This window comes from Stegostoma tigrinum, unplaced genomic scaffold, assembly GCF_030684315.1.
Source record: "Stegostoma tigrinum isolate sSteTig4 unplaced genomic scaffold, sSteTig4.hap1 scaffold_53, whole genome shotgun sequence".
Lineage (NCBI taxonomy): Eukaryota > Metazoa > Chordata > Chondrichthyes > Orectolobiformes > Stegostomatidae > Stegostoma > Stegostoma tigrinum.
Window position 1 is genome coordinate 1,492,793 of NW_026728461.1, and position 144,179 is coordinate 1,636,971.

Genomic DNA, 144,179 nt, shown 5'->3' on the forward strand with positions numbered 1-144,179 from the left:
TGGGCCTGGACACCACTTCAGAAATGGGGGAGGGGAAGAGGATTCTGAACGAAATAGGGAGAGGGGGGAGACAGATCAAAGATGGAGAGAAAAGATATTTGGAGAGGAGACAGACAAGTTAAAGAGGCGGGCATGGAGCAGGTAAAGATGAGGAGAGGTGGGGAGGTAGGGAGGTGATAGGTCAGTCCAGGGAGGACAGACAGGTCAAGGGGGTGGGATGAAGTTAGTAAGCAGGAAATAGGGGTGCAGCTTGAGGTGGGAGGAGGCGATAGGAGAGAGGAAGAACAGGTTAGGGAGGCAGGGACAAGCTGGGCTAGTTTTGGGAGGCAGTTGGGGGAGGGGAGATTTTGAGGCTTCTGAAATCCACATGGACACCATTGGGCTGCAGGGTTCCCAGGCAGAATATGTGTTGCTATTCCTGCAACCCTTGGGTGGCATCATTGTGGCACTGCAGGTGGCCCAGGATGGACATGTCATCTGAGGAATGGGATGGGGAGTTGAAATGGTTCGCAACTGGGAGGTGCAGTTGTTTCTTGCGAACTGAGCGTAGGTGTTCTGCAAAGCAGTCCCCAAGCCTCCGCTTGGTTTCCGCAATGTAGAGGAGGCCACAACGGGTACAGGGGATGCAGTATACCACATTGGCAGATGTGCAGGTGAACATCTGCTCGATGTAGAAAGTCTTCTTGGGGCCTGGGATGGGGGGGGGGGGGGTGGGGGGGGGGGGGAAAGAGAAGAGGGAGGAGGTGTGGAGGCAAGTGTAGCACTTCCTTTGGTTGCAGGGGAAGGTGCTGGGAGTAGTGGGGTTGGAGGGCAGCGTGGAGCGGACAAGGGAGTCACGGAGAGACTGGTCTCTCCGGCAGGCAAGCAAGGGTGGGGAGGGAAAAATGTCTTTGATGGTGAGGTCGGATTGCTGATGGCGGAAGTGTCAGAGGATGACGTGTTCGATCCGGAGATTGGTGGAGTGGTATGTGAGGATGAGGGGGATTCTTTTTCAGTTGTTATTGCAGGGATAGGGTGCGAGGGAGGAGTTGTAGAAAAATGCAGGAGACACGGTCAAGGGTGTTCTTGACCACTCCGGTGGGGAGGTGGGGAGTGGAGTTGCGGTCCTTGAAAAACAAGGACATCATAGATGTACGGGAGTGGAATCCTGGGAGCAGATGCGGCAGAGGTGAAGCAATTGGGAATAGGAGATGGCACTTTTGCAGGACGGTGGGTGGGTGTGAGATGTTAATGTGATAACATCCCATTAATTTAAAGAAGTATAGAAATCAAAGTCTTTCATCTGCATTTGATTCCTATACAGAGACTTTGACTTATAGAAGTAAAGTCTTTTATCTACTCACATCGGTATGCAGACACTGCCCTGAAGCTTCCTGCCCAGCTAGGAATTCAGTGTAAAGCTTTTGTAACTCATCTTCTCACACATCGGCATGCAGACACTGTCTTACGTTTCCTAACTGAACTGAAATTAGAATCAATCTGTATCAAATAGGGTTAGGTGGGGAAATTTTGTAAAGGTGTGAAACCTCTAAAGCATGTAACTTCTGTCGCTGACTAAGGGGCCAGGGCACTGACTTTGTCCTAGCCAGACACACTGGCAACTTGAAATCACAATCTGTCCCGGACAACAACTCAAAATCACCTCCTGCCATGAGCAGCTACTTCACAAGCAATCGATACTATATCCTGGTCTTTTATGTTGTCCATGTAATAATTGCTTGGTATCCTGTTTTTGTCTGTTGTAGTAATTGTTTTATGTATCATGTCATTGGAGGTTGTGAAATCGTTTTCTGTATCATGTCTTTTGTAAAGTATAAAAAGCAGGGACTGTCCGGGGAGAACTCCTTGTGAGACTTTGCACTGTGTGCCGGGTTGAGTACAGTGATTCTTCACAGCTTGTACTTGCTTGGTAAGAAAATGATTTGTGTTTTTCTAAACAGGTCAGTGTCTTGTTATTGCAGCACGTCCGTGAGGGTCTCCGAAAACAAACTTGACAGGTGGGAGGAGGTGTATTCTTGGTAGCTGTGGGAGTCAGTGGGCTTGAAATATATATCGGTTTTGAGATTGTTCCCCAAGATGGAAATAGAGGACCAGGAAGGTGAGAGAGGTGGTTAGAGATGGTCCAGGTGAACTTAAGGTTGGGGTGGAAGGTGTTGGTGAAGTGGGCAAACTGTTCGAGCTCCTCATAGGAGCACGAGGCAGCGCCGATACAGTCATCCATGTACTGGAGGAAGAGGTACGGAAGAGGGATTGTTCCAACAAAGAGACAGGCAAAGCTTGGGCCCATGCAGGTACCCATGGCCACCCCCTTTGTCTGTAGGCAGTGGGACGAGTTCACCGAAGCACATAATGGGGTCAGTGGAGGGGAACTGGTCAGACCTGCAGGACAGGAAATAGCGTAGGGCTTTGAGGCCATCTGTATGGGGTATGCAGGTGCTAATGTGGTATACTGCACCGCTGCACCCGTTCTGGCCTCCTCTCTATCAGGGAAACCAAGCAGAGGCTTGGGGACCACTTTACAGAACACCTACACTCAGTTCGCAATAAACAATTGCTCATCCCCACCTCCCTAACCTACTCTTCCTCTCACCTATCCCCTCCTCCCATCTCAAGCCACACCCCCATTTCCTACTTGCTAACCTCATCCCACCCCTTTGACTTGTTGGTCCTCCATAGACTGACCCATCCCCTCCCCACCTACACTCACCTTTACCTGCTCCATCCTCACCTCTTTAACTTGTCTGTCTCCTCTCCACTTGTCTCCCACTCTCTCCCTGTTTGTTTCAGCATCCCCTTCCCCTCCCCCATTTCTGAAGGGTGTGGGCCCGAATACGTCAGTTTTCCTGTTTCTCTGATGCTGCCTGTCCTGTTGTGTTCCTCCAGCTTCACCCCCGGCCCTTTTAAAGTTTCAAAGCTGTCGCGCATGCGCCCCGCGGATCACTGCCCCCAATAAAGATGGTGACGGTCACACGGGCCTATCGCCATCTGAGGCGTTGATTTGTTTTCTGCAAACGTGAGTCTGGGAGTTTCAAATGGGTGTGTTTTCCGACGTGCACTAACTGTTTGTAAAACTTCCAAACCCATACGAATATCACTTCCCTCCAGCTTTCTACCGTTTTGCTTTCTTTACTGTGGCCTGCTCTTACCTCAATTGCACAAATCTTGGTCTCAGCGAAGGATCTAGGCCCGAAACGTCAGCTTTCCTGCTTGACCTGCTGTGTACATCCAGCTGCACACCGTGTTATCTCGGATTCTCCAGCATCTGCAGTTCCGGTTATCTCAGCGACTCTGCACCGCACTCGTGGATGATCACGTGGTTTTCACTGATCCCGCCCTCCCTTCATTCCGATTGGGCGACATCCGTCCGGTCATGCACGGCACACCTGTGCTCCTATTGGTCGCGCACTGACATCAATCAGCCAGACTTCACTGTGAGCTGGAGCATGCGCAGTGCTTTGTGTTATTGTTGGAAGCAAATGAACGTCGTCGCAATGTTGCATTTTGAGACGAATGAGACTGAAAACTGGATCTGTCTTTTTACCTTCACAGATGCTGCCAGACCTGCTGAGCTTTTCCAGCAACTTTGTTTTTGTTCCTGATTGACAACATCCCAGTTCTTTTGTTATTTTTTAATAAGTCGCGATTGAAAAGGCTTCCGGCAGCTCAAAGCTAAAGGTACTCTTGATACCGCTCTGTCAGCCAATAGAGAAATAGCGATGAAATAAGGGTAATAAATACAGGTCTAGCAGTCCTCAGGTAAGATGTAAAGGGAATAATTATGAATATGAAGAACATCACGTGGTGAAGTGAGGTGAGTGTTGTTCATATGAACTGTGATTGGACAGAGAGGGAGGTTAATCAAAAAAGAACAAGCAGAAAAGAGATTCTCAAGAAAGGTCTGTGCAATGGAAAGCAACGAGAATCAGAAGATAAAAGCCCAACACAAGAAAAAGTTTGAAGACCGCGGCTGCAGAAACTCCAATAAGTTGTTTCACTGCTCTACTGCCTAGTTATTGACTTAAGCAGTATAATCCACGTTCAACTGTAAGTAGCTGTCTGAGTTTGTCACTGTAGTTTACTTCATAACAGATAAACTCCACACTTTGTCTCAATAAAGCTGACAGTTGGTTCACCAATTAGTTCTGCTGCCAAGTCCGTTCTTGTTTGAAAAGGGGTATAGATCACATTTAAATAGACAATGAAAAATGTCAATCCAGGCTGGGAGCAAAATTCTACTCCCTCGCCACTGACTCCATCCCTGCCCCGGGTAACTGGCAGGTAACACACTGGTCACAGTCAGGGTGCAATATTTGACCCCAAGATGAGCTTCTAACCACATTACTCACCCCCACACTCATTATCACAAAGACCACATACAATTTCAACCTCAACAGCATCTCAGGTCATCTGCTGCTGAAACTCTCATCCATTCCTTTGCTACCTCTCGACTTAACTCCCCAAACACACTCCTGGCCGGCTTCTTAATACTACTTCCCTGAAATCTTGAACTGATCCAAAAATCTGCTGCCCATGTGTTTATTCTCACCGATTTTAACATCTTCAAGTTTTGCCATTCTGTGCTCACTAACATAAACATTTTCTCAGTGGCAAAGCACCAAGGTTTTGAAATTCATATCCTTATTTTGAAATTTTGGCATCACACCACTTTCGTTTGATAGTCCCTCCAGCTGCAAACCCCTCTGAGATATATCTGAAGAAGGGTCACTGGACACAAAACAGTAATGCTGCTCTCTCTCTCCACAAGCACTGCCAGATAAGCTGAGTTTTACATCAATTTCTGCTTGTGTTACAACTTTCAAGCATCTACTGTCCTTTTGCTTTTTCCTTCAAGACATTTGTTCTCCCTGACTTCCAACCTCCTGTGGATTTCTGGTTTTAACTCCCACCTTTTTCATGTTTTCAGTTCCTAAGGCCATAAGCTCTTGAATTTACTCCCTAAACATCCGTGGTTTTCAAAGTCCCTTGTTTGTTCAGGATATTCCTTGAAACCTACTTCTTTGGCCAGTTTTGGGTCACTTGTCCTAATAAGTACCTGGTATCAAATATTGTTTTGTGACAACCTTGTGTAATATGTCAGATCATTGGATTGAATCAAAAATGTGAAAACATTTAAATTGTTCTTTTGGAAAACATCACTAATCCTTCACGATCATTTGGGAACTCGTTACCTAATATCATTGCAAGTGCGACTTCACCACATGACCTGCACTGGTTCAGAAAGGTCAAACATCAAGTTCTCCAGATGTAACTGAGGATTGGCAATAGTTACTGATACCTTTGGAGAGTGATCCAACGTTCATGTATCTGGATATGGTGAATGAATAGACAATAGGCGCTGGAGTAGGCCGTTCGACCCTTCGAGCCAGCACCACCATTCATTACGATCATGGCTGATCATCCACAATCAGTATCCTGTTCCTGCCTTATCCTCATAACCCTTGATTCCACTATCTTTAAGTGCTCTATCTATCTCTTTCTTGAAAGTATCCAGAGAGTTGGCCTCCACTGCCTTCTGGGGCAGTGCATTCCATATATCCATCGCTCTCTGGGTGAAGAAGTTTTTCCTCGACTCTGCTCTAAATGGCCTACCCCTTATTTTTAAACTGTGTCTTCTGTTCTGGACTCACCCATCAGCGGAAACATGCTTCCTGCCTCCAGAGTGTCCAATCCCTTAATAATCTTATACGCCTCAATCAGATCCCCTCTCATCCTTGTAAACTCAAGTGTATACAAGCCCAGTCGCTCCAATCTTTCAACATATGATAGTCCCGGACGCCATTCCAGGAATTGAGCTCGTGAACCTACGCTGCACTCCCTGAATAGCCAGAATGTCCTTCCTCAAATTTGGAGACCAAAGCAGCACACAATACTCCAGGTGCGGTCTCACCAGGGCCCTGTACAGCTGCAGAAGGTCCTCTTTGCTCCTGTACTCAATTCCTCTTGTTATGAGGCCAGCATGCTATTAGCTTTCTTCACTGCTTGCTGTACATGCATGCTTGCTTTCATTGACTGATGTACAAGAACACCTAGATCTCGTTGTACTTCCCTTTTACCGAACTTGACTGCATTGAGATAGTAATCTGCCTTCCTGTTCTTGCCACCAAAGTGTATAACCACACATTTATCCACATTAAACTGCATCTGCCACGTATCCGTCCACTCACCTAGCTTGTCCAACTCACCCTGTATTCTCATAACATCCTCCTCACATTTCACACTGCCACCTAATTTTGTGTCATCAGCAAATTTGCTAATATTACTTCTAATGCCTTCGTCTATATCATTAATATATATCGTAAACAGCTGCGGTCCCAGCACTGAACCTTGTGGTACCCCACTGGCCACTGCCTGCCATTCTGAAAGGGACCCGTTTATCACTACATTTTGCTTCCTGTCAGCCAGCCAATTTTCAATCCAACTCAGCATTTTGCCCCCAGTACCATGTGCCCTAATTTTATTCACCAATCTCCTATGTGGGACTTTATCAAAGGCTTTCTGAAAGTCCAGGTACACTACATCCACTGGTTCTCCCTTATCCATCTTCATATGGACATGTTGCAGAACCTGTTGGGTAGGAGAAGTTCAGAAACAGAACAGCGATGGCTTCCTTCTGACTCGAGAGGGTCTAACTTTACTTTTTAATTGAAAAATCTTCAGGTTCATTTATAGTTCTTCACGGAGTATGAATTGTTGAACTTATTCAGCTGCATGTGTCCAATAAATTTCTTCAGATGTGAGGTCAAAGAAATTCAAAACTATTCCTCATCCTCCCACAGACTTTCTCTCACTGTTAAGGTGCCTACTCATGGACTTAGGGGATCCAGGTACATGATTATTTGAAGTTTACATCCCATTTAGACAGTGGTTAAACAGTCTTTTGGCACGGCAGCCTTCATTGCTCAATTGTTTCAGTTTAGGAGTTGGGAAGTCATATTGAGGTTGCACAGGATGTTGATGAGACCTCTTCTGGAATACAATGTGCGGTTTCTGTCACACAATTACAGGAGGCATATCATGAAGCTGGTGAGCGTTAAGAAGAGGTTTACCAGGATGTTGCCTGGTATGGAAGCTTTGATTTATAAAGAAAGGTTGGATAGACTTTGACTTTTCTTGCTGGTGCTTAGGAGGTTGAGAGGCGGCCTGTTAGAAGTTCATAAAATAATGAGACATGTAGATAGTATGAATTGTGGTCGTCATTTCCCAAGGATGGGAGATTTCAAGACTAGGGAATGTCTTTAAGTTGGGAGGAGATAATTTAATAAAAAAAATATGCAAGGCAGAACTTTGCAGTGACTGTGAACAAAGCAATGGCAAGTTCCAGCAGAGAAACGGGTGGCAAAGAAACAGGTGACAGTGAACCAGGCATGTGAGGGCTAATGTGTTTCGTTTGCCAGTGACATTCACCGCTTCACAAAGTGGAGAACGTTGAAGTGCAGCAGCGACGGTGATTATTTTGCAGGATATTCACCTTGCAAATGGTTTTTCCGCCAGTATCCCTGATTACATCGCAATCGACAGGATGAAAGCTGCAGCAAGACGTGTGGAGCCAGTGGTGTCATTGATACGGCATCTGATTTTGAATTGGAAGTTTGGAATATTGTATCCTCTCTCACTCGAGTGAAGTTGACAGCTTTTCTACCCTTGCAAATTGACAGACACTCCCGAAGAGGAATGTCTGGCCAACGCTGTTTTTGTCAGGTTCCCAGCAGCTTAAGTGAATGGATTGCTGGGTTTTGGAAATTGAAAATTGAAATTAAAAGGTAAATGAGTAACTTGAGTGTGGGGCTACTTCAGCTCATTGTATATTTCATATCCCAGCTCATGGCAACAGTACCCATTGTCAGGAGAAACTGCATGTGTTCCACACAAAGCTGCCTTTTGCTGGGAAACCTTGTGTACAGCAGGAGAAGCGGGTAGAACACTGTGTGTATAAGACTGACACTGAGCCACACATTAAACGGTAAAGATAACAAATAAAGTTGTAAACTTGCTCACCCAGCTGGCTTGTTTTCGTTCAGACTTTTCGTCACCACGCAAGGTAACGTCATGAGTGAGACTTCCGAAGAAGCGATGTTGTTCTCCTCCACTTGAAATTTATACTGCCCGGTCTGTTCCGGCAACTTCTGTCATTTCGCATTCTGTTCTGTATGGGTTGCATATGGGGTCCAATTCTATATGTTTGCCGACTGCATTATGGATTGAGAACCATGCCTCTAGGAATTCCCATGTGTGGCTATGTTTGGATTGCACTACTACGGTTATGTTGTCCCAGTTAAACTGATGGCCTTCATTATCCGGGTGTACTGATATTAGGGAAAGTTTGTCATGTCATTTTGCTGCCGGCTGATGTTCATGTACACTGACGGCTAGTTTCCTTCCTGTCTGTCTGATATAATGTTTGTGGCAATCGTTGCACAGTATTTTGTAAACACTGTCAGTTCTGCATGTCGTGGGTATGGTGTCTTTAATCCTTGAGAATGTTTGTCGTAGCATGGCTTTGGGCTTGTGTGCTACCGTAATTCCTAGTGGTCATAGGAGTTGTCAGTTCTGATATGTTCTTGATGTGTGGCAGTGTGTCCAGTGTGTTAGGGCATAATGTGTCCTCTTCGTGTTGCTGTTTAGTCAGTACCTGTGGATGAAATTGCAGGGATATCCATTCAAAGCGAAGATTTTGTATTGGTGTTCTTCCTCTTTCTGCATAGTTCTGGGTCATTGCAATGAGTGGTGACCCATTTAAATAGTGTCCCGACACAGCTTAGTTTGTGCACCACTGACCTGAGTTAGTTGCCAAATTAAAAATATCCGAGCCCCTCAAGGCACTGACCCGAGTTGTGATGTGCAAAGGACAACACACAAAGGAGGATCCTTGTGTGATTGATCCAATGTGATCTGTATGCCAGGGTAACAGTGAAGACTGGTCTTTAACACCCACATTGAACCTGGCTCCACTTGGCCTCCAGTCACCTCTCACAAACTACCATTGCCCTTCACTTTTCCTGACCTCCCCTCTATTCTTGTTTTAAACTGATTGCATGCCAGGCAGTTTCAGCTGGCATTGCTGCTGTGGAACTGTCACATGGAGTGAATCGATTTTGACTGATCAATGACATAATTCTGCTTCTCAAGATCAGTCAATATTTCAGATTTATTACTTTAAATGATAACCATGAACAGGCTACGACAGTGAAGGCACTGAATCGTAATCTCTGGACCAGCAGGAAAGATCAGTTTATGGCACTCAGGACACTGTCTGATTCAGCCTTGCATTCTCCCAACCTTCTGCACATGATGCCCCTCTGCTCTGTTTCGGTTTTGTTACGTCTTGATATATAATAGTCTCCAGTTATCTATTCTTTTGTTATTTCCAATACATGAGACCCTCTTTCCATGTCTTGTGCCTGGCCCCACAGCTCAGTGGTCAGAGCACTGTTCTCAGAAACAAGTGGTTGTGAGTTCGAGCCTGTGATAGTGTTTGTACACCCCCTGCTTCAAAGGTCAAAAAGAGCCCTTTAAAAATTATCTGAAATTATAACAGTATCATTTCCTCCACAGGCCGGAAATATGTGTGAATTTCCACATTGCTGTTTGTCCTTCCACTTGAGGAGGAGCATTTGGAATGGCAGGAAGCAGCTGACATCAGTGATGTTTGGCTGGAAGTACAAGGTGAAGCAGGAAAACTGCAGGTGAGCAATGGGGGAGGAGCAAAAACCCAGGGCATCCATCAAATACTTCCATTTGTTGCTGTAAACAGGTTCTAGTTTTGGAGTCTGGAATGGGACAATAGAGCCAAGTGAGTGAAGTTCTGCTTTCTGGGGGTTGCTCTCTCCGAAAGCCTCTGGCACTCTCGGTGGAAGGTGTCCTTGTTAGTTTCCTTCTGTGGGTGAAAATGAGGGTCACTTCCCCGAGGGGGCATGAGCACAGTCTTCCCACCTCAAACTTCAGTTTTGCTTGTTGGTTCCTCAAAGTGTTGACCCAGAAACCCGCACTGCACACACTTCATTGGGGAGACAGTGGCCTGAGATTGTTATCACTGGACACTTAATCCAGAGACCCAGATAGTACTTTGGGGACTTGTGTTTGAATCCAGTTGCAGCAGACGGCGGAATTTGAATTCAATACAAACCTGGAATTAAGCGTCTAATGATGAGCATGAATCTGTTGTCCTTTAAGGGAAGTAAACTTCCAGCCTCGCTTACATGTAACTCCTGACCCACAGCAATGTGGTTGACTCTTAACTGCTCTCTGGACATTTAGGAATTGGTAATAAATGTTACCCTAGCCAGTGATGCCCTCATCCCGTGAATGAATTTAACAAGTATGTCAGGAATTCCTCCTGTATGCAATGATAACTGATTTGCTTTGCCCAATCTTTATGCAGACTGAAGTCACCTGACTCTTGAAGTCAGTGACCTTTCATCATAGTTAGAGCTCTCTCTTTCTGCTGGTGTCTTCAATTTCCTGTTTAGTGCCTTCTGCTAAAATTACCACTTGAGTTGACTGGGGTGGATATACATCGACCACTGTCAATTTCTGTCCCTTGATGTTTCTAAACTGTACCCAGACTCCATTTCACCAGAACTAATATCCATTGTCATTACCATATTAATTTTATTCCGTAACCAGTAATGCTAACCTACCTCCTCCTTCTTGTCAGTCCTTCCAAGAAACTGAATACCCCTGGAGCCCAGCTTCAGACATCGTAGATATTTTGGTTTCTGATTTACCAAAATATCCTGGAGTCTGGAAAAGTCTGAGTTCAGTAGAAATTAGCAGTTGTAACACTGCTATGTAAGAAAGAAAGAGGAGCAAAAATAAGGGATAAAGCCAGTTAACATGATTTCAATCAGTTGGGAAAGTGCTTAATAATGTCTCTTCATTAAGTATGTTTCAGCAATGCTTTTAAAACAAAAATCGTATCATCTGATTAAATCAACGTGGTCAATCCAGAAGAAGACATTCCATGATGGAGACAGGGCAGTTGCAGGTAAGTTCAAGGTCACCCTGGGGCCAGGCATGTTTGACAATTTCATTCCTTTTTCAGAGTCAAACAAGTGAGGCCGCAAAGAGGAAACCAACAGCTGCATAACACTTGGATTCCCAAGAGGCATTTTGTAGGGTGTCACACTGGTGGCTAATAGATAAGATAAGGGCTCTGGAACTGAAGGTAATGTATGAGCATGAATAGAGAGTTGGTGAACATGCAGGACATAACACTAAGTGTTGTTGTGACTGTGATGAGAGGAGTGCAAAGGATTCGAAGGTGAATATAAAGGTTAAATTAACTTCAGGGATGTTTTTAAGGGACTTTCAGGACAGATGAGACCATCCATCCTCTTGACAGCTGACCAGCCAGTCTGGCCACCAAATAAATTAATAGACGGATTGGTCACGTGGGCAGGCCTCCTGGTGCCTTTACCCCCATGGGCAATATACCAGGAAGGCTGTTATGGGAAGATGGTGAAGATGGGAAACTGCATCCATGTTATGATGCCCACGTTTACAAACAAGCCCTCCCCACATGACAACCGCGTACACGGAGATGAAGTGGAAAACAGCAGGTAACTGCTGGAACAGGTTTTGTGTTCTTTCTCAGGAAGGTTTTCTTTTAAAAAAGAATAAGCCCATTGACGTCACAATGGTTTGCCTGTGATGTCATAAACACAAACAAGAATAAACAATAACTGCTGTGTGTCTTCACTTCATGTTGAGACAACGTGAGGTGAACATTGCAGACTTGTAGCTCTGCAGTTTCAAGTGCGAATCGCTTATTTCTTTTCTCTCCCTCATCAGTGTAATTAGAACTAACACTAATTGAAGCGGAGGGAAAGGAGCAATACCTTTGTGGTATCACTCTTGGTTGTGAGAAGAGTTTTGAGGTAATTTGAATTCAATATATACTGGACACTATTTGTAAAGAAATTGGATTTTAGTACGAATTTCAAAGACGGGAAAACTGGAAAAATGATGTGAATTTGGGGTAACCCGATTGAATTAATGCGTGTATGTTGTGGGTCGCAATGGTTCCAGTACTTGCCAAAACCAAAATTATACTGGCCACATTTTTGTGTCCACTCTTTGATGGAGCAAAATGTTTCTTCTGGTCTTTGCTGAAGGTGATATTAGCAGGAAAAATGTTCATCTCGGATGACCACAAGATCCCATTATCACAACAATTCGCAAAAAAAACAAGAATGGAATTCTCCCGTATAAATCATCTACTATTTATCCCTCAGTGAATGTTATTTCAATGGAAAAGCTAATCATTACCAATTGTTATTCATGAAAACGTGCTTTCTGCACATTAACCAGTGCCTTTCCTACATTACAGCAGCCAAAAAATAGTATTTAGATGGAAAAGGCCCCTTGGGAAATCATTCCAGATGTTCAAGGTGTTGGATTAGAGCAAAGCTTTGTTGAGTTTCATTTTGAACTGAAGTATCTGAAGGGTGATGTCCTGGCTGCTCAGTTGACAAGTTAAAATGTTAAATTGTTGAAGGAAGACCAAGTGAAGGCGCAAATGAATATTTGACATATGTAATGAGGCTGAAGTCAGCATATTTTTTGGTCTAGTAAGTAAGTGTGATCGTACTCTTTCTCTTTTCATGTTGAATTTGGCTTTTACTTTTATGGTGTTTTCATTTGTCTTTTAGGTTTGACGATACTTCACCTTTCTCATTCCTCAGACTCCAACCCACTTTGATTCTGAAAGGTATGAGTTATCATTAATTTTTCACAAAGCACAAGCTTCAATCCAGTTCCTTGTCTCCCTGTGTTCAGTCAGGCATCGACTCACTTATTCCAGACCTCACATGGAAATTTGCCTTTAGAGACAATGGGAACTGCAGATGCTGGAGAATCCAAGATAACAAAGTGTGGAGCTGGATGAACACAGCAGGGAACTGCAGCTGCTTGGCCTGCTGTGTTCATCCAGCCCCACACTTTGTTATCTTGGAAATATTCCTGCTCCTTTGTTCCATTTGCTCATACTCATCTGTGACATATTAAATTAGATTAGATTCCCTACGGTGTGGAAACAGGCCCTTCAGCCCAACAAGTCCAAACCGCCCCTTGAAGCATCCCACCCAGACCCACCTTCCTTTCACCCACACACCCCTCAACACTACGGGCAAATTAGCATGGCCAATCCACCTAGCCGACACATCTTTGGACTGTGGGAGCACCCAGGGGAAACCCATGCAGACACGGGGAGAATATGCAAACTCCACACAGTCAGCCTGAGCCTGGAATCGAGCCCGGGTTCCTGGCACTGTGAGGCTGCAGTGCTAATCACTGAGCCACCGTGCCTCCCATATCCGACGAGATTAAAACAGCAGCGGTCCATGACACCTGTGAAAAGTAGTAGTTGTCAGCCTTGCATCAATGACAGCAGCCTGACCCTGGAGTCAGACAGTTCTCAGTGTAATATCTTTGAGCACAATGAGGACTGATGTGGCAGCCCCCTTTTGCGACCTTGACAGACTGAGCAATAGGTGACCCGACATCTAACTGATGTCTCTACAGTTTCCCAGCTGTTTTCTCCCCACTCCCCACACCGGGTTCGGTCTCCCACTGGGCTGACTGTGTCCCACTCACTGGACTGCAGAGGTGTGGATTCTGAGAAGCTGACTGCCTCAGGTGTCCATCTGGCAGAGCCCATTACCCTGTATTAATGCCAGAGACTGCTCTTGGTGAACCGATCCTGCATGAAGGCAGCCTCCCTTGCTTTGACTCTGGGTTACTCCCTTTAGATTCTGAGACAGTGCTTCCAGGGTGTGTAGAGTGATTTTTATTCATATATTGATGTGAAAGCTTTGTTGATTTTTATTTTGAGTGGCCTAAAAAGTCTGAATCCTGACGTCCGTGTTGGCTCAGTTAGGATTTTAAAGTTGTGTTTTCTGAACAAGAGCAACATGATATCAGAAGAGCAAACAGATCATGGACACATGTGACTACACTGAAGTCAGCATTTTATCTTTTTTGGTCCAGTATTTAATTTTTTTATGGCAGTCTTTCTCTTTATATGTTGAATTTGGTTTTGTCTCTCATGATGTTTTCACTTATCTTATAGATTTGACTGTTGTTTCCGGTCAGTCAGCTTGCCGAAGCAGTCAGATTTCCGTCATACTACTCAGAATAAAAATGGTATGTACTATCCTTGCTTTTTCACACACAACAAATTCCAATCCCCTGATTACTTATTCTTCATATTCCTATACACCATCCAACACTCACTCACTCGCACATTCTTCCACGATGTGCAAGATGCTTTATATATTTGGTCACAGGTTTGTCCCGTTTCATTTTGAGGGAGCTGAAATGTTTGAAGGCTGATGCTCTCATCTGCTCACTTGGCCTTTTAAAGTTTCAATTGTTCTAAGGAAGAGCAAGGTGATATTGAAAGAGTAAATAAACATTTGTGTTGACCATGAGGGTTTGTCCTTATCGACTTCTCCCCGTGCCTGACATGCTGGTTAAACAATCACCAGCTGTCTCTCTCTCTCTCACTCATGTGAGCACAGCCCTATGATGTGGTGTGGTAATGGTGACTTTTTTTTCGAAGGTGGGTCACTTTGGAACAGACAAGCTGGGTTTTTTTGTGATAATCACTGACTGTTTATGTCAGGAAATATCTATTGCTGCACTTTTCAAATCCGAGCTACGTCCGATGGGTGTGAAATCTGGCGACAGACGTTTTTCCAAAAAATGTCGTCCATTGGAGGTTCTGAAGTTGAAGTCTGTTGGGTTCATTCAGAACTTCAAGACTGCCATTTATGTTATGCTAGTGTATTCACAGTAAATGGATAAATGGAGTTAAGAGAGAAATGCATCATGATGTGATACAATGGAGCAAGCTCAAGAGACCTTATTCCTATGAATTCAAAAAATATAGTTTAAGTTCTGAGATATTCAGCAAGCAAACTGTAAGACAAATGGAGTAACAAAAGTATGCTGTGTACTAGGATAGAGATCTGTTCAAACTTTTCTAATTGTTATTAATTAAGTAAGCGACATGTGCAAATTCTTCTTTTCAATTTAAGACTGAGATAGAATAGTCACCCAATTTACATTCATGATGAACATAGAGCAACGATATAATCATGAAGAGGAATTGTGTCCCTTGATGTCGTGTAGTGGGGGTGGTGAAAATAACTGTCATGTTTCTCATAAATTTTTGACAATCATCATGACTAGAACTAACTTATAGCCACAAACTGGAGTGTGTTAATAGGGGTTAAGAGTGGGCATTAGATGGTGTTTCAATCACTGGCCACTTTCCACTGCTCTGCCACATGCTGTGCCTGGCAACCTTCAGTGAACAAAGTCCAAATTTGAACCAGATTTGCAAACCAATTCCTGAATTCGAAACAAGAAAAGAACATGTCATCTGTCAGGCAAGCGAGTGTGTTGTGGCATTTTGACTACGAGAGGGAAATAAAACAATGTTCTTGTGGAACTCTACTAAATATTTGAAACCTGAATGTGCACACTTCAGTTGATTCTCTCCGCTGCATAATTAACTTCAACTCTTCCATCCTGCTTTTATTGACATATTAATATCTGCTTGAGAGATTTCCTCCATGCCTGTTGATTGCTTACTGACTGCATGTGTACAATATACTGAGAAAACGCACCAGTTTTGATTTATCGCCGCAAAAACTGTGCGTTGAGGGATCGTGATTTACTGCGCTCGATAGTATTTTTTTTTCCTTTTTGCTGGAATTGTGAAAACTTAGAACACTGGAGGGCACATCCTTCCGTAGATATCCTGCCCTTTCTTCTGTTACACCGTGCAATGAATGGGAAGGAAGGGAGCGGGAAGAATGATTATGAAGTAAATTTGAGTAGGGGAGCTGATAGCCTTTTACCACAACAGCAGAACAGATGGAAGGAATGAGTAGTAGGGTGAGAGAGAAAGAAACAGAGATTTCACCATTAAAAATGTTGAAGGCAATGTATTGGCAGCTGGTAGCCTTTATTTTAGTAATGTATTGCAAACATTCAATAGTTTTGCTCTTTTAATATTTAAAGATGGACATTACATAATTTCTCTCACTGAGATTGTCATCATCGTCATAAAACATCAATTTATTTTTAATGTTATTTGTCTTTCTGGATCAAAATATGATGACACATAAACAAATTGAGCTTCAAAATCTCCCCTTCCCCTACCGCATCCCAATACCAGCCCACCTCGTCCCCGCCTCCCTAACCTGTTCTTCCTCTCATCTATCCCCTCCTCCCACCCCAAGCAACACACCCATTTCCTTCTGTCTAACCTCATCCCACCCACTTGACCTATTCGACCTCCCCAGCCTGACCTATCCCCTCCCTACCTCCCTACCTACAATCACCTCTACTGGCTCCATTCCTGCCTCGAAATTTGTCTGTCTCCTCTCCACCTATATTCTCCTCTACCCATCTTCGGTCCGCCTCCCCCTCTCTCCCCATTTATTTCAGAACCCTCTCCCCCTCCCCCTTTTCTGATGGAGGGTCTAGGCCCGAAACGTCAGCTTTTGTGCTCCAAAGATGCTGCCTGGCCTGCTGTGTTCATCCAGCTCCACACTTTGTTATCTTTGTTTGGAGGTTATGCTTTTCTGCAGTCATGCTTTTTTATACTTGTGTGGGGTAAAGTTCTTAAAACGGCAACTTCATTTAATTGAAACACATTTTGTACAATTTTCTATTACTTGGAACAAGTCTTGGAAATACATTTCCTGTGAATACAGACGATTCATAATTCTGACAGAACCGGTCAGCTACTCTGGCAAAGTTGAGAGGTTCGCATTGGATTTCAAATTTCAAATCAGGCTCCTTCAAGAGTGCTCCAATTCCCTCCTTTGCTGACATGCTCCACCCTGACCCCTGCCCAATCCCAAAGGTATATTCATCTGCTGACATGAAGGAAACTGAATTTGATATAGGGGTGCTTGATGTGATTTGAACTATGAAGTTCTTTGTGAGAGTTCTTAATTTCTTTTGCACACTCCACAGTATCAAGTATGATAACCCTTCGGCAGCACATTGGAAGAGACCTTGCATGGCACGAGTTGTGGAACAAAAAAAAACAGAGGTTTCCTTTTTCTTCAGTTTCTCCCTCCTTCTATTTTCCGCCAAGTCAGCAAACATTTTACACCTCTCTGCTTTCCTTCCAGTTATGTAAGCTTGCTTTCAAGAGTAATTAGATTCCTCAAAACAATATTGTTCAGAAATGTGAAGTCAGTGATATTGTTAGCAGAGAATTCAAACAGGATTGAAGCCAGACTGTCATGTTTCCTGTTGCTGGCTGTGGCCTCGAGCTGTAGACAGAAGTTGCTGCACATAATTCCACATTTTCTCTGTTGTGGAAAATTTCTGGCCCGTCTGATGACTGGATTAAAGTAGAAATTGAGAAATAGTGGGTAGTCAGCTGAAGGGATTTAATATTAAATGTTTATTTACTTAAAATGATGGTTTAATATTCTTGAGATCGATACAAAATAACTCCAAGGCTCAAATTTCTGTTTTGTATGAATCTAGCTGGCCATGTTTCTGTGATGTTTTGACTTTAACTTTGTGTTTTTTTTAATGGTTCAAGCAATACATGAAGTGACCAGCTGCTTTATCATTGGATTGAACATATTGTATCTCCTCATCAATGGTATTCCCCTCCAACCCTTCAATGCTCATATCTTTGCACTTCTAATTCCAGCCACTTTGATCTTGCCTGCATGCTTGATCTTCTTTATCCTGTCATTGGTGTGTTCAGCTACCCAGTTCTGGGACACTGTTCCAAAACATCTCCTCTTTGTCCTCAAAACCAATCTTTCTGACCAAGCTGTTGGTGACCTGCCCTAGTTTTAGCTTCATGAATCTTGGAGCGATTTTTAAATGATTATGTAAATGTGAAGCATTTTGAAATATTTCTACCATGTCAGAGATCTATACAAATAAACATTGTTCCTGCATCACATTTACTTTTTAAATTTGTATTCTCTGTAGGCATCAGGAGATGAGCTTCCATCCCATCTCGCTGTCGATACCTCCAACGTTCAAATTCTTCACTCTGAGACCTCAAAAAGACTTGTCGAAAATTTTGTAATCGCTCTCATGAACAAGGAGCGTTTCTACATCCGCACATTCTTTTCGACATACAAAGCATATACCACTGCTGAAAGTGTGTTGTACATCCTCCTGGACAAGTGAGCATAAATCTTATGAGCATCTCCTTTGTTTAATGGTAATGATAGAAAAGTATGTTCTGTCGAGTAATTTTTGTTATTAATCCTTCTGGCAATGAATCGCTGAAACTAGCCATATGGAAACAACTCTCAGTAAACTGAGAATCTCCATCCAACCCTCAGTTAGGGAGACTATTTTTTGTTCATTGAAGACACAAACTTACCTGCACCCCAATCCCTTGGACATTAAGCTCTGCAGATTTGGGCTTTAACTTTCATCCAGTTTCATCAGAAAAGTCCACATTTTTTAAAGTATTCTGGAGGATTTTATCCTCCACACAGATGGTTTTATCTTCCACCTTCTGCCTAAAAGGTCCGGATTCAAATTCTATCTCCTATGTCATGTGTCATAATAAGTTTGAATAACTTGATTAAAAGTAATTAGACTTGAAGTCCTTCATAAAGAGAGACTGCAGTGGGACTGATGAGCTTGTTTGTTTACAACAAGGCAAAGCAGTCCTTCAGTTCTCCTGTTTTGTGCCCCCATCGCCTTCCAATATCCCTGATCCCAAATGGTGGCACAAATCATGTTTAAGCACCCGGCTAGTGATTTGGGACAGAAGTGAATAAAACATACTCACAAAACACAATGCTGAGACAGCTGCCAATGTATTTTTGATTATTTTTTCGCAATAATGAAGCGATCGAGAACCAGTACAATACAACGATTAAAAAGTGTGGTGAATGTATTAGGACAATGTCTGGACCTTGGTATTAAAGATAAACAGTGACGTTGACTTCCTTCAATGCTTTTTATGTAGTTTGGAGCTTCCTACAACTATGTTTGGAATGTTTAAGTTTCTGCATGTAGTGAATGGAAAAATGTTATTTTAATTGAAAGAAGCCTATCAATTGTCTGTAATAACAAAGTGTGGAGCTGGATGAACACAGCAGGCTAAGCAGCATCTTAGGAGCACACACGCTGACATGTCAGGCCTAGACCCAGCTTTTGTGCTCCGAACATGCTGCTTGGCCTGCTGTGTTCATCCAGCTCCACACTTTGTAATTTCGGATTCTCCAGCATCTGCAGTTCCCATTATCTCTGATCAATTGTCTGTAAGTCTGTGTTGGGCATAACAATCAAAGTTTGGAAGCTGAGTTCAGGGTGAGGAACCTTCATTGCAAAACTGAAATGTTGGTCAAATGAATGTCTGCTTCCAACTGAAATATGCAGGAATACCGCAATTCTGTAATAATGGGTGAAATGTTTTTCAAATGACATCAGTGATGGTTTCTCTTGTCACCTCAGTTTTCATACATTAGTTTTTTTGCATGTTGGGTGAGCATTGAACAGTTTATGTACTTCACAAATGGTGTTTTGGGGTAACTTATAAAAACTCAGTTCGGGGACAAAGCGATTCTCACCACTGCTGACCTTCAATTGATGTACCTCTGACATTAGAGGGATATCCCTGGGTAGGAAAAGTTTCCCAAATGTGCTATGGTTAAAAAATTGGAGAAAATCAGCAAATAACCAGAGATTATTAGATTTTTCTTCAAAGCAGTAAGCTAATGAGCAGGCTTTCATGAACCCAATAGGTTGCAGAAATCGATCCAGCTGGACCTTTCAAAAGGGAATTTGGGTTTCTCTTTTTGCCTGTTGCCAAAATATTCTCTTTCTTTGCCCAAGTAAATAAATGTTCCAGCAGAATAATTCCAACCAGAAGCTTCTGAGTTTTTAAAAAAAGATGACCCATACTTGCCGTAGAATTTGAAACATCACAGCTCACGCATGTGTCTCACGTTATCTCTCAGAGGTGAGATAGTGGACAACGATTCTTCGCAGGTTATTACTTTCTTATTTGCTTTTGTGTTAGGCCGGTGGTCATCTTAGATGATGGTATTCTTTTAAAGGTAAAGCGAAAATTTCGTAAAACCAAGGAATCTCAGCAAACTGTGGTTTGTTGAAATTTGAGGAGTTTGGTTCTCATTAAACTCTAAGGTAGCTGTGGTTAAGACAATCATCTGTTATATTTACTATCTCCTCCTTTCACAGTGTAACTGTTTATGACTTTGGCTGCTTAGATCTCTAACTTGTCCATTGTCTTTTGGTGAAAGTCTCCATCTGCAGGGAGATTCTTGGAGTTTTCAAAAAGTCAACAACAAAGTGGCTTCCATGCCATTCAAAAGTTCAAACCCATTTTACCAATTGGTCAGATTTTGTGTTTAAGATTAGTGTTTGAGCCAACCATTTTAATTCGGCTAAAAGATCATCATAATTCAACGGATGTTTATAGCATCCGTTCACCTTACAGGCACCCTACATTTCAAAATTTTCCTTTATCCATGGTGAAAGGGAGAAACAGTCTGACTAGTTGCTACAGTTATTTTGGTGTTCTGTAATTAGATCCAGGGAATTCATCCCTTTTTACGTGTGCTTTTATACGTGAGAATTAACTTGAGTTCAAAATGGTTAGGATCGTATAGTATGAGTATAATTTAAAAAATCTGTTCCTGCCCAAGTTTTCCAAGTGTTGACGACCAGTCCATGACTTCTGAAGGAATGAATTTATGACTGAGAGATTTGGTGATGTGACAAAGATGCGCTAAAAAATTAACCTTAGAGGACTTCGGAATACTGCAGAGAAATATAGGTTCAGCAAGTAGTCAACGATATGACAAATAGAGTTGTACATGGGTAAATTTGAAGTCCATTTTGGCAGAAAGAATAGCAGTTTTGTTTTTATTGAGGGAGATTGCATTGCTCTGAGATAGAGTGGAATCTGGGTATCCTCGTGCATGAATCACAAAATGATCATGTACAGACACATTAAGTAATTTGGAAAGCAATTAAATGTTTTCATTTTATCATGAGGGAATTTAAGCACAAAATTAGGGATCACTGGTTATCCAATATCTTGAATGATTTTCTTTGTATTAGTCAGTGTATTTCAAGGATGGAAGTAAATATATTAGACGCAGTTCAGAGCAGGTTTACCAGAATAACACCAAGACTAAGTGACTTGTCTTACAAGGAAAATTTGCACAGGCAAGGCTTGCATCAGTTGGTGTTTAGGGAAGGAAGGGGCAACGTGTTTGAAACAAAAAAAACCTGACGATTTGGACAGGGTAGACATGGAGACAATGTTTCCTCCTGTAGAAGAGACTAGAATGAAGGGCGAGTGTCTAAAGGGCAGTGGTTGTCAATTTAAAACAGTGATTTTTTAAAAAAACATTGAACCACATTGAATGCTTTACTCTTCTCTGTGGCAGGGGATGAGGCAGGTATGCTGTAAAGTGCCAAATTGGAGTTTCAATGCAAAGTATTAACAAACTTGGTGATCAAGGCTTCAAATGCCAAAATCCTGAACCTTCAGATGTTTTTCAGTGGCTGAATGCAAATTGTAGATTCAAGCTTGTTTAAAATCACTTAGTTTGTGCTGTCTGACCAATTGCAGATATGGAAGCTTTGGCACCTCAGAGGCAGAAGAGATTCCAGTAATCGATTCAGTGAGCACAAAGTAAGCTTTAGTCTAATGTGTGACTTAATTAAATTTCATCCAAAATACAACAATGTTAAAAAACCTGCTGGCACTTCCTGTAAGATCTGTGGAGGGCCTTCCTCCCACAGCAATGCAGCAAACACTAGACAGCAGCAGTCACATGAACAAAGTTGTTTGATTGTATCAAAAATCTACACAGATTTTGTTTGTTTAAAAAGAAAAGTTGTATCAACAGAAAAGATCCAAAAGTGTTCAGTGAAAAATTGCTCATCTATTCACTATTCAGATCTCCATTTGTCGCCAAACATTTAGATAGCTGAACTCTGAATTAAGGATACAACATGTTGAAGAATTGAGGTTCCTACCTCCTCCCCTCCCCTCAGTCTGCCTGTGCTGTCTTTCAAATCTCCTGTGAAGGTTTTGAAGAAAAACCTACCCCCAGTACATCTGGAGGGTGATCTATTTTATAAAAACTGTTGACCAAAGAATGAAATAGAGGCAGAGCTGCAATCTTTTCTTTGCTGTCATGAAGGTTGGTATTGCTGAGCTTACACAAAAGAGATTTGCAGGCCAATGTCCACTGTGGGAGTTGTGGAACTCTCATATTTGCAAGACAGACAGGCACAAGTGGCTTTCAGCTGGTGACTTACTTCATGCCCAGTGAGTCATGAAACCAGCTACTTTGCCCACCGCTGACATCACAGTATAATGGTGCAGAAGAGAATTCAGCTTTCCTCATGAACTCCCCTTCACTTTACCAAGAATGTCATGTCTCAGGCCAAGGCCAGTTGACTTGGGAAATGCAGCCCTGTATGTCGAGACACTATCTGAAGTATTTCATCGGACAGTTGGTTGCCTTTCTATATTTGGGCCTGGAGCTCTTTGTTTAAGATATTATTCGACTTTGCAACAAATATAAAATGATGAAGAAATGGATCTGATACATCCGTCTCTCTCTCTCTCTCCTTCCCTCTCTCTCTCTCTCTCTCTCTCTCTTTCTTTACTGCCACACCCCAGTCTCATGGTCCTATCCTGCAAACTGCAGTCAAGGGCTTTGTGGAGACAAATCACCATATTCTGTAGTTGCGTCTAGACCTGTTGTTACAAAATTAGCTGTCAATGGCTCAAATTACGGACTCAATGTCTTTCAGGTGTATGACGATAATTTTATTGTGGATGTAGATGTTCGCTTAAATTTACTTGATAGCGCTTTTATGACCATTTGCAGAATACCTGACAGTGCAAACAACAAGGTAGATGGGAAACCATGCACTCTAAAATCTATCATGAAGGAATAAGTTTGAATACAACAAGCGGTTAAGGTTTTGCTTTATTCAGAGTACAAGGAATACAAAGGAAACTGCCGATGTGCGAACAATTACTGGCTGCAAGTGTTTTTTTAAAATGACATTCTTCACAACTAATTTCAGCAGCAGAAACAGTGATAACATTCCGAGCTGTGAGGAGCTTGCAAATCCAGTGCCTGCAGAGACAGTTACAGAGATCAGAAAGTAAGTATTGATCCAATGTGTGAGGAAATAATGCTTTAATCAGAATACAACTATGTGAAGGGCAGCTGCTGGAGGGCCACCATTTTCAGGAACATTATTTTGAGACTTTCTCCTGAAACTGAGCAGCATCTGTGGAGAGAAAGCAGAGTGGGCGCTTTGAGTTGAGGTTCCCCTGTTCAGAACTTTGCATCTCTGAAGAAGTGTCGCTTGGCTCAACTTGAACTCTGTTTTCTGTCTGCAGATGCTGCAAAACCTGTAGAGTTTCTCCAGAAACATCTGCTTTTCTTTCAGATTGTCTGCGTCCGTAGTTTGTTTTTTTTATATTAAAGAAACAGTTGGCTGTTGTTCTAATATTTGCTCTGTTCTTAGTGTTGTAAAAAGAAATTTTAGATGGAAGCTTGTGGTTCATGCTGCAGGCCTTCTGCTGGATCTGAAACCTGGAGGCCTTGGCCGATTCCAGCGGTAACCAATACAGAGATTGCTGCCGGCGTTACTCACCAGTTGACGGTTTGGCTCAGTTTTGACAGCTGCTGGTCCAGAGAAAGGGATGGCAGATCAGCATCTTTCTCAGCCCAACGGTTAATGCTGATTGTCACTGAGGTTGTGTAGGTGGGCGCCATCAGGGAAATGAGGGAGGCAGTCCTTAGAAGTCAAGGAGAGTCCAGGTGTCAAAGAGAACTGGCCCATGTCACATAGCTTTGCAATGTATAGGTGGCAAACCCCCTCCCTGCCATTTTCCTAATCCTCCCGCCTCCCATTTAATTGCCAGTGAATGATTGGGCATGCATTACACACGATCTTTAATGGAATGTTTCTTTTCCAAACATTGGACTGTGCACTGCCGGTAAATATATTGAAAAATTTGACTCTCTAACTCTATTTCCAATGTTATTACATGCCCCACCTCCCCCCGTTGCCCAAAAAAGAAGACCGTGGTGTTTTGAAAACGTGTGAAAGTTGAAATTCCTTCTTTCTTGCAGCTTCCCCAGCTTCTCTTCCAGACTCAACTCCTGTCACTTGCAAACCACCTTTTAATGCTTGGAGGTGAAAAACAAATCTCGATCTATTGTAGTTACATACATCAGAAATGTTGCCTGTTTAACAAACCCAGTTGATAAGCACTTGAAAACTTGGGAGAGCTTGTCATCTGATGAGTGGTTGAGGGTTTTGGTTCTGTTCAGGATGCAGTTTAGAAGGATGGGAGGGAATGTCATTGAAACTTTCAGAATACTGAGAGACCTGGAAGGATTGCACATGGAATGGAGAAGATGTTTCCACTAGTAGGAGAGATTAGGACATGCCGGCGCAGTCGCACAGTGAAGAGACCAACCTTTAGAACTAAGGTAAGAAAGAATTTCTTCAGTCAGGGAGTTGCTCATCTGTGGAAAACATTGCAGAAAGCCATCGAGGCCAAGTCATTCGGTCTATTTAAGATATATAGAGAGAAGGGTTCTTGATTAATAAGAGGATCAAGGGTACCAGAAGAAGGCTGGCAATTGGGCTTGAGAAACATCACAGTCAGAATTGAATGGCAACGCAGACTCAGCAGGTCGAATGAGCTAATTCTGCCCCTATATCTCATAGTCTTATGGATCCACACTAAATACTTCAATGTTCGTTTTGTGAGTAAGCCATTTCTAGGTGCAAGTGCTTGTTTACAATGTCTTTAATTTTTGCCTTATATATTCAGGAAGGCAAATGCAATGTTGGCATTTATTTTGAATGTAAAAACAGGGCTGTATCTCTGAGGCTTTGTAAGGCTCTGGTCAGGTCGTACTTGGAGAGCTGCGTGCAGATTTGTGTCCTATATCTCAGGAAGGATGTACTGTCCCTGGAATGGGTTCAGAGGAGATTCACGACAGTTATCCCAGGAATGGAAAGCGAAACATATAGGGAACGTTTGAGGAATCCAGAACTATATTCATTGGAGTTTAGAAGGATGAGGGGTGATCTAATTGAAACTTTCAGAATACTGAATGGCCTGGACAGAGTGGATGTTGGGAAGATGCTTCCATTGATCGGAGAGACGAGGACCCGAGGGGACGGTCTTAGAATAAAGAGGAGACCTTTTCAATTGAAGATTTGGAGAAACATCTTCAGCCAGAGAGTGTTGAATCTATGAAATTCACTGCCACAGAAGGCTGTGGAGGCCAGGACATTTAAAACTGAGACAGATAGGTTCCTGTTTATCAAGGGGATCAAGGGCTATGGGGAGAAAGCAGGAGAATGATGTTGAGGAACTTATCACCCATGACTGAATGGCAGAACAGATTCAATGGGCTGAATGGCCTAATTTCTGCTCCTATGTCTGATGGTCTTATGGTCTTAATGAATTGCAGGTCCAAAACCTTTGACATCCCAAACTCTGAGAAAGATGAAGAACCAAGTTCACCAAAAGCGACTGCAGAAATCTCAAAGTAAGTTTCATCCTTCTGTGCTTCATTCATAATACATAATATGAAAAGAAATTGCTGTGAATATAGTAGCTCCTGAAAGATTATGTCACCATTCGAGATGATAAAAATCACATTAAAGAAACAGCTTTACTCCCTCTGCGGCCATTGCCAGTAATTAAATCAATGACACATTTCAGCCTTTGATCTATAGAAAACATTCAAAAATGTTCAGTGAAAATTTGATTGGCCCTCAACATCCAGACCTTGGTGGTCTAACTTGCAACAATGCTAAACTGCGAAACCTCCCACCTCCCCTCAAATGCACCAGCCTACGTAACTGGAGTGACCTACATATTTTCTCTGAAAATTTGGAAAGCAAACCATCTAGTGTAGTCATTCGTCTGGACTTTGACCAATTGGGGACTTGAAATACAGAGCATTTTGGGATTCAGTATTTATTTTCAATGTTTATAAGTCAGTTGTAGATGCAGATCCTTTCCTTAATTTGTGCTTCATGAGCACTTGCAGCTGCAGATATTTTGGCCGTACAGATTGTCGGGTGGGTGGGAATCAAAGTTTGCCAGGCATCTGTGTAACCATGAGGAAGCAAGGTTGATCGGAAATAATTTTGATGTGTTTTAATTCTGCTTCATTTGGAATGCAGCAGTGTGAAAAAGGAATGATGGAGAATCATTGATTTCAAATTTTTTGTTGCAATGTAAGGAATGCCACTCCAGACTATAGCAATCACATTAAAGTGGCTGCTGGACTGCCTCCCTGGAAAATTTATAACAGAGACATTTGCCTTAAATGATAGCATCACCATTGAAGCATCCAAAACACTTAGATGGGAAATTGTTTTCAGATCAATATTGAGGTTATATTTCTGGACAATGTGGCTCTGGTAAAAAATATGAAAGAAATGGGTTAATCTCCTCTACCCCACCTCAGCACTTCTCTTTGTTCCTCTTTCCTGCTTCAGCTGCACCCTCCCTACAAACTTCCTCCAAGTTCATTGAAGTGTCCTCCAAACTTCCGTGACATTTGAATAAATATTCCTACAATTAAGAAGTGACCTGCTCCCCGTGTCCGAGCCTTGGTATTTCTCCCATACAATATTGCCATTGAATAGTTTGCGTTTTTAATTATCTAATCTGGCCATCTGCCATGTGCATCCATGAAGTCAGGCACTTTCCCAAGTCAGAGACCTGGAATTAATCCTGAGCTTATTTTGTCCAAATCTTTAACTAACCTCAGAACTATTAAAGGAGCAGGAAAGAAAAATGAATAAAATTAATTTTTCAGCAAAACAGCCACTGGTGACTCATCTGACATTAAGCTTCAGTGAATTTGAGCAATGACAAATTCCTACATCAGGGCTCCGAATCAAACTTTGAGTTACAAGCTGTGCTTGTGAGGGTTGAATTGTCAATAGTCTGTAAAGAGCTTGAGTTTCTTTGTCAGAGATGAGGAAGTTAAACTTAAATCGTCTCTTTTGGGATATTTATTGTCTGTCCCAGTGCAGAGGTTCTTTATTTGACATCTTTACATCTCATCTACCCACTGGCTCCCCCTCACAGCCAAAAATCCCAATGTTGATAAGAGTGCCAGAAATTAAAATTGTGATCACATGAACAATTAAAATGATTTATTTGGTGTTTTGTGACCAGTTGCAGCTGTGAAAATGTTGACATGTCACACTGTGTCGTGGGTGGAATCCTAAGTTTGTCAGAAACTGAAGGAGTAATTGACAAGTAAATTTGATGTGACGTCAGATTAAACCTGTTTTACAGTATTTGGGATCTAATACTGTGAAAGGAAACTGTTGGGATTTGCTGTAAGATTATGTCAGGGTTGCTTCAGGAAGATACCCCAATTGGCAGTGCAGTGAGCACCAGTCCAGACAATAGCAATCACATGAAGCAACTGCTTGACTGCTTCTGCAATGTTTGGCTTATTTTGGGAGGTGACATAATGTTGAATTAGCATAAGGCTTTCAAAGCTTTTCAGTGGTAGATTGAATTTTGCTTGTCTTTCAGTATTTAGTTCTTGCATAGCCCAGAAACAACTTTCAACAAGGGTGAAATACTGAAGAAATGGCTTTCTCTCCTTTTTGCCCTGCTCTGTCTCTTCCAAGCCCCACCCCAGCACTGCCTCAATATGAAGACCTGTGGGCATCCTGTGGAAGTCAAAACAATCCATCTCTCAAGACTGTGATTTTTTTGTGTTGAATTGGGTTGGATTTAATTCTGGACGAGTTTGCCTGTTCTAAATGACTTAATTTGTCCTCTTTGATCAATTGCAGTTTTGGAAATGTTGACAGTGCAAATGGTGAGGAAAATGGAAGTTGTGGTTCTTCAGGATCCAGCGAAATAATTGCTAAGTAAGTTTAACTGCATGCATGACAAAGTGAATCATTATTCAGAATATGACCAAGCGGTAGGAAATAGCTGGGGAGCTAGCAGTTTGTGCAATGTTGTACAGCCATCAAATGGTAATAGCCCAGAGACAATGATTTGATAATGTTTGTACCAGCTCTCAAAGAGGGACTTGCCGATGTTCAGTCCTAAATCCCTTTACTGTGTAACACTGCGAAACATGTCCTTTCGAAAATTGTAGCTCACTTTTGAAGACCCCATTTGAAGCTGCATCCACCACACTATTAGGTCGAGCTTTTCAGTTCCTAAATAGGCTATTTAATAAAAAATCCTTGTCACCATGGGTTCTTCTTGCTGATCATCTTAAATCAGTGTCCTTTTCTTCTTAAGCCTTCTGTCACAAGGAACCGATTGTTCTTATCCATTCTAACCAAATCCCTCATGATTTTGGACACTTTTAAAACCACTTTTTAGTCTTCTCCAAGAGCAGCCCAAGCTCCTTCAGCCTCTCCACAGGGCTGTCTAGTTTGTCATCTCTGGTAATATTTTTTGTGAATGTTTTGTGCACCCTCTCAAATCCCTTCCTGAGGTGTGGTTGGTAAATACCAGAGTTGAGGGCAAATCAGGAGTATTTTTAAACAAACATTTGTCAGAACTTATTTGTTTTTCATACAATGCTCCAATTTTTAAAGTTCAGAATCCTGATGATATCTTCAACCTGCACTACCACTTCTATAATTATTGTGCACACACATACACACACACTATCGATCAAATATCAGACATGGATCATTTCAGGAAGCACCATGTCATAAGATATTTATTTTGGCTCCAGAAGAGAGGAAGGAACAATCCAGAATAATTTTGATTTGGAGGAGGTCCAACTTCAAAAGGAGCAAGAAGGTGTTTGCTGCAAGTAAATTTGAACACAAGTTCAGGCATTTACTGACATGAAACAGCAGTCTGTCTTACAGCAGGAGGTTGTCTAGTGACAGTCTCAGAATGTTCCCACAAGCAGGAAAGTGTGGCAAATGGTACAAATGATGAGGATTATTGATGACCCCAGTGTGTACCGAGTTAAATATAGGTACTTCAGAAGGGAAGTGTAGAAGGAAAGGAGACTGGCAAACATTTTCAGGTGCCTTGCAGCATTCAGTAATCTCTTGCTAAATGTGGATTTGCATGTGTAAGAGATTTAAAGTTCCCACAAAAAATGTGCCATATTAATGCAGTCAGAATGATTTCACGGGCAATACACAACTGTTCTAATTTTCAAAATGAAAAGAAAAGAGATGTGGAAATCCCAGTGTGTGACATTCATTCTGCTTCCCCGACATTTACATTAGATTTTATTTTCTCGAAGATGAACTTCTAACTATTTTGAGCCCCCCCCATTTCCTGCAGGAATCCTTGACAACATCCTGTGATGAACTTGTTTGTTTACGACAAGGCAAAGCAGTCCTTCGGTTCTCCTGTTTTGTGCCCCTATCCCCTTCCAATATCCCTGATCCCAAATGGTGGCACAAATCATGATTAAGCACCCCGCTAGTGGTTTGGGACAGAAGTGAATAAAACAGACTCACAAACCATCATGCAGAAGCCGGTGGCCACGTATTTCTGATTAATTTTTCGCAATAATGAAGTGATTTTGATCCAGTACAACACAAAGTTTAAAAAATGCAGTGAATGAGTTCGGATAACGACTAGACTTTGGTATTAAAGATAAACAGTGATGTTGACTTCCTTCCATACTTTTTATGTAGTTTGGAGCTTCCTGAAACAATGTTTGGGATGTATAAGTTACTGCATGCAGTGAATGGAAAATTGTTATTGTCATTGAAAAAAGTCTGTCAATTTCTGTAAGTCTGTGTTGGGCATAACAATCAAAGTTTGGAAGCTGAATGCAGTATGAGGAGCCTTTTTGCAAAACTGAAATGTTGGTCAAATGAATGTCTGTTTACAACTGAAATATGCAGGAGTACCGCAATTCTGTAATAGTGGGTGAAATGTTTTTCAAATGGCATTAGTGATGTCACCTCTTGTCACCTCAGTTTTTTTTTAATACATTATTTTTCTAAATGTTGGTGAGTATTTAACAGTTTATGCAATTCACAAATTTTTTTGGGGGTAACTGATCAAAACTTAGTTCGGGGACAAAGCGATTCTCACCACTGCTGACCTTCTATTGATGTGCCTCTGACATTACAGGGACACTCCAGGGATGAAAAGTTTCACAAATGCGCTATGCTTATAAAATTTGAGAAGATCAGCAAATAACCAGCGGTGATTAGATTTTTCTTCAAAGCAGTAAGCTAATGAGCTGGCTTTCATGAACCCAGTGGATTGCAGAAATCGATCCAGCTGGACCTTTCAAAAGGGAATTTGGGTTTCTCTTTTTGCCTGTGGCCAAAATATTCTCTTTCTTTGCCCAAGTAAATAAATGTTCCAGCAGAATAATTCCACCAATAAGCTTTTGAGTTTTAAAGAAAAAGATTACCCATACTTGCCCTCGAATTTTAAACATGACAGCTCACTCATGTGTCTCACATTATCTCTCAGAGGTTCAATAGTGCATAAAGATTCTTTGCAGGTTATTACTTTCTTATTTGCTTTTGTGCTGTGCCTGTAGTCATCTTTGATGATGGTATTCTTTTAAAGGTCAAGTGAAAAATTTGTAAAACCAAGGAATCTCAGCAAAATGTGGTTTGTTGAAATTTGAGGAGGTTGGTTCTCATTAAACTGTGAGATAGCTCTGGTTAAGACAATCATCTGTTATATTTACTAACTCCTCCTTTCACAGTGTAGCTGTTTATTACTTTGGCTGCTTAGATCTCTAACTTGTCCATTGTCTTTTGGTGAAAGTCTCCATCTGCAGGGAGATTCTTGGAGTTTTTAAAAAGTTGAGAACAAAATGGCTTCCATGCCATTCGAAAGTTCAAATCCATTTTACCAATTGGACAGATGTTGTGTTTAAGATTAGTGTTTGAGTCAACCATTTTAATTCGGCTAAAAGATCATCATAATTCAATGGATGCTAATAGTATCCATTCACCTTACACACATCCCACATTTCAGGATTTTCCTATATCCGTAGTGAAAGGGAGAAACAGGCTGACTCAATGCTACAGTTATTTTGGTTTTCTGTAATTCGATCCAAGGAATTCATCCCTTTTTGCATGAGTGTTCTCATTTACTGAGGTGTTTATTTGAGACAGCGAATTAACTGGAGCTCAAAATTGTTTTGATCGCATAATTTCAATATAATTTTAATAATCTGTTTCTGCCCAAGTTTTCCAAGTATTGACGAACAGTCGATGACTTACGAAGGAATGAATTTATGACTGACAGATTTGCTGAAGAGACAAAGATGCATTAAAAAAATAACCTCAGAGAAGGTTGGAATACTGCAGAGAAAGAGAGGTTGAGCAAGTAGTCAAAGATCTGACAAAAGACAATAGTACATGGGTAAATTTGAAGTCCATTTTGGTAGGAAGAATAGCAGTTTTTATTATTGAAGGAGATTGCATAGCTCTGATTTAGAGTGGATTCTGGGTATCCTCATGCATGAATCACAAATTGCTTATGTACAGATACATTAAGTAATCAGGAAAGCAAATAAATGTTTTCATGTTATCATGAAGGAATTTAAGCACTAAAGTAGGGATCACTGGTGAGCCCATATCGTGAATGATATTCTTTGTATTGGTCAGTCTTTTTTAAGGACGGACGTAAATATATGAGAGGCAGTTCAGAGCAGGTTTATCAGAATAATAAAGAGACTAAGTGACTTGCCTCACAAGGAAAATTTGCATAGGCAAGTCTTGCATCAGTCGATGTTTAGGGAGGAAGGTACAATGTGATTGAAAGAAAAAAACCTGAGCTTTTGTACAGGGTAGATATGGAGACAATGTTTCCTTTTACAGAAGAGCCTAGAATGAAGGGTGAGTGTCTAAAATTCAGTGGTTGTCAATTTAAAACAGTGATTTTTAAAAAATCTCAAAATGTGGATATTCTTTTAAGTTTTCTTCCTGTAATGATGGTAAAAGCAGAGCACTGGAATATTGTAAATGCAAAGATAAACAGATACTTGTTGAGAGAGAAGGGGTGAAAGGTCATTAGGAGAGGCAGGAATGTAGATTTGAAATTACGATCAGATGAGACAAAACCACATTGAATGTTTTACTCTTCTCTGTGGCAGGGGATGAGGCAGGTATGCTGTAAAATGCCAAATTGGAGTTTCAATGCAAAGTTTTAACAAACTTGGTAATCAAGGCTTCAAATGCCGAAACCCTGAACGTTCAGATGTTTTTCAGCGGCTGAATGCAAATTGCAGATTCAAGCTTGTTTAAAATCACTTAGTTTGTGCTGTCTGACCAATTGCAGATATGGAAGCTTTGACACCTCAGAGGCAGAAGAGATTCCAGTAATCGATTCAGTGAGCACAAAGTAAGCTTTAGTCTAATGTGTGACTTAATTAAGTTTCATCCAAAATACAACAATGTTAAAAAACCTGCTGGCACTTCCTGTAAGATCTGTGGAGGGCCTTCCTCCCACAGCAATGCAGCAAACACTAGACAGCAGCAGTCACATGAACAAAGTTGTTTGATTGTATCAAAAATCTACACAGATTTTGTTTGTTTAAAAAGAAAAGTTGTATCAACAGAAAAGATCCAGAAGTGTTCAGTGAAAAATTGCTTATCCATTCACTATTCAGATCTCCATTTGTCGCCAAACATTTAGATAGCTGAACTCTAAATTAAGGATACAACACGTCGAAGAATTGAGGTTCCGACCTCCTCCCCTCCCCTCAGTCTGCCTGTGCTGTCTTTCAAATCTCCTGTGAAGGTTTTGAAGAAAAACCTACTGCTGTCCATGAACACACTAAACCTGGAGGGTGATCTTTTTCATAAAAACAGTTGACAAAAGGATGAAATAGAGGCAGAGCTGCAATCTTTTCTTTGCTGTCATTACAGTTGGCATTGCCGAGCTTATACAAAAGAGATTTGCAGGCCAATGTCCACTGCAGGAGCTGAGGAACTCTAATATTTACCAGAGAGACAGACAGACACAAGTGACTGTCAGCTGGTGACGTGATTCATGCCCAGTGAGTCATTAAACCAGCTACTTTGCCCACCGCTGACAATACAGTATAATGGTGCAAAAGAGAGTTCAGTTTTCCTCCTGAATTCCCCTCCACTTTGCCAAGAATGTCATGTCTCAGGCCAAGGCCAGTTGACTTGGGACATTCAGCCCTGTATGTAGAGACGCTGTCTGAAGTTCTTCACTGGAAAGTTGGTTGCCTTTCTATATTTGGGCCTGGAGCTCTTTGTTTGAGATATTTGTAGACTTTGCAACAAATATAAAATGTTGAAGAAATGGATTTGTTGCATCCTTCTCTCTCTCTCTCTCTTTACTTCCACACTCCAGTCTCACGGTCTTATCCTGCAAACTATCGTTGAGGGTTTTGGGGAGACCAATCACCATATTCTGTAGTTGCGTCTTGACCCGTTGTTAGAAAATTAGCTGTCAATGGCACGAAATGCCGACTCAATGTCTTTCAGGTGTATGAAGATAATTTTCTTGTTGATGTGGATGTTTGCTCAAATTTACTTGATAACACTTTTAGGACCATTTGCAGATCACCTGACAGTGCAAACTACAAGGTAGATGGGAGACCGTGCACTCTAAAATCTGTCATGAAAGAGTAAATTTGAATACAATAAGTGGTTAAGGTTTTGCTTTATTCAGAGTACAAGGAATACAAAGGAAACTGCCGATGAGCTAAGAATTACTGGGTACAAGGATTTATTTAAAATGACATTCTTCACAACTAATTTCAGCAGCGGGAACAATGCTAACATTCCGAGCTGTGAGGAGCTTGAAAATCCAATTCCTCCAGAGACAGTTGCTGAGATCAGAAAGTAAGTAATGATCCAATGTGTGAGGAAATGATGCTTTAATCAGAATACAACTATGTGAAGGGCAACTGCTGGAGGTCTGGCATTTTCAGGAACATTACGTAGAGGCTATCTCCCGAAACTGAGCAGCATCTGTGGAGAGAAAGCAGAGTGGGCGCTTTGAGTTGAGGTTCCCCTGTTCAGAACTTTGCATCTCTGAAGAAGTGTCGCTTGGCTCAACTTGAACTCTGTTTTCTGTCTGCAGATGCTGCAAAACCTGTAGAGTTTCTCCAGCAACGTCTGCCTTTCTTTCAGATTGTCTGCGTCCGTAGTTTGTTCTTTTACATTAAAGAAACAGTTGGCTGTTGTTCTAATATTTGCTCTGTTCCTAGTGTTGTAAAAAGAAATTTTAGATGGAAGCTTGTGGTTCATGCTGCAGGCCTTCTGCTGGATCTGAAACCTGGAGGCCTTGGCCGATTCCAGCGGTAACCAATACAGAGATTGCTGCCGGCGTTACTCACCAGTTGACGGTTTGGCTCAGTTTTGACAGCTGCTGGTCCAGAGAAAGGGATGGCAGATCAGCATCTTTCTCAGCCCAACTGTTAATGCTGATTGTCACTGAGGTTGTGTAGGTGGGCGCCATCAGGGAAATGAGGGAGGCAGTCCTTAGAAGTCAAGGAGAGTCCAGGTGTCAAAGAGAACTGGCCCATGTCAATATAGCTTTGCAATGTGTTGGTGGCAAACCCCCTCCCTGCCATTATCCTAATCCTCTCACCTCCAATTTAATTGCCAGTGAATAATTGGGCATGCATTACACACGATCTTTAATGGAATGTTTCTTTTCCAAACATTGGACTATGCAATGCAGGTAAACGTATTGAAAAACTTGACTGTCTAACTCTCTGCTTTCCAGTGTTATTACATGCCCCACCTCCCCCCATTGCCCAAAAATAAACAGACCGTGGTGTTCTGAAAACTTGTGTGAAAGGTGAAATTCCTTCTTCCTTGCAGCTTCCCCCCAGCTACTCTTCCAGACTCAGTCACAATCACTTGTATACCACCAGTTAAAACTTGGAGGGGGAAAACAAATCACGATCTATTGTAGTTATACACATCAGAAATGTTGCCTGTTTAACAAATCCAGTTGATAAGTACTTGAAAACTTGAGAGGGCTTCTCATTTGAAGAGTGGTTGAGGGTTTTGGTTCTGTACAGGATGGAGTTTAGAAGGATGGGTTGGAATTTCGTTGAAACTTACAGCATACTGAGAGGCCTGGAAGGATTGCACGTGGAACGGAGAAGATGCTTCCACGAGTCGGAGAGATTAGGACATGCGGGCACAGTCGTGGAGTGAAGAGACCAACCATTAGAACTCAGGTCAGAAAGAATTTCTTCAGTCAAGGAGTGGCTAATCTGAGGAAAACATTGCAGAAAGCCATGGAGGCCAAGTCATTAGGTCTATTTAAGATAGAGAGAGAGAAGCGTTCTTGATTAATAAGAGGATCAAGGTTTCGAGAAGAAGGCTGGAAATTGGGCTTGAGAAAGATCTCAGCCAGAATCAAATGGCAAAACAGACTCAGTAGGCCGAATGAGCTATTCCTGCCCCCAAAACTTATGGCCTTATGGATTCCACATGAAATTTTTCAATGTTCGTTTTGTAAGGAAGCCATTTCTGGATGCAAGTGCTTGTTTACAATGTCTTTAATTTTTGCCTTATATAGTCAGGAAGGCAAATGTAATGTTGGCATTTATTTTGAAAGGACTTGAATGTAACAGCAGGGCTGTACCTCTGAGGCTTTATGAGGCTCTGGTCAGGCCATACTTGGAGTACTGTGTACAGACTTGGGCCCCGTATCTCAGGAAGTATGCACTGTACCTGGAACGGGTTCAGAGGAGGTTCATGAGAAAGGTCCAGGGAATGGAAAGCTTAAAATTTGAGGAACGTTTGAGGACTGTGAGACTACACTCATTGGAGATTAGATGGATGAGGGGTATCTAATTGAAACTTTCAGAATACTGAATGGCCTGGACAGAGTGGGTGTTGGGAAGATGCTCTCATTGGTAGGAGAGACTAGGACCCAAGGGCCCACATTTAGAATAAAGAGGAGATCTTTTCAAATGGAGATTTGGAGAAACTTTTTCAGCCAGAGAGTGTTGAATCTGTGAAAGTCACTGCCACAGAAGGCTGTGGGGGCCAGGTCATTGAGTACATTTAAAACTGAGACAGATTATCGAGGGGATTAAGGGTTATGGGGAGAAAGCAGGAGAATGGTGTTGAGGAACTTATCACACATGACTGAATGGCAGAACTGACTCAATGGGCCGAATGGCCTAATTTCTGCTCCAATGTCTGATGGTCTTATGGTCTTAATGAATTGCAGGTCCAAAACCTTTGACAGCCCCAACTCTGATAAAGTTGAAGAACCAAGTTCACCGAAAGCGACTGCAGAAATTTCAAAGTAAGTTTCATCCTTCTGTGCTTCATTCGTAATACATACCATGAAAAGAAATTGCTGTGAATATAGTAGCTCTTGAAAGATTATGTCGCCATTCGAGACGATAAAAATCACATTAAAGAAACAGCTTTATTCCCTCCGAGGCCATTGCCAGTAATTAAATCAATGACACATTTCAGCCTTTGATCTATAGAAAACATTCAAAAATGTTCAGTGAAAATTTGATTGGCCCTCAACATCCAGACCTTGGTGGTCTAACTTGCAACAATGCTAAACTGCGAAACCTCCCACCTCCCGTCAAATGCACCAGCCTATGTAACTGGAGTGACCTACATATTTTCTCTGAAAATTTGGAAAGCAAACCATCCAGTGTAGTCATTCATCTGGACTTTAACCGAATGAGGACTTGAAATACTGAGCATTTTGGGCTTCAAAATTTATTTTCAGTGTTTATAAATCAGTTGTAGATGCAAATCCTTTTCTTAATTTGTGCTTCATGAGCACTTGCAGCTGCAGATATTTTGGCCGTATAGATTGTCGGGTGGGTGGGAATCAAAGTTTGCCAGGCATCTGTGTAACCATGAGGAAGCAAGGTTGATCGGAAATAATTTTGATGTGTTTTAATTCTGCTTCATTTGGAATGCAGCAGTGTGAAAAGAGAATGATGGGGAACCATTGATTTCTTCAAAATTTTTAGTGCAATGTGATGAGTGCCACTCCAGACGATAGCAGTCACAATAAAGTGTCTGCTGGGCTGCCTCCCTCGAAAATTTATAACAGAGACAGTTGTCTGAAATAATAGCATCACCATTGAAGCATCCAAAACACTTAGATGGGAAATTGTTTTCAGATCAATATTGAGGTTATATTTCTGGACAATGTGGCTCTGGTAAAATTGCTAAAGAAATGAGTTAATCTCCTCTACCCCACCTCAGCACTTCTCTGTGTTCCTCCTTCCTGCTTCAGCTGCACCCTCCCCACAAACTTCCTCCAAGTTCATTGAAGTGTCCTCCAAATGTCCGTAACATTTGAAGAAATATGTCGTCGATTAAGAATGTGACCTGCTCCCCGTGTCCGAGCCTTGGTATTTCTCCCATACAATATTGCCATTGAATAGTTTGCATTTTTAATTATCTAATCTGGCCATTTGCCATGTGTATTCATGGAGTCAGGCACTTTCCCAAGTCAGAGACCTGGAATTAATCCTGAGCTTATTCTGTCCAGATCTTTAACTAAACTCAGAACTGTTAAAGGAGCAGGATAGAAAAATGATTTTTTTTTCAGCAAAACAGCCACTGGTGACTAATCTGACCTTAAGCTTCAGTGAATTTGAGCAATGACAAATTCCTACATCAGTGCTCCGAATCAAACTTTGAGTTACAAGCTGTGCTTGTGAGAGTTGAATTGTCAATAGTCTGTAAAGAGCTTGTGTTTCTTTTTCAGAGATGAGGAAGTTAAACTTAAATCCTCTCTTTTGGGATGTTTATTGTCTGTCCCAGTGCAGAGGTTCTTTATTTGACATCTTTACACCTCATCTACTGACTCATTCCCCCTCTCAGCCAAAAATCCCAATGTTGATAAGAGTGCCAGAAATTAACATTATGATAATATGCACAAGTAAAATGATTTATTTGGTGTTTTGTGACCATTTGCAGCTGTGAAAATGTTGACATGTCACACTGTGTGGTGGGTAGAAACCTAAGTTTGTCAGAAACTGAAGGAGTAATTGACAAGTAAATTTGATGTGACGTCAGATTAATCCTGTTGTATGGTATTTGGGATCTAATACTGTGAAAGGAAACTGTTGGGATTTGCTGTAAGATTATGTCAGGGTTGCCTCAGGAAGATACCCCAATTGGCAGTGCAGTGAGCACCAATCCAGACAATAGCAATCACATGAAGCAACTGCTTGACTGCTTCTGCAATGTTTGGCTTACTTTGAGAGATGGGATAATGTTGAATTAGCATAAAGCTTTCAAAGCTTTTCAATGGTTGATTGAATTTTCCTTGTCTTTCAGTATCAAGTTCTTGCACAGCGCAGGAACGGCTTTCAACAAGGGTGAAATACTGAAGAAATGGTTTTCTCTCCTTATTGCCCTGCTCTGTCTCTTCCAACCCCCACCCCAGCACTGCCTCAGTATGAAGACCTGTGGGCATCCTGTGGAAGTCAAAAAAACCCTCTCTCAAGACTGTGATTTTTTTGTGTTGAATTGAGTTGGATTTAATTCTGGATGAGTTTGCCGATTCTAAATGACTTAATTTGTCCTCTTTGATCAATTGCAGTTCTGGAAATGTTGACAGTGCAAATGGTGAGGAAAATGGAAGTTGTGGTTCTTCAGGATCCAGCGAAATAATTGCTAAGTAAGTTTAACTGCATGCATGACAAAGTGAGTCATTATTCAGAATATGACAAAGCGGTAGGAAATAGCTGGGGAGCTAGCAGTTTGTGCAATGTTGTACAGCCATCAAATGGTAATAGCCCAGAGACAATGATTTGATAATGTTTGTACCAGCTCTCAAAGAGGGACTTGCCTACGTTCACTCCTAAGTCCTTTTACTGTGTAATACTGCGAAACCTCTCCTTTCGAAAATTGTAGCTCACTTTTGAAGACCTCAATTGAAGCTTCATCCACCACACTATTAGGCAGAGCTTTCCAGTTTCTAATGATGCTATTTTTAAAAAAAATCCTTGTCACCATTGGTTCTTTTTGCTGATCATCTTAAATCAGTGTCCTTTTCTTCTTAAGCCTTCTGTCACAAGGAACCGATTGTTCTTATCCATTCCAACCAAATCCCTTATGATTTTGAACACTTTTAAAATCACTTCTTAGTCTTCTCCAAGAGCAGCCCAAGCTCCTTCAGCCTCTCCACAGGGCTGTCTAGTTTGTCATCTCTGGTAATATTTTTTGTGAATGTTTTGTGCACCCTCTCAAATCCCTTCCTGAAGTGTGGTTGGTAAATACCAGAGTTGAGGGGAAATCAGGAGGTTTTTGTTTAATCATGATTAGTCAGAACTTATTTGTTTTTCATACAATGCTCCAATTTTTAAAGTTCAGAATCCTGATGATATCTTCAACCTGCACTACCACTTCTATAATTATTGTGCACACACATACACACACACTATCGATCAAATATCAGGCATGGATCATTTCAGGAAGCACCATATCATAAGATATTTATTTTGGCTCCAGAAGAGAGGAAGGAACAATCCAGAATAATTTTGATTTGGAGGAGGTCCAACTTCAAAAGGAGCAAGAAGGCGTTTGCAGCAAGTAAGGTTGAACACAAGTTCAGGGAAAACTGCAATGAAACAGCAGTCTGTCTTACAGAAGGAGGTTGTTTAGTGACAGTGTCAGAATGTTCCCACAAGCAGGAGAGAGTGGCAAATGGTACAAATGATGAGGATTATTGATGACCCCAATGTGTACCGAGTTAATTATAAGTAGTTCAGAAGGGAAGTGTTGAACTAAATGATGCTGGCAGCTAATGTTAAAAGGGAATCCGAATGTCATCCTCCATTGTGAGCAGTGAAAGGGTAGCGAAAGTGGGGCTAATGGTCATAAATCACTGTTTAATCTTCACAGAGGTAAGGGCCTGGCTGCGATACTATTCAGAAGAAGTTGATGCCCAATTCACGATGAAAAGTAAATAGTTGAGACAAGGATGAGCTGAGGTTGGACAGCATTTTAGAAATGTGAACATTAAACAACTGCAGATGCTGGAAAACTGAAACGAAAATTGAAATTGCTGGAAAAGCTAAGCAGGTCTGGCAGCATCTGTGGCGAGAAGGCAGAGTTAATATTTTTGAGTAATTTGAGCCACTGAGCTTTTACAGCAATTTCTGCTTTGATTAGAACGGCTGGTTGTCCCTGGTGTTGGTAACTCAGAAGGAAGTGAATTGTAGACAACTGAGGATACTGAGAAAGAAAAAAAATAGCTTGAGGCTGCAGTGGCACTTTGCACAACAACCTCATCCTGTTTGAATACAGGGGTGGTATCAGAGGACTGGAGGATTACAACATGTACTATGTTTATGTTCAAAAGTGTGCGGATAAATCCAGCAACTAGATTCATCTTATTGGCAGGACAGCATCACAGGAACTGTAATCCCAGTCTCAAGCAAGAATACTTGGGGAGCATATGGGCTAACATTTTATGCTGACTCAGAAATCTTCACCATCTGGTGTGTAACCTGTTTAATAAAACCATCTGATGGAGGCTTGTCATTCTGAATCTTCAATTTTCATGGGTATTTTAATGGATTTAACTGAAGATGAAAGGGTTTGCTTGAGGTGTTTTAAATTGTTCTTGATGTTCAATTGCAGCTGTGAAAGTGTTGAATCCAAACACTGTCCGAATTCTGATGAAATTCAGAATTTAAGTTCACCGGAGAAGGGAGCGACAGTTAAGAAGTGAGTTTGATGCAAAATGTGACCATATTATGCTTCATTTGCAATACAGTAGTGTGTAAAGGGAATGGCTGGAGATCTGGTGGCCATAGGTTGGATAATCAGAAATCTCTTCATGAAGGCAGAGATGTTTCCATGCTGTATGACTCTGTCAGACATACCACAGAAACAAAAACACGGATATCATTCCAGATCATGGCACATTGATGAAGAAACAGCTTCTGAGTTCTTTGCATATTCTCTCCCTAATTCTGAGGAACAAGCAATACAAAGCACAAGCAGCAGTTGCGTGTGAAGGTGTTGAGTTTATCTCAGACTGAAATTTCTGGACTAATAGCAATTGTAAGCTATTGAAGAAGTGGCTTCACTCTTTGCACCTGCTCCTTTCCCCTGTTACCACCAGCCACCACCACTGCTGGTGAGCTGCTTTGGCCCTCAAGGGCATTTCTGGTAAACTTCCTGAGGAAATTTAAAGAAGGTATTCACTATTTTATGCAGTTTTACATTTAGAGTGTGACCTTGTTTCATAAAGTTAGCTGATCACGGCTTAGGATGCTGAATTTTGAGACTTCATTTCTTATTTTACGGCTGGCAAGCAATTGTAGACCCAAACACCATTTTAATTTGCTTTTTCTTTTGTGGTTTATGATCAATTGCAGAAGCATAGACTTCAACAGATCAAGCTTTCTAGGAGAATATAATTTCAGTCCTGCAGAAAAGGAAACACTAATGAAAATGTAAGTTTGATTTGACATGTAGTGAAATTGTATTTTCAGTGTGAAATTTAAGAATGTGAGAAGAATTGCTGGAGAGCCAGAAAGACCTGTAAAATAATGTAGAGCCTTTGTCATGAATATATAAGACACCCAAAACAGGATGGCAAACAGCACTCCAACCCATAACAATCACATTCAAGAAGCTAAATAATAACTGAAAGAATCACGGACACTGCAATTCAGGGACAAAAACAAAGTTGTTGGAAAAGCTCAGCATTTCTGGAAACGTCTGTGAAGGTAAGAATGGAGTTAATGTTTCAGGTCCGGGTGACCCTTCCAGTTCTGAGGGAGGGTCGCTGGACCCAAAATGTTAACTCTGTTTTTGCATTAAAGAAGCTGCTTGTCTTGCATGTCCAATGATTGCATTATTCCTAGAGATTGGCTTGTTTATATTTTTCAGTGTAAATCATCCAAAATTCTTTGTCTTTTGGAATTGTTTGTCCTACATGATCACGCTTTTGGGGTTGTTTATCTCAGATTGTCATTAGTCTAGTTTGTGATAATGATGCATTATTGCAGGAATGGTTTTCCTCTTCACACCACTTTATTAGAAGTTATCCTGCAAACTTCCTGTGAATAGTTGAAACCGAATGATACCGCTATCTAGAGCAGTCAGATACTTGGCAAGTGGTTTGTTTGTGGTGTCCTGACTTTGGTAGCCCTCCCACTCCGTGCTGCTGTTGTACATTTTGCACATAATCGATCTTGAATTAATACTTCCTGAATCTATGAAATCCAAATGATCTTGTGAAATGATTTTTCATGTTTGAAGTTTGTAAACTAAGTGCTTTCAAAGATATTTGACTGTAGAAAGCATCGCACAAATGCATCTCTAGCTGGAATTCTAGTTATTTTTGAGCTGTACCAGATTGCTGAGGTTGTTTTACTGCTCTGAATAAGATTAGATTACCTACAGTGTGTAAACAGGCCCTTCGGCCCAACAGGTCCACACTGTCCCTTGAAGCATCCCACTCAGATCCATTCCCCGAACACGAAGGGCAATTTAGCACACGGCTGATCCGCCCAGCCTGCACATCTTTGGACTGTGGGAGGAAACTGGATCACTTGGAGGAAACTCACTCAGACATGGGGAGAATGTGCAAACTCCTCACAGACAGTCACCCAAGGCTGGAATCAAACCCGGGACCCTGGAGCTGTGAGGTGGCAGTGCTAACCGCTGAGCCACCATGCTGCCCTGCATGACACTTTGGCTGCATGGGGTTAAAGATGGGATTATTCTTCTTTGTCTGGCCATTCGATTAAACTCTGTGCTTTTTGATTAAGACAAAAGAACATTTATCCAATAGATTTGAGTGCTGGACTGGACTTGGGGACTTTAAAGTTTGAGATTCTTACCTTTATATATACAGTGATTTATTTTCTTTTGTACATGGTTTGCTTACTCATTTATTTTGTTTTCTTGAGTTGATATTGTTTGTCGTTTTTACAATCAAGAAAGCCAATGCCTGAAGGGCCAAGCACAGAAAAATTACTTGTGAGCAAATACAAAGGCAAATTTTTGCAGTATTGCATTGAGAAAAATGGTCAATTTGAGGGAGTGAGGATTTTCATGGAATATTTTTACTTCAGATGCAATAGCAAGCGTTCACAACTGGGCTGCACTGAAGTTCGAAATAAAGCTCAAACAATTTATGAAAAATGCAGCAAAGGAAAAATCCCTCTTGTTAATCAAACAAATAGGACACAGTTGGCCAGGCAGCATCAGAGGAGCAGAAAAACTGATATTTCGGGTCTGGGCCCTCCACCAGAAATTTTCTGAAGATCGGTCCAGACCTGAAATGCCAGCTTTCCTGAGCCCCTAGTCTGCTAGCCTGCTGTGTTCATCCAGCTCCACACCTTGTTATCTCAGACTGCAGCATCAGCAGTACCTATTAACTCAGAACACAGTTGGGATGCCTTGTGCATTGCTATTCACTCTAACCCACCCCAGTTGTCTTTTTGGGTAAATGAAACAAAGTTTTAGAAATCTAAGCCATAGGGCTTGGTGGTTATCCGGACATTTTTCTCCAACACCTAGCTATTCATGTCTGGATGAACACAGCTAATTGTGGATACCAAATTGGTCCTGATTAATTTCACAATATTCCTGTGCCAATGTCTCAAGAGACATATAGGGATGAAGTGTATAAAGGAACCTAAATTATCCTGATTCCCGATTGAGGACAGTGTAATCCTCATGAAAGTAATGTGCTCGTTTGGTATGTGTTTTGGTATGTTAATCTCCTTTTAAATTCAAGTTTTTTGGGTTGAGTTCTTTTTCTACAGAATAGTAGCTTACAACCTGTCAGTTTGACATTGAAGAAAACACAGATATTTAGGGGTTGAGTAAAAGCATGGTTTTAAAGGAACAGCTTGAGTGAGGGCAGAAGAGGCAGGAATCTATCCAGTGAAGTTGTCATCGGTGAAACAATTAATCTCAGATGCGCAAGTGGCCAGAATTGAAAAGAAAGACAAAAGTGCACCCGTACATAATTATTTCAATTCTGGAACGCTCTAATACTTTAAGAATACGCTTCTCTCCAGTGCCATTGCAATCTAAGATTATGTTGTGCTCGCTTTAGGAAATGATCCTTTTAGGTGGTGGAAGGATGATAATGAGTAATTAAATGAAATGATGTTGTACACTGCAGCTGATTAAAGGTTTCAGATTACTCGGTGGGGATGTAGTAACTTGTTAATGAATCTATTGGAAACAGAGACTTTAATTCTAGTGGGACGACAGAAAAGTGTTTTGGGTCAAATTTTGGACTCAGCACAGTACTAATTAAGTTCTACCATATTGTCAGCAGGGTAGAGGCTCTTTAGCTCAGCAACTTATTTCCCAGCCATGAAGGCTTTCAGTAGGAAATGGAATTTTTTGGTTTTGTGATCTTTTGAATTGATTTTTCTTTATATATATTTTTGGAGGGTTACTGTTCGAGTGTTTGTAATGTGACCTAGGCATTTCTGAATGATTCAGGACCAAATGAGCCCAGGCAACTTCCTTAGGTCATGTTTCCAGTGTGTTTCAGTTAGTCACTGTTTCCGAGAGGTAACATAACAAATAACATTTCCACAGCCTTGTCCCTCCATCTCTGCAATTTCCTTGAGTCCACTTCGGACGTTTCTCTTTTTTCCTGTCCAGTTTCACTTTTTTGCCTATCCCAGATTATGTTTGTCCTGTTGTTACCAGCCATGGTTTCAGCTGTTGAGACTCGAAAATCTGAAATGCACAGTATGCTTTTCTCCATTTTGTAAAAAGCTGATTAAAAACTTCACCTTTTATCAAGCTTTTCATGATTCTTCTGACCTCACTGAAAAACAATCTCTTGACATTTCCAAAATGAGTCACTTCATTTCATAATTTGCCATGTTCACTAGTTAATATCATACAGCACCTTACCAGTATGGGCCAGCTGTGTTTTTGAATCATTGCAAAAGAGTACAACCTATGCCAACTGATCTGAAAGCAGATGAAGTCAAAATAGCCCCTCCAGTGTGAACTATTTCTAAGTCGTATATCTTTCTCAAACAACAAGAGGCTATTGCTGCATATGGCACTGTGGCTGCCTAGCACTTCCTACACCAACCACTGTTTAACAGGAATGGAGCTGATGAAGTCTGAATCAAGCCCCAATGTCTGTGTGTAATGTTTCACACCATGTAATTTCTGTGCTGTCATGATCTATTATGAACGGGCTCAAATAGGTGATCATCGGTTTCAGTGTAGGGCTGCAGATAAAGAAATTCCAAATTAAAAACTAGAACAGCACTTTCAGCGTAAAATGTTCCATGTAAATTGGCGATGCTAATCAAACAAATGTTTACTTTTTGGAGTCTTTGGAAAGTCAAAGGTTTCTCCGACCTACTGCATCATAGACCATAGCTGCAACTCAGTCCATCTCCCAATTCACAACAAGACTCATCATTCTGATGTTTGCTGGCCCACGTTGTCTCTTGGTTGACCAATGTCTGAACTTTAGATTTTTTTTCGAAAAAACTTTCAATTCTTGTGTTCACATCCTTTCATGTTCTTATTTTGCTTTAGTCTGGAATTATTTTAGGTCCCAAACTTTGCCTGGAACTTTTCTGTTCTGCCACGTCCAGTGTGGTGTGTACTACTTGATTTTTTTCATCAGCCCACCACCGTTAGTGCTACTTCCTGCAGATGTGTAGTTCCTTCCTCGAGACATCACCATCTCTCGCCTTTAAGAAACTCATGAAGAGTCACTGTGACCAAATGTTTGGACATCTGTTTGAATATCTCCTCCTTTGTCAGTTTTTGAATGGTTAATCTGCTGTGAAGTGCCCTGGGGAGTTTTTCTGTGCAAAGCGTTCGATTTCAGTGGTGTGATGACTTCTCTGTGCAGCTGATGTCTTGTTGCAAAAAAGTAACCATTGATTTACCTGTGAAATAATGCTACGTGGCCTCTCAGTATTAGCCAGGCAGTTAAAATAAGTGAATTGAAAGCTGACTATGTTGGAGTATTTCATTATTCACCTGCAACTAGACCCAATTTATCCATGTTACCGAGGTATCCAAGTACTGGCAATGCAACTCCCAGAACAAACGCAAACAAATCATCATTATCCTTGTGTTTTTCTTTGTTCATCTGATTTGTCCCATTTGACTTTTATAAAGAAGATTTTTTGTTAAAGCTCACTTTCTCTTTACTAGTAAACTCTAAACACGAAGAGGTCCTGCTGGTGTAATAAGTAACCTCAGACACATGTGAAATCACTTTATACGTGAGCCTTAAGCTTACCTGTGCAATCTACAAAGAAAAAAACTTGGAAACATGGCCAACTTGCAGTTTCCATCCATGGCCAGCGTAATTCTAACTTGGACAGTCATTTCTTCATCATTGGGTCAAAGTGCCACACAGCCCCCCTCTGATGGCACAGCAGGATCACCATTGCCATGTGCACTGCAGCAGTTCAAGATGGCAGCTCATCTCCTGTGTGAGCACGATGACCCCATATTCCAACTTTAATCTATTGCATTGACATTTGTAGAATTAGAAGCTTTTTTTTCCCCACATGTTTTGCTTCCCCGATGAACAGTTGTTAACTCTGACTTTATTTCCAGTGCTATTCCTGAAATTCTCGAAATCTGGCTGGAGGAATCTGCCGAAGACTTTCGTCAAGTTCCAACTTACTCTTGTCTCCGGAAGGTACTTTCCTACTTGAACCAAACAGTGCCAGGGTCAGATGCTGAACATCGGGCCCAGAAACTCGTGAGTCGGTTTTTGGCGGAGGAAACAGCGGAGAAAGAGATGTTCAGTAAGATTTACAATTATGTTGCAAAAATGTGGTTTTAATTCAGGGTGCCTCCCTACAAGTTTGTGTGCGGCTTGCCCCTCTGTCTCAGGATTTAGTTCATTTTGGTTTCCTTTGACAAGCTTCAAAATTACTTCCAAATTTTTGGATAAACGAAGTTAATTAAAATTATTGCTGAGTGCTTACCCCTGTACTAATTGCATGATGTACAAGACCAAATTCTGCATAGAATTGATACTCTCATATGGTCCGATAAGACCCAGCAGCATGTAATGCGACTTTCTGGACAATTTCCTTTTGAAATGTTTTCATCAATGACATTTTATTTTATAATCTGATGTAATAATTTTGCAAGTTATTGTGAAACAATAGATTGTGATTCAGAATATTTCCTAAAGCCAGAAATTGGGATGGGAATCTGTCATTAAATACAAGTTCTTTTGCAATTGAGATGCTCCCAACAAGAGGATTTCAGTGCAATATCATATTACTTTCACCAAATCTAGATTTAGAAGTATGAATATTAGATAACTATTGGAAACCAATGCACAATTTCTAGTCACAAGTTCGTGAGATATTTTAGAGCAATGTGAACTTTGGGCACAAAATACATGTCTTTCTTCACTTGCACAGAAGGCTACCGTAGAAGAGTCAGATTCTATGTGGGAGAAGAACACGACCAAACCATCGAACAAGTTGACGAAAAGCTCCTGTCCTACCCATCACGCTTCATTGCAGAGCAGCTGACTTTTATGGATGCTGTGAGTGAACAGGAGTCTGGCGGCCAGTCATTCTGAATAAGATGTTTCAGTCAGCAGTAGGCATCTGAATCTCTCTGTATTGTTTAATGCTATTACTGCTCCACCAGTCATTATAACTGAATTCCCTTCAAAATGCAGTCTTCCAAGATGTTAAAATGTGTTGTTTGACGTGTGACTTCAGTATCTCGCTTGAAATACCTGCCAACTAAAACTTCAGCACTTGTCATTTGTTTTGAATGAACGCCATGTGAAATAAGTGACCCGAGAGAGCACTGAAAATCCTTTGTAACTTAGTGTTGAAACTTTACAAAATGAATAGTATTTCAGGGTAAAAGTTTAATTGTTTCATCATAACAGTCACTGTTTCTTCAAGAGTCCACTGATTTTGTTTGTAGTATCCAGGATGGCAATTTTGTTGTTTTCCCAGAATCTTCTGGAGTGGGATCAGCCACGAGGTATTCCAGTCTAGTCTCCAAGGTGGCTTGATGCCTACCTCTACAAAATGAGACTCGTGGTTGCTGAATCAAAATTTGAGTTATGTCAAAGTCTGGTCATAGGCTTAGGCTTGAAGTGGAAGTTCAGTGGTCTGTATGACAGCATTGGGTGTGACTCTAGAATGTAAGTAGTCCTCTAGGTCTCAAAAATCCTAAGCATATGTTCATGTTCAGAACAGGGGTGCAGCAATCTCATCTGGAAGTGACCAGTTTGTCAAAAGTAGGTTTTGGTTATGGGATAAGAGATAATGGGAACTGCAGATGCAGAAGAACCCGAGATAACAAAGTGCAGAGCTGGGTGAGCACAGTTGCTCCGAAGATGCTGCTTGGCCTGCTGTGTTCCTCCAGCTCCACACTTTGTTATCTCAGTTTGTTAAGGGGCAGCTGCTTTTCTGCACAGAGTTCCAAAGGTAACTGTCTGTTTTGACTGCAGTCTCTGTTGCATATGTGTATGTATATACCGACTGGCACTTAGAGTCTAATCATGTGACATAATGATGACAACAGCCATTTTTGGTGGGAAGCAACCTAGCTGGGTGTCTGTTGAGGAATGTAGCTGCTTTTCTTTTGTTGAACCATCGAGATCTGCAGTGAGGGTTGTGAGTCTTTGTCAAATCAGTGGTTTGACCTGGTGAATATTAAAGCGGTTTTTTTGATCCTCATCGCTAGTTTTTTTCTTTACCATGCAGAGCCAGGGGGCTGAAATGTTAAACAGCAGGAGTTTTATTATGTAGTTTACTGTCGAGGCAGCAGGGTTAGCCTAAGCTATTCCTTGCCGGAAATGATCGCTGACATCATTGTGACGTGATCAGACTGTTAAAAGTGAGAGCCCACCATGCTTGCATAAACATGCAACAGTTTCCCACTCGATGGTTTCTGAGCACTCCTTTCTACTGCAGCCTGTCACAGCCAACTCTGGCTTTGAAAGTGACGAGACTGACAAATTTCTCCATTCTGAATGAGTTTACGGGGATCCGAAGGAGCTATTTGCCGGTTGTGTTAACTTTCACTGTCGGAGCATAATTGTTGATGGGAGTTGCTCATCTTGAAGAGGGAGACAGAAGGACACAATGTAATCTGAATGACCAGTTGACAAGCTTGGACGTTTGGCAATATTTGTGTTCAGCATGAAACCAACAGTGGTGAAGTGTTGACATTGAGGCCTGTTGAACCAACAGAGGGCCAGGCTGCCATTGTGTTCTGTCAACCTGCCTTGGTGCGAGAAGTAGACATGATGCAGGGCCGCTATACTGATGCCCAGCCTGTCTAGCCTGTGGGCCACCAGGGCTGAGCATCTGTAGCAGTGACTATTGCCAGCAGAGCCATGCATTGATGGTGTGCGTGGAGCCAACAGTCGGAGTTGGGTGGAGATAACCAGTGATTTTAAATCTAACCTACAAATAGGAAGCAGATGACTGAAAATTCGAGGGTTTTGATCTGTCTGAATAGCCAATGTGCCCTTGTGCATCAATGTGAGTATTTTCTAGCCAGTCGTTGACAATATAGCATGCAGTTTTAATGTACAATTGCAAACTAGCAGGACGAATGTACCCATGGATGGACAAATCTTGTTTGTCGTTCATTGCTTAAAACATGGCACGACTGACACCTTTAACCTTTGTTTCCTTTTTATTTTTGATCAGGATCTTTTTCGGAAACTTGTGCCCAGCCAATGTTTAGGGTCCATCTGGTCTCAACGAGGGAAGGAAGAAAAACAGCATCTGGTATCAACCGTCCAGGCCACCATGACACAGTTCAATAATGTTACAAAATGTGTCACCAGCACCATATTAAGACGTCAACAGTTGAAACCATGGCAGACGGCTAAAATCATTGAGAAATGGATTGATGTTGCCCAGGTACACTATTCTTTATTGGTTTTTAGCCTTTGTGACATGTTAAAGTCCACAGTGCATGAAACAACCATGGTGGAAGAGAGCAAGCCATTAACACTATGTGTTGATATGTCCAAGGTTTGAAAGCCTCTTGAATTGGTGAGCAGAATACTTTTCTGAATAAGAGTTGAATGCTTCATGGAAAATCCTAGCATTCATAATTTCTGTAGTGCTGGCTGCTAATAGCTCTTGCCTCAGTTTACAGTTGCATTGAAATATTAATGTATTTTTTTCTAATCAAAAATATTTATGTGGATAAAAAAGGCAAACTGATTTCAGATTTTTACTGGCCCTTCAAAAATGAAGTTAGTTATTGGGCATTACATAGTGTTATTTGCCTCCCTTTCAAGCCGTAATCAGTTTATGAAACAGTGTACATTTTATTCCCAATGTTCTGCATTCTGTATGCCTACATGACGGCACTTCAGTAACTTGCCTGGTTGTCTGTTTCCTATGTGTTTGCCAAAGGAATTTGTCTCAGCATGTTAGTCAGCAATCGGGAAAAGAGTGAGGAAGGGCTGTCAGATCTGATACCAGGTTTGTACTTGTCGCCAACATGTGGCATGCCCACTCGTACATTTGGAAAGGATCAGGATAGGAACCGAGTAATTAACTAATTAAGTAAAGGAAGTAATTGATTCTTACTGATTTTATAATCCAAAATTGCACTGGATTTTGCAACAAAACTGTACTTTCAATGTATTTTCCCGTATACACGTGACAACAAAATATTCATTCATTCGTAAGGTTTGGAATGAAAGTTCACAATAATTCTGTTGCCAGCTAATTTAGAGAAGTCTGGTTTGGGTCTTGGCAACACTGCCTGCATCAGTTTTGACTCGTTAAGAGTCTTGAGGCATTAATGGGACCTTGATGGGGATTTGAAAGTCTGTCTCCAGTTTCACAACATGGAGCAGTTCAACCGAATGTAGGCTGACTCCCAGTAGTAGACATGGATGAAGGAGTTGCTGACATATACACTGGTGCTATCAAAGGCTATTCTGAAGAGGAATCACCACCTTACTTTGATCACTTGGCTGACTTTTCTAGTTCTGATTTTGAGTTTTTACAATAGTTGACAAGGAGTGGCTTCCATGTTGAAGTGCCCTCCATTACTTCCATTTTACTGCAGCAGCTTTATTTCCCTGAAGCCGGAAGACTATGGGCTGGAGAACCTACCTGCTGGCCTTAATCAGATAAGGCTCTTATGATTATGCCAATTGACGCACCTCTAAAGAAATCCCAAATGGTGTGATCACCCTGCCCCTCCCTGGCCTCCCTCCCCAAGCAGAAGTGGCTTTGAGACCTGATAACAAACACTCGCAGGCTTCCTCCTCATCTCCACCACACCCCAAAGTACACATTTGGGAGGTTTGATTTGATCCAGTTTTCTCCCTACCTCCAACAGGTTGGGGGGGTGGTGGAAACAGATGAAGGACATTCAGCTGCTAATCTAGGTAAGGTTAGTTAACTCAGTATCAATAACGTAGTGATTCATAAAAGTAGACCCAATTTCCTGATTTGTCTGTTTTCCCTCGAATGAGTATCTCACGTGACTGGTCCTGCCCTCCTATTCTGTCAGATAATACAACCTATCATTCATTTATGAGCTAAATGTGATGGATATAACAAAGATGATTACCCCGCCTCCACCCCCTACCTTCGCGACTTCTACCACTCAGATGTCCATGTCTCAATCCTACTCATTTTAAGCTCTCCTTTGGTGTCAGTAATCATATCTAACCAGTCACAGGCTGGCAGCAAGGGAACTGAAGAGGTTGTCTCAGAGGGATACAAAACGAATATCAAGGTTTGAGTTGCCAAGAATCATGGAATTCTTTCCCTCAAAAAGTTTGTTTGTTAATGCTGTTATTTTCTCAGCTAACATTTTTCTGATAGAACCTTTTTAAAAAGTCTGAGGTGTTGGGTAATGGGGAGTCACTGCTTTTTCCACAGAACTCACGGCTTTTTTTCTCTGACAGGAATGTAGGATTTTGCAGAATTTCTCGTCAGTGCATGCTATTACCACTGCATTGCAATCAAATAGTGTGTTCAATTTGAAGAAGACTTGGGCAGCCGTGTCAAAGTAAGTCATTGTTCAGAAAGAGCCATGTAATTTTTATTTAATAAGTATGAGGTAGGAAATTGCAGGTTTGACCTCCAGGTTTACTTGCACAAGTGATCTTCACACGCTCGGTGCATTAACAGGATTACCAGAGGCACTACAGTGCAATCCTAACAATTGGTTAATTGGCAGAATCTTTCATCCTTTCACAAAGGAGCGAAGAGTTAATTTGTTTAAGTGGAAAAAGAAAACTGTTTGGCAACTTGAAATATTTAACTATCGTGTTCCAAAACTGATCTGCTGTTGGATGTAACGTAACACAGTTTCCTGTGGATATGCTGTGATGGGGTGATATAAGCCGGAGGTTTGTGTGGGATGCTAAAATACAAAGACAACAATTATTTTAATCTCCCAAGAAAGCACTCTATAACACTTTGAAGTGCACACCTGTAGTTTATGTTCGTGTGCCTCAGACCATTTGATCATGGTTGTGTTTTTGTAGGCAGCTTGGGAATGAAATCTCTCTTGCTGCAATGAGATTCACCAAAACGACTGCACTCAAGAGCTTTTGCAGCACAATGGCAGTATCCCCATCCCTGGGTTTCAACAATCAGGGTTCAAGTTCTACCTGCCCCAGAGATTGCCAAAACATTTCTGAACAATTGGGTTAAAATAACTATACTTATTGTAAAAATGCTTCACTGCCGTTCACTCTCTGTATTACTTGCTTATTTGTCAGATTCCGTATCAGCTGTTTGTTATCTTGACTCTATTCTGTCAAGAGTAATTTGTCTCATTCTCTTGACTAGGAGCAGTAAGATAACATTTGAAGACCTTTCAAACAATGAAGAAGATAACTTTGTAGCAAGTAGAGAGCTGCTAATGGAGGTAAGGTGTTGCACTTGGCCCAGTGTGACTATATTCAGGGCATGATCAATAGTTTCTAGTAAAATATCTGCAATGAACTCAGTTGGTGACTGAATGCATACAGATTCTGTCAATCAATACTGCAACAGGAGTATATGTATTGCAGTCCAGGTGGTCTGGCTTGGCTCAAGTCTTCCAAGATTGTTTTGTCATGATTCTTATAATTGCTGATGATATTGCAGTTAACATTTTAATCGACATCTAATTTGGTTATACTGCAGTGATGCAGCCTTCATAGATTATCTTTCTCAGCGTTCATTATCTTGGAAATTTGAACTGAAGCAATGTCTATGATGCAGTAATGCAGCCTTCATAGATTATCTTTCTCAGTGTTCATTATCTTGGAAATTTGAACTGAAGCAATGTATATGATGCAGTGATGCAGCCTTCATAGATTACCTTTCTCAGTGTTCATGATCTTGGAAATTTGAACTGAAGCAATGTCTATGATGCAGTGATGCAGCCTTCATAGATTATCTTTCTCAGTGTTCATTATCTTGGAAATTTGAACTGAAGCAATGTCTAAAGTGCGATATGTGCCAATTTCTTTTTCTTTTGCTTTGTACACCTCAAGGGCCTTGTAATTAATAAAAGCCAAGGCAAAACATTAAGAGATTTAACTGGTTCTCATAAGTGTTTTTACTCAATTACCATGTCTTCCTTTTCTTGTTCTCTGCAGTCAGAACTATTTGCTGCGTAGGAATGGAGAGATATTCATATCTCTTTGTTCAGTATTTCAGACATCAACTATCTAGTTTCAACTAGCTTGGACGAAAACTGACAAGTTTCTAGCCATTCCTCCTCACTCCTTTTATCATGCTCTTTGTCCACTCATTTTGCTCCTGAATTTGACAAAATAACAGAATAATTGGTCAGATATAAATATTTTGGTGCCACTTTACCAAACTAGTTGTCCAGCTCAGAAAATAGTCAACGTTTTCTTATTCTCTAAATCATTCTTAGTTGGAATTGAAACACTTTCAAGCTGGTATTTGAAGAGGGAGAAATGCAGTAATCATGCTAGCATGTTGTCAGTTTGACAGACACTCCATTTTTCAAACTGCTCAATGTTCTAGTTGCAGTGAACTATCTTTTTACATTGCTTTCCAGATGTTTGCCCCAGAATTTCTACTGCCCTGCTGTCACACTTTGTTTATTGTGTGTTGTGATTGGTGCACTGTACAGAATTTCAACATATTTTTCTGATCTAGATTGAATCTAAAAGTAGGTTTGCTTTTATAATCAAAAATGTGTGCTCTGCATGATGATTGTTTTTGTGGTGCAAAATTCTGTAAGTATACAGGGGAAAATGTGAGTTCATGATTGGACAGTTGTATAACTTCCATAAAGCTTTCTCCCAGATTATGCAGTGAATTACAGTGCATGGTTTGCTAATCTTTCAGCATCTTACACAAATGTGCTTTGGCAGTGGTGCAGGGCACCGCAATAGTTCTTGCTGTGTGTACATTAATGTTCAAGACACAAAAGCTCCAAGTGTGAACAGCAGGTTCACAGATGACACAAGAATTGGAGCGGTAGTCAGTAGCAAAATGCCTTAGTTTTGAGGCACACATTGTTCCAGCTGTGGCTCAACTAATGTTATTTACAGTTCCATCATTACCCCTTTGCTGTTATATTCAGGCAAGTATCCAATATTTTACCAACTTATCCACAGGTCCTCCTGCCTTCAAGAATATGTTTATGCACACACCAAAGTCCTTTTGATCCTCTGTCATCCAGACCCAAAACATCAACTTTCCTGCTCCTCTGAAGCTGCCTGGCCTGCTGTGTTCATCCAGCTCCACACCTTATTATCTCATTGAACATATATTCTCCTGACCTATTAGACCCCCAAAATGCTTCACCTCACACTTTTCTGGATTGAATTCTATTTGCCTCTGTTCAGGCCTTCTAACCAGCCCATATGCGTAACCCGAGAGACTAAGGCTTTTTGCTGTTCACAACCGTCCAATTCTTGTGTCATCTGTGAATCGGCTGTTCATACTTGGAGCTTTCGTGTCTTCAACATTAATGTACGCACAGTAAGAACTATTACTGTACCCTGTGGTATGCTGCTGGATGAAAGCATCAAGTTGCTGAAAAGCCCTTCAAAAATCACATTTACTTCCTGCCGCAAACCCAATTTTGGCTCCAATTTGCCAATTCGATGTATCTCCTAGGCTCTTAGGTTCTGAACCAACCCACCATCTGAGACCATTAAATTATTTCTTCGGGTAAGAGAGGTGTCTAATGAAAAGACCTTGAGAAGAATTGTATTCTTGAGTTTAGAAAAAAATGACGTTTAAACTTGTTGAGACAAAGTTTTGGAGATCTGGTGAGGTAAATTGTTTTTATCTTCAAGCGAAATTGCACGTTACATAGAAAATTTCCAATCTCCAAATGATGAGGTTACACAAATATTGAGTTTGGTTTCCAGTTCACAGATGAGGGATCAAACGTTGAACTTGCCTGGCCTTTATAGATCTAACGTTGCATTCCACTGTATAACTGTCTAAAATTTTGAGTCCTAAATTTTGATTCTAAATAGATTTAGTTGTATGATCAAGGGAATAAATAAGACATGGAGTAGTAATTTTGAGAAATAGGACAATGAGTTCACAATGGATTAAACAAATTCACCTCTCTTTTTCTAGGATATCGTTCAGGGAATTGTGCCGTACCTGGGAACTTTCTTAACAGAATTTTCAGCACTGGATTCGGCTTTCCCGAATTACCATTCAGTAAGTCTCTCTTACAAGATTTGGATTCCTTATTTGCTGATGAGCGCTATTATTATGGTTTCATTGCAAGCTGCTTGTAGATGAGAATCAAAGCAATAAAAAAAATGAATGAGTTTGATTAATAATCCCAATCAGAATAATTTGATGCTTTGTGCAGTGAATCAAACAATTTGTAAACAAAGGAACATGCAAATCACTTTGCAGTTAATTGAATATGGGTTTAGTTTTTCAAAAGGTTGGATAAATTGCACATCATTTTTATTCTGTACAGGTAAATTGGTTACCTGGATGTCACTGCGTATTGAGCAGTTGAACAGCTGAGAATGTCTTCAGCTTGGTACTGACCTACTTGACTGGAGCAAAGGGCTCTATGTAGTGTCCAAGATATGACCTGGTGGTATGACAGATCATTTGTGATTGGCCTTTGACGATATACTAAAATGGAACCAAGTTTACAGAGCTTGTATTTCACTTCTGATCTTTTAAATTTCATGATCTTGTTGTACTGTTTGACCTTTGTACATTTGAATTAATTTTCTTTGTCCTTGTCTATCTCTTACAGAATGGCTTGATCAACTTTGACAAGAGACAAAAAGTTAGTACTGAAAATTGCACTGTACAAAATGTTTGGAATTGTATGAAAGGGGAAAAGCATGCTTTTCAATCTTGTGCTGCTTTATTTGCTTGATGGGGGTGTAGGGGGAGTCCCCAACAGCATCCTAAATGTATATGGTCACTAATAAATCCAATAAAGAATTAAGGAGATGCTTTGTTACTCAGAGCAGCCAGAATGCAGAAGCTGCTGCTACCAGGACTCGTTGAGAGGATGAGCACAGATGTATTTGAGAGAAAGTTAGATGTCAGAAAGGACACAGCGGCATATTTAGAGTTTGAAGCAAGGTGGGAGAGGTGTATAGATCAGCATGGAGCAGTTCAGTCAAATAGCCTGCTTTTGCGCTGCTAATGTGCTACAATTTACCTTTGAACAGTCACAGCCACGCACAGGATATGCTAGGCGTTATGTGAGTGAAGATGTTGTTCAATTAATCTCAGTGTCATGGAAGCTATTTCATTATTGAAGACACTGGATAAACAATCTCTCCATATTAGTATTTTCCTTTAGATGAGAGACATCATTTCGTCATGGGATGTCAGAAATTGAGGGAGTGCACCTGTTTGGATTCTCACTGACTGGGCAGTATGTTTTACTCCATATTTCTGAATTTGGTAATACCAAATTCTCAAACATCCCTGTTGTCATGGCTACTGTTGAGGGTATCATCAAATCCCTATAGTGTGGAAACAGGCCATGCAGCCCAACAAGTTCATAGGGCCACTCTGAAGAGGGTCCCACCCAGACCCATTCCCCATGTCTAACTCACTGAAGCTAAATATCCCTGGGCACTACGGGCAATTTAGCGTGGGCAATCCACCTAACATGCACATCTTTGGACCTTGGGAGGAAACCAGAGTACCCAGAGATAACCCACTCAGATTGTATTTTCATCTTGTACTGCAACATTCAGCAGGCAACCTGAGAATATGAATTTGAGAGGAATTTGACCTTATGGCAAACAATGAATTCTTGCTTACAGAGCTGTAACTTGAGGTCCCTATGAATAGAATAGGTTCCGATCAGAAGCAGCTGATGCTGAATTTGCCAAACTGGGCCATGTGATGTAAAATCAGCTGGGTGGCAAAATAGGCATCCAACGCTATGTGACTCCAATTCACCAGCTCGGAATGTAATCTGTCAAATGGCCCGCCATTTGTCGTGGCTGATGTGGATGTAGTGAAGTGTTTCTTTTCACTGACCTGTTGAAAACTGGCTGGCACTTTACAACTTGGCAGTAACATGTTGTCAGAGTTTGACTTAGAAAGGTCTGCCCCTTTTTACATGTCAAATTGTGACAAGATTCAACCAAGAAGCCACTGTGGTTGAAAGAAAATAGTCCAGTAACTTCGAGCTGCTCATGGTCCATTCAATTTCATGGTGGTGCAACCTTGAAAAATTAACTCAACATTTTCACCGTCTGTCTTGGTATCAGTTACTATAGATCAGCCACTTATTTTGTACTTGGCAGACTTCCTTTTGCTTGGATGAATGATCTTTCATAACATTTCTTGTCTTCACCCTAAATCAGCTTATGGTTCTTAAGTGAATCATTTTTTAAAATAATCCATCTTTGAAGCACTGTTTTGGGAATTAGTGTCCTGAAACCATCCTGGATAATCTGTACAGAAATTTATCCTTGAAAAGTCACATTTGTGTCATTTATTTCCAAAGCAGAAATATTTTTGTGACATGATGTACTGTGCACTTTGAATAAAGTTATCGATGCTGTTCAAAATACCACAGACTAGGATTTAGCAGGAGCAATTATAGCAGTTCAAACTTGCCTTAACAGCTCATTATTTATTTGTGTTCTTTCAGGAATATGAAATAATTTTGGGTATCAAATCCCTGCAGTTTGCTTGCTCATCTTACACCCTTCGTCCAAACGAGAATTTTCTAGACTTGTTCTTTATGCAACAATACTTAAGTGAGGATAGCGAGTACGTAACTGGTATTGTAGGAGTGTGCAGGTAAAACAGTTAAGGGTTGTGTGTGAAATCTTCTCTCGTTATAATTGCTGTTTAATGCTAGTGAGCTGCCAGATTGTTTACTGTCTTCCTTTTCCTTGGTTTCAAAGTTTTGACAATGAATTCTGACCGATGAGGATAAAGCCAGTTGCTCAATGAATCAATTCTGTTGTGTTGCATCAAAATGCGTTTCATTGGTATATAATAGTGCAGAGTATACTATCACTAAGCCAATGATTGCAGGAAAATGCAAAAAACTTGATGAGTGACCAATTTTAGCAACATGTCCAAGAGCTCCTATTGTGGGTGCACCTACAAATCCAGATGTAAATTGTACCAGTTTTGAGAAATGTTTCTTTTCCTTCCAATTTCTTTTCAAACACATAATCCTATTACTAACATAAAATTAACAATAACCCTACACAATTGGTCAGCATTTTAAAGTATCTTTCAGTGGTTGCCTAAAAACATCATTCCCTCATCTCGAAATAGCCACAGTATATTTTTAATAATGCAACCAAAAATAATCTCCAACTGAAAAACAAAACACTTTGCCATTCCTGGACCAGAGTTGATTAAGGAACCAGATTATAGATCACTGAAACTATTTTTTAGTTTTGACAGAGCAGGCTTTGTAATAATTACATTGTTTGAAAACAGTTTGCTTCTTCATAAATTGATGGGCAGAAGTTCTTATTTAAAATGTACCTGATGTAGCAATTTACATTCCTGCTTTGAAAATCAAAGCTCACTATTAAGCCCATCCTCAGGCTATGGATGACCATGTGCAGCAAGCACCTGGCATTATCGTCAGTTCCATCAGTGGCACAGTCAGTATTGGGCCAACTTCAAACATGGTATTTATTTATAACAGTAATTACAAAATGTTACCGAAATTCACTTTGCATGGATCATAAGTTATATTTAAAGTTCTTTTGGACCTCTCGGATAGTTTGGTTGATTTTCGGACGGTTTGTCTGAAAATATCAGCAACAGAAAGTCTGGTCAAGAGATATACTCCTCATTTTACTACCTCCGAGATGTGGCATGTGGTGTTTTAGTCACCTGAAGTGACTGATTCATGACTACCTTTCATTGCTTGACATTGTCTGTACATTCACATGACAGTGTGGATGAGGCCCAGAGAAACTCCTGTATAACTTTACAACCTATTGTATCACCTTCGGCACTGGAAGTTTGATTCTCATGTTTTCCAGTTAACTTTTTTCAAGCCCAGTCCTTGTTAATTTTTTCTGTACCTGCTGTAGAAGTTCGAGCATTTTGTTCAATTCCACGTGTTCTGCAAAAAGACTGAGGGGGTTATCGTCTTGGTAAAAAATTAAGCAAAGGAACCGCAGATGCTGGGAATCAAAAACACAAAGAGAAATTGCTGAAAACATTCAGCAGGTCTGGCAGCATCTGTGGAAAGAAAGCAGAGTTATCCTTCGGGTCTGGTGACATTTCTTCAGAACTCTTATTGTCTTGATCTGCTGTTCATAAAGCAGAAAAGATCGATGTGCCTACAGTGAGAACTTTTGTCGCTCATTACTCAAAGTAATGTTCAGTGTTCTCCTGCCTGAAAACACGTGCCTTTTGCAAACAAAATTATCATTCTGCAATTTCAAATCTATGTAAATGATTGATTTTGCCATAAATAATAAGAATATTGAACAAAAGCATCTGATTCTTTTTAAATGAATCTTGTCTGAAAATGTTTATTTGCCACCCTGCAGCTCCTCTGAACTCGAGAAACCGCCAAAGCCCAAAAAGAGTGTGTTTAAACGCCTCAGCTGGTAAGTATCCCATGTTAAGCACCGCAAATATCTCATTATTTCCTTTATTATTGGGATGAATGGACAGAAAGGTAATTACATCTGTTCCTTGACAAATAGAGACATTTGATGTGTGGTCATTATTGCTTCATTGGAGTGAGATTTTTAGTAACTGTTCGAGTAATTTGAGATGATGCAAGGAGTGGTGCTGTTATTCTCACCTCGTGCATGTGTCTCGTGTAGACTGATTGATAGAGATTCTTTGCTATGACCATGAGTGTAGAATGTGGACCTGTGATGAGCTTGGTATTGCCTAGCGATTCTCATTTGTCCAGAGAAGTTTCTGCACCATGGCTAAATTTCACCGGAATAAATTTGTTTATGAGAGACAAGTAAGCAAAAAAAGTGTTACAGTGAATTAAATTTGCATATTTGTGGGCCTGTATAATGAAAACTAGCAATGTTTAACAATTTTGAGTGAAAAATCAGATTTGTGTTCTACTTTGTGGGTCAGCAGGCAGCAGAAATATCTTCTGTTGAAAAATTATCAGACATGCTTCTCACATTTGAAGCTCCACCTCAAAATTACTGTCTCAATGGAGTCAAGTTCGGTCAAGGAGAAGCACACGAGATCTAGGCGTTCTTGTACATCAGTCAATGAAAGCACGCGTGCAGGTACAGCAGGTAGTGAAGAAAGCTAATAGCATGCTGGCCTTCATAACAAGAGGAATTGAGTATAGGAGCAAAGAGGTCCTTCTGCAGCTGTACAGGGTCCTGGTGAGACTGCATCTGGAGTATTGTGTGCAGTTTTGGTCTCCCAATTTGAGGAAGGACATCCTTGCTATTGAGGGAGTGCAGCGTAGGTTCTCAAGGTCAATTCCCAGAATGGCGGGACTATCATATGTTGAAAGATTGGAGCGACTGGACTTGGAGACTTGAGTTTAGAAGGATGAGAGGGGATCTGATTGAGACGTATAAGATTATTAAGGGATTGGACACTGTGGAGGCAGGAAGCATGTTTCCGCTGATGGGTGAGTCCAGGACCAGACGACACAGTTTAAAAATGAGGGGAAGGCCATTTAGAACAGAGTTGAGGAAAAATGTCTTCACCCAGAGAGTGGTGGATATATGGAATGCTCTTCCCCAGAAGGCAGTGGAGGCCAACTCTCTGGATGCTTTCAAGAAAGAGATAAACAGAGCTCTTAAAGATAGTGGAATCAAGGGTTATGGGGATAAGGCAGGAACAGGATACTGATTGTGGATGATCAGCCATGATCATAATGAATGGTGGTGCTGGCTCGAAGGGCCGAATGGCCTACTCCAGCACCTATTGTCTATTGTCTATAAAACTCAAATCTCTTTCCATGTAGGTGACATGAAAGTATGTGTTTGTGTTGTTGTGCATACATGTGTAAAGACTCCAAAGTTATTGTTTTTGATAATTTTCCTGAGTTGGGGATATTATTTTATATTTCTGTTCAATAGGTAAGGACTGACCAGAACTCAGCAAAGTCAGATTTTCCACCACCTACCCGTGTAGAGTTTCAGAGAAGCAAAACCATGCCTTGTTGCTGTGTTGTGCCTTGCAGTGATCTGGACTGTGACATGTGACTATTGTTATATAGAAACCAAGAAAGAGAAGGGAAACACTTATTCACTTCCTAGGATATCTTCTCTTTACATGAGTGTGGATGTTACATGGATGTGATTTAGGCTTCCGTGGCTTAATTGTGATTCTCGAAGTGCAGGCAATCAACGTTGCAGCATTAGTGTGCAATCTCACATTTCAGCAGCCATCTGCTCTTGCTCCCTGCACTATTTAATGCCTAATATACCAACAATCGGGATTTTCAGTGTAGGAATTTTTTTGTCATTGCATCTGCTGTACTTCTTTTGGGAGTTTTGGAAAATTTTCGATGTTAATTATGCAATATAAATGCAAATTGCTGAATAGAAATCCTAACGTTTGCAGTACCAATATACTGAAGGCCAAATTCAGAGTTCACTGTCCTACCTTACAAAGTGTTGTATACAGTTTTCTATCAATTATCAATGGTGTTACTTTGTTTTACGTTTTACTTTTAATAAACTGCAGCTTTCAGGATGAAATTACATACACATTAGCATGTGGCCAGGTTGGGGGAAATTTTCCACCCTGTGGGTATTCAAATCCACATTTTGCCTTTCATGAGATTGAAGTTGATAGCAGGTTGAACAAACACTGCAAAAAGCCCAGATTCTTGTGCCATTGGAATATGCAAACATTGTAACCTATTCATATACTCCCTAACTATTAGACAATGTAACGGTGTTCAATACTAGTAATGCGAGCTCTTGGTATGAGTGTGCCACTATTAATTTCTCACAGGTCAAATGTGGCGCGCATCAAACTCCTGGTACTCTCATCATCAATATACCTTCATTCTAGTTTAATTTTTTTTAACAGTTTCTCTAGAATGCAATGACATTTTCATGTTTGTTGTGTCCCCTTTCCCTTGTGCAGCCTGTTTTCAAAGAGAGGTGTTAAAATACACAACACTCAAACTAAAAGCTCTGAGCAGCGAGCATCCCTTCAGAATGAGGATTCAGACGACAGCATTACCGCAGCCAGCATTTTATCAGATTCCAGCCACTTGGAAATGGAAGAGCCGAGCACTTCGCAAAAAGCGCCGGAAAAGGTGAGACAGTGAGGCACTCATCACGTAAAATATGTTGTTCTTGGAGACTCTGGTTTGTCTAATAATGTCCAGACAGTTTTTTTCTTCTTTCTTTCCTTCCTTTCTTCTGCCTTCCTGCCGTCTTATTATCCTGACTACACTTTGGCAGTCAAGAGGATACAAGGGTACTCAGTGATACCGTCCCAGCCACTGGAGCTGGATGGCTGCCTAGCCAATCTCCTTCGCCTTTCTTTTAAGAGCTATTAGCCGAATAGCCATTTTGATGTTTCAGCCAGACTGAAATCCTTAAAGTGAATGCCGTTCCACCAAGCATCTTCATACCTGGCTGCTGCCAGCAATTTTCCGTCCCAAGTCCCACTTGCCAAAGTTGGGTTACTTGCTTTCAGAACGAAGGCAAGACAGCTGTGCAATTCCCAGCCAAATTCAACCTTTGTGCTGGTTACTGAAGCATTTGATTCCAGAAAAGGTGTTATTCGCTCACGAAGTGAGAGCTGATTTAATTTGTTTTTTTTGAGTTGTGCTGTTGGCTTTGTTTTGCTTAGATATTTTATATGATTTTATACTAATAGCCAAAATATTTCATCTTTAATTATTCACAGCATGTTTAATTTCTACACAGTAAATTTTAGTGCATGGGGTACATCTGTCGCAGCTTGAAGCGCACTGCCCACAAAAACAGTATTTAGAGTATGTTGGATAGGTCTTGATCCAGCAATTGCAACAAAGTAATGCAGCTCTCTGCATGGAGTCCTCGTGACTGCACGTTTTGTTTTTCTTCAATATTTGGGCTTTGAGCTGTTGATTAGTGCGTTCTGTGCTGAAGACCATTGTATCTTGGGAGATTATCAAAGTTGTGTTATGGTTATTGTTTACAGAATATGTCTAGGACTTGTCCCAGGGATATTTTCATAATGTATTCCCCTAAGAATTGGGCTAAGTATTATTAGGTCACATTTAGGTGTTTTGGAGTGGTATTTCTTTGTTTCAAAATACCCTCTTCCTTTTTATGGATTCTCCTGTTTAGTGTTGTGACTCCCTGTATGTTAATCATAAACTGAGAGCTGCAGTGACTTGGATGATTTCATTCTGGTTTCTTTAGTTCTCTGCTGTATGTGGTTTGCTGCTGCTGTCTGTCTTTCTTTCTGCCAGTGGTGCTGTGCTGCACACATTCTGACCTGCACAATGCACTGGTTGGCCCATTCGCAGTCACCTGCAATTCATAAATGTGTTTTAACTTCAAACAGTATAGTTGTATTCAAGATTTCTGTGCGTAGCAGGGTGAAGTGGGCAAATAAATATTTATGTAAGCATGTTCACATACTGAGTGCAAACTGAAACCCCAAAGGTTTATCTGACAAACTTAGAATTGAAGCACCAGTTTACATGGTCAAGTGAAATGACCACAATGTTATTATGCTGAAGGAAACTAATTAGTAATTTATGGGCATGCTAAGTACTGAATTGTTGATGTTGACTGAACAGCTAGTAAACACAAGCGGGAGTATAATTCCTCAGAAGTGATCTTTACTGGTAGAGGAAAGAACTGCAAGTTAAATATTTCACAAGACAGCAACGACCAAGAATTCATGTGCAACTTCATGTTCTTACAATTAAGCTGTCCTGTGCACAATGCCTTCACCTTTGTGGGCAGCAGGACAGCATATTTTGTGTAATAATAAATATAACTGGAAAGGGGGAAGTATCTAATATGCAACAATTGACAAACGTTTTCTTAAACAAAATAATTATTCCACAGCCATTAAGATCCGTGGATACTGCCTCCTCTGGAGGCTTATCCAACAGTGGTGCATCAGCAAAATCAAATTATGACAAAGCCAAGTCTCGTAGGCGTGCAGGTTTGGGCAGCTGCTGGTGTGCAACACGTCGGAGGGACAACCGCCAGAATGAGAAAAGCTGCCTCATCCGTGTCAGATTAGAGGAGGACAGAGCACAAGAATTCAAAACTATTTTGGTAAGTCCCTGGACTGGTTGCTCTCGTCATGCTCGGTCCAAATAATTGCCATTGCTCCCTGCCAGTATCGCAAGAGGAATTTTTATCCCAATTATTTGTTGCGATGCAGTCATATTCAGTGTGTATTTTCCACATTGCTGAAGCCTTTTTTGCTCTATGAGAGTGCTTTGACCATCATTTTGATCCTGTTTTGTAATGCAGTAGCAATGTTTAGGTTTTAGGCCTGAACACATTTTCCTTGCATTTCTCCTTTAAGTGTACATGGCAAGGTGCAGCGCTCTGTTGCCCCATTTTGGGGACTGGCTGATAACTATTGAAGAGGAAATATCACAAATTAACACGCACCATTAACTGTACAATAAATCAGCAAGGAGGTACCAGATCTTCAGTTAGCTGACCACAGGCACTTTGGTCCATCTGTAAGCCAATCGAGTAATACTAACAGAGATATTGAATATTTCTTTCCTGGCTTTGGCTCATGTGAAATTTAAAAGACTGGTGCATGGAAGAAAGCACATCAAAAATGAGTTGGAGAAGAACATAGAACATTACAGCACAGTACAGGCCCTTCGGCCTTCGATGTTGTGCCGACCTGTCATACCAATCTGAAGCCAATCTAACCTACACTATTCCATGTACGTCCATATGCTTGTCCAATGACGACTTAAATGTACCTAAAGTTGGTGAATCTACTACCGTTGCAGGCAAAGCGTTCCAATAGCAAGAGTGCAATCCAAAACAGAATAATTGCCTATTGGCTAGTTCAGGGAAGTCGAAGGAATATTGGCCAAATTAGAAGGCACATAGGTTGTTTTGTTTGATCATGCATTTTCCTTGACAGGATCAGTCGTACTCTGATTGTGCCTCCACAGAGGTCAGTGTGATGTGTGGAAATTGCTTCTAGTGTTTAAATATTGTTAACAAACAGCGCCTCTTTACTCTGGTGAAGAGAACATTTGTTAGCTTGTCAGTGAGTTGGAGATGGGGCAGAACCAGCCTAAGATCTGAGGCAGAATTTGGATAAGCAAATGGCAAACAGCTTGTTTAAATTGAACATCTATGAAACACAGAAAACAAAATTCTCAACCAAAATGACGAAAATGTCTCCTGCTGAATGTGCAACAAATTGTTGCCAACTAATACAGTCATGAGAGGCCAACTAGAAAATCGTGGAATGTTATCACAAAGCAAAACAAAAACTTGACTTATTGTGTCTGTGTTAAATCTCAGTGAGAAGTAGCCTAATTCGCCACCCATCTCCCCCACCACAACCACCATTGCCCTTTTTAGCCCTGCCCTGCAAATTTTGCTCCATGTAATTATTCAGTTGTCTTTAGAAAGTTATTTAATCTGCTTTAACCACCTATTCGGATATTGTGGTTTGGAAAAAGCAGGATTCTTTTTTGTTTTTGCTTTTTCTCCCCACCAATGACCTTAGATTTTGACCTTGGTACATAGTGTCAGAAGGACCAGTAAACAGTTTCCCTCATTTACTTTAGTTAGCCTGAGCAAATGACTGTTCTTCATGATTCTATGTTCTAATCCTTACCCAATTTTGAGTCTATACCGCCACTGCCCATTTCATTCCACAGGCTTCAATTTTGCTTGCACACTTGTGTGGCACTTCTTCGAACATAATTTAGAAAATCCAATTTATCACCAATGAATCACTAAAATTAGTGATTAATCATTTAAAGTCTGAGCATACAGAGTGGAAAAGGTATTGGTTATTCAAAAAAGATCACTTTTGGGGATGTTAGTTAATGTAAAATAACAAGGTGTCGAGCTGGATGAACAGAGCAGGCCAAGCAGCATCAGAGGAGCAGGAAGGCTGACGTTTCGGGCCTAGACCCTTCCTTAGAAAGATAATGTAGTTCATCTAATCTCTAGTTGTGTAATATTTGACTCTACCACTTATAGAATTGTCGAGACGTACCGAACAAAATATCCCCCCAAACCTTTCCTATTTATGTACTTATTCAAATGTCTTTTAAACATTGTAATTGTGTCTACATCTGCCACTTGCTCAGGAATTTAATTCCACTACATTTTTTGGATTTTTCAGATTTGCTATCCATTAATATATTTAATATGATCTTTGCTTTTGACTGGGTGGCAAAAGTAGTTTTTTTAGCCATGAACTATAGCAAAATTAAAGTAGAATTAAGTGTGAGTTTACTCAACCAGAAAACATTGCAGTTCTCCAGAAGAAACAGAAAATTTACTGGTGCATTTCATCTTCCAGGTCATTGCTCAAACTTGAGCTGAGAAAAGCATTCTCCAAATATAACAGAGAATTAAACAAAAGCAGACAATTGCCCAAAAAACTGGTCTTCTCAATATCCTGCCTATCAAATATTATTCCTGTACAGTCACATTATGATTAAATATTTGCACTGTCTTCAAATCACAAATTGCTAACTGTTTCAAACTGTTAAAGCAATTTTATGAATAATTTATATGAATAAGCATAACATTAGGAAATGTCAGACTTCACAAACAACATTGAGCCATTTGCTGTAATGACAATAAATGTTAAAAGCAGGCAAATTGTATGGGGGTAACAAAGTGGGAAGCTGGATGAACACAGCAGGCCAAGCAGCAGAGCATCTCAGGAGCACACAGTCTGGCCTTTCAGGCCTAGACCCTTTTCTGATGAAGGGTCTAGGCCTGAAACATCAGCTTTTGTGCTCCAAAGATGCTTCTTGACCTGCTGTGTTCATCCAGCTCCACACTTTGTTATCTTGGATTCTCCAGCATCTGCAGTTCCCATTATCTCTGATACAATTTTAACCTCATTGTGAAGCCTCTTCCAGGGATACCTAACCTGAAGAAGTTACCCTCCTCTCTCCGGAAAAACCTCAGTGGATCTTTCTCCCACTGCAACTCTCTTGTAATCTCTTCAGCCTTGAAACAAAGCTTTTCTGTTGAAGGATCTGTGCCCGAAACATCAGCTTTTGTGCTCCTGAGATGCTGCTTGGCCTGCTGTGTTCATCCAGCTCCACATTTTGTTATCTTGGACTCTCCAGCATCTGCAGTTCCCATTATGTCAAATGGTATGGGGGTTTTGGGTGGGAGGGGATGGAAGTGGATTATTTAAATTATGAATTTCGTCATTAGTTACTTGTTTCAAACTGTGTGTATAGGTAAACTTGATCACTGGGCTCTGTTTCCATTCAAATTCCAACCTTTACTGTTCACAGTAACTGTGTTATGGAGCATCGAATGCAGATTTTACAATAACTGTCCTACCAGATATTATTTCATTAATGTAACTTTTACAGCTTACAGTGTAATGTCCCAATTAGTTTTCTGGGTGAAAGCAGCAATATTTATAAGCCCTTTGGAAATTGAGGCATTATATATTTCATTTGGTGTGTGTGTCTAATGCATTAATGAAAAGTGAATGTTGTTTTAATTAGGTGACTAATCAAGATCGTGTATCTGAAGTTGTCAACAAAGCCATGACCGCGCTCAAATTTGAACCCGAGCGTCCTCAGGAATTTGATCTAGCACAGATCATTGAATCAAATAAAGGTGAGCAGTGGAAATTGCTTCAATTTAAGTTAAATCTATTTCTGAACAGCATAACAACTGCAAGGGAATTGATATTTTCTTTTGATTTCACCAAAAAGCTGCAGATATCTAAATTTGTATCATTGAACATACCCAAGCATGTTCAGCAGGATTCAACTCTGAGGAATGTAAAGCCAATAAACAACTAATACCTGCACCTAATAAAAGCAAATTATTTCATCAGATTGCCCTAAAGCCAAATCAGAACAAAGAACCACAAATGCTGGAAATCAGAAACTGCTGGAAAAGAACAGCAGCAGTAGCAGCACATGTAGAGAGAAGTCAGGGGTAGTGTTTAGAGTCCAGTAGCCCTTTTGTAAAACTACCTAAAGCCATATTGAGTGAAGGATGTACATCGGGATTTGGGTGTGGCATTAAATCCTGAATTATTCGCATTGTTAGCACATTGTTCTGCTTTGTTCATTCTTATTTTAACTGGTTATTCCAAAATAAATGTTTCCTGTTGCTGAAATTAATCTGTTCTTCCCCTCTTTTTGGCCCGTGGCTGAGAGACCAGAAACATGGTTGGGGTCACTGCTGTCAAGTTGCTAATCTGTCGCAACCCTCCCCCAACCATTTCCTGGTGAAAAGTAGAAACGAGGTCTCATGGGTTTAATTCTGCTGTGGTGTAAAACTTGCCATCCAGGCTGTGTTAAGCAGAATGCCTTATGAAAATGAAAGGTCCCAATGCCTTTGCAGCATGCTATCCCTGTCAGATTTCACAGAAAAGAAAAATCAGTTCCCTGGACGTAAGTCTCACTGACAAAGCTGGAATTTATTCTGCATCCATCATAGCCCTCAGAAAATGGCCATTCACTGGATCACTAACTCGTGTTTGATTTAGGTGCCCTCAGTGGTGTTAGTTTCATGATTCCAACACAATGCTGAAGGAGAGGATAGCTTTTCTCAGTGTTTTCGCATTGATCACACTGCACCTTTTTGTGTTTGATGCTGGTATCAGCAGAAGTGACCATGTAGCTGCTGGGTCATTCGTGAATCAATTGGGGTTTTGCGTTGTTCTGTAGTAAGGAAAATCTGACATCTTTACCTGGGCTACTGTATGCTGACTCTTCACAGCCTCATATGTGGCCTAATAAAGCCACTCAATTGTACAAACTGTCATGAAGAAGGCATGTGCCATCGGACAGTGAGAGGTTTGAAATGGATTTTAGTCTTGACCAACAATGCTCATCCTGAGAATGGGTCTCAGATATAATGGTTTTCAGTTATTGAGTTTACCTAATTTGGTATAACTCCAAGATTTTCTCTTGTGTTTTGTAATACGTTCTGAATCCTTGCAGTACATTTGTTCTGTTCCTCCCAGCCATTGATATTTCCGTATCCAGGAAGCAGTTGGACCTGTGCACAATTAATATGATGAAAACACGTGTGAATAATAATGTGCTTTCCCTCTGCTTTTTCAGTGCTCATACTTCCGGCCGATGCCATCCTGTATTATGCAATGAACAAGAAAGTGAATCATGACTTCATCCTGAGATTCACTGAAAGAAGATCTTCATGTCTATGCAAGTTTTAGCTGTAAGGAACATAATGTTTCATGGGACTCTGTTGGATCTAAAATCTCTGCTCAGTACCAAAAACCCTGCAATATATGAATAAATTACTTTGGCAGTGTTCTACTTTAAATTATTGGACAATTTGGAGAGAGTGACTTGACTTCAGACAATTGCTTAACATTAACTTTTGAGTCCAGTGCTTGTTTGTCCTTTTCAAACATCTTGCACATCAGCTATTTTTTCTGGAATGCTGGAGAATTGAACCCTGCCACCGGTCTTCTATGAACATCACAGTCATGTATCAATTGGTTGGATGAGAAAAAGAATCGTTTACGTATCAATCTTGTTGACCAATTGTGATTGAATTTGCTTGGGTTCCTCAATGGTTGTTTGGTTAAAAAGCAAACCAGCCATTTGTTCAGCCAATGGCAGGATGATGAATACTTCAACTGAAGTGTTTGGTTTGGCCTTTAAACTCTTCAGCACTCCATTCCTGCCTTCAATATTTTTATTTCTCCAGTGGTTTAAACTAATTTGGACAGAATGCCATTGACATGCCTTCAACAAAGGGTAACTACCAGAAATAATAGAGTTGTTTATTACTGCCAGTCATATTGCACTTGTTTGAGACCTTAACTGTTTTTACTTAATGTTCAATTTTACAACAATTTAACATAAAATTATTGTGTCATAGTGGGACATATGAGTGAGACTGTGTGAGTGAGAGTCAGAGTAAGCGATGTGTGAGTGAGACTGTGAGTGTGTGTAAGAGTGAGACTGTGAAGTTAGAGTAAGACTGTACGTGTGAGTGAGACTGAATGACAGTCAGTGTGAGACTGTGTGAGTGATACTGAGAGTTTCTGTGTGAGTGGGTGTGAGAGAGTGGGACTGTATGAAGTCAGAGTGAGACTGTGAGTGAGAGCATGTGTGCGAGTGAGACTGTGAGAGAGAGAGTCAGAGTTAGATTGAGAGAGAGAGAGAGAGACTAGGGATTTGTATGTGAATGAAACCGTGCATTTGTGAGAGTGAGACCATATGTGTGACTAAGAACATGTGTGAGTGAGAGAGTCTGAGTGGGACTGTGTGTGAGTGGGTCTGTGGGTGAGTGAGTGAGTCTGTGTGTCAGTGAGTCAGAGTGAGACTGAGAGAGAGAGAGTAGGAATTTGTATGTGAATGAGACCATGCATTTGTGAGAGTGAAAACATGTGTGTGACTAAGAACATGTGTGTGAGTGAAAGAGTCTGAGTGGGCCCGTGTGTGAGTGGGCCCGTGTGTGAGTGGGCCCGTGTGTGAGTGAGTCAGAGTGAGACTGAGAGAGAAAGAGTAGGAATTTGTATGTGAATGAGACCGTGCATTTGTGAGAGTGAGGCCATGTGTGTGAATAAGAATGTGTGTGTGAGAGAGTCTGAGAGAGACTGTGTGTGAGTGAGACTGTGTTAGTGAGACTGCGAGTGATCCGATGTGAGTGTGACTGTGAGTGAGAGTTTGAGTGACACAGTGAGATTAATTGAGAATGTATGATTGAGTGTGAGACTGAATATTAGTCAGACTGAATAAGATTGTGTGAGAATGTATGAGTGAGAGAGCATGTGTAATTTAGTGAGTTTGAACAAGACCATGTGTGATTGAGACTGTGAACTCAGAGTGAGATTGTGTATGAGTGAGACTGTGTGAGTGTGAGAGGCAAGGTGTGTGAGAGTGAAATCGTGGGAAGTCAGAGTGATACTGTGTGTTTGAACCTCCAGGTAAGACCGTGTGAGGGTGAGACTGTGTGCGAGTGAGTCTATGTACGGGTGAGACTGCATGCGAGTGAGACAGCGTTATGAGTGAGACTGTGTGTGTGAGACTATGTACGGGTGAGACTGCGTGCGAGTGAGACTGTGCGCAGGTGAGACTCTGTGTGAGTGAGTCTCTGTGTGGGTGAGACTGTGCACTCAAATGAGACTGGCTAAGAGTGTCAGAGACAGCCTGTGTGAGTGAGACTGAGTTGGTGCGTGAGAGTCAAAATTGGGCATGTGTGTTATTGAGCCTGAGTTTGTGCATGTGACACAATGTGAGTGTCTGTGTGGGAGGGAGTCAAATTACATGTGTGAGACTGTGTGAAGTGAGAATGAGACTGTATGTGTGAGACTGAGACCATGTGTGTGAGTGAAAAAGTCAGAGTGAGACTGTGTATGCGTGTGACTGAAGCTGCAAAGTCAGCGTGATACTGTATGAGTGAGAGCGTGTGAGATTAGATTGGATTCCCTACAGTGTGGAAACAGGACCTTTGACCCCACAAGTCCACACTGCCCCTTGAAGCATCCCACCCAGACCCATCCCCCTACAACCCACACACTCCCAAACACTACGGGCAATTTAGCGTGGCCGATCCACCTCACCTGCACATCTTTGGACTGTGGGAGGAAACCGGAGCACCCAGAGGAAACCCACGCAGACACGGGAAGAATGTACAAACTCCACACAGACACTCACCGGAGGCTGGAATCGAACCCGGGTCCCTGGCGCTGTGAGGCTGCAGTGCTAAACACTGAGACACCATGCCACCCTTGAGATTGTGCTTGTGATACTGTGTGAGACTGAGTGTGAATGAGACTGTTTGAGAGTGTGAGGGAAGGGAGTCAGTCCATGTGTGTGAATGAGTCCATACTTGTGAGTGAAACTGAGTGTGGCTGCGTGAAGTGTGAGTCAGACTGACTGAGTGTGTGTGTGAGCGACTATAACAGGCTGAGTGAGAAATTGTGTGTGTAAGTGTGAGACTGCGAATGAAACTGTCAGAGTGTAAGAGTGAGGGAGTGTGTGTATGAGAGGATATATGAGAGTAAAGTGCAAGCCATCTCAGGGGAAAAAAAAACTAACAAACTAACCATTTATCCAGACCATTAGGTGGGATGATGAGTACTTCAGCTGGTTTGTTTGGCTCGGCCTTTAAAGTCTCCAGCCAACCTTTTGTTTCCAGAGGCTTTAACTAATTCTGCATTAAAAACCCATTGATGTTTTTTAACTCACTGCAACTGCAAGAAATAACAGCACTGTTTATTATTGCCAGTGGTATTGCACTTGTTTGAGACTTTAATTAATGCTCAGCTTTATAATGAATTTATTTTGAATGGTTATATTGTGAGATGTGCGTGCGTGTGTAAGAGAATATATATTTGTAAAGTGCAAACCATTTTGGGGATAAAAGGTATTTAAAAGATGTACAGGGGACCAGATCACCTCAGACATGAATACTGTAAGACACTTGTTGTTCCTAGTTTATCTGCTCATGTTCCATTACTCAGACCTGTCATTGTTTCAAGTGGGTCTCATTGGTTAACAGCCAATTTGAAACTCATTCATTGACCTTTTCATCTTCATGCAATCACATCTCACGTGCAGGACAGCGTTGGTTATGTATATTCACTTTTCAAATGGATCCAAAACAAAAATCCATTCAAAGTAGCAAAATATCAGGAATTTTTAACAGTATTTGAGTCTCTGTCAAATTCACATTTGCACGATGTATAAATTAACACCAGGAACAACAAGCACTTTAACATTTCTGGCATTCCTTTCTTCCACAGGCAATGTTCGAGCCTCCTTCCCAATGTGAATCAATGAGCTCTGGTGAGGAAGGGCTTTAGAGAGCTCACCGCCCTGATTTTTGAGAGGTCATATGTATTTTATTTCCTTCTCCTCCTGTAAATCGCTTGGTGCTCGACATAGGATTCACTAATTAGACATTTACACATAACCACTTTAAAATTAAAATGGTTCACCATCGAGGCTATGCCAACAATACCAGCCACAGGTAGAAGAGAAAATCATCTGAGTTCTTTGTCTAAGTTTGTTTCTAAAAATAGTGTTCAGTAAATGTTTTCAATGTTCTTACATTTGTTTTAAATTAAAAAACTTAAATTGCAATCTTTTGTTTCATTCTTTTGAAGTAGAAGACAAATTCTAGGCTGAGGGAGTATACTTCATCTCTAATTAGTGCTGCTTCACTAAATATAACCTCCTATCAGCAATTTGTGTTGAGAGCTCACCTCCACGAACCATGTATCTGGGGCAATTGATAGTCATAATCCTAGAGAGCAAGGCAGGTACCTTGGCATCACACAGGAAATCTCTATTGGGGGGGCAGCTGATGGACAAACTGGTTGAACAAATAATGGCTCTGCCAGGATTGGAACAGTTTGTTTGCAATACGTGGGAAAGGTGCCTCCATTAAAAATGGCCTCTGACATCCGTCTACTCACTTGCATCACTGACCCCATGCCATTTGTAAAATGCAAGCCTCAGTGCAAAGGCCACATTGGTCTTGATGCACTTTCAAAGAATTTCTGTGCAAGACTGTTGAATAATGGTGTTTGCAGTGACTGTCACATCAGCGCTGTGGGGCAACTCGTGCTGGCACAAGCATTGGTGGGACAGATAAAAGAGTTAGCTCCAGGAATAGTGGCTGTACTGTTGTAGTTTTCCTCATCTTTGGATTCTGGGGAAGTATCTGGAAAACTGCCAATGTGACACCCCTATTCAAAAAGAGAGGGAGGCAAAAGGCAGGTAACTTTAGGCCAAACATTTAATGTTGAAAAGGTGTTGGGATCAATCATTAAGGAAATAATAACAGTGCATTTGGAAAGCAATAATCTAATTAAACAGAGTCATCATGACTCCATGAAAGAGAAATCATGTCTGACTATTAGTTTTTTGAAGAATGCTGAACCAGAGCAGTTAGGGGGGAACCAGTACATGTGTTATATTTGGAATTCGAGCAGGCGTTCATCAAGGTACCTCACAAAAGGTTAAGCCTTACAGTAAAAACCATGGTGTTGGAGGTGATAAGTTGACATGGATGGAGAATTGGCTAACAGCCAGGAAGCAGTGAGCAGGGATTAGAGGTTCTTTTCCAACTTGGTGACCTGCGACCAGTGGAGTTTCACAGGGATCAGTACTGGGACGGCAACTGTTTACAACAAATATAAATAACTTGGGGTAATGAAGTGTAAGTACCTGGGCCGAATTTGCAGAAAATGTAAAAAAAAAGTAGAAAAGTGGGTTGTGAGAGATGTACACACATTTCACATTGAAATATTGATATCTGAATAGACAAAAAGCAAATGCAGTATAATGTGGGAAAATGCAAAGTTGTTAATTTTGGAAGGAAGAACAAAAGAGTTGTTTTATTCAAATGGAGAAAAAAAAGCAGAAATCTGCAATAAAGGCAGTTGAGGTCCTTGTGCACAAAACACAGGAAGTTGGCACACAGATGCAGCAGATAAACACGAAGACGAATCGAATATTGGCCCTTGTCTTACATTCCAACCACTTAAAATGAGGGAGTTGTGCTGGTGGGATACATTTGGACTATGTCAGCAGTTTTTCCTCCCTTATTTAAAAGATATCATTTTACTGGAGGCAGCTCAAAGAAGGTTCACTAGATGATCTCCAATGTGTTGGGATGACCTTATGAGCAAAGGCTAATCAGATTGGGACTCTACTGTCCGGAACTTTTTAAAAAATGAGGATGTGATTTCAGTGAATCGTACAGGATTCTTAAGAGGCCTGACAGGGTAAATGTGGAAAGGATGTTTCCTTCATGGGAGACTATATGTCCAGAAGGTATAGTCCCCAAATAAAAGGTGCCACGTTAGAATTGAATCTGAGAAGTAGCTTTATTGTCACATATACTCAAATGTCACAGATCGGGCCATTTCAGGTACAGAGGTACCCAGGTTAAGATTCTTAAGTACAAATTCTTGGTCAGATTGACAATTAGAAAAATAAAGAAAGAAAAGTTTCAGGATTATTGATCAGAGTAATAAGGGAGAACAATAAGCAAGAAATTCACCGTGATAGTTCACAGGAATAAATTTTAAAATATCAGTAAGAAGTTCAGAATGTCAGTCCTTTTAACCCAGTTCACGCTGGCACCGAGCCTCCAGTCTGAGCCTAAACTCCTGACCATGCCAGGCTTCACTTTGAGCCTCTCGAGGCCGGGAGACTGCTCTGGAATCACCTCAAGGCCAGAAGTCCATGCTAAGGCATGTCAGCCAATGGATCACCTTGCTGGGCCTACACTGAGGCTGGACATTCAGGGCATCACCGAGAAGAAAGAAGCCAAAATAGGGAAAACAAAACAGAAAAGAAATGGCCAGAGTTGACAGGTCCTACTCCTCAGCCTAAGACTGAGGCGAGGAGGAATTTGTTCTGAGACTTAAGAGTCTCTGGTACTCATGGAGTCATTGAGCTCTATAGCACAGAAACAGACCGTCTGGTCCAATTGTCCCTGCCAACCAAATATCCTAAACTGATCTAGTCCGATTTGTCAGCATTTGGCCCATATCCCTCCAAACCCTTCCTATTTATATACCCATCCGCATTCCTTTTAACTGTCATTGTACCCACTTCCACCACTGGAGTCAGGCTCACCGGTCTATAGTTCCCTGGCTTTTTCTTACCACCTGTCTGAAATAATGGCACTGCGTTAGCCAACCTCCAGTCTGCTGGCAACTCGCACATGGTTTTTGATGATATGAATACCTCAGCAAAGGGCCCAGTAATTTACCCGAGCTTCCCACAATGCTCTGGGTTACACTTGATAGGTCCCAGGGACTTATCCACCTTTATACATTTTAAAACCTCCGGCACTTCCTCTGTAATATGGACTGTTTTCAGGACATCACTGTTTATTTCCCCAGGTTCCCTAGCTTCCACGTCCTTCTCCAGGGGAAATACTGATGTGAAATATTCATTTAGTATCTCACCCACCTCCTGCGGTTTCACACACAGACGGCCTTTTTGATCTTTAAAGGGCTCTACTATCTCCCTTGTTACTGTTTTGCCCTTATTATTGTTATAGAATCTCTTTGGATGCTCTTTAACTGCACTTGCCAAAGCCATTCCATGTCCCTTTTTTGCACTCGTGGTTTCCCTCCTAAATATATACTTATTGCCCCTATACTTGTTCAGGGAGTCACTCAATCCCAGCTGTCCAAACCCAATATATGGCTCATTTTTCTTAACCGGACCCTCAATTTCTCTATTCATCCGGCATTCCTGGCACCTCCCAGCCCTACCCTTCACATTATCGTCAACAAACTGTCTCTGGACTCTCCTTAACTATTTTTTAAAGGAGTCCTGATTCCCAATCTTTACCTGCAAATAATCTCTCCCAGTCAAATTTTGAAAGTAAAAACCCTGAAGAAACTGCGGATGCTTAAATTGGAAACAAAAGCTGAAATTGCTGGAAAAGTCTGACAGAATCTGTGGAGAGAAATCAGTGTTTGCGTTTCGGATCGAGTGACACTCCTTCAGAATCTAGGAAGGGTCACTCGACCTGAAACGTTAACTCTGATTTCTCTCAACAGATGCTGCAACACCTGCTGAACTTTACCAGCGATTTCTGTTTTCATAACTTTTGAAAGTTCCTGCCTAATTCCATCAAGATAGGGCTTTTTCCAATTTAATTTTTTGATCAATCTGTCCTTTTCCAGAACTATTTTAAAACTATAGAATTATGATCACTTTCCCAAAGTACTCCCTTACTGTGACCTCAATCATTTCACCTGCCTTATTCCCAATAGGTCAAGTTTTTCTCCTTCTCTTGTACATACATCCACATACTGAATAAGAAAGTTTTCTTTCACACATGCAATAAATTCCTTCCCATCCCACCTCTTAACACTGTGCCAGGCCCAGTCTATGTTTGGAAAGTTAAAATCCCCAACCATTAGAAACCTATTATTCTCACAGATATCTGAGAATTCCTTCGATATTTTCTTCTCAATTTCCCGTTGACGACTGGGGGTGACTTTTGTACAATCCCAACAAGATGGTCACCCCTTTCTTATTTCATAGTTCAACCCAAATAATTTCCTTGGGCAAACTCCCAGAAATCCTCCCTAAGTACTCGCTAAGTACAGCCATAATGTTATCCCAAACCAAAATCACCATTCCCCCTCCTCTCTTTCCTCCCCTTAAGTCCCTCGTATTGTCCACTAACAAAACTGTTTAATCCTGCTGTCAAATTTAAGCCCTTTAATAAATTCCCAATATGTGCCAATATTTAACCCCAATCCGGAGGTCTAATTTTGAGTATTAACCTATTTAATCCTTTTTATAAAATCTTACTGATGCTTTCTGAAAGTCTAAACATATTACTTGCATGAGGGAAGCAGCAGGGACCTGAGGGGCAATATTTTCACACAGAGGGTGGATTGTATGTGGAATGAACTGCCAGAGGAAGTGGTACAGACAACTACAGCTGAATTCTGCTTCTACATTTATAAGACATTTGGACAGTTACCCAAAGAGGAAAGCTTCAGAGGGGGATAAAGGCAAATGAGGTTAGTACAGTTTGGGAAACTTGGTCGGCACGGACAAGTTGGACTGAAGGGTCTATTTCTGTGCTGTATAACTCTGTGACTCTAATAAATGCTCTAAGTTGAATGTTTATATTACTACGTTTCATTATTGGAACTAGTAGATTTTCGTGCAATCCTGAAGTGAAAATATTAAAAGCAAACTTGCTTTCAGTAATGTATGTTTCCCATGGCCTGATGTAGATGTTTGCAAAAATCTGAGCTCAGACATGCCCACCAAAAGATTTAACTTGACTGCAGTGGCAAATGTGATGTGTCCTGTTCTGCAGGGAAACCAGGTAATGGCTTACGTTGTGAAGGTGACCCATGGCAGCTGATATGGGGGATTTTCTCAATAGTTCCAACATGAGGGTATTTATATAATCTCAGCTGCATCACGCTTGGCAGTCATCAGCATAGTTTCAGAACACAAATGGCAGTTTCATTAACGTAAATTGTGGTATTTATCAAATCAGATGATCACAATATGTTTGATAATGCTACTCAACCAGTTTCTGCTCATTACTGAATTGCTCAGCAAGGCTCCCTGTCCGTAGAACTTTAATATTTTATATAAAGTGGAAATTATTCTTCAAGGTTAGTGGTGGAATTCCGCATCTTATAACTTCTGCATACTGACCTCTGTTTAGAGCATTAGCTAAATCCCTGGTCATGATGCTTTGCTCACAAGATTTTTATCAAAATGTTGTTTGATGCTCATTGCTTTTTCCCTTTTCTAAAAAGGAAAGCTGCATGTTTATTTTTGCAGTGACTGAGCTCTGAGGTGGTGAGGCTGTTTTATCGGAAAATGCATCTAGGACCAAAGCAGGGCGAAGGAAATGTTAGCTGAAATGTTTGCTGAAATGTTAGTTTTGTCGCTTCACAGATGTTGCCTGAGTATTTCCAGCACTTTCTGTTTTCCCCAATTTCCCCACATTCTGATTTCCTGCTTCTGTAGTATTTTGCTTTAATTTCATTTAGGTTGAGTTAGCCTGTGAAATACATGATTAACTGTTACATATTAACAAAAATACTGTCCCAGTAGGATCAAACAGGTTGGAAAACATTAGTCTTTCAACAGCAGACCCTTAACTATTGAAACAGCCATTCTTCATCCCTGTTAAATTTCTGTTGGAATATGCAATTCACAACAAGCAGAATATTCAGTTCTTCACACAGGGTTGGTTTGGCCCCTACAGTGATTATGTGTAGTGAATGAAGAATTGAAAACCAAAAGTAATTTGGAAGAGGATTGCATTGTAGCAGCACATATTGTACATTTCCGCAGAGATAGCTAAAACAGTTGGAGCAGCAAACAACATATTTTCTGATGAAGGCTTGAAACGTAAATAGGATTCAATGCAGCTAAGTCAGGCTCCACATGGTTTACATAGAACATGGAACATTACAGCACAGTACAGGCCCTTCGGCCCTCGATGTTTGTCTCTGTCCTGTCCACAGTTAGTTGCTATTGAAATATACTGCATGGAAAAAAAGACTAATAGTCCAGGAGTCTGCAGCATGTTCTAAACAGTTTAGTTTCCTGGATGACCTCCTGATGTTTACCTTTAGAATCCCAAATTGGTCCTGTGGGAATTGTGGTACTGTCAACTAGACTGAGAACTGGAAAATACATCTTTTCAGTTTCTAACAGAATGTAGGAACACGAGTGAGCTAGTCAGACCCCTCAGCCTGCTCTGTCATTCAATTAGAACATGTTTCATCATCTACAATAAAGCTCCATTATCCCTTGATGCCATCAGTGTACAAACATCTTTCCATTTTTGTCTTGAGTGTGCTTAATGTCTGAGCTTCCGTAACACACTGTGGTATAGAATTCTAAAAATTCAGCAAGCTTTGAGTGAAGAAATTCTTCATACCTTGGTCTTAAATGGCCCATCTCTTATTCTGAGATTATATCCTCTGCCTTTAGCCTTGCCAGCTGGAAGAAACATTTTATCTGCATGCATGCTGACAATCTCCATGAGATTTGTATTCGTTTCAATAAGATCTCCAAGCATTCATCGAAACACGAGAGAATATTTATTTTGAGTCATTCATGGGATGAGGGCATCGCTGGTGAGACCAGCATTTATTGCCCATCCCAAATTGCCCAGAGGACAATAAAGAGTCAACCACATTGCTGTGGGTCTGGAGTCACGTGAAGGCCAGACCAGGTAAGGATGGCAGTTTCCTTCCCCAAAGAACATTAGTGAGCCAGAATCATTTTCCCAACAATTAACAATGGATTCGTAGACATCATTAGATCCTCAATTCAAGATTTTTATCGAAATCAAGTTCCACCATCTGCCATGCGCATGGTAGGATTTGAACTGGGCTCCCCAGAACATTACCTGGGACTGTTGGTTAATAGTTCAGCAATAATACCCACTAGGCCTTCACCTCCCCCAGGGAGGTCAGCTTCCTCAATCTATCCTCATAAGACACACACACCATCACGAGAATTAGTCTGCTGATCCTTCATTGCACTGTCTCTACTTATCCTTTGTTGGAGAAGGAGCCCAAAACTGTGCACAGTACAGTCTCACCAATGCCCAAAACAGTTGCAGCAAGATGCCTCAAGTCCTGTGCTTAAATCCCATTGTGATAAGGGCCAATGGTTTATCTTCCCAACAGCTTGCTGTACCTGCTGCTCACTGGAAGGCTCAAGATAGCCAGGTCCTTACAGACAGCAACACTTCTCAACCTTTCACTATTTAAGAAAGGCTCTGTCTTTCATTTTCCCTCATTCTAAAGTGGAAAATTTCACATTACATTCCAATTGCCGTGTCCTTACCAAGTCACATAAACTGTCCAAATCCCATTCAGATTCCCTTCTCAACTTCACTTAGAAGCATTAATATAAAAGTAATCCAACTTCAAATGGCTGTGTGGATATACTACACTGTGGCTCTTTGTGACAGATGTAAGTAAATCTGTGTTGGTTTTATGCAACCTTTCGATGCCATATACCAGAGCCAGTCCTAAGAAGATCAGTGTTCTGCCTATTTGATGCTGATACAAATGGAATCACACTTACAGCCACTAGGAAAGCCACAACTCTCCAACTTTCCAGTTCAACAACCCCAGCCTGTTTCAATCCCTTTGGGAATGGCACCACCTCATAAAAATTGACATCAGACTATTAAAATATTGTACGGGTAAAGTCTTGCAATGAAAATTTGGCAGAATGAAACAGTTAATGGTCTGTAGTGTTGGCTGGTCAGAGAAAGCTTCAAGTGAACCAGGTAACTCAATACAGTATGGAAGTAGGCTATTCGGCCCATCGACTGTACACCGACATTCTGAAGATCCCTGAACCACCTGCATTGCCCATGTCCACACCACCTAACTTGCATATCTTTGGAGGAAACTGGAGCACCCAGAGGAAACCCACACAGACAGGAGAAGAATGTGCAAACTTCACACAGTCACCTGAGGCCGGAATCAAACCTCAGTCCTTTTCCGACACCATATTGATATCCACTTACTTCTTGATAAACCTAACTAAAATGTTCAGGGAAATCATAACACAGTTCTGGAGCAGGTGGAGTTTGAACGCAGCACTCCAGGCTCAGAATTAAGGACACTACCACCATGGTTTCACTTTCTGATCGACAATGTAAGTAGCTAAAGGCACAACAATAAAACAAATCATCTTAAACTTGAAGGGATTGTGCACTTTGGGATTAATCACGAACTTGTGAAAATGTAAAGTTTCTCAGTGACTTTGTGTACAATGCAACTAGTTAATCCTTGGAAATTGACCTACGGTCGTATGTCAGAGCTAGTTTAATGCCTGCATTTCGAAGTTGCAATGCAGTTCAAACTGTTTTTTGCCTGTCAATGTTCCAAAGCCGGAATTGATGTAATCACAGGAGGGGAACTCTTGCAGTTTGTAAGAGAGGGGAAACTGGAAATAGGAAATTTTCAAAATCAATATGATCAGTTCTTTAAAAATACATTTAAACCTAATTTGAATGGGAAGCCAAAAATTCCAGCTGTAAATTTAATGCAAGCACTAAGAAGTCGCAGGCAGCAATATTAGACAGTTATGAAATGAAAATTACAATTGATGAGCTTTCCATTTCAAACTGTTTGAAGATATTTCTCTGATAGGCATAGGTAATGGAGAACTAGTGGATGTGGTACATATGGATATTCAGAAGGATTTTCCAAGAGATCGCACAGTGAGTTAGGAAATTGAAGCAAAGGGTGTAGGGAGGAACATATGCAAACTGAAAAGTGAAAGTTAGGTTTCCCTTCATTTGCAGGGTATTGGAATACAGCAATAATGATGTCTTGCAGCAGTTCCATAGAATGTCGGTGAGACGGTACTTGAAGTATTGTGTCCAGTTTGCTGAGAAAGAATATACTGAACAATGAGGAAATGCAGTGGGTATTCTCGAGATTACTCCCACAGATGGCAAAATTGTCTGATCAGAAAACTCATTCTGCGTTCTCCAAGTTTAAAAGAGTGAGAGTGATCACAGTGAAACTGAGAAAATTCACACAGACGGGACTGACTAACACAGGGACATGGAGAACAGCAAGCAGGTGAGATGAGGGAGAATCCGAAAATATTCCACATGTACATCAAGTGGAATGGAATAATCAGGGAACAAATAGGGCCCACCAGAAACAAAGGGACAATGTGTGTGTGAAGCTGGAGAACCATGATAGATGAGTATTTCATGCCTGTTTTAATTGGGAGAAGGAGGATTCGGGGACAGAATTCAAGAAGATGAACTGTGAAGCCCTTTAGCAGATGGATATATGATGCAAGCAGTGATTGATGGTTTTGGCAGGTACAAAATTGTACAAATCCCCGAACCTGGCTGATTTGCAACAGAGGAAGCTGTCGGAGACAGGAGAGGGAAACCCCGATCCAGATTTATAAGAATCGCCGCAGGGAGGCATCAGAGGATTGGAGAACAGTTAGTGTAGTACCTCTTTACAGGAAGGTGTGCAGAGATAGACTGGGCAATAATAGACCAGTGAGTATCAGATCAGTGTTAGGGAAACAGTGGGAGAAAATAGGAAAGCAAAAAAAAAATGTTCTGCATTTAGAGAGACAAGGTTTGATCAGGGATAGTCAGGACGACTTTATTAGCGGGAAGTCATGCCTAACAAATTTCATTGATTTCTTTCAAGATGATCACTTATATGGTTTTTCAGCAAGGCCTTTTGACAAAGCCCCACATGGGAAACTGATAAAGAAAGTAAAACGCAATGGTATCAATGGTAATTTGGCAAGTCACATTCAAAATTGTCTTAATGGCAGGAGTCAGGGGATGGTGTGAGAAGGCTATTTATATTACTAGAGACCAGGTCCTTGATGAGCCATATCTTGAACATTGTGCAGTATTGTATGCAGTTTTGGTCTCCTTGCCTCATTAAGGATAAACCTTATATTGAGGGAGCACAGCGAAGGATGACCAGACTGATGGTGTTTTGGCTTTCATTAACAGGGGGATTGAGTTTAAGAGTCGTGAGATCTTGTTGCAGCTCTATAAAACTTTGGTTAGACCGCACTTGGAATACTGCGTCCAGTTCTGGGCACCCTATTATAGGAAAGATGTGGATGCTTTGGAGAGGGTTCAGAGGAGGTTTACCAGGATGCTGCCTGGACTGGAGGGCTTATCTTATGAGGAGAGGTTGACTGAGCTCGGTCTCTTTTCATTGGAGAAAAGGAGGAGGAGAGGGGACCTAATTGAGGTATACAAGAAAATGAGAGGCATAGATAGAGTTGATAGCCAGAGACTATTTCCCAGGGCAGAAATGGGTAGCACGAGGGGTCATAGTTTTAAGCTGGTTGGTGGAAAGTATAGAGGGGATGTTAGAGGCATGTTCTTTACGCAGAGAGTTGTGAGAGCATGGAATGCGTTGCCAGCAGCAGTTGTGGAAGCAAGGTCATTGGGGTCATTTAAGAGACTGCTGGACATGTATATGGTCACAGAAATTTGAGGGTGCATACATGAGGATCAATGGTCGGCACAACATTGTGGGCTGAAGGGCCTGTTCTGTGCTGTACTGTTCTATGTTCTATGTTCTATGATCAATGGGATGACAGGCTCATTGTTTGAGCTGAGTTCGAGTCAAATCAGCCGAAATTCCATGAGGTTTAGGGAAATGACTGAAGATCTCAGTGTAATGCATTAAGTTCTCTCAGAGTGAGACAGTTTGGAAGCAGGGAGAATAATGCCCTTGGCTAGGACGTCTAACATAAGGGGCCACAGTATTAGGTACAGGCAGGCCACTGTACAACAAGATAAGCATTAATGTCTACATAAAGAGACTGGTGAACTTTGGGAACACTCTGCCACACAAGGCTGTAGAAGCCAGGCACTGAATATAAATATGGATTTCTAGACACTAAATGGCAGAGAACAGAAGTATGAGAAAGAGTATCAGCGTCATTATGTTGAGTGGTGGAGGAAAATCAATCGACCGAAGGAATTACTACAGTTCCTAATTAATATTGTTTCCCCAATGATTAATCACTGTAAGGGCTATGTGCACTATGTGAGAGAAGTGCATTGAAGAGATGTTCAGCCATGAAGTGGATTGGGGGACACTAAATGGGTTGAATGGCCTTCTCCTTTCCTGATATTTCTGTACCGCCCGTGGGAAAGCTCTTTCAATGTTCCCACAAGCTCTCAGATATCAGGAAGGAGGCCTGTGTATGTTCAGCCATGAACTAGATTGGGGGACACTAAATGGGTTGAATGGCCTTCTCCTTTCCTGATATTTCTGTACCGCCCATGGGAAAGCTCTTTAAATGTTCCCACAAGCTCTCAGATATCAGGAAGGAGGCCTGTGTATGTTCAGCCATGAACTAGATTGGGGGTCACTAAATGGGTTGAATGGCCTTCTCCTTTCCTGATATTTCTGTGCCGCCCGTGGGAAAGCTCTTTAAATGTTCTCACAAGCTCTCAGAGATCAGGAAGGAGGCCTGTGTATGTTCAGCCATGAACTAGATTGGGGAACACTAAATGGGTTGAATGGCCTTCTCCTTTCCTGATATTTCTGTACCGCCCGTGGGAAAGCTCTTTGAATGTTCTCACAAGCTCTCAGATATCAGGAAGGAGGCCTGTGTATGTTCAGCCATGAACTAGATTGGGGAACACTAAATGGGTTGAATGGCCTTCTCCTTTCCTGATATTTCTGTGCCGCCCGTGGGAAAGCTCTTTCAATGTTCCCACAAGCTCTCAGATATCAGGAAGGAGGCCTGTGTATGTTCAGCCATGAACTAGATTGGGGGACACTAAATGGGTTGAATGGCCTTCTCCTTTCCTGATATTTCTGTACCGCCCGTGGGAAAGCTCTTTAAATGTTCTCACAAGCTCTCAGATATCAGGAAGGAGGCCTGTGTATGTTCAGCCATGAACTAGATTGGGGGACACTAAATGGGTTGAATGGCCTTCTCCTTTCCTGATATTTCTGTACCGCCCGTGGGAAAGCTCTTTAAATGTTCCCACAAGCTCTCAGATATCAGGAAGGAGGCCTTTGTATGTTCAACACAACAGTGTTTCTTTGTCCCTTTTCCGATACCACGGCTGGGTGTTCCATCCGATTTTATCCTTTAAGGCATCAGAGCAGTTTGATGCAATTGAGTCCCTTGCTTGGCTGTTCCAGAGAACATTGAAGTGTTCATCACATGTCTGTGTATCTGGAGAGGCTTTTCGGCCAGATTAGGACAGCGCGGTAGATTTGCATCCTGAAAGTGTGTTGGTGAAGCACATTGATGTTTCCAATCGATATTGGCTTCAAGGTCACTTTTACTGACACCAGATTTGAGACTTCGATGTTTTATTAATTATTCTTAACATCCCCCAGCTGCCAGAGCATTAGCCTGGTCTGGATTAGAAACCCAATGATATTTCCACAACAGCACCATCTCCACATGGGGAACTATCAGAAACCACACTGAGCAGGTTATTTCTGTGCTGCTTGGCAGCTCTGTCAAAAACAACTTCCAACAATCCGACCGCCCTGATGAGACTGAGGGTGTGGCAGTTGGTCAGATTGTAACTATTCTCCTCTTAAGGGACTGGGCACAGCTGAGTAATTGTCCACATTGCCAGGTAGGTGTCAGAGTTGTGGCTGGAATGAAACAGCTTCCCCAGGGGCACGGCTTGTTGTGCAGCACAAGCCTTCAGTCCCATTGCAGGAACGGCGACAGGGCCAGTTATCTTTATCGTATCTTTACTTTATCATTATCTTTTCTCTTGGTATCATGTGCCGCGAATCTAATTGTTTGAAGACTGGCTTCTGTGATTTTGTGGACGTCATGGTGCCGGTGAGGTGAATCATCAACTCGATACTTCTGGCTGAGGAAAGTGGGGATACTACATCCTTGAAGTTGCACTGATGTGCAGGGCTGTTCCATTATTTAGGATGGGGATATTTCTGGAACCCTCTCCTCCAGGGAGTTGTGTAACTGACCATGCAGATGGGCTAAAAGCCCTCCGCTTCATCCTCTCCCACTGGCCCAACCAGTCCCCCACCACCGATACCCTTATCTACCTAACCAAACTCGTCCTTACCCTAAACAAATTCTCCTTCAACTCCTCACAATTCCTACAGGCGAAAGGGGTGGCCATAGGTACCCGTATGGACCCAAGCTATGCCTGCGACTTTGTGGGATACATGGAACAGTCCCTCTTCCACAGCTACACTGGCCCCATCCCCACCAATCCCTCCATTACATCGATGCCTATATTAGCGCTGCCTCGTGCTCCCACAAGGAGATTGAAATGTTCATCCACTTTACTAACACCTCTCACCCAACATTAAGCTCGCCTGAACCATCTCTGATACCTCTCTCTCCTTCCTGGGCCTCTCTGTCTCCATCTGGTAAGTGCCTGGAAAATGATATCTATTTTCAGCCCACTGACTCCCACAGCTCCCTATAATATTCTGTTTTTCACCTGCCTTCCTGCAAGAATGCTATCCCCTATTCCCAATTCCTTCACCTCCACCACATCTGCTCCCAAGATGAGGCGTTCCACTCCCGGGCATCCCAGATGTCTTTGTTTTTCAAGGAGTGCAATTTCACCCCCACAGTGGTTGAAAATGACCTCAGCCACATCTCTTGTGTTTCCCACACCTCAGCCCTCATAGCCGTCCCTGCAATAAAAACAAAGACAGAATTCCCCTTGTCCTCATGTATCACCCCATCAAATTCCAGATCTGATGCATCATTCTCCACCACTTCAACCATCTGCAATCTGATCCTACTCCCAAGGATATATTTCCCTCCCTGTCCTTTACTGCCTTCCGGAGGGGCTGTGCTCTCCACGATTCCCTCGTCTGCTCCACACTCCCCACTAGCCCCACCAGGCCTGGTACTTTCCCCTGCAGCCACAGGAAGTGCTACACCTGCCGTTACACCTCCCCCATCACCTCCATCCCAGACCCAGGAAAACCTTCCACATTAAACAGATATACACCTGTACGTCCGCTAATGTGGTCTATTGTATCCGCTGTTCCCGGTGTGGCCTCCTCTACATCGGGAAAACCAAAAGGATGCTTGGAGACTGCTTTGTGAAGCACCTACGCTTCCCCCTCATTGACCAACCCTGACCCCCACTTCCTATCTACACTCACCTCACCTCTACTAGCCTCATCCCCGCCTCCCCGACCTGTCCATGTTCCCTCCCACCTACCCGCCCCCTCCCCCTCACTGACCAACCCCCGTCACACCTCCCTACCTACCCTCACCTTTACTGGCTTCATCCCCACCTCCTTGACCTGCCCGTCCTCTCTCCACCTATCTCCTCCACTGATTCCATTTTGTTGCCACCTCCCCCTCTCTCTATTTATTTCAGAGCTCTCTTCCCCTCCTTTCTGAAGAAGGATCCAGACCCGAAATGTCAGCTTTCCTGCTCCTCCGATGCTGCCTGGCCTGCTGTGTTCATCCAACTCCACAGCTTGTTATCTCAGCCTTCAGCATCAGCAGTTCCTGCTGCCCCCATCACCATTCATGACTGGCTCCAGCAGGATAGTTGGTCTGTTGATCTTGCAATCATTCCACCCTGTGTGTAATATGTCAGTTCTGCTGTCTGTAATGCAAACAGTCGAATGCAGTATCTATAACAGTTGCCATCAGTTTCAGGTACACATGGTTCTGACCCCGGCGTGTTTGCCTGCACTCGTCACTGAGCTATTGACCAGCTTCATGGGAATCATAGACTGAAGGATTATCTGGGACAAAGAGTCACAGATTCTGGTGGAATACAATTCTGCTGCTGCTGCTGTGGTTTCCATCACCACATGGATGCCCAGTTTTGAGCTGCAATAAGTGCAACGTAATGTCCCCCAGTTCAGACCGAGTCCCCATTGTACACAGTGACCTATTTTGTTTTCTGGTGTGGTAACACTTGCATTTTAATATTCTCATTCTTCTCTCCATGATAACACACCACCAATTTGTCACATTCCTCAAAACCCTTTAAACATATTCATCTGAACGTTTACCCCTCCAGTAGAGGCATCTTTGGGTGGCACGGTGGCTCAGTGGTTCGCACTGCTGCTTCACAGCGCCCAGGATGCAGGCTGAATTCCACCTGCAGGTGTCTGTCTGTGTGGAGTTTGCATATTCTCCCAGTGTCTGTGTGTGGGTTTCCTCCAGGTGGCCCGGTTTCCACCCACAGTCCTAAGATGTGCAGACGAGTTGAATCGGCCTTGATAAATTGCCCATTGTGTTGAGCAATGTGTAGATTAGGTAGGTAATAGGGGAGTGGGTCTGGATGGGATGCCCTGAGGGTCGGTGTGGGCTTGTTAGGCTGGAGGGCTTGTTACCAAACCATAGGAAGGTTTTTTTTAAAGTGAATGTTTCTCTCCCTCACCATGATTAAGAGCTCTGCAATGTCAGTGATGCAAGAGTTATGTAGTTTCAGTACCAATTAATTTGTTCACCTTGTGCTGTCATTCACTTCTCAGTTTCTGGTGATCCATGTTGGGCAGGGTTTTTGAGAAACTTTGACGTATGTTTTGGAATTTATTCAAAAACACAAATTGCTGAAGAAACTCAGCAGGTCTGTCAGCATCTGCAGAGTGAAAGCAAGGTTAAGCTGTTGGATCCAGTGATGTCTTTTCAAGGCTCCCAGTTTCTCCAGCAATTTTGCTTGTTTCAGATTTCCAGCATGCACGGTTCTTTGTTTTGTTGAAAATTCAGTGAGTGCTAATTCATTTCTGGAGAAATTCAGCAGGCCTAGAGCATCTGTGGAGATGGAGAAACAGGGTTAAAGTTTCAAGTCCAGCGAGACCCTTCTTCAGACTGAAAAGGGTTTGAAAACAAACTTTTTATAACTTGACAGAGGTGGAGGAGGGGTGATAGAAAACAGAGGGTGTGGGGGAGCAGTGCAAAATACAAATGGGCTTTTAATTCCGGTGGAAGAGAAGCAGGTGTACAGTGGGAATAAATAAAGGTGTGAGTGGGGGAGATGGGCTCTCTCTATTGAGTGCAATGTTAACAAGACACGAACAAGACAAAGTCACATCGTCTGCATCACAGACAACAGGAACTGCAGATGCTGGAGAATCTGAGATAACAAGGTGTAGAGCTGCATGAACACAGCAGGCCAAGCAGCATCAGAGGAGCAGGAAGGCTGATGTTTCGGGCTTTGACTCTTCATCAGAAATGGGGGAGTGGAAGGGAGTTCTGAAATAGATGGGGAGAGAGGGAGAGGTGGATTGAAGATGGATCGAGGAGAAGATAGGTGGAGTGGAGACAGACAGGTCAAAGAGGTGGGGAAGAAGCCAGTGTAGGTGGGGAGGCAGGGAGGAGATAGTTTATTCCAGGGACAACGGACAGGTCAGGGAGGCGGGATGAGATTAGGAGGTAGGAAATGGGGGTGTGGCTAGAGGTGGGAGGACGGTATAGGTGAGAGAGGAGCAGCTTAGAGAGGCGGGTATGAGCTGGGCTGCTTTTGCGATGCGGTGGGGGGGGGTCGATTTTGAAGCTTGTGAAATCCACATTGATACTATTGGGCTGCAGTGTTCCCAAGCGGAATATGAGATGCTGTTCCTGCAGCCTTTGGGTAGCATTGTTGTGGCACTGCATGAGGCCCAGGATGGACATGTCGTCTGCGGAATGGGAGGGGGGGGTGTTGAAATGATTTGCAACTGGGAGGTGCAGTTGTTTATTGCGAACTGAGCGGAGGTGTTCTGCAAAGTGGTCCCCAAGCCTCCGCTTGGTTTCCCCAATGCAGAGGAAGCCACAACGGGTCCAGCGGATGTAGTATACCACATTGACAGATGTGCAGGTGAACATCTGCTTGATGTGGAAAGTCCTCTCGGGGCCTGGGATGGCAGTGAGGGCGGTGGCGTGGAGGCAGCTCCGCCCACAGCTGACGCCGACGCAACTCCGCCCACCACCACCGACGCAACTCCGCCCACAGCCGAAGCCAACATCGCTCCGCCCACAACCTCGACAGACAGCAGCTCCAGAGGAGACAACAACCCAAAGCCCTGTTGAGCCTTCACCATCCCTGCAGACCTTCCCCGTACGGAGGATGAACGTTCAATCCTCAGTACAGGGCTCAACTTTGTCCCCCTCCACCCGCACATCAATGAATACCGGTTACGTTTGGGCATTGAGGGGATATTCCGCCGCCTCCACCTCCACACTTACTTCTTTAACTGTGAACCTAACCCTCCCTCTACTGACCCCTTCTCCCACCTCCAACACAAGCCCCTACCCTGGACATCACTCCAAGGTTTCCTCCCCTCCCTTGACCTCTTCATCTCCAGTTGCCATCAAGATATCAATTGCCTCAACCTCTCCACCCCTCTCACCCACTCCAACCTCTTCCCTGCAGAACAGGCAGCCCTCCGCTCCCTCCGCTCCAACCCCAAACTCACCACAAAACCCACGGACAAAGGAGGTGCGGTTTTAGTATGGCTCACTGACCTCAACATCACAGAGGCCAGACACCGACTCCCTGACACCTCCTCCTACCGCTCCCTGCATCATGATCCAACCCCAGAGCACCAAAACATCATCTCCAAAACCATGCACAACCTCCCACACACAGCCTCCAACCTTATTGTTCCCCAACCCTGCGCTGCCTGCTTCTATCTCCTTCCCACATCCACAAACCTGACTGCCCTGGTGGACATATTGTCTCCAATTGCCCCTGCCCCACCAAACATATCTCCACCTACCTGGACTCCATTTTCTCTCCTTTGGTCCAGGAACTCCCCACCAACATCCATGATACCACACACACCCTCCACCTCCTCCAGAACTTCCAATTCCCCAGCCCCCAACACCTCATTTTCACCATGGATATCCAGTCCCCATACTCCTGCATTCCCCATGCAGATGGCCGAAAGGCCCTCCGCTTCATCCTGTCCCACAGGCCTGACCAGTCCCCCTCCACCAACACCCTCATCCGCCTCGCCAAATTCGTCCTCACCCTAAACAACTTCTCTTTCAATTCCTCTCACTTCCTACAGACAAAGGGGGTGACCATGGGTACCCGCATGGGTCCAAGCTATGCCTGTCTCTTTGTAGGTTATGTGGAACAATGCCTTTTACGTACCTACACTGGCCCTCAACCCCACGTCTTTCTCTGTTACATTGATGCCTGTATCAGAGCTGCCTCATGCTCCTAAGAGGAGTTCGAACAGCTCATCCACTTCACCAACACCTTCCACCCCAACCTTAAGTTAACCTGGACCATTTCTAACACCTCGCTCACCCTCCTGCACCTCTCTGTCTCCATCTCCAGCAACCACCTAGAAACCAATATCCATCTCAAGCCTGCTGAATCCCACAGCTAGTTAGAATACACCTCCTCTCACCCTCCTTCTGCAAAAATGCCATCCCCTTTTCCCAATTCCTTCGCCTCTGCCTCATCTGCTCCCAGGATGATGCATTCCACTCCTGCACATCTTAGATGCCCCTCGTTTTACAAGAACCGCAACATCCCCCTGCAGTGGTCGGGAACACCCTCAACCACGCCTCCCGCATTTCCTGCAACTCATCCCTCACACCCCGTCCCAACAATAGCAACAAAAAAGAATCCCCCTCATCCTCACATACCACCCCGCCAATCTCTGGATCCAATGCATCATCTTCTGACACTTCTGTCATCTGCCATCCGACCCCACCACCAAAGACAATTTTCCCTCCCCACCTTTGTATGCTTTCGTAGGGACCACTCTCTCTGTGACTCCCTTTCCCGCTCCATACACCCCTCCAGCCCAACCACACCCAACACTTTTCCCTGTAACCGCAGGAAGTGCTACAACTGCTCCCAAACCTTCTCCCTCACCCCCGCACCAGGGCCCAAGAAGACTTTTCGCATCAAGCAGATGTTCATCTGTACATCTGCTAATGTGGTATACTGCATCCCCTGTAGCTGTTGTGGCCTCCTTGACATCAGGGAAATCAAGTGGAGGCTTGGGGACCACTTTGTAGAACACCTACACTTGGTTCGCAATAAACAACTGCACCTCCCAGCCGTGAACCATTTCAACACCCCCCTCGCATTCCACAGATGACATGTCCATCCTGGTCCTCCCACAGTGCCACAACGATGCCACCCAAAGGTTGCAGGAACAGCAATTCATATTCCGCTTGGGAACGCTGCAGCCCAATGATATCAACGTGGACATCACAAGCTTCAAAATCTCCCCTCCCCCCAAATGCATCACAAAACCAGCCCAGCTCATCCCCGCCTCCCTAACCTGTTCTTCCTCTCTCCTATCCCCTCCTCCCACCTCAAGCCGCACCCCCATTCCCTCCCTGCTAACCTCATCCCGCCCCCTTGACCTGTCCGTCCTACCTGGGCTGACCTATCCCCTCCCTACCCCTCTACCCACACTCATCTTTACTAGCCCCATCCCCGCCTCGTCTGTCTCCTCTCCACCTATCTTCTCCTCTATCCATCTTTGTTCAAACTCCCCCCTCTCCCTATTTATTTCAGAGACACCTTCCCCTCCTCCATTTCTGATGAAATGTCTCAGCCCAAAACATCAGTTTCCCTGCTCCTCTGATGCTGTTTGGCCTGCTGTGTTCATCCAGCTCCACACCTTGTTTATCTCATCTGCATCATATTGTATTAACCACGTCTCCATTAATAACTCTGAATGTCTTGCACAAATGTGAACATTTATCTATGCATGTTATCTATCTGCACACGCACACTGATTAAACAGTGAATATAAAATCATTTCTCCTCCATTCCATTTCAAACTATTGTGTTTTGTTTGCACTGTCAGTCCCCATTCCTTCAGCCAAATTTGTTCTGTTTCTTTCTCTGCATTTTATTTTATTCCGTCTATGAAGAGGAAATTGCCTACTGGGCGATATCACGTTAGTCCTGCCCAGTCTGCATACACACTGTCTCCTCTTCCTTAGGGTTCCTTAATCACTCACATAGATATTGTCTCTGACCCTTTACTCCCAGTAAGCAAAGCAATTGGAAATGTAATGTTTACTTTGGGGCTAAGGCCAAAAAATCAGGAAACAAAAGCTGTATAACCTGCAAAAAAAAGACTTTTGCAACTTTAGAAGCAAATTATTGAAAGTATTTTGTGAAAGATAAAATGTTGCCTTCTCAGAGCAGAGAGAGGAAAGTTCAGCAAAACCCTGTAATTCTCCAGGCAGTTGTGGCCAGAGACAGTGTTTAGTTTGGCAGTTGTTGTGGTGGAGGAGAGCTCAGTGCAGTAACAAACTGTCCATTGGCTCTGAGGTAAACGGTTACATATGGCATCGCATGTGGATAACACAGCAGAATCACCGAGCCTGTACAGAGACAGCATCACCTTTCTCCTTTTCTTCTCTCACTGTGAGAGTAATTGGAGATGGACACTAAGACCAATAGCAGGCAATGTCAGCTTCCCACCCAGACCAGGTAGTGTTGTTACATTAAAAGTGTCAGAGTGAAAGGGGTTAACTGGAGCAGTTTGTTCTGTGACTCAAATTAATGACAGTCACCATGGATCCCAACTGTGTCGCTGGAGGATTTCCCTCTTCTGTTAATAAGGGGTTTCTTCCAATGCGTTATCCCATAGTATCCGTGGCTGTGTCATCCTCAACACAATTGGGATCAGCAGCTCCAGAGAGAGGGAGAGATCAGAATCTGTGACCAGCAGATTGGGATGTTCCAATCATGGATCAGAATGTGAGAACTTTACAACAATGTACAAGAATCAGAGAGGAATAGATTAGAATGTTCCAACAATGGACAGGAGTTTATCCTTGGGCCTTTCCTGGCTTTCTATCAATTGGTTACCATTAACATCATGGATACAAGCTGTACTGATGGTTATTCAGGCTGGTTACTATCCCATCCTCGCTATTGTTGGTGTTCCTGGTAAGCCTTTCTATCTCTGTCCATTCATTTATTCTGTAAAACTTTGTGAACAGAATCTCAATTTCTAAGTTCTGTATTTGGCAAAAATAGAAACTTTCGTATTCACTTTCAATAACAAACTCAATTCTTATTCCGTGGCTTTGTTTCACCTTCAATTAACAAAGATCTGAGGAGGAAGTGTTCATAAGTGTTCATTACTTTCCTACACAGTGGAAAATAACTGTTATGACCCAAATAAAAGCTGGAGTGGGAGGGAAAACAAACAAATTGGCCCATTTTGTCCTGAGCTGATTTATATCATAATATTCCCTTTATCACCCATAATATTCCCAGCTTTCACTTCTGCCTCAGCGCTGTTTCTGAATAAACTATAATCTGCTCCTTTCCAGTTGCAGTTCTCTTCTGGCCACACTTGCAGTTACTAATATTTTGATTGTGTACTTATTTTTGTCTCTACCTGGGCCTATGCCAGTTGGAAAGTGTGAAGCCAGTTTGATTCTAAAATGAGGTGGTCACAGCTTTGTGTCACTGGTTTCAGCATAACCTGTCAATGATCATCAAATGACAGTTACATTGGACTGTTTAGATTCTAGAACTCTCCGAGTAGGAGTGGGTGCCATGTCCATCATCTCCTAAGTGCAGTGCTCCAATGTATTCACTTGGTGACAGAGGCATCTCTCTTCACCTCACCCCCACTGACCCACTGCTGAGTGGGATACATTACTCTGTGTCCACAGAAGAAGATACAGAAAATCTTCTAGAAATTCCACAGGGCAGAGTGAATGTGAAAATGAGTAACTGTGGGAGATTTAAATAAATAAAGAGGAATTACTTAAAGCTAATTGAACTGAAGCTTGGTACGTTTCTCTGCTATGTTCCAGAGTATACATGGAGGTGGCAATAGAGCTAGTGAAAGAGCTACATGGTCATACAGCTCTTCAGTCCAACCAGTCCATGTCAAACATAATCGCAAACTATCCTAGTCCCACCTGCCTGGGTTTGGCCCATATCTCTCCACTTGTATCCTGTTCATGTACTTATCCAAATGTCGTTTAAAACTTGTAACTACAAGAAAGAATTATTGGCCACCATTCAAAATTCTTAAGATTGTGGATTTTCTGTTTCCTGCAGAATGGAAAATAGCTATTGTAACCCAGATAAAATCCGGAATGGGAGGGAAACAAAAAAAACTAAAATTTGGACGACTTGATGCCAGTTATTAGGAAAATATCGGAATCTTTTATGAGGGCTGTGAAAACTAGACACTTGGGGAATCATAAGATGACTTGCCAGAATCAACTTAGATTCAGAAAAAGGAAATCATGTTTGGTAAGCCTGTGTTAATTAAAGTATCCACAAATTTCGGATCTGCGTCCAAATTATCCCCAGAAATATCTTCCATTGCTGCTTCACAGTCTTCCCTGCTAAGATTGTATTCCTGTTAACTTTGGTTAGTTCCTCCCTCATGTCTTTGTAGTTTTAGTTCTCAATTATAATTGTGTCACATCCAAACGTGAGCAATATATTTAAACTGAAAGATGGAGGTTTAACAGCTAATATATGGAGAAAGAATGGAGTATTTATTAACTCAATATCTGTAATGAGCGAGGGAAAAAGTGAGAGAGAACGTGGATGATGAGATGTAAAAATAGAGAAAACAATATTATCGACAGAAGTAGATGTACTTTGCTATTTGTTTTGGCAATTCCTGTGTGTTGTGATCCTTTGACCAGTGCATGTACGACTGAGTCATATGTATATAACAGTTGAAGCATCCACACATGAGAACGGTGGGGGGGGTGTATTTAAATTTACAGAACACTTTTGATATGGTTGCACATAGGTGTGTGACAAAAGTTGGAGTCGAGGGGTAGGTAGGTCTCTACAACTGTCTGTCTGATTACTTCATTCAACTTCTGTGTAACTCGGGCGGGAGAAAAATGATCTCCTATCTCATTGTAACAATCATGACTGTTTGAATGGGGACTTCCTTTTCCTCTGTAACAGCCTGGAAGGGTGAAGTGAGAGAACAACACACAGGATAGGAGTGCAGTGAGCCATTCGGACCCTCGAGCCTTCTGCTTAATTTAGAAAGATCATGGCTGATCTGTTCAGTTGAGGTCAGCATTAAATATCTTTAATAACCAAGTCTTCACTGTTCCCTGGGGATGAGAACACCACAGACAGCACAATATTAAAGAGAAAGATATATTCTTATCTCAAACTTAATTGGGAGACCCCTTAAACTGTGTTAACCTCACAGCAAATTACCTCCTCATTAAAGAGCACAACAAATAGGAGCAGATGTAGGCCATTCATCGCCTCAAACCTATTCTGTATTCCGATTGATTATGTTCAGCAAAGTGTTTATCAATCTCAGCCATCACCGCTCTCTTGGAAAACATTCCCGAAACCTTCAGACCAGACAGTATAAGAAATTGGAGCAGAATTAGCCATTTGTCCCATCAAGGCTGCTCTGCTGTTCGATTATGCTTGACACGTTTCTCAAAACAATTCTCTTGCCTTCTCACCATAACCCTTGATCTGCTTATTAATCAAAACATATCAATCTCTGTCTTCAACACGTGTGTGTGTGTGTGTGTGTGTGTGTGTGTGTGTGTGTGTGTGTGCGCGCGTGCGTGCGTACGTGCGTGCGTGTGTGTGTGTGTGTGTGTGTGTGTGTGTGTGTGTTTCTGTGTATTTTTGTTTTATGGCAGGAGACAGGGTGCTCATGGAGGATTGTCCTTCCGACTGGAAGCCTGTGATTAGCGGTGATCCACAGGGATCGGTGCTGGATTTACCTTTGTTTTTTCATCTAAAACAAAATGATTTGATGAAAATTATAGAGGCATGGTTAACAAGTTTATGAATGACACTGAGGTCATTTGAACTGGAGACAGGGAAGGTTATCCAAGATTACAAAGAGATCTTGATCAATTGGATGAATGAACCATAAAGATGTACAGTATGGGAACAAATCCTTCAGCCCAACATGCGTTGTATCCGGAGGTTGGTAGGGTAGTGTGTGAGAACGTCATCCGCCTCCGCCGCATCTGCTCCCACGATAAGACATTCCACTCCCGCACATCCCAGATGTCCAAGTTCTTTAAGGACCGCAACTTTCCCCCGACAGTGATCAAGAACGACCTTGACCACGTCTCCCGTATTTCCCCCAACACATCCCTCACACCCCGCCCCCGCCACAACCGCCCAAAGAGGATCCCCCTCGTTCTCACACACCACCCTACCAACCTCCGGATACAACGCATTATCCTCCGACACTTCCGCCATTTACAATCCGACCCCACCACCCAAGACATTTTTCCATCCCCTCCCCTGTCTGCTGTCCGGAGAGACCACTCTCTCCGTGACTCCCTTGTTCGCTCCACACTGCCCTCCAACCCCACCACACCCGGCACCTTCCCCTGCAACCGCAGGAAATGCTGCACTTGCCCCCTCACCTCCTCCCTCACACCCATCCCAGGCCCCAAGATGACATTCTACATTAAGCAGAGGTTCACCTGCACATCTGCCAATGTGGTATACTGCATCCACTGTACCCGGTGCGGCTTCCTCTACATTGGGGAAACCAAGCGGAGGCTTGGGGACCGCTTTGCAGAACACCTCCGCTCAGTTCGCAACAAACAACTGCACCTCCCAGTCGCAAACCATTTCCACTCCCCCTCCCATTCTCTAGATGACATGTCCATCATGGGCCTCCTGCACTGCCACAATGATGCCACCCGAAGATTGCAGGAACAGCAACTCATATTCCGCCTGGGAACCCTGCAGCCATGTGGTATCAATGTGGACTTCACCAGTTTCAAAATCTCCCCTTCCCCTACTGCATCCCTAAACCAGCCCAGTTCGTCCCCTCCCCCCACTGCACCACACAACCAGCCCAGCTCTTCCCCCCCACCCACTGCATCCCAAAACCAGTCCAACCTGTCTCTGCCTCCCTGACTGGTTCTTCCTCTCACCCATCCCTTCCTCCCACCCCAAGCCGCACCCCCAGCTACCTACTAACCTCATCCCACCTCCTTGACCTGTCCATCTTCCCTGGAGTGACCTATCCCCTCCCTACCTCCCCACCTACACTCTCTCCACCTATCTTCTTTACTCTCCATCTTCGGTCCGCCTCCCCCTTTCTCCCTATTTATTCCAGTTCCCTCTCCCCATCCCCCTCTCTGATGAAGGGTCTAGGCCCGAAACGTCAGCTTTTGTGCTCCTGAGATGCTGCTTGGCCTGCTGTGTTCATCCAGCCTCATATTTTATTATCTTGGAATTCTCCAGCATCTGCAGTTCCCATTATCTCTTGCTGAATTTATAACCAGTTTTTCCACCCACAGTCTTTCAAAAAGCTTTGCCAAAAGTCTCATGTGATATTTCAATGAATGGCTAAAGATCAAAAAGTCACCTCTCTCAACAGAAAAATCAGGCAAACCTACCACAATGCTGTTCATAAGTCTTTGGAATGTGCCTGGCGCATTCATCACAACAAAAGGTATCACATTTAATTGAGGTTACAAACACACAAACTTCTCTTGTTGTCTCTGACAAAAGTAATTGCCAGTAACCACAAAGTAATTCCAACTTGGTGAGGTAAGTGGCTTCTCCACCTTTTTTCCCACACAGTCCTCCAGCCTTAGAATTGGGTATGAATCCAATTTGGTTCTGGCATTTACCTTCCAATAATCCATGCAGAAGTGTTGAGTACCATGTAGTATGGCAACCAAAAGGATCAGTGAACTCCATTCGCTTTGTCTTGGCTCAGTGAAGTCTTTTTGCAGCATCACTTCCAATTCTTTCTGCATCTGTGTGGCTTCGAGAAGACTAAGCCTGTAGGAGTTTTTTTTTCCAAACAGCATTACCCACAGCATCTTCATGCAGGATAGAGTTACTCTTCCCCATTCTATTCCTGTATATGTTCTCATATTGCTGCAATGAGTCTTTCGATTCAGTTCCCTGTTCTTCAGGCAGATAGCTCACTGTCCTATCCCATTTCCTAAGGAGTTCCTTACCATTTAGATTAAGTTGTGGCACATCAGAAGCAGATAATTTGTATTTTGATGTGCCTCGTTCTGAGTGTCAGTGACTAATACCTTTTCCTCAGTGTCCATTCCAAAGGCGCTGATTTTATTCCTGCCTGTGGCTTTCCTACCATTTGGCATGTATGACAGGAATGACAAATTTCAACCACATCTTTATTTAAATCAGACAACAGAATTGCTTTTGTATTTTAACCTCACTCTCCCTCACTCCCAAATGACTTCCTGTCAGTAAATCATGTGCTAGCCACATTACTTCCTGTCTGTATGCTACCAGCAACAATATTTGGTGCATTTCCGGCAATTTCTCTTCTGCACGAACCTGTTGTGGACTCCATTTTTGCCTTCAGATTCTAACTTTAAGATAATAACCATTTGGAATATGTTTTAATTCCTTTTCCGAGTAAGTCTCATGATATAAATATTTTATTGTTTCATCTTTTTTGATGTAACTCCAGGAATCATCAGAACTAAGCACCTCTGCCTGATCCGCTCCCTGTTCAGATGTTTCCTTTACCATTTCATCAAACACGGCAGCTACCTGGAACTTTGACTTTCTTTTTTGTTTTTACTTTTTTTTCCCTTCTTGCTGTAACTTATGGCTGTGGGATCTTGTTACCATACATTCCAGAAAAATTCCAGGCTATTTTTCTTATACCTCCGCTGGCCCCGGTATACCTTTGGCTTCTCCACTACAAGGGTATGCCTCCTGCCTTTGATCCTGCTCGGCCGTTTCCAATAACCAACTGTATTCCTGGAATTGATGCTCTTTCAATGGCTCCCACTGCCACTTCCCCAGTCTTGATAGGACTTTCCAACCTGATCTTAGACAGTGGAACGAGACATCTCTCTCCATCTATTCCACAGATTACCACTGTCACAGGTAACATTTCAGAAGGAGTGCAAATACTTTCATCTCTTACTGTTAGAGACTGATAAACTGCCATATCTCTCAATGTTTTTACTTCTTTACCCCCTCCCCCTTTTCTTCCTGAGTAAACCTTATCCACAGAGGTGAAACCTTTATAGAGGTCAGGCACCGTCTTCCTATCCAGTCTGTGGCTCGGCTGTGCACTCTCCTGCACCTTGTTGGGAATCTTTTGGGAATTCCTTCGCTGTCTCCACTAATCGCACTGGCTTAGCATCATTTACCGCATCCTTTTTCACCAGTGCCTTTCTTCAACTACCAGCACTGTGGCTATGTGTGTCCCACCATATGACAGTGAAAACATCTTTTGTCGGTGCCTTTTTAAAGACACTGGCACTGTATGTTTATGTCTCCCTCTCCATTACAGTGTAAACACCTGGTAGCTCCTGCCTCCTTTACACCCGCATGGGTTTATTTTTTCACCAATGGTAAACCGGTCACTGTGTGATCCACATTTTTTTTTCATTGAAGAATCGCCTGTTTTTTTCCTCGATTCACATCCCTCATGGAATGAAATTGCTGACAGATGCTAGATTTCGATTCATGCATGAATATGTATTCATCCACCACCTCAGCAGCTCTTCTCGGTGATTGAACTTTCAGTTCCTCAACATGAGTTCTTATCACTTCTGGAAATGAGTTTTTAAACTTCTCCAACAGAATAATCTCTTGATGAACCTCATAAGCCTTTTCTGTCTTTAATACTCTCATCCATCAATCAAAGTTATCCTGTTTAATTCTTTCAGTTTTGACATAGAACTGACCTGGTTCCTTCCTTGTATTTCTCAACTGTTGTCAATGTGCTTCTGGTCCCAATTTGTAGGCACTCACAATAACCTGTTTGACATCTCCATAAGCTCTTGACACCACATCTGACAGAGCTGCAAACACCTCACTCACCCTGCCTACCAATGTGGTCGAAAGTAACATTACCCACAGAGTTCCTGGCCAGTTTCTGAAAGGAAATGGTAAAAAAAAAGCTTCTGTATTCTTTTCATCGAATTTCTACAATGTTTGGATATATTTGTATATATCCTTATTCGGCTGTTGGTTTGATGAGTTTGCTCATCCTCACTTCTAGCTTGTACTTCTCCTTCTGCCATTTGAAATTATTTTGTTTTAAGTTCCAACTTCATCTTATCCAACTCGAGCTGCCTTTGCCTTTCTTTATATCCCAACATGGCTCTTCTTTCCTTTTCTTTCTCTTCTGCCTTCAACCATAATTCAAACCCTCTCTCTTCCCTCTCATTCTCTAACTCCAGTTGTCTTATTTGCATTTTCTTCTCATTCATCTGAACTTGCCTGTTTCTCTGATTACCGAACTGCTTGACAACTCCATTACAATTTCAGCCTTCCTCTGACCCGATTCCCTTGAAGCCAATTTTTGCCTGCATGCTAATTCGAAATTATATATACTTCCTCTGTCTTTCTAAACTTTTTGGGCAAATTTGGGAAGCATCTCCAAACCCCAGATTCTCTTTAGAAATGTTCAGAGACATTTCCCTCACATTTAATTTTACCCCCAACAAGTAACCAAAATTAAACAGATTTTTCTCACCTAAGTTCTATTTCATGATCTTGCACACAAATCTCCCACTCTCTTTAATTCTGTCCAAATGCATCCATATCAATTCAAATCCTGTGCATGAACTGGCCATATTCCAGACTTGAGCCCCCAATCTGTTAGAGAGGGAAGAAAGGCATCCCTTTGATATTTAAACCAAAACAGAACCTCCAGACCACTACAGAGAGAGTAGAGATTCCCCTCTAATGACTCAACATGAGTCACACAGAAAATCTCACCTCCCATGTATGATGTTTTAAAAACAGAGATTAAATGAAATCAAATGCCTGATATCAACTTTATATGTAGCAAGTAATAATTTATTTACTTAACCCTCACAGTGAACAAATAAACAGAATTACTTGCAAAACCAAACAATATCTCCTGCACTTCCCATCTCACCCCCACCTCCCATACACCTTCTCAACCCAACCAGCATTGCCCCTGATATCAAAACCAGAGAAGAGAGCATATGAACGTGTCTCATATTGCCTCATATCTGCAGCATTGTTTCTGTTCGAAGGTAGGACAGAAGAGTTATGAGCTCCCTACTCTCAGACACTGGGTGTCTTCCTCTCCCTGTGTCCAAGCTTCCGTCTCTCAGAAAGCCCCCATGAAGAGTGAAGGAGAGAGATAGAAATCGATTGAATCAAAGTTAAGATGATTTGAAAGAAAAATAAACAGAGACAAATGAGATCCCATTACTGACTGACTTCCAAAATCTTCCCAATTGTCGCCACTGTCCCCTGATTTCAAACCCAGAGAATATGAAGGGTTTCAACTGGAATTAAAGGGCAAATACTTTCTGACTACCCCCAGGTTTTAGTTTCTGTGAGTTTGGGCAATGAGGTAATGGTGAGGAGTCAGTTTCTCCAGTCTCCCTCGCTCCCTAATAGAGAGGGGACATGTGGTGGTCTTTTTGAAGCAGGTGGAGACTTTGTCTTGTAGGAGGGAGACATTGAAGATGTTGGTGAATACCTTGCATCTGTTAGTCTGCACAGGATCTGAGTGCTCGGCTGGGGACATAGTAAGAACCCCGTGCTTTCCTTGGGTTGACTCTCAGAAGACAGATCTGACATCTGCAGTGTGACAGTGGACACAGGCACATCCAGGGCTGTTGGGGCAGGCATCAGCCCCCAATTAGTGACAGTCACATAGTCATTCATAAGAGACATCTCTCAGTCATCATCAACACATGGCAATACTGGTTGGTGTGAGCAATACACAGTTTGTGTTGAGACAGAGAGACATCAATAGACCAGGGCCACGGTCCATCAATTTCTGCATCACCTTAATGGGGTAAATTCACAACAAAATGGGGGCAGCATGTGCTCCTACTGAGTGCCGCTGATGCAGAAAGTGAATATTTTGCAGATGTGATTCCAAGCAAGCCACTGCTTGAACCTGAATGGCACCAAGCACCCTGAGTGTTGTACCTTGTGGATGGTGGACAGTCCTTAGGGAGTTATGAGCTGCCATATACATGAACAACTTGAAAGAAAGACCTGACGGCATTTCTGATACGTTTGCAGATGATACAATGATAGTTGGGCGGACAGGTGATGTTGAGGAAGTGGGGAGGCTGCAGAAAGACTTAGACAGGCTCGGACAGTGGGCACACAAATGGCAGATGGAACACCACGTGGGAATATGTGAGATTTATGCATTTTGGTACGCAGAATTATATGCATACACTACATTCTGAAAGATTTTGTGAAATCAAAGGTATTTTGGAGTCCTCGTCCTCTCATATGTTTCATCTGCAGGTTCAGTTTGCGGTGGGAAAAGTAAATGCAATGTTTGCATTCATTTCAACAAGGCTAGAATGCAAGAGCAGAGACGGACTGCTGAGACTTTATAAAGGCTCTGGTCATCTGCATCTGGAATATTGTGAGCTGTTTTGGGCACTGTATCTATGGAAGGATGTGCTGATATTGGATGAGGTCCAAAATGGTCCTGGGAGTTACAGCATGTCATATGAGGAACAGTTGAGGACTCTGTGTTTGTACCCAGTGGAATTTAGATAGATAAGGGGAGGGGTCTGATTGAAACTGGTAGAATACCAAGAGGTTGGGATACAGTGAACATGTAGAACATATTTCCACTAGTCAGATAGACCATGGTCCCAGGACACACCCTCAGATTGAAGGGATGACACTTTAGAGCTGAGATTGGGAGGAAATTCCTCAGCTAGACGTTGGTCAATGTATGGAACATTTGCCCCAGAAGGTTGTGCAGGCCACATTATTTAAGGCAGAGATAATTCGGTTCTTTATTAAAAGCAGAACACGTGTTAAGGGAGCAAGCAGGATAATCGGGATTACAAACATATCAGCAATGATTGAATGTTGGAGGTGATTCGATGGGCTGGTTGTCCGAAATATATCGCTTTCTCTCATGTCTTAATGAGCATTCCATCTATTTTTCACTGTCGAATTGTCAGCTTCTGACCTGCTCTTGTACACTTGGATATTCATTTCAATTCGATCTCACATTCTGGTCAATGCTAAGCCCTATGATACAGATAGTGGGAATTCAGTGTCGGCCAGCAGTCCAATAATGTGTTGAATGCACGCTGCCATCAGTGAGTCCCATTTGCCAGCAGCACATTGTCTGTACGAAGATTGTCATTTCCAGTCTTTTTTTTCAAAGGATCAATCCTGTGGTGCCAGTGCCATTGTATTCAACACCATCGGTGACATTTATCACAGCCTTCAGCAAGAATAAATTATGCAATATTTGAAACCTGTCTAATTATAGGAAAGTCTAAACTGAAGAAATTGAATCTTTACTTGCATAGTGTTCAGAACAAGAAACACTTTTTTTTTCTGTTTGTGTTCAAATCAGGCAATTTGTCACATCAAGGTGTTGAACTTGTAATAACTTGCAATGATAAGTTCTATTCTGTTCTCATTTCTTGTGCTGCTCTGTTCTTGTTTTATTATTTATATTATACTGTAATCCCATTCTTCATTAAGTCCTGACTGAAATGTTCTCCGGTGAATATCCTCCACCCGACTTAAATTACATTTAATCTATTTGAACAGACATTTTGAGGCAGCTGCAGAAGAGAAGAACAGGAAGAGATAACGGCTGATTGTACACCGTGACCACCATTCGACCAACTTTTCTCTCCAGCCATCTAAAGTTTTTATTGTAGGTCAGTGAACCTCAGAATTATTACAGCACAGTTAGAGGCCATTCAGCCCATTGCAGTCCATGAGCTGTTTAACTGCACAATTTGGAGACAGAGAGTGTGTGTGAAGGTGGACTGAAAGAGAGATAAACAGAGAGAAAGAAAGTGAAGGGCGATAAACTGAGTGAGAAGAGAAAGGAAAGCAACAGACAGAATGAGAATGAAAGGGGTGCTAGAAGAGGTGGAAGTTAAATAAATCAGAAGCCAGAATGAGGGGAGATAGACCGGGATGGAACAAATATCATTGTCCTTTCTTCGAATCTCAACAGCTGTGTCCTCCGATTCTCTGTATTCTGTATATTCTCCAAATTCGCAATCATTTTGGACAACCCACAGCAGGAAGAATGCAACGATTCAAGAAGGCAGCTCCCCACCACCTTCTCAAGGGGAACTAGGTATGGGTAAGAAATGCTGGCCAGCCAGCAAGGCTCACATCCCACAAATAAATAGAAAAAAAATCACACTTTGAGTAAGTATCATTTATTAGAATTCACATGCAGTCCCTTGACATCGATAACATCAATGGCACAACTCTCATCTTCACTCTCTGATTCTGGAACAACAACCTGAATTGTGTTTGTCAGGTACAGTTCTCTGTTAACATATCCACACCATTTGTCTGTTATTTTATGCACATTTTCCCCTCAGATTAGACAATATTCAATAGGTGCAGGAGTAGGCCATTCGGCCCTTCGAGCCAGCACCACCATTCATTATGATCATGGCTGATCATCCACAATCAGTATCCTAACAGACAATAGACAATAGGTGCCGGAGTAGGCCATTCGGCCCTACATTATGGACAATAAAAGTTTTACTGATAGTGTCATGACTGATCAGTCTTTACAGGATGGATGTAACCATTTATGAACAGATAAGCATGTTTATGTTCCAACAATCCTTTGGCATTAATCCCATATCCAAAGCAGGTTGAATGATGAAGCACAATTGGTTGACTATCTCTAACATTCCTCCTCTCAGTTATGCTCACACGGCCCATGTAAAATGTCTAAAAGTTAAATGTTATTTTGAATTTGAATAAGTCAAGAAAAGGGTTAATTGAAGCTGTTTGTTCAGTGTTTGCGATTATTGTCAGTCTCTGTGGATCCTAAACGTGTCACTGGAGGGTTTGCCTGTTCTATGAATAAGGGACTCCTTTCAATGTGTTATCCCATTGCATGCACAGGAACATCGCCTGCAGCACCCACAGGAATCAGCAGCTCCAGGGAGAGGCAGAGTGGAGACTGGAGCCTGAGAACAATAGGCTGGAATATTCCAACAATGGACAGGAGTTTATCCGATGGTCTTTACTGGCTTTCTCAGCCTTGGATATCATTAGCTTTGCGGATTTATGATGGACTGATGGTTATTCAAGCTGGTTACTATCCAATCCTTGCTATAGTTGGTGTTCCCGGTAAGTCGCTTTGTCTCTTAAACCAGTTTGAACTGACTTGCGGCTCATGGTGTATAAATTTTGGAAAGGTGGAATTCAACATTTTCCGTTCCAATCAAAAGTTCCACTCTTTACAAATTATAGCCAGCTGGTTACTATTTAAAGGTTACTCACCAATATGTGAGGAGGGACTGGATTGTTCTCAAATTCCATGACCCTTTTTTGTTCCCTGCACAGATTTGCGTCTTCATATCCTCGCCACTCACCGATCTTCCCCATTACCGCCATCATGTTTTCGCAGTGTCTTCCTCAGCCTCAGTGCAACTTTGTAAAAAGCCATCATTTGTGCCTTTATTAAATCCGGATACAACTTCAAGTCCCTTCTAACTATGTTTCTGTTGCAAAATAATGACGCCTGAGATGTGTAACTTGTTCTTGGCACAGAATCTATCAGACGGGAAGACAGTGCCTTGTGCTCAAGTCATTGACTCATAATCTAGAGCCACAGAATAAAAGCCTGTTGGTATTTCATAAAGGAAGTTGGCGACATTTAAGTGAAACCATGATCTTTGTTGTTTAAAAAAAAACCCAAGCAAATGACCTTTGGAGAATGTAATGCATCACCCTTCCCTGGGTATGTGACTTCCATGTGACTGCACACCCACAGCAAACTGTTTTATTCTTTCTTGTTATGTGGAACAGCTGAACCAGCCACTCAGTTCAGGACAGGGATAACATGCTGGCATGACCAGGGCTGCATACATCACATGAAAGTAGAACAAATGTAAAAATAACTCCCTTCCGGTGCCTGTTTACCATATTCCTACAACTCATTTCCATTCAGGCATGTGACAATTCCCTATTTCAAGTGCGTTCTCTCTCAGTGAGTCTCTCCCTGAGAGTGATGGTCATCTCCACAGGCACCTCTGGTGCTGGCTTTATTAATGCTGACATACGTACGCAAGGAGCTTTTACATTCTATATCAGCTACAATGCATAGAGAAGGAATGGCCTTACCCGCCACAGGAAATAAACAGATAGGTTTTTGCAAAGATCTGTAGCTTGGATTGTGGATGAGGTTGTTGGCTTGCTTGCCAAGCAGACTTGCTTTTGTTCAGGTGTTTTGGCTCTAGGACCAATCATGCGCGTCTACTTTTGGCTTGAGCTCCTATGGTTACCTTGCCAAAATTAAATTGATAGCCTTCATTGTCGGAATATACAGACATTAAGGAGAGTTCATCGTGCCGTTTTGCTGCTGACTGATGTTCATATAGTCTGATGGCTGGTTTCCTTCCTGTCTGTCTGATGCATTCATTGCCTGGTATTTTGTAAACCATGTTTGTTCTGAATGTTGTGGGAATAGGGTCTTTAACCCTTGTCGGAGAGTGGCTTTGCGTTTGTGGGATACCATGGTTCCTTGTGCTCTTCAGAGTCTTGTTGTCAATTCTGATATGCTCTTGATGTAGGGCAGTGTGGCCGGTATGTTAGGTCGTACTGTGTCCTCCCGTTGTTGTCTGTTTTGTAGATGGATAAGTAAGGATAACAAACTATTATGAAAATCCTGTGAGTGTTACTGAGGCAGCATTTTCGGAATTTTGGACAGATTTTCTCTCTTTTATAAGGAATTATATCCTTGCCACAGAGAGAATGGAGCTTCACCAGGCTAATCACTGGTATGATGGTACCGTGAGGAGTGAGTGAAGATTAATCTGTAGCACTGTGAGAAAATGAAAGATAATTAGATTGAAACTTGAGGGTTGTGGTCTATCTATATGTTCTAAACAGACACCAATAAAGTGATAAATTCCATGACTCACTTTTTTTATTTTCTCAAGATGCATGATTTTGGATAGTTTAATTGCCTCTGAGGATGTTTCTCCAATCCCACCCCCACTCTCCAAGTATATATATAGAGAGAGATAGAGAGAGAGGGAGAGAGAGAGAGGGAGAGAGAGAGAGAGGTGTCAAGACTTTGAATAAAGTCTCACCACATTAATGTACAGCTGGTGTGTGACCCTGCAGTGAGTGCTACGTTATCTGCAATCCCAGCAACAACCACAATACCTTCGTTCTAAATCAGTTAACGATTCCCACCAGCTTCTGATCTCTATGGAGTACACGGATCGTATGTAACGATCCTGGCTGGCTGAATGGAGTGGTCCTGTACTCTGTAACAGCCGTGAGGGGTGATTTGAGAGAACAAGGCATCAGTTAGGGGCAGCAGTTGTTTGCTCATGGCTGATCAGATTGTGTCTGGCCATCTGAATGTGTCTGACGGTCCCTTTCCTATTTTTTTCCCAATAAGCATTGACTGTCCAGTCCAGCAATTATCAGCCGAGTTCAGCCATGAATATCTCCAATAACCGAGGCTTCCCTGCTTCCTGTGGATGAGGGTACCACAGATAGCACAACAATAAAGAGGAAGAGACATCGTTATTTCAATGGGGGTCTGTTACGTTAAAGATGTGTTCACCTAACATCAAACCACCAACTCTTTTGAGACACAAGGACACAATAATTAGACTAACCAGAAACCATTTGGCTCTCAAAACCTGACTCACATTACCACTGACTCTTTCCAATCAAATATGCATCAAACTCAGCCTTCACTGCTCTCTTGGAAAGAGAATATCAGATAGCGGAACACCATGGAAACATAAAAAGGAGCAGAATGAGGCCATTTGGCCAATCGGATCTGATATGCTGTTCAATAAGGTCTTACATATTTCTCAGCATTATTCTCCTGCCTTCCCTTGTAACCCTTGATCCCCTTATTACTGAAAAACCATCTATTTCTGTCTTAAAGATACTGGTGTCTCTGTACCTCTGTCTGTACCTGTGCATGTATCTCTTTGCGCATGTGTTTATGTGTCTGTGTACTTGCACCTATGGTTATCCGTCTATGAATCAGCCTGTGTGGTTCTGTGTGTGTTTACATCTATTTGCGCTTGATTGTATCTGTGTGTGTGTGTGTGTGTGTGTGTGTGTGTGTGTGTGTGTGTGTGTGTGTGTGTGTGTGTGTGTGTGTGTGTGTCTATGTTTATCTCCGTATATGTATTGTGTGTGTTAGTATATTGGGGTGTTTACCAATGTTTCTGTGTATTTTTGTATCTGCATCTCTGTGAAATGAGATATCTATACTGGAGATGAGACAACTGATGTCAGAAATGACAGTGGGTTTAATGTGAGAATTGCCGTTAATTGAACAAAACATCTCAGTTGGTGGAGCTTCGATCTTTCAGAATCTCCACACGGATCGTTCTGGTCATCTCCAGCCTGTGCCAGGGTCCACTCAACAATGCGAGTGGGTGGTGGGAGGGGTAAGAGAATGGATTTCGGGCACTGTACCATATGGCTTAGCTTTTACTGTCTTATTACAGGCTGTTTCTCCTCGAATGAGGGAGGGGACAGTTGTGAGTGAGGGTGAAAGAATGGCACTTGTGTAAGAGATAGTGTAGGCTGGGTGAAATGATGAGGTGTCCAGAGTGAGTCAGTCCACAGTGTTGACTCCATGCGTTTTATTTTTTGCAGGGATGTTGCTGAGGTGACAGAGAGTGTGAGGCAATAAAGGCTTTGCATTCAGTAGTGGGAGTGGTAAGAGTTTGAGGCTCGCTTGGTGATAGAGTGTGAAACTTGTTCGGAGTTAGTTGCTATAACAGATCTAGAATGGGTGTGAAGGAGCAGAAAGAATACAGTGGCACTTATACTGGCAGTAATGGAATGGTTACAGATACTCGTCCTATATTTCTGGATGTTTCATCAGATCATCTCAGCATCAAGGTGGCCCCCACTGAATGTCTTGTCCAAGTCCATCACTAATAACACCACAGGCCACCCCCTCAGATTCCACTGAATCAGTTTGGGTGGAGCTTACAAACAGCAAGAAGAAGCAAACATTAACATGTTTTATAACTGAACCAAAACTGAAGGACAAATTTTGTACAACTTATGCTTTGAAGATTAGATACACAAGTATTGTGGAATCTGAAGCAATAATGGATTATCTCAAGTTGCATGTAAACTCCGTGAAGTAAGTGACTGCTAACGATATGAAAAAATAAAATCCACATGTGTATATGAGGTAGGTTGAAGAGATTGTTGTGAAACAAACCAGAGACCAAGTAATTTTGACTTTAGTGTTGTGCAGTCAGAAACGCTAATTAATAACTTTGGTCTGAAGGAGCTTTTGAGGAATAGTGACAACAATATACTGCATATTACATGACATTAACATTGAATTTTTAAATGTTGCTGTCAAACATCATGGAATCCATGAGTCTAGATTGCCAGGTTAGCTGTAATGAATTGGGAAAGTTCAAGATAAAATTTAGTGGCAGGCAGGCAATCATTGTTATTTCTAGAAATATTCAGTCATAGAGTCATAGAGATATACAGAATGGAATGAGCCCCTTTGATCCAACTCATCCATGCTGTCCAGATATCCTGAATAAATCTAGCCCCTTTGCCAGCAATTTGGTACATACCTCTCTCAAACGTTCCTATTCATATGTCCAACTTGATGCCTTTCAAATGTTGTAATTGTACCACCTTCCACCACTTCCTCTGGCGGCTCATTCCATCCACACATCATCCAGTTGCCCTGCAGGTCGCATTTAAATCTTTCCCCTCTCATGTTACCCTTTGCCCCCTGGTTTTGGATTCCCCCCACCCTAGGGAAAAGACCTTGACTCTTTACTCAGATTTACCATAATGTTACAAACCTCTATTAGGTCACCCCTCAATGACAATTGTTTATTTTATTGTGTAGGGACTGCAGCAATTCTTCCACACAGCTCCCACTGCCAAAAATATCATTAATCGTTAACATTATCTGTACTGGTGGGACTGTTAAAGGGACAAAAGTCAACCAGGCTAGCAAGAAATTTCCCTTCCTGTTCAACACATGTCTGGGGAAAATTGAGAACCCGATTGAGGGGGCAGACTAGATTTATTGCTGCAGCTGCAATGTTTGACAGTGCAGCATTCTACTCAAGTGTTAGTCTATGTTCTGTTCTCATCTTTTAGTTGCTCAAGAATCAGTATCAATGACAATACGACCTCAGCGTCATTATCTGACAACAAATGTCCCTAATGGTGTATTGCAGAGCTCAGAAACACCTCAACAGCCGGCTACACAACACAGGAGGCCATGAAATCTTTCTCGGCTGCTCCACAGGAACAGGGAGCCCTGGGTTCTAAAATTAAATACAGAGCAGAAATAACTACTCACTTTTATATTGGAAAGCTGTATCTAATGGAATTCCTCAGGGACCAGTGTAAGGTCATCAACAATTTACAATCCAGATTTACGATTTTGGAGGGAGTGGTGAGAGCACGAGACAGGGGGCAGCCAGGAAGGCAATATTCTGCATTTAAAAACTTACCTCGTGAGTCGGTGGCCTCCTGATCCGAGTGGCAGGGGTGGTGAGAGGGCCAGCCGGGAAGTGAACTATTATATTTGGGCATTGTCCTGTATCAATGGTTTAGATAAGCACAACAAAATGTACTCTAACTATATTTGTCAGTGATGCTAAGATTAGCAGGAAATTAAGCTATCAGGATGAGGTAGAGAGAATGTAAGTGGATAAGCAATGGACAATTTGGCAGATGAAATATGATGTTGGTAATTGTGAACCTGTGAGACTTTCAGGAAGAACAAAAGGCTATATGTTACATGAATGGAGGGAGATTATGGGACCTAGTGATACTGTGTGTGCCAGAGGGTTCTCTCTGAAACTTTCAGACAGTGGAAGCATTGGTCTACCATCCTGATGGCTACTCCCTGATGGTCCGAGTTGCCTCATTACTCTCAGTACACACGGGATATTTTTATGTGGTTGGTTGGTGGTGAGCAGTCGTGAGGATGAGAGTGTTTTGGAGTGTGTATCAAGGGCATGGCCTTTATCCAAGATACCGTCCTATATTTCTACATGAAGATCTTAAAACAATGGGAATGGCTGCCTGCTTCTGAATGAAGAGGCTGTGGGTGCTGCCAGGACAGTGGGTCTTCACCACCATGATGTAGTGTGTATGGTCACACTGCAATGTTAATGGAGTGAGGGTTTGAAGGGTTCAATCACAAGAAAGAAAACATTAAATGTAGGTATTTTCAGATCAGCTGAAATGGTTAGTTATATCCCATTCTCTATCCCACTCCCAGAACCAGCCCAGACACTTTTCTCTAGATAATAAAATGTGAGGCTGGATGAACACAGCAAGCCAAGCAGCATCTCAGGAGCACAAAAGCTGACGTTTCGGGCCTAGACCCTTCATCAGAGAGGCTCTCTGGGGTCTAGGCCCGAAACGTCAGCTTTTGTGCTCCTGAGATGCTGCTTGGCCTGCTGTGTTCATCCAGCCTCACATTTTATTATCTTGGAATTCTCCAGCATCTGCAGTTCCCATTATCTCGGACACTTTTCTCTGTTCCATCACAGGATGTGGGCTTCACTGGCTGAGCCAACAGTCATTCCATCACTCATTGCCCAGAGGGTAGTTAGAGCCTGTGACATGATTGGGTGTGTGGGGACGCATTTAGGCCAGAGCAGTGAAGGATGGTAGTTTCCTTCCCTACAAGATATGAGTGAATCAGATCGGTTTTCCTGACAATTGCCAATGGTTTAACCTTCACCATTCAACTTTTAATTCCAGACTTTTTTTGAATTCAAATTCCAACATCTCACTTGGCAGGAGTTGAACTCAGAGACCCAGAGAATTACGTGCATTTTTGGATTAATAACCAAATAATAACCAAAGTCATTCAGATATACAAGAATGAGAGGTATGAACAGTGTCAAAAGAAAGGAGCTGTTCGTTCAGTAAAAGGGCCAAGAAAGAGGCAGCACACTTTTAAATTGAAGCGTTTGAGAGTTAAAGAAAATTTAAGGGTTGTTTTCACCCAGAGAGTGCTGGGGTCTAGAATGCACTTTCTGAGAGGAGTTGTCACGGGGAACCTCACAACCCATGAAACAGTATTTGGATGAGCGCTTGAAGTGTCATAATATTCAGGACTACGGGCCTCGTTTAGGAAAATGGTACTAATGGGCATGCTTCTGTGATTGTATGGTTGTGGATGTTCAACCATTGAGCAGCATAGGGCAGGAATTGTTGGGTTTCTGGAGACTATAATAACAAAGGCTATGAGAATGAACTGCAATTGCTTCCAAAAGGATACCAGCAGGGAACACATGAGAAAACATTCTGAAACCAGACAGTGGAGAATAAATAACAAGGAAATGGCAGAAGTATGACATAACACCTTCAGTTTTTGATTAACAGATGACAAGATAAAAAGATGACCTTCTCAGCAATACTAGGAAATCTGAGTGTGGTGAGAAATAGAAGTAGAATGAAATTAGCAAATAAACTAATTTAGAGAGATTATTGCGACCGGTTTTAATGGGCACAGACAAAGCCAATGTTGGTTTATGATCTGGGATTCGTATTTGACAAACCAACCTGGAGATAAATTTTGGAGATGGAATAGATGCAGTGCATTTGGAGTTTTGGAAAGGTTTTTGATAGATTCCCAAGCCCAATGTGTAAAGTAAAACACATGGGATTGGGCCAAATATATGGTGCCATAATGGGGAAGCTGACAGGAAACAGTAAGCAAGAATAAATGGATGCTTTTTTGTTGGATTGAAAGTTTCGTGGTGTAAAGTAGAGATTCCTGGTATTCACAAAACATATCAAAAGTTTGGTTGAGGGAATCAAATGCAATTTTTCCAAGTCTGCTGACAGTACCAAACTGGGGCTGTGAGTGGTGCGGAGGATGGAAAGGTTCTCCAAGGCAATTGAGACAAGTGGAATGACTGGGTAAACATCTGGCAGATGAAGAGCAATGAGGATGTATGTGACATTGTGCACTTTGGCGGGAAGTAATAGAACAACAGCACAATATTTGAAGAGGGATTGTTTGAAAAATATTGATCTATAAAGGGACTTGTACTCCCTGTCTTTTGTGTTATTCTGTGCAGACTCCAAAATCTATGCAGGGCGGTAACGTCTGAAGCTAGCTACCATACGATTTCCACCCCAGCCAGATAAGATTGTCCTTTCTGGGCTCTAGGTGCTGTTCAACCCTCAGGACGAATGCAACAAACTACAATGATGTGTTTGAAGCAAAGCTGACTTATTTTACACTTCGCTCGGATACTAAACTCTCGCTTAATTTTAGGGTTATAGCCATCATCAGAAACAAACTGCAAATGTCAGAACAAAAGTAACAGAAAATTACAGCGCAGAGCAAGGCCTTTTTTAATTCATTTGTGTGATGTGCGTATTGTTGGCTGGCCAGCAGCATTCACCCTTGGCCCATCGTGTGTGTGTTGGCTGGAATAGAACGAGCCAGGCTTTACAGTTTTCTGGTCTCATCATTGAGATCAACAATTTCAGGCTGTGAACTCTGCCCCAATTTGTTTACATTTCTTGTTTCAATTTGTGTCTGGGTCCACTGCACACCTGGCTCCAGGCACATCTTTTGTTTATTTGTTTCTTTTCCAGCCCGAACTCCACTCCCTGCAGCCTTGAGGGACTAATAACATTTCTGCAATTGAATCTCTCCTGCCTTCCGCCCGTGACATGTGCCTTTTGCCCTTGTCTCACCCCGACCTTACTCAGAATCTGTTACATTTCTGGTCCCAGGCCTCTGTCAACTCACAGCGCCCCCGGGTCAGAGTTTTAAATTCGCTTCCTCCAGAGAGTAACTGAAATCGTTGTGGGTGCAGCTTTCCCCATATTTTAATTTTGGAAACAAAAACCTTGAAATTGTTTCAGAGTTGAGGTTTTTTGAGCTTTAACCCACAATATCGCTTCTTTAGAGCTAAACTGTGATCCTCCCACAGTTGAAAAATGCAAGTTAGGTGGACTGGCCACACTAAATTGTCTCTGAGTGTGCAGCTTACGTGGTTGCGTTAGCTGCGGTAAATGTGGGGTTCATGGGAGTAGGGTGGGATAGAGAGCTAATGCAGACTGGATGCACTGAATGGCCTCTTTCTGCACTGTCAGGATCCTGTGATCTTAACCATTTGTGATCATGGTCACATTTTCCTCATGACAGCCCACACATCACCATGTTCATTCAGCTCAAGCTTTCATGCAGCTTTTGTGTTTTGAGAAGTTCTGTTGTTGGAATGGGAGCTTCCTTTGATGTGACCTCTCCTCATACTTCCGCCCACTTCCCAGTTCCCTGCGTTAATTCCAGCTTTCTCTCATTTTCCCAAATGGGGTTGTTGAAGAGCTCAAAAGGCGAGTGGACGGAAATTGAGAAATTAAACTGTCAGAATGAAAGAGGAAGTGGAAATAATAAACAGGTTTGGTAGATCCCAGGGGAGTGAGGAAGGGTCACAGATGTTTCCAGACCTGCTGAGCTTTTCCAGCAACTTTGTTTTTGTTCCAGGGGAATGAGACTCCAGGATCCTTCTGTTGTGACTGTTCACACAATATTTTTGTTATTAATATGTGGGATGTGGGTGTCCCTGGCTGGGCCGGCATTTCTTGCCCATCTGAAGTTGCTCTTGGGAAAGTGGTGGTGAGCTGCCTTCTTGAACTGCTGCAGTCCTCCTGATGTTTTGTGACCCACAATGCTATTAGGGAGGGAATTCCAGGGGTTTGACCCAGCGACAATGAAGGAACAGTGATATATTTCATAGTCAGGATGGTGAGTGACTTGGAGTGGAACGTGAATGTGGTGATGTTCCCATATATCTGCTGCCCTTGTTCTTCCAGATGGAAGTGGTCATGGGTTTGGAATGTGCTGCCTGAGGATCTTTGGTGAACTTCTGCAGTCGAGACAGCATTCTCTGACGAGAGTCAAACCCGGGCAGGCGAAGATGGAATGCTGAATAATAACAGACTTCATGCAAACACGGGAGATTTGTTCAGCCAGTAATAGCATATAGTGTAAGAGTCACGGATGTGAAGTGCGTCGTGAGGGAAAATAATGCCACAAGCTGCAGATGGAATACTTTTATAGGAACAGGAGGAGACCATTCAGCCCCTCAAGCCTGATCTGTCATTCAATGAGACCATTGCCTTATCTGTGGCCTAACTTTCAACTTCCAAAACCCACCAAACCTATCAATGAGGCTTCTCTGAAACAGACAAGGTGAATATTGAAAAACATTTGCAAAAAAAACTGCAAATGCAGGGAAATCAGAAACAAAAACAGAAATTGCTGTAAAAATTATCAGGCCTGGCAGCATCTCTGAAAGAAATCCGAGTTACCCTTTTGGGACAATTGACACTTTGAGTGACCAGATGCGGTTAACCATCCCCCCTCTCCTGTAACACCCTCTGGAACAAGTGATGGTGTGCGGGCCATGAGACTGGCAATAACAACTGAGAAAACAGCAGGGCATGCTGAATCAGAATAAAACTCATTTTGGTCTTTCACTTTTAAATCAACTGCAACAATTTATTCCCTATTGCTTCAGAAACAGGACAAGAGACCAGAAAATCAACTCAGTGCCATTGGGCCTGGGAACCATTGTTATTCTGACCTCCATGTGAATCCATGCTCTAACCATGAGTTTGATTCTGAACCATCCTCTGGGCAGTTAGAACGGATGATAAAAGCTTGCTGAGCTTCTGATGCCATGATCCCACGAACAAATAAAAGAAAAATCCAATTACTGCAGTTACTTGTGAACTCACTGGTGTTTCTTCAAGCTATATGACTGACTGAATTGTTTCCCATACACAGAGTAGGTGAATGACCTCTCCCCAGTGTGTATTTGCTGGTGTACAGTGAGGGTTGATGATGCCCTTGTGAGAAACAGTACCTGCTCACAAATTCAGCCTGAGACAAAGCCTTGGAAACAAGACAATTTTATTCTGTACGATCTTGCAAGAAAGGGTGTCTGCTAGACAGGCACACACTACAAAGCATGTTAAACATTCTTATACAGTTTACGAGTTGCGGAATCACGCCTCCCTGCTCCCATTGGTCTTATCCTATCATTCCCCGGCCTGTCGGACAGCCCTTGTTTATTGTTCCCTTTTCTGCCGGCCGAAGGCCCCATTCCCTTGTTTACTGCAATCCTTATTTGCTACCCTAAAGAGCGCTAGACATGCTGTACGTGCAAATCGTCAGGCTTGCAGAAATAAGCCTCTGCTACAACACCCTAATCTCTACCATGTCCTTGTCTGCAGAAAGAATGTTTCTGGTTGTGCTATTTGCCATCTTTGCGGAACCTAATCTCTGGTTAATGATAAACTCCTGCGACAAAATCTTGTGACTTTCTGCTCCTGCAAGATCCCACTACTCATCCTTACCTGCAGAAACAGCATGTTTCATTTCTCACAATTCCCCCTTTTGCTTTTTCTCAAACTGTTGTTTCTGCACTAATTAAGCTCCTTTTTTAAAATTCATTTTTCCATTCTCTGCCCTCTTCCACTTGCTGGCGTTGAGGTTCACAATCTTGTACACGGTTAACCCTTAAACCACTCTTTGTGATGTTCGTTTTTCGAACTCCAGAAGCATTCTTTGACTTTCTCTTTGTTGTGTACCATCTGCTGATTGTAAAAGCATCTGGTGATGTACTAGGGTTCGTTCCCCTAGAGACGTCATGAATCGGTTCAGGATCCATTTGAGGACATTAAACCCCACCACCGGACCCACTAATATCAATAATCCATAGATGGCCAAATTAACCAACCACTCTCCCCAACCAGGTAATCCCCAACTCCCCCATTCTCAGAATGTTATGGGAAACGTCAGGTATGTACGTACAACATTCTTCCCCAATTAATGCGCAGGTACCACCTTTCTCTGCCAGAATACAATCTAGAGCCATCCTATTCTAAAGAGCCGTTAGCCTGGTGGCAATCATTTCGGTCGTTATGGCCGCCACTTGGGATTGGGTCTTGGCCAATGCATCGGCAGTACTGTTGGCCAACTTTTGTATCTCTCTTCCTACTCGGGCAGTCTCATACATAGGTATCAAAGTCCAGAGGAAGCGATCCCCTTCGGTTACTTCTCGGGATGTCCGCTTCCCTCCCTGCCCATTCTGAGTTATTTCTGGGGTTTTATCTAACAGCCTCCGATGGGGGATTACATAGGCGAGGTAGCAGCAGCCACTCCAGCCTTTCTGACTTTGAGGCAGTGTTAGATCAAATTCTTCATTTCTACGCTTCCTACGCATTTGGTCACCCGAATGTACCTTTCCCCGGGGATAAAGGGAAACGCCTCTAGGCCACATATCCAATATGTCCCGTTCAATATGTGGGGTACATTTGTGCCAGTAGCTTGGCTGGTGGCGACACAAGATGAGTTTCCTAACTGGAAGGGTGCGCTGTCATTCTGATGGCAGAAACAAGTGGTATTTACTACTCCTTTCGGTGGGGAAACCCTAAGGCCATCGATAGCACCCGGGGTTTTCGGAGCCGGTCGTGAGAACCATCCCGCGAATTTATAATCACCCCTTTCAGATCTCCATTTTGTATTATTTGAGCCCAAGTCAAATTGTTGTGCCTCGTACACATCTCTATTGGTAAATGGTATTACCGTGAGAGGGATTCCAGATTCTCCATGGTGTGGGATCGCAGCGCATACCCAACAGTCGGTACACCCCGTTACTCTAGCATAATTGTGACTTCACGCGGTAAAATGATTCTTCCCAACCCCCTTGGCAACTAGCGCCAATATTATCGTAACAACATAAAGCTGCCTGCTCATTTCAGCTTCCCAACCCCTATCTCTCTATTCTCTAACCCTGTAAATACCCGGGAGGCGTGAGTTCGCGCAACGCTGACAATACAAAATTTCTAACCAATACTTGATAGTCTTTCATATCAGTTCAGTTCATTCTTTCTGCTCAGTTTGACTTTCAGAGGGTTGTCTGTAGGATGAACTTGCCACTCTGCCGGAGGGGAAGGAGCGTCGACCGGACCCTTAACACGAGTGTGATGACTCCACCCTTTCTCAGCAGTACGGACAGCTGTTTCAGTAGCCAGGAGGGTTAGGAACGGTCCCTCCCAGCTTGGGTGCAGTTTGGTATCTTTCCAGGTTTTGATCAGGACCCAATCACCCGGTCGTGTCTGATGTACTGCGAACTCTAGTGGAGGTGTCTGGGTCAATAGACCCTTCTTCCTCAGGACAGACAAAGAAGAACCGAGCGCCACAATATAGTTCTTTAAAAACTTATCATTCAACTTTACAGTTGGTAATTCCCCTTTTCCACCCAAGAAAGGTAATCCAAACATCATTTCATAAGGAGAGAGGATATAGGGTACTGTCTAACCCGAACCGTCTCATCGTTTCGAGTCAGTGTGATCACCAACGGGGTAATAGTTTGGTGCCCTGCGTTATCAGCTCTCACCCACACATCGGGACTGATTTGTTGTTCTTCCCTAGGCGTTAACATAGCCATTGTTACAGCTACCGCACTATTCTCTACTCCAATTTTTAAGCCCAGCAATATAATCAAATCTCTACCCATTAAATTACTCCCAATGTCGGGAATGTATAGTAATTGTCCTGTCACTTCCTTATCATCGTTTCTAATTAGGGTTGGCTCAAAAATAGGCACTGGGAATCCTTCGCCTTTCACTCCGGAAACCCTGAGATATTCGTTAGTCAATTTAACACCAGTAGGTATAAAACTTAGGGATCACTGTGCCGCACCGGTGTCCACCAAGAATACTGCCTTCTCCCCTTCAGGTCCCACCTTTAAGTTTATCAAGGGTTCCCGGTGGGCCTTAGGAGGAAGGAACCCCTGACTCCCCTAGTCCTCATCGAGGGCCATTAGGGAGACCGTTTCCCTTTCCCGTGTTAACTCTGGGCATTCCCACTAAAAATGTCCCACTCTTCCACAACGGGAACATCCCGCCTGTCGTCTCCCGCGTCTAGTATCTACCTCCTCACTTTGTCTCTCCCTCTTTCTTTGTCACTTCTTTAATGGCGGCGACCATCATTCTTTTGCTTTTTGTTTCTGCTTCTCGTCCTCCCTTTTTACATATACCTTCTGTGCCTCTCGTAGTAATTCCTGTATCTGTCTCTCACTCCATCCATCTATTTTCTGTAATTTATTTTGTATGTCTGGCCACGGTTTAGTTACAAACTGGACCTTTAAGAGTCCCTGAGCTACCGGATCATCGGGATCCATCCCCGAATACTTCCTTGTGGCCTCCTTGAGCCTTTGAAGAAATGTAGAAGGAGTTTGATCCTTCTCCTGTCATACGTCGAAGGCTTCAGCAAAGTTTTGCGATCTGGGTGCTGCCTCTTTAATTCCCAATATTACCATTTCCCTCAGATCCCGCATTGATGCTCTGTCGTGTCTATCATTATTGTCCCAATGAGGATCGGCATTCGGGAATTTCTGATCTGCCGGGACTACGTTTAGTCCCGCTGGGTGCCTTTTTTCCCACTCCTGTAAGGCCGCCCTCCTAATCATACCTCGTCCTTCCCCCGAAAATAGGGTTCCTAGAATTGCCATCCGTTCTCCCCAGGTATATAAATTGGGTCCTAGGAATTGATCTAATTGTTCGGCCAGTCCGACTGGATCCTCTATTAAACTTTTCATTTCTTTCTTAAAGATCCTAACTTCGCTACTGGTTAAGGGAGCGTTCACATACGCAATTTCACCCTCCCCAATCGGGACCTCCCTTAAAGGGTATAATTTTTCCTTTTCCTTTGTTTCTGCCCCTCCTTTACGTGTGGTAGATCGTGTAATTCTGGGCCCTCTAGGTTCCACGTCTTTTACCTCAGAGTTCGTCTCTTTTTCAGGTGTTTGGGGTTAGTTCTGGGGCCGTGGGCTGGTTGTGGAGGTTACTCACGGCCGTCAGTGGGGAGGAGTGGGATATGGAGGCGGCAAACATGTTAGGGGATCCCATTGTGGTTTTTCTTGTTCGTCCTTTCCCTGTCCCCTGATCCCTCTGCACTCATAGGATATAGTCCTACCTTCGCACCGCCTATCCAACAAGCCGCATAATCTGACTCTTTCTGACTGAATGGTTCTTTCTGATTGATGTATATATATATAGGTATTGGCACAGCCAATCTTCGTCGGATCCATATTTGGGCCAAAATATAACAGGTACCTCAATGCTTTCTCTAGACCAAACAAAACAACAATAATTTATCATTGTCGTCTTGCCTTTCTCCCGCGTCCGGGAGCCGTATTCCCAACTGCCCAACATTCTCTCCAAAGGGCTGTCGGGCAGAATATATTCCTCTTTGGCGTTATTTGCAGATCGATCGCTGCTCCCCTTGCCTCCCATTGTTGCTAATTTAATTAATCTTGTCGAGATTCAGTGGCGCCTTCTTCCACACCCGCTTCAGGGTCCTAACACTCGCGTGGGGGATTTCCCCTCTTAACAGCCGGCCTAAGGCTGGGTGCTCGAATCAGGCAGACACCTTACTCGTCCGATTAATCAGGCCAATTATTTTCTTTTTATATTTCGCCAATTCCCCGTACTGTCCGTACGTCCCGACCACCAAGGCAATACTTAAAGGTCAGTTTTCTTACCTTGGCCCATGCACGGAGTTACCTGGTCGTTACAACTCTTTCCCGTACTTCCCGTACGTCCCCACGGCAATACCTGCAGCAAATACCGCTGCTTCCCCGGGTCGCCCGGACAGATCTTTAAGACCTTTCCTGACCTGGGTCTTGTGCACAAGAGTTACCCGACCAGACACGCTGCATCAACCTGTCTTGTTTCCAGGGTCTCCCAGTCCAGATCGCACTCGCCCAAACCGCAAACGACAACCAAGGGAGTTGCAGATCGCCGAAATCGGCAAGGCGCGCCTTCCCCGTCGTCCCACAAGTGTCGAACGGTCGGAGTGTCAGATCCCGGACGAACCCCCAATTGTGAGAAACAGTCCCTGCTCACAAATTCAGCCTGAGACAAAGCCTTGGAAACAAAACAATTTTATTCTGTACGATCTTGCAAGAAAGGGTGTCTGCTAGACAGGCACACACTACAAAGCATGTTAAACATTCTTATACAGTTTACGAGTTGCGGAATCACGCCTCCCTGCTCCCATTGGTCTAATCCGATCATTCCCCGTCCTGTCGGACAGCCCTTGTTTATTGTTCCCTTTACTGCCGGCCGAAGGCCCCATTCCCTTGTTTACTGCAATCCTTATTTGCTCTCCTAAAGAGCGCTAGATATGCTGTAGGTGAGAATCGTCAGGTTTGCATAAATAAGCCTCTGCTACAACACCCTTATCTCTACCATGTCCTTGTCTGCAGAAAGAATGTTTCTGGTTGTGCTAACTGCCATCTTTGTAGAATCTAATCTCTGGTTAATGATAAACTTCTGCTACAAAATCTTGAGACTATAATGTTCTTCTTTTGCAAGACCCCACCATTCACCCGTATCTGCAGAAACAACATTTCTAATCTCTCACACCTTCAAGTCACTCACCTTCCTGACTTGAAAATATATCACCGTTCCTTCACTGTCGCTGGGTAAAAATCCTGGAATTCCCTCCCTAATAGCATTGCGGATCACCACACATCAGGAGGACTGCAGCAGTTCAAGAAGGCAGCTCACCACCGCCTTCTCAAGGGCAACTACTGATGGGCAAGAAATGCTGGCCCAGCCAGGGACACCCACATCCCACACATTAGTTAAAAAACTACTGTGTGAACAGTCACAGCAGGAGGATCCTGGCGCCTCATTCCCCTGGAACAAAAACAATGTTGCTGGAATAGCTCAGCAGGTCTGGAAGCATCTGTGACCCTTCCTCACTCCCCTGGGATCTACCAAACCTGTTTATTATTTCCACTTCCTCTTTCATTCTGACTCTTTAATTTCTCAATTTCCGTCCACTCGCGTTTTGAGCTCTTCAACAACCCCATTTAGGAAAATGAGAGAAAGCAGGAATTAACACAGGGAGCTGGGAAGTGGGCGGAAGTATGAGGAGAGGCCACATCAAAGAAAGCTCCCATTCCAACAACAGAGCTTCTCAAAACACGAAGGCAACATGAAAGCTTGAGCTGAATGAACATGGTGATGTGTGGGCTGTCATGAGGAAAATGTGACCATGATCACAAATGGTTAAGATCACAGGATCCCGACAGTGCAGAAAGAGGCCATTCAGTGCATCCAGTCTGCATTAGCTCTCTATCCCACCCTGCTCCCCACAAGCCCACATTTACCGCAGCTAACCCAACCACGTAAGCTGCACACTCGGGGATAATTTAGTGCGGCCAATCCACCTAACTTGCAACTTTGGACTGTGGGATGATCACAGTTTAGCTCTAAAGAAGCGAGATTGTGGATTAAGGCTCAAAAAACCTAAACTCTGAAACAATTTCATGGTTTTTGTTTCCAAAAGTAAAATCTGGGGAAAGCTGCAGCCACTACGATTTCAGTTTCTCTCTGGAGGAAGCAAATTTAAAACTCTGACCCGGGGGCGCTCTGAGTTGACAGAGGCCTGGGTCCAGAAATGTAACAGATTCTGAGCAAGGTCGGGGTGAGACAAGGGCAAAAGGCAGATGTCACGGGGGGAAGGCAGAAGAGATTAAATTGCAGAAATGCTATTCGTCCTTCAAGGCTGCAGGGAATGGAGTTAGGGCTGGAAAAGAAACAAATAAACAAAAGATGTGCCTGGAGCCAGGTGTGCAGTGGACTCGGAAACAAATTGAAACAAGAAATGTAAACAAATTGGGGCAGAGTTCACAGTCTGATATTGTTGATCTCAATGATGAGGCCAGAAAGCTGTAAAGCCTGGCTCGTTCTATTCCAGCCAACACACACACGATGGGCCAAGGGTGAATGCTGCTGGCCAGCCAACAATAAGCACATCACACAAATGAATGAAAAAAAGCCCTTGATCTGCGCTGTAATTTTCTGCTACTTTTGTTCTGACATTTGCAGTTTGTTTCTGATGATGGCTATAACCCTAAAATTGAACTAGAGTTTAGTATGCGAGAGAAATGTAAAATAAGTCAGCTTTGCTTCAAACACATCACTGTGTAATCTGATGAAGGGTCCAGGCCCGAAATGTCAGCTTTTGTGCTCCTGAGATGCTGCTTGGCCTGCTGTGTTCATCCAGCCTCACATTTTATTATCTTGGAATTCTCCAGCATCTGCAGTTCCCATTATCACTGTGTAATGTTGTATTTGTCCTGAGGGTTGAACAGCTCCTGGAGCTCAGAAAGGACAATCTCAGTGTGGGGGGTGGGGGAATCGTGCACAGCAACAGAGCTTCAGTCGGGGAAAATTCTTCAGGCTCACACTGATGGGGTCAGATGGCACTTTACTCGTTCACGTCTCTCTTCATTGACAGCCAAGCCACAGTGTGGGTTAATCCTGCTGTGTGTAAGAAATGTGTCCCAGCTACTGTCTTCCATGTCTCACAGCTCCATGACACGGAACAGAATCTCGTTTCCACCTGGGTTTAGAGTCAGAGGAAGAACAACGGTGAATGCTGGAAATGTGCTTCAAATCAGAGATTAGTGTAAATCAATGACCTGTTCCTGACTGGAAGTGAACCCTCAGGCTCAGGTTTAGGTTTCTTCTACATTGGTAAAGATAAAACAGTATTTCGTAGCCGTACAACACTGAGACCCAGAGCAGTGGGAGCAGGGGTATGAACATCCTGTCCCTGCCTCTGCTGTAACCACACAGAATGCGCCAGGGTGAAGTGAGAGAAGGGTCTGGGTTAGAAATTATATTTCACCAACAATGATGACATGGGGAGTGTTGATAAAATGTTAATTTTCATTTTCAATTACTGCACATAACATGCATATATTTTTCAGGAAAGGATGAAGAGGGGTTCGTGCTGGCAGTGGGAAGAAGTTTTTCTGAAGGAGTCTTGTCTGAGACTTTATCACTTTCTTATGATGTCTCCAGGACATGTCTTTTAATCCCACTTTGATATCATTTCCCAACCTGACTACCTTCCTTCCACTTTTTGATCCAGAAGTAACTGTCAAAAACCAATGATAATGGGAACTGCAGATGCTGGAGAATCCAAGATAACAAAGTGTGGAGCTGGATGAACACAGCAGGCCAAGCAGCATCTCAGGAGCACAAAAGCTGATGTTTCGGGCCGAGACCGATGAAGGGTCTGTGCCCGAAACGTCAGCTTTTGTTCTCCTGAGATGCTGCTTGGCCTGCTGTGTTAATCCAGCTTCACACTTTATTGTCAAAAACCAATATTTCACTTTGTGGATATTTTCATGAGACAATTTTTTTTTTAATTTCAAAAGCTTGAAAGCTTGACAAGTCGCCAGGCCCGGACCAGATTTGTCCTCGGCTGCTTTGGGAAGCGAGTAATGCAATTGCTTCGCCACTTGCGAAGATCTTTGCATCCTCGCTCTCCACTGGAGTCGTACCTGAGGACTGGAGAGAGGCAAATGTAATTCCTCTCTTCAAGAAAGGATATAGGGAAATCCCTGGCAATTACAGACCAGTAAGTCTCACGTCTGTCGTCTGCAAGGTGTTCGAAAGGATTCTGAGGGATAGGATTTATGACCATCTGGAAGAGCATGGCTTGATCAAATACAGTCAACACGGCTTTGTGAGGGGTAGGTCATGCCTCACAAACCTTATCGAGTTTTTTGAGAATGTGAATAGAAACGTTGATGAGGGTCGAGCTGTGGATGTGGTGTATATGGACTTCAGTAAGGCATTTGATAAGGTTCCCCATGGTAGGCTCATTCAGAAGGCCAGGAGGAATGGGATACAGGGGAACTTAGCTGCTTGGATACAGAATTGGCTGGCCAACAGAAGACAGCGAGTGGTAGTAGAAGGAAAATATTCTGCCTGGAAGTCAGTGGTGAGTGGGGTTCCACAGGGCTCTGTCCTTGGGCCTCTACTGTTTGTAATTTTTATTAATGACTTGGATGAGGGGATTGAAGGATGGGTCAGCAAGTTCGCAGACGACACAAAGGTCAGAGGTGTCATTGACAGTATAGAGGGCTGTTGTAGGCTGCAGCGGGACATTGACAGGATGCAGAGATGGGCTGAGAGGTGGCAGATGGAGTTCAACCTGGATAAATGCGAGGTGATGCATTTTGGAAGGTCGAATTTGAAAGCTGAGTACAGGATTAAGGATAGGATTCTTGGCAGTGTGGAGGAACAGAGGGATTTTGGTGTGCAGATACATAGATCCCTTAAAATGGCCACCCAAGTGGACAGGGTTGTTAAGAAAGCATATGGTGTTTTGGCTTTCATTAACCGGGGGATTGAGTTTAAGAGTCGTGAGATCTTGTTGCAGCTCTATAAAACTTTGGTTAGACCGCATTTGGAATACTGCGTCCAGTTCTGGTCGCCCTATTATAGGAAAGATGTGGATGCTTTGGAGAGGGTTCAGAGGAGGTTTACCAGGATGCTGCCTGGACTGGAGTGCGTATCTTATGAAGAGAGGTTGACTGAGCTCGGTCTCTTTTCATTGGAGAAAAGGAGGAGGAGAGGGGACCTAATTGAGGTATACAAGATAATGAGAGGCATAGATAGAGTTGATAGCCAGAGACTATTTCCCAGGGCAGAAATGGCTAGCACGAGGGGTCATAGTTTTAAGCTGGTTGGAGGAAAGTATAGAGGGGATGTCAGAGGCGGGTTCTTTACACAGCGAGTTGTGAGAGCATGGAATGCGTTGCCAGCAGCAGTTGTGGAAGCAAGGTCATTGGGGTCATTTAAGAGACTGCTGGACATGCATATGGTCACACAAATTTGAGGGTACAAACATGAGGATCAATGGTCGGCACAACATTGAGGGCTGAAGGGCCTGTTCTGTGCTGTACTGTTCTATGTTCTAAAAGCCTTACATCAGGTTTAATCGATCAAACACAAAACAGCCCTCTTGATTTATACCCAAACGACATCCCTGTACTGCTGAGAACATGAGATTTGGACACAGGCACAAGATGCTTCTGGTGTAAGTTAGCAACAAAATGGCTTCTAGCCTGGGAACTGTAAATTCTGCTGGAGCTGCTCTTTTCGCCTGGGAACTGTGAGTTCTGCGAGAGCAACATAAATAATGCAGGAATGATAAGATAATGCAGTACTAACCATTCTAGCTGCCCTTCAGTTGCAAATGTTGTGGCGCTATATGGTGAGATAAAAAGTAACCTATGTGTTGTGATGTAAGTTGTTTACCAGTTAATGTTATAGGATTATGTAACTGTCAATGAAGCAATATCATGTACTGATTGTTTGAATACACTGTGCGATCACATCATGTACCCTGCTTTAAGAAAAGTGTAGAAATGTCTTTGTATTAGCCTGTGGGTTGCAGCTCCTCCGAGGAATATGGAAGTCCTCAACTTCTGCGTTTTACAGATGATCTGTACCCGGCCGTATGATGAAATAAAGCGTAAACTCTTAAACAGCCAGACCGACTGTGAGTGTTCATTGACTGATCACGGAACCGAGAGACCCCACCGGGGGTCGAGATTTACACAGGGATTGGTTGAATCCTGAGAGGAGTGTAAGGGCAGTTGGAGTACGCTTCAGAAGGAGATCACCACTGATGCAAAGTGGCAGCAGCCTGTACCGTCTACAAGATGCACTGCAGTGACTCAGCAAGGATCCTCCAACAACGCCTTCTGAATCTGCAGTCTTTACCATCCAGAAGGACAGGGGCAGCAACCACATGGGAACGCTACCACCTGCTAGATCCCCTCTAGGGCACATACTGTGCTGACCTGGAAATATAACGTGGAGATGCTGGTGTGGGATTGGGGTGGACAAAGTCAGGAGTCAGATGACACCAGCTTATAGATCAACAGGTTTATTTGAAATCACAAGCTTTCTGAACGCTGCACCCAACTTTGTCACTTTCTCATGATGTGTAATAAAGTAATAAAGTGGCGCTTCATCTGTCAAAGGTGGAACACCCCAAAAGGTTATGATTTCAAATAAACCTGTTGGACATGAACCTGGTGTTATGTGTCATCTGACTTTGGCCTGGGAATATATCATGTTCCTTCTGTGTTGCTAGGTCAAATTCCTGGAAGTCTCCCTCAGTAGCACTGTGGATCTAGCAACAGCACATGGACCATAGCCAGCTCCATCCTCTCCAGGGCGAGTAGCGATGGGCAATAAATCTGGGCATACTGTAATGCCAATGACTCATAAGCAAATACAATATTTAGATCAGTGAGGGAGTTATGGGGAGGGAGTGAGGGAGGGATGGGCAGGGAGCGAGGCGGGGGCAGGAGAGGAGGGAGCAAGAGAAGGAAAGTGAGGGGGAGGGAGCCAGGGAGTGGTGATGGAGTGAGGCGGGGGGGAGAGTGGGAGTGAGGGTGCACCACTGGGAGGGAGGGAACCAGTGAGGGAGCAAAGGACAGGGATCAGTGGACAGGGAGCGAGACGTGGGGAGGAAGGGAGCAAGGGACGGGGTAGGAAGGGAGTGAGGGATGGGGAGGGATGGAGGGAGAATGTGACAGGGAGTGAGCAAGGGGCAGGAAGCGAGGGAGCAATGGAGTAGGGATGTGGAGAGTGGGGCTGAGGAACGCAAAGGGAGCAAAAGAATGGGGAGTGAGTGAGGGAGAGAGGCATGGGGAGGGAAGGAGTGAGGGTCGCAGGGGAGGGATGAGGAGTGGGGGAGGGAGCGACAGGGATCGAGGGAGTGGGGGACCAGGATCGAGTGAGTGAGGGACCAGGATCGAGGGACTGAGGGCGAAGATCCAAGGACGGGTGCGAGAGACCGAGGGATTGGGGGAGGGAGCAAGTGAGGGAGGATGTGAGGGACGGGGATGGAGGGAGTGAAGAACGTGGAGGAGGGAGAGAGTGTGGGAGCAAGGGACAGGGAGGCAGAGTTTGAGGGACGAGGAAGGGAGCGATGGGGAGGGAGGGACAGGGATGTGAGAGTGATGGGGAGGGACAGGGAGGAGGGAGGGGGCAAAGGGCATGGTAAGGGTGGGAGTGAGTGATAGAGAGGAGTCAAGGGAGGGAGTGAGGGATGGGTTGTGAGAGACGGGGAGCGAGGAATCGAGGGACAAGGAGTGAGGGACGGGAGTGAGGGATGTGGGTAGGGAGGGAGCAAAGGATTTGGAGGCATGGAGTGAGGGACAAGGCATTGCCGGGGAGGGAGCAACGGATGGGGAGGGGGAGGGATGAGGGATGGTGAGGAGGCAGGGAGCAAGAGACGTGGTAAATTTTGGAGTGAGAGATGGAGAGGGATAAAGGGAGGGAGTGAGGGATGGGGAGGGAGAGACGGCGAGTGAGGGGCAGGGAGCGATCAAGTGAGGGGTGGAGAGGAAGGGAGCAAGGGATGTAAGTAGGGAGCAAGGAAGGAGGGAGGGAGCGAGGGAGGAATTTGGAAGGAGCGAGGGAGGGGAGAAGGTGAGAGGGATGGAGAGGGGGTGAGGGGGAGGGTAGTGGTAGGGGTGGGAGTGAGGGAGAGACGGGCAGCGAGGCAGTGAGGGATGGGGATGAAGGGAGCAAAGGACCTGGTCAGGGAGGGAGCAAGGGAGGGAGTGAGGGAGGGGAGGTACGGGGACATGAGGAAGGGAGGGTGGGAGCGAAGGATGGGGTGGCAGTGAGCGAGGGATGAGGAAGTGACTGGGAGGGATCAAGTGAGGACGGGAAGGGAGAAGGGGAGGGAGCAAGGGGGGAGAGATGGGAGGGGGAGCACAGGATGTGGAGGGAGTGAGGGAGGAACAGGGAGGGGGTTGGGAGGAAAGGACGGGAAAGGGCAGTGAGTGAGGGAGAGGGGAAGGAGCGAGGAAGGGACAGGGAGGGGCGAAGAGAGGGTTAGGGAGGGTGAGAAGGAGGGAGGGAGGGACTGAAGGACGGGGAGGGAGGGAATGTGGAGGGAGCGAGGAAGGAGCGAGGGGGGACAAAGGAGGGGGCAAGCAGGGAGCGATGGGCCGATCGATGGACCAAGCACGGGACGAGGAGGGAATGAGGGACAGGGAGGGAGCGAGCGAGGGAGTGTGGGATGAGGATGGAGGGAGAATGGGATGTTGGCGAAGGGGAGGTAGGGAGAAAAGAATGGGGAAGGGAGTGAGGGAGGGGTGGGGAGGGGTAGAAGAAAAGTAGGGAGCGAGGAACAGAGAAGGAGCGACAGAGGAAGGCATGGGGAGGGAGCGAGGGAAAGGGAACGAGTGAGGGAGAGAGTGAGAACGGAGCAAGGGATGAAGCAAGGCAGAAGTGAGGAAGGAACTAGGGACGGGGCCTGAGTGAGGGAGGGAGCGAGGAGGTAGCAAGCCGGGAACAAGGAGGGAGCAAAGAGGGAGGAACGGACCGATTAAGGGACCGAGCGAGGGATAGGGAGGGAGTGAGGGACGGGGTGGGAGTGAGGGAACAGGAGACGGAGATGGAGAGATCTGAAATGAGGAGCCGAGTGACAGGGAGCGAGGAAACAGGAATGAGGGACAGGGAGGGAGCGAGTGAGGGAGGGAGGGACAGGGAGGAAGCAAGGAATTGGGTGGGAAGGAGTGGAGAACGTGGAGGGAGGGAGTGAGTGATGGGGACGGAGCAAGGAAGGGAGTGAGGGACAGAGGGGGAGCGAGTGAATGGCGGATGAAGCGAGTGAGTGAGAGGGATGGGGAGTGAGTGAGTGATGGGCAGCGAGAAATGGGGAGTGAGGGATGGGGATGGAGTGAGTGACAGAGCGAGGGATGCGAAGGGAGCGAGGTAGCAAGGGATGGGGAGGGAGAGGTGGGGAGGGAGGGAGCAAGAGACGGGGAGGGAGTGACGGAGAGAGCTAGGGACGGGAAGGGAATGAGGGAGCAAGGGACAGGGTGGGGACGAGGGAGGAAATGAGGGAGGAGGAAGGAGGGAGTAAGCGGGTAGCAAGGGACTGGGCCGGGGACAGGGAGTGAGTGAAGGAAAGAGACAGGGAGGCAGTGAGGGATGCGGAGGGAGCAAGCGAGGGAGCAACGTTCGGGGAAGGAGTGAGGGATGGGTAGGGAGCGAGGGATGGAGAGGGAGCGAGTGAATGGTGGATGAAGCAAGTGAGCGAGAGGCAGAGGGAGGGATGGCGAAGGGACGACAAGGGAGAGAGGAATGAGAAGGGAATGAGCGAGGGAGTCAGGGACAGGGAGAGAGTGAGGCACAGGGAGGGAGGGAGCAAGGGACGGGATGGGAGGGCCTGGGAGCAAGGGACAATGATCAAGGACCGAAGGGCAGGTGCAATGGAGGGGGAGTGAGGGACGTGTGGGAGGCAGGGAGTGAGGGACGAGTGAGGGAGTGACGGGGAAGGATCGATGGAGGGAAGGACTGGGACAGGGGAGGGAGAGAGGGAGGGGTGTAGGGAGTGAGGGACGCAGGTGGAGGGTGGGAAGGAGGGAGGGACTGGGAGGAAGGAAGCGAGCAAGGGACCAGGAGTGAGGGAGTGAGGCATGGGGAGGAAGAGAGCATGGGACGGGGCTAGGGAGGGAGCAAGGGATGGAGTGAGAGAGAGGGAATGAGGGTCAGAGTGGGAGTTAGTGAGGGACAGCGAGGTAGCGAGGGATGGGGAGGGAGTGAGGGAGGGAGCAAGGAGGTAGAGGGGGATCAAGGAGGGAGCAAGTGTGGAGCTATGACTGATCGAGGGATCGAGCAAGGGATGGGGAGGGAGCGAGGGACGTGGTGGGAGCGAATGAGGGAGTGAGGGATGGGGAGGGAGTGAGGGATAGGAAGGGAGTGAGCGAAGGAGTGACGGACAGGGAGCGATGGAGCGATGGGGTGGGAGCAAGGGGCGAGGAGGGATGGAGGAATGGCAAGGGAGCAAGGGATGGGGAGGGAGCTAGGGACAGGAAGGGAGCGAGGGGCGGGAAGGAAGCAAGGGAGCAAGGACAGGGAGGGGGCGAGGGAGGAAACAAGGGAGCAGTGAGGAAGGAGTAAGGGAGTAGCAAGGGACTGAGCGAGGGACAGGCCATGAGTGAGAGAAAGATACAGGGAGGGAGTAAGGGACAGGCAGGGACTGAGGGATGGCCAGGGAACAAGGGATGGGTTGGGAGTGAGGGAGTGAGTGATGGGGAGGGAGCAAGTGAGTGACAGATGAAGTGAGTGAGCGAGACGCAGCGGGAGGAATTGAGCGATGGATTGGAAGGGAGAGAGAAGGGACAGCAAGGGAGCGAGGGACAGGGAGGGAACAAGCGAGGGAGCGAGGGATGGGGAGAGAGTGAGGTACAGGGTGGGAGCGAGGGAGTTAAGGATGGCGAGGGAGTGAGGTACTGGGAGGGAGTGAGGGAGCTATGGATGAGGAGGCAAAGAGGGAATGAGTGATGGGAAGGAAGCGAGGAAGCAAGTAAGCAAGGAAGAGAGGGATGGAGCAAAAGAGAGAGGGTCAGAGTGAGGGAACAAGGGACCGGGAGGGAGGGACCGAGAGACGGGGAGGGACGAAGCAAGCGATGGGGAAGGTGTGAGTGAGGGAGCGAGGGACAGTGAGGGAGGGAGGGAGGGAGGGTCGGCGAGTGAGCAAGGGGCAGGGAGGAAGGGAGCAAGGGAGTGAGGGACAGGGAGAGAGGGAGTGATGGAGCGAGGGACAGGATGTGAGCTTGGGAGGGAGAGAGTGACATAACGGGAGTGAGAGAGGGAGAAAGTGGCAGGGAGGGAGTGACGGAGGGAGGGACTGGAGCAAGGGATGGGAGCAAAGGACAGAGGGACAGGAGAGAAGGATGGGGAGAGAGCTCGCAATGGGATCAGGGGATGGGGAGGGAGTGAAGGATGGAGAGGGAGGGAGGGACAGGGAAGGAGCAAGAGACATGGAGCGAGGGACAGGGAAGGAGCGAGGGGTATGGAGGGACAGGGAGGGTAAGTGGCAGGGAGTCAGGGACAGGGAAGGACAAGGAGGGGTAGGGACAGGGAGGGTCAGGGAGGTAGACAGGGTTGGACGGAAAGGGTGGGAGCCTGTTTCTCTTGGCACTTTTTAATGAACGTTAATTACATATTGAAGTTATTGATGCAGTCAGTGGGATGGTGCCTTTTCTCTTTGGCCTGTGAGTTGAGAGAAACATTGACATGTTTCCCTGTAATCCCCTGTGGGATAAGGTTGGATAAACCAGCACTACCCTCAGCCTGTTACCATAGCGACAGGCTGCTTCATTGCTGAAACATTGAACTGAAATGAGAAAATCCTGGATGGATTGATTAATGAGTGAATTTGATTGATTGATGAATTTGGGTAAAGGGATATTTCAGCACATTCTTCAGCTGCTGCCTGAACTTAGTCTGGGTCACGGCATAAATCGCGGTGTTTGTGCAGCAACTGAGGAGCTGCAGCATGAAGCCCAATTCCTGCACAAAGTCATTTAGATACACAGAGTCATACCCAATTGTCCACATTCGGCCCCATATAGAATACACCATTAACGTTGACCATAACAGGATGGAATTGGCCGAGATCACAAACAGTAAAATGATGGATTTTTTTCGATTTCTCATTTCTGTGTCACACTGACCGTCCCCATTGGTGTGAGTCCAGAGTCTCCTGCGGGCTCTGCTGGTCACTAAAATGTGTCTGACGGTGAAAACATTGAGCAGCAGAATCAGGAGAAATGGGAGAGTCGGGGTTAGAATGTGGTGGAGGAACTCGATTGTGACCCAGGCACGAGATAACAAAACATTGTCTGTTACCACACAAAACCAGGGAGGTTCTTCAGCCAATAGCGAGCTGTGAGCATAAAATACCAGAAAATGTTCTTTAAACAGCTCAGCACAGTCACTGTTCCCAGAACCACAGCCGCCGTTTTCTCACTGCAATATTTACTTTTCAGCTTCTGGCAACAAATGGCCACAAATCGATCAAAGGTGAAAGTGACGGTGAACCAGACAGAACAGTCAGTGGCTGCATAAAGCAGGACGGCGTGGATATTACACACGGGGATGGACCGCAGGAAATAAAACTGTTCCGGATAAACAATGGGAATGTGTCTCAGTATCAGGTCGAGGATAATGACCAGGAGATCCGCCACTGCCATGGCCCCCAGGTAATGTCTGACATATGGAGACAATCCACAATCTTTATAAAGCAGGACGTAGATTGTCACCACGTTAACTGTGAGGAAGGAAAACAAATAATATATGTATCAGCCTGGAGGCAAAGTTACCAGTTTGATTGAGGACTCAGTGGCATTTTCAAATGTGTCACTGATTTATTGAGGAAAAAAAAGCTCAAATAACAAATAGTAATTTCTCAATTTTGTTTGCGAGAAACGCTACGTGAAACACAAGAAGCACTCCCACCCGAAACACACAGACACACATCCATAAGAACGGATGTTTTCTGGAACATTCCCACCTGCGCAGTCACAGGTCACTTCTTCACAGTTCCTGATACAGAGGGTGAAGACGTTGCCTTCCTGAAGGATTCTCTCCCTGTTCCTTAAGGACAAACAGAATTTGGAAATTTCTGTCATTTCGTCTAAATTGTGGTCAATTTTCGGTTGTGAAGAAATGTGAACACAGGGAAAATGTATTCACCCCTTTAACTGCCTTAGGAAATTTTGAAACAGCATCTCCTTCTCCCTGGAACAGGATCTTTTCCCTCGGGATCTTATCTTTTGTTCAATTAACTGACATCCAACCGTTCACAAACAATGTCAGTTGCAGAATGTTCCGGGGAATGTCAGTTACAGAATGTTCCGGGGAATGTCGGTTACAGAATGTTCCGGGGAATGTCGGTTACGGAATGTGATGGAGTCAGAAAGACCCACATCACAAAGGCCCTTCTGTCCATCAGTTTTGGTGAGATCCACTCAGCCTCGCGGTGGAAATCTCTCCACAAACTCAACACAACTGGCAAACACAAATTAAAGGCATTGCCAGATCAGCTGAAGTGGTCAGTTATCTCACATTCTCAATCCACCTCACAGAACCAGCCCATACACCACAAACCCAGATGGAATATCTGTTCAGCATGGAGCACTGTGCAGACCAGGCTAGTGTCCTGCTCAATACAACCCGGCAATCTGTCCAGAGTGGGACACTGTGCAGGCCTCACCAGTCACATAGATATCTGTCCAGCACGGGGAGCTGTGCAGACCACACCAGTGCATTGATCTATAAACCCGGACCAGGTATCTCTCCAGCGCGGGGGGCTGTGAAGTGAACACCACTGAACTGATCTGCAAACCTGGAGCAGTTACCCTCCCAGCGTGTAGATCTGTACAGACCACCCCAGTGCAGTGCTCGGTAACGCTGTGTTAAATCGCTGCCCAGCCTGGGGAAACTTGCAGCCCATGTTGGAAGTGACAGGATGTGGGGGTCCCATCCACTTACAGCTCCATATCTCCAATGTGCCATGACAAGGGGTGCCATGGGAGTGAAAATCACTGCCAGAGAGAGATGGTGGGGAATCAGTTTAAATATGAAAAATGGGAGCGGTTGGATATACAGACAGAGAGGGGGAGATTGAGAGACTGTGTCATGGAAGGATGTGCTCACATGTTTTAGAATGCTGGCATGTAGACATTTTGATAGCATCTTGCAACATGGGTCAGTTTTTCAGGAATGATGTGTGAATAGGATATTACTGTGAGTTCAGATGATGGAGAGTTTTGAATGAACATTTGTTCTGCATTTGTGACTGAGAGTGTGGTGAGCACAGTCTTTGGCTCATTTTGCCGAATCTAACAATATTTTGTCTCAGTGACATTTTAATTGAGTGTGACAGAGGGATAGGCTGCAGGAGGCTGAGCTAGTTTTCTGATGCTATCTTATCAAACTCCCCTCAGTATCTACCTACCCCAGCACATGCCATTCCTCTCATTCAATGCCAGCCTGACTCTCCCACCCATCATGGCTGGTAATAGCTCCCATCGCCTGGATGGCCCAGGTATTCCATCCCTGGTGCAGGTGCCATCTTTAAAAGGCCAATGGGCACACATCTGAACTTTCTTAGTTTGGAGCCAGCCTGCACGGTTTACCCCGAGCCTGGCAGATAAGGGGCAATTGCTGCAAGATTTGTCAAAAGGGGCTCGGAAGTGCTGGTGGGTGGGCGAGTACAAAGGAGGACCATTCTTTTAGCAGAGGAAACCACACCACCAGGCCCACCGAGCATGGTCTGAGCTCACCACCCAGCTCAGTGCAGTACCTGCAGTCTGAAGAAATATCCAGCAACACAGGACAAGCAACTATAACCTTCCCCGCTCTGTCAGGGTAAGTCTCACCATGTTCTCTCTGCTCTATCTCTCTCTCTCTCTCTCTCTCACACACACACACACACACACACACACACACACACACACACACACAAGCATATAGAGACACAGACATAGTCATGTCTTTAAGACAGAGATAGATACATTTTGATTAATAAGCAGATGGTGGGTTACAGTGAGAAGACAAGAGAATTGTTTTGAGAAACATGTCAAACATTATTGAACAGCAGACCAGACTTGATGGGCCAAATGGTTAATTCTGCTCCAATTTCTTAAACTGCCTGGTCTGAAGTTGTCGGGAATATTTTCCCAAGAGAGCAGTGATGGCAGAGATTGACTGATACTTTACTGAACCGAGTCAGTCAGAATACGGAATAGCTTTGAGGGGGTGAATGGCCTCCATCTGCTCCCATGTGTTGTGCCCTTTAAAGAGGAGGTAACTTGCTGTGAGGTTAACACACTTTATGGAGTTTCCCCATAAACACTGAGATAAGAATATTTCATTCTCTTTAATATTGTGCTGTCTGTGTGTTCTCACCCCCAGGGAACAGTGAAGACTGGGTTAGTGAAGATATTCAAGGTGGAGATCAACTGACCGTTCATGGAGAAGATTGTCCATTATTGGGAATAAACAGGAAAGGGGTGTTCAGCCACAAACAGATCAGCCATGTTCTTTCTAAATTGAGCAGCAGACTCGAGGATCCGAATGGCCAACTGCCGTTTCTATCCTGTGTGTTGTTCTCTCACTCCAACCCTCAAGGCTGTTACAGAGGGAAACGAAATCCCCATTCAAATAGTTGTGATTGTGACAATGAGATAGGAGATCATTCTTCCTCTCTCAGGAGTCACACAGGACTAGAATGAAGTACTCAGACATCGAGTCAAAGAGACACAGAGATATACAGCATGCAAACAGGCCCTTTGGTCCATCTTGCCCATGCTGTTCAGATATCCAAAATAAATCTAGGCCCATTTGCCAACATTTGGTCCATACCTCTCTAAACCCTTCTGAAACATATACTCATCCTGATGCCTTTTAAATGTTGTAACTGTACCAGCCTCCATCACTTCCTCTGGCAGCTCATTCCATAAACACACCACCCTCTGCATGAAAATGTTGCCCCTTAAGTCCCTTTTAAATCTACCCCCTCTCTCCTTAAAGCTGTGCCCTCTCGTTTTGGACTCCTCCACCCCGGGGAAAAGACCTTGGCTGTTTACACATCTTTGCCCCTTATGGCTTTGCAAACGTCTGCAAAGTCACTCGTCAAAGACATTTTATTTTATTTTATTGTGTAGCAATTGTGGCAATCTTTCCACACAGCACCCACAGCCAACAATGAAATTAATCGTGAAGACTATCTGTATTCCTGGTGTTGTTAAAGGGACAAATGTTAACTAGGCTGAAAGGAAATCTCCCTTGCTGCTCAATATGTGTCCAGGGAAAATTGTGCATCTGATTGAGAGGGCAGACTAGATTTATTGCTGCATCTGAAAGACAGCATTTTTGACCCTGCAGCATTCTACTCAAATGTCAGTCTATATTCTGTGCTTGTTTTTGAAAATGCTCAAGGATCAGAATCATTGACAACCTCTACCTGATGATCTGACAACAAATAGCCCTAATGGTGTGTTGCTGAGCTCAGAAACACCTGGACAACCAGCTGCACACCACAGGAGAGGCCCTGCAACCTTTCCCAGCTGCTACACAGCGAGCCCTGGTTAGCTGACAGGAAATGCAGAGTAGAGAGAATTATTTATTTTCAGTTTGGGAAGCTGCAATTCATGGAATTTCTCAGGGATCAATGTGAGGTTCATCAACAGTTTACAAACTAGATTACCAGTTTGGATCAAGGGCTGATAGGATTGAAGCTCAATTTGCTAGTACACCAGCAGAGTCGTCCAATAAGATGCCAAGTGGAGGCAGAGCATCTGCAATGGGCTGTAGACAGAGGATGAGAATGAGCAAACCTTCGGCATTGCAATTAAAACAGTACAGTGTGTGTTATGGGAAGTTTGTATTTTGGGGAAAGGATAAAACAGCAGGAAATTATATGAGTCGAGAAGGTACACAGAGGTCGGTGCCACTGAGGGATTTGTGTGTCCTGGGACATAAATCATATAATATTGTTCTGAAGATGTTGCTATTGATTTGGAAAGTGAATTGAATGATGTTGTTTCTTGCAAAGGGTGCCGGGTATGATCTTAGGCATGTTTCTCTGAATCTCTACAGGGCATTGCTGAGAGCACATTTGATGCTCTGTGTGTAGTTATGATGCCCTAAACGGGAAAAAAAAACTGTGCTTGAAAATTTTCAAAGATGGTTCTCTATACACTGCCCTGGGATGAAGGCATTATGCCATGGAAGATTCACAGCTCAGACCTGAGAACAAGAAATGTTCTTCTTGGACAATATAAGACTTTGAAGGCAGTGTAGCTGGTGAATGCCTGTTGAATATTTTCTCGTGTATGGGAGAATAAAACTGAGGAAGTAATTTAAAAAATAAAACAGGTTCTGAGGAAGGTTCACTGGGCCTGAAACATTAACTCTGACTTCTCTTCATAGATGCTCTCGGCCTGGTGAGCTTTTCTAGTAATTTCTGTGTTTATTTCGGAATAAGACGCTTTCATTTTAGCAGAGATATTGTGAAGACATTAAGCATTTTATTTTTTTAAATTACGCAGGCACATATAAACATATATTTAAATCAAGTCGGCCCATTTGTTGCTGAGGAAATGGCTCTCTGTACGGCAGCAGCAATGATGCACCGACATGGAGCAGGAAATGTCACGGAAACATATAGTTCAGACAAAGTTCAAGGAGACCTCACATGTTCCAGTTTGGGGGTTAAATAACATTATTGTGTGATTCAAATCAGAGAGGGAAATATATTGGAACCTCCCTGTTTAGCAATGGCCTATTGCTCCCTCTCTGTTTCCTTCTTCCCCATCACAGCAATGTATGAGAGCTAAACACCGGTCAGCCATCTTTACCGCTCGTGGAGGATTCATGACTCGGATTCACTGGAATCTCCTACTGCCTGGAGCAATGGGAATTCAGCCAAATCTAGCTGTTCCAGGAAGGAATCTCATTGCCAACAATTTGTGCTAACAGAACACATTTGGAAGCAGAATAACACTGGGGGCAATGTCACATTTTTCCTTTTATCATGAGTTCAACTATTATGTGAACAAAGTTATATCAAATTAACATTTGTATGTTAATGTGTGTGTGTGTGTGTGTGAGATATACCTACTTGCAGATCCAGACTGTTTTACATTCTTCTTTCCAGCACAGCTTGAGTAACTTTATGTTGGGCATAAACGTGCTTTTTAGCAGATTAAAGAAAACTGCCTGATTCGTTCCTTACACTGACCCTGACCCAGTCTGAGACCTATATCATCGGCCACATCACCAACCTGGTTACATTTAAAATTTGTAGTGATCAGGGGAGAGGTGGGGCTAGAAAAGGGAACACTGACCCGGCAAGCCAGTGAACCATAGACCAGTGAGGCTGACATGAGAGCTGGGTAAGTTGTTGGAGGGGATTCTGAGGGATAGGATTTACATGCAATTGGAAAGGCAAGCATTGATTAGAGACAGTCAACATGGCTTTGTGTGGTGGAAAATATGCCTAAATAACACGATATTTTGAAGATGTGATAAAGAAAGTTGATGAAGGCAGTGTGGCAGACGTTGTTGATATGGACTTTAAGATGATGTTTGGTAATTTTCCAAACGGTTGACAGGTTAATAATGGTGGGACACATGGGATCCGGGGGAGATAGCCAATTGAATTCAAAATTGTCTTGAAGACAGAGGATTGTTTTACAGACTGGAGACCTGTGACCAGTGGTGTGCCGCAAGTATCAGTGCTGAGTTCCCTGCTTTCCATCATTAACATAAAGGATTTGGGTGTGAATATCAGAGACATGGTTAGTCAGTTTCTAGATAACATTAAAACGTGGTTCAGTGGACAGTGGTGAAGATTATCTCAGAGTGCAATGGGACATTGATCAGATGGGCCAAGGGGCCAAGGTGTGGCTGATGGAGTTTAATTTAGGTAAATGAGAGGTTTTGCATTTGTAACGGTGAAGCATGGCAGGACGTGTACAGTTAATGCTAGGGCCCTGGGGAGTGTTGCTGAATAAAGAGACCTTGGGCGCAGGCACTTAGCTCCTTGAGAGTGGAGTTGCAGGTAGACAGGATGCTGAAGAACACATTTGTCGCGCTTGCCCTAATCAGTCAGAGCATTGGGTACAGGGGCTGGGATGGCATGTTGCTCCTGTACAGGACGTTGATGAGGACACGTTAAGAATACTGTGTACATTTCGGTTGGCTCTGCTAAAGGAAGGACGTTGCTAACCTTGAGAGGAGCAGAAAAGATTGACAAGCATGCTCCTGGATTGGAGGGTTTGAGCGAGAGGGAGATGCTGAATAGTTTGAAGCTTTTTTTCCCCTGCAGTGTTGGAGATTGAGGGGTGACATTACAGAGGCTTATAAAATCATGAGGAGCATGAATAGTCTGAACAGCCAAGATCTGTTTCCCAGGAGTCAAAAAGTAAAGTGCCTATGTTGAAGGTGAGAGGGGAAAGATATAGAAGGGAACGTGGGACAACATTTTCATGCAGAGAGTGGTGTGCGTACAGAAAGTGCAGGCAGAAGTGGTGGGGACGGGTGCATTTACACAGTTAAAGGGAACCTGGGTTGGTAAATGTATAGGAAGCATTTAGATGGATATCAGCCAAATACTGGAAAATGGGAATAGATCAGATTACATATCTGGTCAGTGTGGACAAGGTGGACGAAAGGGTCTCTTTCTGTGCTGTGTGAGTTTCTGATTCTGTAATATGGATGAGAAGAAATTCTAAAAGGGCATTTTGACTGGGAATTCTCTTCCCCAGAAATCTGTGGTGCCTTTCTGTTTACATTTATTCAGAGCTACAGTTGTGAAATAGTTGACAGATGTTGCGAAATAAACTGAAGCCTCTCAAGCTGTTTACTCAAGTTTTATTAAGTAGACAGCTTTGTGCATCTCGTTGAATCTCGCTCTTGAAAGAAACCAGGACAAAACAATTTCTTACAGCTACAGCATTGTCACACAAGTTCGCACATCGAGCTGTTACACGGGAACCCTGGGAAGCCCAATGAGGCATTTGGCCCTGCTGTGCAGCCCCTTGCGTCACTGACATATGAACTGGAGGAGGCCATTCATCCCCTACAGTCACTTACATGGAAACAGAGTGAGGCAACTGATACTCCAACATGACAAGCAAATGGGGCAGGGGCTGCACAGATAGTCAGCTTCATGCTGTTCCTCATGTGTCCATTGCTCGTGGTACACATGTGGTACTTTAAAATGGTTTTATAGCAGTGAGGTGGGAAGCTTTATGTTTTGTGCAAAATCTCAAGGTGGCATCCTCCAACACGACAGACTTGTGTTCTCTATGGACACCAGAATCTGGTTGGAATGGCTTCTGTTTCAGAAGTAAGGTATTACGGAAAATGTTGGGATTGTGAACAACAAGACATTAAGTGGAGAGTCACACAGCAATGTGGCGAGATTTCATTAAGAGTCTGCATTTCTGTCTCAATTGACATAGGGCTCTATATAATTCTACATGTAAAATCTACTTGTATTTAAATAAGCAAATTATGGAATTTCTTATCTTATCAATGCGTTTCTTTGGACATAAGTCTTCAACACGAACTCCAAGTTCTAATGGAATTATCTGTTACTCTTTCACAGCTTTAGAGATTAAACAGTCAGTTTCCTCATGGGACCATCATCTCAGGGATGAGACTGGTGATACTCGTTTGCACTGAGCCTGTGGGAAGGTGATCTTTCCTTCCAAAAGAGACCAAATGTGTACCAATGCCCCTAAATACTCTCTGTTCAAGGCTCTACAAGTGCAGAAAGATGGCTTTATTTATGTACTGGAATAATTTACAATGAAGGACAATATACCATTTACTTCCCTTGTTGCTGATACCCCGATATGTACTACTTTTGGCAACCTATGACGAAGGGCAGGCAGGTCATTTTGGACAACAAGACTTCTCAACCTTGCACCATTTAATCAACACAAAATGAGATGCATGCTATTGCTGGCCACATCCAAGTTGTTTGAATGCCTTTCAAATTCCTGTGATCCAAACACTGGTACATGTTATATACCAAAAGTAGCAGCGTTCAGCCTGGAAAAGGGCTTGACTCGCTGTATGGTCTCAATCAACAATTCTCAATCCATGTAGTATATTTCTACCTACCCCTCGACTCCAACTTTTGTCACACACCTATGTGCAACCATATCAAAAGTGTTCTGTAAATTTAAATACACCCCCCCCACCGTTCTCATGTGTGGATGCTTCAACTGTTATATACATATGACTCAGTCGTACATGCACTGGTCAAAGGATCACAACACACAGGAATTGCCAAAACAAATAGCAAAGTACATCTACTTCTGTCGATAATATTGTTTTCTCTATTTTTACATCTCATCATCCACGTTCTCTCTCACTTTTTCCCTCGCTCATTACAGATATTGAGTTAATAAATACTCCATTCTTTCTCCATATATTAGCTGTTAAACCTCCATCTTTCAGTTTAAATATATTGCTCACGTTTGGATGTGACACAATTATAATTGAGAACTAAAACTACAAAGACATGAGGGAGGAACTAACCAAAGTTAACAGGAATACAATCTTAGCAGGGAAGACTGTGAAGCAGCAATGGAAGATATTTCTGGGGATAATTTGGACGCAGATCCGAAATTTGTGGATACTTTAATTAACACAGGCTTACCAAACATGATTTCCTTTTTCTGAATCTAAGTTGATTCTGGCAAGTCATCTTATGATTCCCCAAGTGTCTAGTTTTCACAGCCCTCATAAAAGATTCCGATATTTTCCTAATAACTGGCATCAAGTCGTCCAAATTTTAGTTTTTTTTGTTTCCCTCCCATTCCGGATTTTATCTGGGTTACAATAGCTATTTTCCATTCTGCAGGAAACAGAAAATCCACAATCTTAAGAATTTTGAATGGTGGCCAATAATTCTTTCTTGTAGTTACAAGTTTTAAACGACATTTGGATAAGTACATGAACAGGATACAAGTGGAGAGATATGGGCCAAACCCAGGCAGGTGGGACTAGGATAGTTTGCGATTATGTTTGACATGGACTGGTTGGACTGAAGAGCTGTATGACCATGTAGCTCTTTCACTAGCTCTATTGCCACCTCCATGTATACTCTGGAACATAGCAGAGAAACGTACCAAGCTTCAGTTCAATTAGCTTTAAGTAATTCCTCTTTATTTATTTAAATCTCCCACAGTTACTCATTTTCACATTCACTCTGCCCTGTGGAATTTCTAGAAGATTTTCTGTATCTTCTTCTGTGGACACAGAGTAATGTATCCCACTCAGCAGTGGGTCAGTGGGGGTGAGGTGAAGAGAGATGCCTCTGTCACCAAGTGAATACATTGGAGCACTGCACTTAGGAGATGATGGACATGGCACCCACTCCTACTCGGAGAGTTCTAGAATCTAAACAGTCCAATGTAACTGTCATTTGATGATCATTGACAGGTTATGCTGAAACCAG

The 144,179-nt window shown here is 43.2% G+C and overlaps 1 protein-coding gene and 1 long non-coding RNA gene across 2 annotated transcripts in view; one reads left to right on the forward strand and one right to left on the reverse strand.

Moving 5' to 3' along the window:
- Positions 1-3,363, reverse strand: part of LOC132208751 (uncharacterized) — a 17,045-nt gene extending 13,682 nt beyond the window's left edge. Inside the window, exon 1 of the long non-coding RNA XR_009444883.1 lies at positions 3,147-3,363. This is a non-coding gene — a long non-coding RNA (uncharacterized LOC132208751). The remainder of the gene's footprint in view (positions 1-3,146) is intronic.
- Positions 3,364-11,336: 7,973 nt separating this feature from the next.
- LOC132208748 (ral guanine nucleotide dissociation stimulator-like 1) lies at positions 11,337-62,583 on the forward strand. The gene is made up of 19 exons (XM_059644122.1): positions 11,337-11,579; positions 12,672-12,730; positions 14,090-14,163; positions 18,001-18,200; positions 32,351-32,413; positions 33,808-33,888; positions 36,245-36,322; positions 38,603-38,680; positions 40,648-40,734; positions 41,391-41,468; positions 46,597-46,790; positions 47,421-47,548; positions 49,686-49,901; positions 51,920-52,023; positions 52,812-52,890; positions 55,584-55,670; positions 56,233-56,265; positions 59,987-60,046; positions 62,529-62,583. Exons 1-18 carry the CDS (start codon positions 11,338-11,340, stop codon positions 59,993-59,995), a joined length of 1,890 nt encoding a protein of 629 aa, XP_059500105.1. The 5' UTR covers position 11,337; the 3' UTR covers positions 59,996-60,046; positions 62,529-62,583.
- Positions 62,584-144,179: the final 81,596 nt, after the last annotated feature.

Excerpts from the sequence above, each read along its gene's own strand:
- LOC132208748 (XM_059644122.1), top strand. The coding sequence starts at position 11,338 with ATGAGACCATCCATCCTCTTGACAGCTGACCAGCCAGTCTGGCCACCA. Across the intron at positions 36,323-38,602 it reads GCGACTGCAGAAATTTCAAA|TTCTGGAAATGTTGACAGTG; the intron begins GTAAGTTTCATC and ends GATCAATTGCAG. Across the intron at positions 46,791-47,420 it reads AGCGGAGAAAGAGATGTTCA|AAGGCTACCGTAGAAGAGTC; the intron begins GTAAGATTTACA and ends TCACTTGCACAG.